The sequence below is a fragment of the Heterodontus francisci genome, chromosome 26 (genome assembly GCF_036365525.1).
Source record: "Heterodontus francisci isolate sHetFra1 chromosome 26, sHetFra1.hap1, whole genome shotgun sequence".
Taxonomy (NCBI): domain Eukaryota; kingdom Metazoa; phylum Chordata; class Chondrichthyes; order Heterodontiformes; family Heterodontidae; genus Heterodontus; species Heterodontus francisci.
In genome coordinates this window covers 59503099-59647277 of record NC_090396.1, presented here as the reverse complement: position 1 = coordinate 59647277, position 144179 = coordinate 59503099, and the positions used below count along the sequence as shown (strand labels likewise).

Below are 144179 nucleotides of genomic sequence, written 5' to 3'. Positions count from 1 at the left end.
CCAAGCTTCACTGGTGTGAATAAAATATAATACGAATAGTTCTCATCTCATTACAGGACAAGAGTAAAGAGTTCCAGAAGAGAAAATCCTCCTTTAGATATTGAGAAAAAAATCCTAGTGATTCTGCTCTGCATTAACTGATCATTAGATACGACAGACCTGGGAAACCCTCCATGGTGCAGATTATTGCATGCAGGTGCAGGTACATCTTGTCGCCCATCAGGATCTTTCAACCCAATCTCTTCACAACTTGCTTTGCAACAAAACAATGCGCCATTCAGTGTTGACTGTCACCAGTTGATCATCCCAGTCTTCAAATGTGTGTTGAATTCGTTGAAAACACTTTTAATAATTCCTTTCAATTTGTTCGGTTCACATTAAATAATTTAAAACACAGAGCACAGCTTTTCAAACTAGGGTTACTGAACCCCAAGGGGCCCATGAAGAGATTGCAGAAGGACCCAAGTTAATGGGATAGTATGCTAATAAAGACACATTTCCTGCAATTATAGAGCTGTTTCCCATTGGGTAGCTCAGTCTTTTCAAAATTCAAACAAGGGGCCAGAAACCCATACTAACTTGGTGTACAGGCCAAGAGAAAAGATTTACATTTATAATCAAGCTCTTCACAAAGTCAGGATGTTCGAAAGCATTTTACAGCTGTTATATTGCTGTATGCAAATTGATTGCCACATTTCCTGCAAAGTCCCACAAACAGCAATGTGATAGTGGCCATTTAAAAGTTAAATCATGACATAACACTATTCTCCTGGTAATGTATGGACAGAAAATTGTACTGGGTTGAATTAGCCACTGGTGCTGAGATACAATCAATCCATTGCAAAACACTAAGATTAAAGGACAATAGTATTCTATTGGACAGTCAGTAAACACAGTAATTTGTGCATCAGCATCACTGGTTCTTCTTTATTAACACTTTATGCTTTAAAACTAAGAGATAGAGGGAGGCTTTAGCAGAACTTTCTGCTTAGAAAATACCATAATGTAATGAGAGGTTCCACTCTACTGATAGGCTCTGGGTGAACCCTCATTCATAAGTGACCCGTGACAGGAACTTCATGGTCACAGAAGTAGTTTTACACAAAGTATCTATTATTAGGCTGCTTCTAGCTAGTGCTTTAAAAATTCAAAACACAGCAACCAAGGTCGATGACACCAAATAAATACAGATACTTTTTGTGACAATTAGCATGATGGTCATTCAGTACAATATATATTCCCTTCAACTACTTACACCCTTCTATACCAATTGAAAATATATAATCAATCATGGAAAACAAAACTCCTTCAACAATCCTGATATTTTCCAACTACCCTATCAGCTAAAATAGGCACAAATAACTACATTTTTGTCATAAAATATGACACATTCCTTTTTAAAATGCCAATAAACTTACTGGGCAAATTACTGCTAAGCGACTCTGAATTAAATATCCTTTCAGTCTACCATCCCACTCTTAATATTTTTCACTGCATCCTGTAAATGGGCTTGCGAATCAATGAAAAAAATAAGGGTGGGCCTGTTGAACCATGTTCTTATGAAATATTTAACCCCACACTTTTGTCTGAGGCCTAGCAGTCTGGCAAAGTGTATTTCATCCATCACTTCCAAATTCAACATGACTGGTGTATAAACCAAACTGAATTCTAAGGTTTTGCAATTTATAACAACTCTATAACAAGATATAGAAGCTGCAACTAAGTCACAATTCAGATTTAAAAAGGCACTAAAATTTGTATTCAATTTGCTATGGCCTGCAAATGCATTCCATTGAAAAGTCCTGTCACCCTTGCACTATTTTGATCAGGGCCAACAGAGTAGAGCATGGCTACCTGATGGGACCTGACATGCGTCGGGTTCAGAAATGGGGCGGGTCGCTCTTCCTGGTCCAGCATTCAGGCTCGGGTCAAGTCGGACACACTCTATCACCACCTCCGGTATGTGGCTCCAATCTTAAACGTACTTCTTAAACGACTTTTCAAGTCCAGCTACAGTTTTTGTTGCTTATCTGCACAAGCTTAAAAACTGAAAAACGGAAGCTAGGTTAACTGCACATTCCGGTGGTCGGGTCAGGAAAAAATGAAAGGACTCGGGCTGGGTCGTGGTTCTGTCGGGCTCTGGTCGGGTTTCATTTGCAGACCCAAGCCGGCCTTTACAACAGGGTGCAGTTTTAGTCTCCTTATCTTAGGAAGGATGTTCTTGCTTTGTAAAAAAGATTTACAAGGCTGATTCCTGGGATGGCAGGATTGACGCATGAGGAAAGATTGGGTCGACTCGGCCTATATTCACTAGAGTTTAAAAGAATGAGGGGGGATCTCTCAGAAACCTAGAAAATTCTAACAGGACTAGACAGGCCAGATGCAGGGAAGATGTTCCCAATGGCTGGGGAGTCCAGAACCAGGGGTCACAGTCTCAGGATACAGGGTATGCCATTTAGAACCAAGATGGGGAGAAATTTCTTCACTTAGAGGGTGGTGAACCTGTGGAATTCTCTACCGCAGAAGGCTGTGGAGTCCAAATCATTAAATATATTCAAGAAGGAAATAGATATATTTCTTAATGCCAAAAGGATCAAGGGATATGGGGAGAAAGCGGGAACAGGGTACCGAATTAGACGATCCGCCATGATCTTTTTTTGAATGACGGAGAAGGCCCAAAGATGCTCCAATCAAACCAAAAACTGTGCAAAATAAACACAGATAGTAATTATGTTTTCTTCAGCATACAGTTAATGTCCTGCAGTGCACAGACTGGTTGTAGAAGGAGGCCACACAGCAACGAGGGACACCAAGTGACTCCTCCCCAGGGCCACCAAGGCATACACAAGACTGCGGAAGACAGACAAGCAGAACAACCTCCCCTGGGTATCCTACACATTATTAACCTATCAAAACAGAAAATGCTGGAAATACTTAGCAGGTCAGGCAGCGACAGTGGAGAGAAAAACAGAGTTAGCGTTTCAGGTCTGTGTTGAGTTCTGATGAAAGGTCAGACAGACCTGAAACATTAACTGTTTTTCTCTCCACTGTGGCTGCCTGACCTGCTAAGTATTTCCAGCATTTTCAGTTTTTGTTTCAGATTTCCAGCATCTGCAGTATTTTGCTTTTGTACAGACCTATGAAGCAGCTTTGGCCAGACCCAGGATCAGATCCAGAGAAGGTCCTCGAACTGCTCACTGCTCCCCATCCCCCTTATGTACCAGGTGACTTAAGATCCAGAATGACAAACATAAGTTTCACCAAAAATTGAGGCATACTTTTCGTTCGGTCACATATACAAGCATGGCACACAGATAATTAATACCTGAGTCATATAAACTGTCATTTTACTCTGTTTGCATGTATCCTGAATATACTGAATTGCTGCAACACCAAAATATGCTGTCTTCCTGTAAGCAAGCACTCTTACAAAATGGATCTGGTCATTCTTCCTGCTGTGTGATGTAAACTGCACAGCAAAACACAAGAACCATAAAGGGCGTGGGCAGCGATGGGAAGTTTTGGAAAATCTCCCTGCTCCAATTTTCTTCCCTGCTTTCCTAATGTGCTTTCACTTGGATATGATCTCTCAGATCTCAGAAGTCCTCTGGTACATTAGGTTCACTCGGGTACAAGTAGTAGGCAATGAAAACCAACTGTCAAATTTGCTATGAAATTTGCTGATAAGCCCAACCTCAAGCGCACATCTCCATTTCACTATCATGAACCACTCAAGTGAGGTCACATTGACCCCTCATGTGCGTTACGGTCATAACAGAGATTATATACAGGATGTTGAAAATCCTGTTAATGTATGAATAATAAGGCTGCCTGGCATTCTCTTCTCACCACTTAATGATGCAGTGAACCTGGGCACGACTTGTCACCTTACCTACCTCTGTGACACTATTTCTCAGCACTTCAACAAAACCAAGCAACTAAACAAGATTGGAATTGTAAAAGCACAGTTTCAGTATGGTAAAGTAACACAAAAAAAAGAGGGAAAAAAATGCTGAAAAATACACCATTCCATATGGCAAAAGCATGCTCAATATATTAAAATGGAATGAAACATTATGCAAAAGTTATTTTTAAATTAGCTGATAATTCAGAATTTTAGCAAATTTACATATTGCTGCATTATTTACTGTTTAATTCGAGTTATTGGATAATTCAGTTTTGTGCAAAATGCGAATTCAAAGCATCAGTAGACAGGAGTGTGTGAAGTGCTCCTCGACAGCTAGAACATAATCTTGGGATTATAATTTTGTAGCTCATTTGAAGTTCACGCTCATGGCTAGATGTCACTGGAGACCCTTGGCTGCATTACTGCTTTACAGCAAGCACACTTCCAATTATTCGATACCACTTCAAAGCAAGCAAAAGTTTGCACCTCTGTCTTTTGAGTTGGTGGTCACCGAATTTCAAGCAATTATGCGATGGTATCTTTCTTGGGTGACGACTAAAAATCAGACATGGGGGGGGGGGGGGGACTAAAAATATACAATTCTAGCTCCCTCTACGAGCACCAAAACTTAGTTACACAGCAGAGGACATCGCCATGGCAATAACACATGCAAAAAAAAAAGTCCCGAATAAAAATATAAGTTTTCAAAGTCTCTCACTATCACGTGTACATTTAAAGCGAGTTGCATCTTTGCCCATTGAAACATGGTAGGGATCAGCCTGGAACTGCACACTGAGTGGACCCAGTTCCCAGGAGTGTCGGATCGTGAGGTAACACAAAACGGAAATCCCGTCCCAAGTTAGTCTTGTGCAAGGAGAGAAGGGGAAAGAAAAACAGAAACATATCTGAAACACTGTAGCAGCGCAGGGGCTTCCACGCCCCTCCTGAGCAAGAACTGGGGAAATAGGTGCAATCCAGTTTACAGCCCGCCCCGCTCTGTGCAACCTTTCCCCATCTCAGCTACACGGCTGGGCATTGATTTTGCACTGACCGTAGTTGTCCTCGTCCATCGCGGACAGTTGTCCTCCTCCTCTTCTCCTTACACTAGTGGGCACCAGCTGACTGGCCTCCCTCGCGCTCCGCCCGGGACTCCACTCTGCTCGAGCGCACCAGCCGCCCGCCCTGACGTCAGTGCCGGGGGAGGGGGCGTGGCCAGTAGCGGCGAGCACGTGATCTGTTGCTGTTGCATTTTACACGCTGCAAGCTCACCCAAGGTCATGCCAACTGAGTTCAGTGGCACCGCTTCACACACCCCTCCAACACCAGGGGCATGCACTTTTAAATCTGACTCAAGTTCATCAAATTCTGCATACAATTTGAGCGTCCCTGAACGTAGGCTGTCGGCGTCCACTGGTCATGCTGCAAGGTTTAGTTTAGAGATACAGCACTGAAACAGGCCCTTCAGCCCACCGAGTCTGTGCCGACCATCAACCACCCATTTATACTAATCCTACACTAATCCCATATTCCTACCACATCCCCACCTGTCCCTATATTTCCCGACCACATACCTATACTAGGGGCAATTTATAATGGCCAATTTACCTACCGTCTCAGAACGTACAAAACAAACATTGTGCATTAGCAATATTGTAAACAAAAAAAAAATTGGTTTACACGAGAGGGCGAGTTTGCTGCCCCGAGCTGGTTGTAAAACTACCTGTATAGGTCAGTCAGGGAGAGGGCTAATGCGTTTTGTGTTGAACTGATCCAGCAAAGTCGATCACAGCTCATTTTATTTTTTAAAGGGAACTGGATAGTAAGCTGTCACTTCACCTCTGGGAATTTCCCATACTGTTCCCCCAACAAGAAACTGAAGAAAAGCTATTCTAGCTGCAGTAATGTGACATTTTTTTCCAATTTCCATCCCAGTTATCCCCTCTCATAAGAAAATAAGAACTAGGAGCAGGAGTAGGCAATTCTGCCCCTCGAGCCTGCTCCGCCATTCTATAGGATCACGGCTGATCTAATCTTGGCCTCAAATCATTTCCTGCCCGTTCTGCATAACCCTTCAACCCATTACTAATTAAAAATCTGTCTAGCTCATCAAATTTAGCCATTGTCCCAGCATCCACTACACTCTGGAGTAGTGAATTCCACAGACTCACGACCCTTTGAGAGAAGTAATTTCTCCTCATCTCTGTTAAATCTGCTACCCCTTATCCTAAAACCTCTCGTTTTAGATTGCCCCACAAGAGGAAACATCCTCTCTATGTCTGCTTTGTCAATCCCCTTAATCAACTTGTATACCTCAATTAGATCTCCTCTCATTCTTCTAAACTACAGAAAGTAAAGGCCTAAACTGCTCAATCTCTCTTCATAAGACAAACCCCTCATCTCTGGAATCAATCTAGTGAACCTCCTCTGAATTGCCTCCAATGCAACTACATCTCTCCTCGAGTAAGGGGACCAAAACTGTACGCGATACTCCAGGTGCGGTCTCACTAATGCCTTGTACAGTTGCAGCAACACTTCCCTACTTTTATACTCTATTCCTTTAGCAATAAATGCCAAAATTCCATTTGCCTTATTACCTGCTGTACCTGCATACTAGTTTTCTGCGATTCGTGCATGAGGACACCCAGATCCCTCTGCACCGAAGCATTCTGAAATTCCTCTCCATTTAGATAACAATTTGCCTTTCTATTCTTCCGACCAAAATGGATAACCTCACACTTATCCGCGTTAAACTCCATCTGCCAAATTTTGGCCCATTCACCTAACCTATCCATTTGTAAATTTCTTATTTCTTTATTGCAACTTACTATCCCACCTAATTTAGTGTAATCTGCAAATTTGGCCATAGTACCTTCTATCCCTGCATCCAAGTCATTAATATAAATTGTAAATAGTTGGGGCCCAAGGACTGAACCCTGTGGCACTCCACGAGTTACATCTTGCCAACCAGAAAAAGACCCATTTATCCTGACTCTCTGTTTTCTGTTGGTTAGCCAATCCTCTATCCAAGCTAATAAATTGCCCCTAACCCCATGATCTTACCTTGTGTATTAACCTTTGGTGCGGCACCTTATCAAATGCCTTCTGGAAGTCCAGATATACTACTTCTACAGGATCCCCATTATCCACTTTGCTTGTTACATCTTCAAAGAACATTAGCAAATTAGTTAAACACAATTTACCCTTCATAAAACCACACTGACTCTGATGGATTGCATTTTGACTTTCTAAATGTCCTGTTATTACTTCCTTAATAATGGATTTTTAACAATTTCCCAACAACAGATGTTAAACTAACTGGTCTATAGTTTCTGTAGTATAGTCTATATTAATGACTTGAATAAGGGCGTTATATTAGCATTTTTCCAATCCACTGGAACCTTTCCTGCATCCAGAGAATTTTGGAATATTATAACTAATGGATCCACTATCTCCGCTGCCACTTCCTTTAAGACCCTAGGATGTAGGCCATCAGTCCCAGGGGACTTGTCTGCCTTCAATTCCAATAGTTTGCTCAGTACTTTTTCCCTAGTGATGATGATTGTTCTAAGTTCCTACCTTTCTATAACCTCTGCATTACCTGTACTATTGGGATGGTACTAGCGTCCTCCACCGTGAGAACTGAGGCAAAATACTGATTTAGTGTCTCCTTTCTGTGTTTCCTTCTATTAACTCCCTAGTCTCATCCTCCAAGGGACCAACTCATTAAGGGCAGTTTTGGGCTGCAAGCCCACACCCACTAGAAGTATTTCACATGGGCTACTGCAGCCAGCAGAAACTTTGGGTGGGAATTTCAGATCTCAATAACTCCCATACTACAGCAGTGCTCAGTCTCTTACAGCAATACCAAGCCGTGGTAACCTCAGAGAAATACTGGGGAGCTGGCAGGAGAAGCCCAAGCTGGGCTGATTTCCCTTCTAAGCTCTCAGTAGGTTAAAAAGGCCAGTGTTGCACCCACTGTGCCACCCATTTTCCATTGGCACTGGTATTCCCTAGACCGCCTCAAGGAGCTTACAGGGCAAGATAAGACAGAAAAGGAAAGCTTATGTCTGACACTGAGAACTCAATACTACAGAAGCCGAAAGGAATATAAAAAGTGGAGGGGTGAAATCAAAAAGGAAATTAGGAAAGCAAAGAGAGGGCATGAAAGAATATTGGCAAGCAAAATCAGGGTGAACCTAAAGATGTTTTATCAATACATTAAGAGTAACAAGATAACTAAGAAGAGAGCAGGGCCCATAAAAGACCAAAAAGGTAACCAATGTGGAGGGGCTGAAGCTGTTAGTATTGTTCTCGATGAATACTTTGCATTTATCTTCACAAAAGAGGGGGACGGTGCAGATACTGTAGTTAAGGAAGAGGGGTGTGAAGTATTGGATGTGATAAACATAAGGAGAGAGGTAGTATTAATGGGATTAGCATCCTTGAAAGTTGATAAATCACTACGGCCAGATGAATTTTTTTTTATATTCGTTGGTGGGATGTGGCCATTGCTGGCTAGGCCAGCATTGTTGCCCATCCCTAATTGCCTTTGAACTGAGTGGCTTGCTAGGCCATTTCAGAGGGCATTTAGGAGACAACCACATTGCTTTGGGTCTGGAGTCACATGTAGGCCAGACCAGGTAACGACAGAAGATTTCCTTCCCTAAAGGACATTAGTGAACCATAGGCTGTTAAAAGAAGCAAGAGAGGAAATAGCTGAAGGTCTAAACATCACTTTCCAGTCCTCACTGGATACAGGTGCGGTACCGGAAGACTGGAAAACTGCTAACGTTGTACCTCTGTTTAACAAGGGAGTGAGGGATAGACCAAATAATTACAGGTCAGTCAGTCTAACCTCAGTAGTCGGCAAATTATTGGAATCTATTCTGAGAGACAGGATAAACTGTCACTTGGAAAGGCACAGGTTAATCAAGGATAGTCAACACAGATTTGTTTAGTTTAGTTTAGAGATACAGCACTGAAACAGGCCCTTCAGCCCACCGAGTCTGTGCCGACCATCAGCCACCCATTTATACTAATCCTACACTAATTCCATATTCCTACCACATCCCCACCTGTCCCTATATTTCCCTACCACCTACCTATACTAGAGGCAATTGCTAATGGCCAATTTACCTATCAACCTGCAAGTCTTTGGCATGTGGGAGGAAACCCACGCAAACACAGGGAGAACTTGCAAACTTCACACAGGCAGTACCCAGAATTGAACCCGGGTCACTGGAGCTGTGAGGCTGCGGTGCTGCGGTGCTAACCACTGCGCCACTGTGCCGCCCATGCGGCATGTTCAATTGTCTATTTCAAATACCAAAAGATTAATTCACTCTTCAATTAATTTCTTTATCATGTTGTTCTTTTCCAGCTTCTACTGAATTAATTTATATTGCTCCCTACTTCATTCCATTTCTAATTTGGATTCACATTTATTCTCTGTAGTTCATGCTCTTCAAAACAAAATTCAAAAATTAACTATCAGTTTATTCTTTTAACTTTACAAATTCTAGCCAATTGCCTGACATGCTCCTTTACTATGCCAATTTCCATAATTCAACTTCCTACCATCTACATCCTACTGATCTTTCCTCCTCTGCCACTAACTGCTTTTTCTTCCCATTTCAATCCCTACGATACTCTATTGCTGCATTTTCTTCCCTTCTCCTCACTTCCCATTGCCCAGGTCTCTCATTACATGACCCTTACCCTATGTTCCACTTCATCTCACACAACGGTTCTGCTTTCCACCACTTATCTTTTCTCCTCCCCATCTCAATCTACCATTGACTCTTTTCTCTTCTACTCTCAAACCTGATCACCTTCCTATCACTTATTCTATTTTCTCCCCTTTCTTCATGAGTCTACTCAATATAACCTCTATTCTTCCTATAAGCATATCACTTACCTCATAAATCTCCAAACGTTTAGTAACAGCACAATTGTCTGACCAACTTGATCGAATTTTTTGAGGAATTAACAAGGAAGATAGATGAGGGTAGTGCAGTTGATGTGGTCTACATGGATTTTAGCAAGGTTTTTGCCAAGGTCCCACATGGCAGACTGGTTAAAAAGAAAAGCCCATGGGATACAGGGAAATGTAGCAAAGTGAATATGAAATTGGCTCAGTGGCAGAAAACAAAGGGTAATTGTTGATGGGTGTTTTTGTGACTGGAGGGTGGTTTCCAGTGGCGTTCTGAAGGGCTCAGTACTGGGTCCCCTGCTTTTTGTGGTGTATATTAACGATTTTGACGTAAACGTCAGGGCATGATCAAGAGGTTTGCAGACGACACAAAGAATGGCTATGTGGTAGATAGCGAGAAGGATAGCTGTAACCTGTAGGAAGGGGTCAAAATCCTGAAACGCCCTTCCTAACAGCACTGTGGGTGTACCTACCCCACATGGACTGCTGTGGTTCAAGAAGGTGTGGCACAGTGGTTAGCACTGCAGCCTCACAGCTCCAGCGACCCGGGTTCGGTTCTGGGTACTGCTTGTGCGGAGTTTGCAAGTTCTCCCTGTGACTGCATGTGTTTCCGCCAGTTGCTCCTGTTTCCTCCCACAGCCAAAGACTTGCAGGTTGATAGGTAAATTGGCCATTGTAAATTGCCCCTAGTGTAGGTAGGTGGTAGGAGAACGATGGGGATGTGGTAGGGAATATGGGATTAATGTAGGATTAGTATAAATGGGTGGTTGTTGGTCTGCACAGACTCGTGGGCCAAAGGGCCTGTTTCAGTGCCTTATCTCTAAATAAAAAATAAAGGTAGCTCACCATCATCTTCTCAAGGTCAATTATGGATGGGCAATAAATGCTGGCCCAGCCAGCAATGCCCACATCCCATGAATGAATAAAAAAACAAGATATTGATGGTCTGATCAGATAGGCAGATAAGTGACAAATGGAATTCAACCTGGAGAAGTGTAAGATGATGCATTTGGGGAGGTCAAAGGAATACACAATTAAAGGGAAAATACTGACAAGTGTAGAGGAAGTGAGGGACCTTGGAGTGAATGTCCACAGATCCCTGAAGGTAGCAGGTCGATAAGGTGGTTCAGAAGACCTATGGAATCCTTTCCTTTATTAGCCGAGGTATATAATATAAGAGCAGGGAGGTTATGCTGGAACTGAATAAATCATTGGTTAGGCCACAACTTGTGTCCTGTGTGCAGTTCTGGTCACCTCATTACAGAAAGGATGTAATTGCACTCGAGATGATACAGAGGAGATTTAAGAGGATGTTGCCGGGACTGGAAAAATGCAGCAATGAGGAAAGATTGGATAGGCTTGGGTTGTTCTCCTTGGAATAGAGAAGGCTGAGGAGAGATCTGATTGAATTGTACAAAATTTTGAGGGATCTGGATAGAGTGAAAGTGAAGGGCATATTTACCTTAGCAGATAGGTCAGTGACTAGGGGGCATAGATTTAAAGTGATTGGTCGAAAGATGAGAGAGGAGATGAGGAATTTCTTTTCACCCAGAGGGTGGTGGGGGTCTGGAACTCACTGCCTGAAAGGATAGTTGAGGCAGAAACCCTCAACTAGTTCAAAAGGAGTCTGGATATGCACCTCAAGTGCCATAATCTGCAGGGTTACGGACAAGATGCTGGAAGGTGGGATTAGAATGGGTGGATCACTTTTTGACTGTACAGACACGATGGGCCAAGTGGCCTCTTTCTGTGCTGTAAACATTCTACGATTCCTCCAAACGACAACCAGGTCCCCTTCCCTTCCCAACCATCCCTTGCATTATTGCTCTTCACTTCTCCCCTCTCCTCAGTAACACTCGGGATCTCCTACCTCCCTGTTGCTGCTACAATAAATTCATCACTGCCACACTTCATTCATCATTTAAAATTAAATAGGACATCACCACACACCTTGGGCAAGCATTCCTGATCTCATGAGAATTCCTACTCACAGTTTACAGCGATATTCAACCTCTTTTTACAGCAACACTTCGTAGAAACCCCAGAATGAAATTTGGGAGGGTGTAAGGAGGGAGTCAAAGATGATTTTTGTCCATGAGCAGGGTCAATTCCCCGAAATATCAGCATCAAATGCAGATGGTTGATATGTAAGTGGTTCAGAACGGTCAAGAAAATCCTCCACTAAAACTAAGTTCAAAGTCGCTACTATTATTATGAATGCACAATAAGCACCCCTCCATGGCAATCTCATTTCCTCTTGCTGAGAAGTGGGGAAAAAAAACTGTGGCAGTCAAAATTGGCTTGGCAATAAAGAGGGCGAATAACATTTCTCAGAACAATACCAAAGATTTGATGGAACAATGTCCTAATGAAAATCAAATACTACTCCCAACAAATATCAGCAAAAAAATATATAAACGATCAGTTGAGAAAGAATTTTTAAAAATGAACAGTGGTAACTCTATTTACTGTACTATGTTCGATGGTTAGTGAAGGATAGTCATTGATTTAAACATTTTCTGCTGTAATGGTTTCCACTGATTACTGTATAGTAACAATCCATTTAGAAATGTTATACATCTGGACGCTATGATATGACAATGTGATGGTTTACAATGCTGGCCAAAATGATAAATGATATTTTGTCCAAAGTTCTCCAAGTGTCTCGTTCCCAATCTCTGCCAGAACATTTTAGAAAGGCACCAAACTTCCCCAATATGGGGCGAGTGAAACAAAATCAGAGAGGACAGATCAATCCACTTCACATTCACGATCATCCCGATGACAGTTTACATAGTACTACCAGCAGAAGACTGAGCCGGTCAACTACCCATTCTTCAGTTACGGATTGGGGGTGTGAAGGGGAAAGAAGAGGGAAGGAGAGATAAAAGCAGAGTTTGGGACTTAAGACTTGTACTTCCCATATGTCAGTTCCCAGTCTCAATAGCCTCCAAGTGGAAAGTAAAAGGCCATTCACACCCTTCCCCTCACACGTTTTCCAGCGCCATTCTGCTGAGAGTCATAGAGCACTGAAACAGGCCCTTCGGATGGGAGGCTTTTGGAGGGAAATATAAAATATTTTTTGCAATTCCATTTTAAATTGTAAACCTTTAAATAACACATTTGAGTAAAGCTGAAAATGCAATATGGATCGTATTCTAATCTAAAGTATAGTAAAAGTGAATTTTAATTATTGATGGCAAATCATAACTGACATGTTAATTGTTATTAATCTAGTAATTCACAATATTGTATATTGTTATGTAAACATTTATAGGACAGGGAAGATATCTTGACAATGGAACATAAATACAATTGGTCCCTTATATTCTCAGAAATGTCCAATCCCAAAGATTGGACTCTTCCTCTGGACATATAAATTACTTCCTATGCCTCCCTTTCTCCAAGTACCTTATAAAATATTCATACCTTGCACTATTAGATCAGTAATGACATGCTCTTCTGGCAGATGAAACAAATCTTTCCCAGACATTATTGGTTTTGAATGGAAGCAAGATGATAATTGAAGTTGCTCTGGTCTACATTGATCTTTTAGATAGTCACATCCCTCATCAGGAACTGCTGCATTGTTGATGTTTTGTACCGTGCAAAAGGAGCTATTTCAGGAAACAAAGCAATACAGTACAATCACTCAACAGAACATATCAGGGGAATAAACCATCCTTACCTTTAAAAGGTTAATCTAACTGTTCTCAAGTGCCATTACTGTAATATTACAACATAAAAGTTTCAGATTTATGACCGTAGAACCATAAAATCAGCATATCTAACCAATCCTATATTTTATTTCTATTCTTCTATACAACTTTATGAATGATACACACATCATATATATGCAAAGTACATATGGAAAAAAATCATAATACACTTGAAACCAGAATATCATAGTCAGCCCAGCCCATTGGCAACACACCACAATTCTCAAAAGTTTACAACATATGCCCCACAATTATCATCACTAGAGAGCACCATTTTCATGTAACCTTCTCGGAGCACAATCCCACCATTCAAAGTTGACCCTCCAAAAATATCTCCTGCATCCAGGAAGGCGAGGTGGAGAGCCTAACCAAAGTTCTATGGATTCCTGACAGAAAGAGCTCTCAAAACCTACTCCCAATCTGTTTTATTTTCTTCCCAATGTTGGTCCTTTCAGAACCTCCGTACAAAATATATTGACTTGCCAGTGCAGTGATGGAGGACAGTTGCATTATTGAAGGTGTCATCCTTTGGTTGAAACATTAAACTGAGGCCTTTGGTCCAGATGGGTATTAAAACACAATTCTTGACATTAGAAGAAAAGAAGAGTCTTCTTGGGGTCTTGTCTAACCTCAACCCTCAACAACCACCACGAAAAACAAACATTAACCGGTTAGCAATACTCATAGAATTTCAAAGTGCACAAAATGCTAAGTTTGTCCATACAAACATACAAATTGGGAGAAGTAGGCCATTCGGCCCCTCGAGCCTGCTCCGCCATTCAATAAGGTCATAGCTGATCTGATTGTGTCTCAAATTCCACATTCCCATCTACCCCGATAACCTTTGATTCCTTTGCCCAAGAATCTATCTACCTCCACCTTAAAAACATTCAATGACCCCACCTCCTCCTGACAGAGTTCCAAAGTCGCACAACCCTCAGAGAAGAAAATCCTCCTCATCTCCGTCCAAAAAGGGCAACCCCTAATTTTAAAACAGTGCCCCCAAGTCCTGGACTCACCCACAAGAGCAAACATCCTTTCCACATCCACCTTGGCAAGACCATTCAGGACTTATAAACTTCAATTAAGTCTCCCCTCACTCTTCTAAACTCCAGTGAAAACAAGCCCAGTCTGTCCAACCTTTCCTCATAAGACAACATGCTCATCACAGGCATCAATCTAGCAAATCTTCTCTTAACTGCCAAATCACTTACATCCGTCCTAAAATGAGACCAAAACTGCACACAGTATTAGAGATGTGGTCTTACCAATGCCTTGTATAACTGAAGCATAACATCCTTACTTTTATTTTCAATTCCTCTTGTAATAAAGGATAGCATTCCGTTAGCCTTCTTTATTACTTGCTGTACCTGCATACTAACTTTTTGTGGCTCATGTACTGGAACAGTACATTACTGTACAACAACAGTAGTTGTTATGGGGGACTTTAACTTTCCAAATATCAACTGGAAATACTATAGTTCGAGTACTTTAGATGGGTCAGTTTTTGTCCAGTGTGTGCAGGAGGGTTTTCTGACACAGTATGTAGACAGGCCAACCAGGGGCGATGCCACATTGGATTTGGTACTGGGTAATGAACCCGGCCAGGTGTTAGATTTAGATGTAGCTGAGCACTTTGGTGATAGTGATCACAATTCGGTTAGGTTTATCTTAGCGATGGGCAGGGACAGGTATATACCGCAGGGCAAGAATTATAGCTGGGGGAAAGGAAATTATGATGCGATTAGGCAAGATTTAGGATGCGTAGGATGGGGAAGGAAACTGCAGGGGATGGGAACAATCGAAATGTGGAGCTTATTCAAGGAGCAGCTACTGCGTGTCCTTGATAAGTATGTACCTGTGAGGCAGGGAGGAAGTTGTCGAGCGAGGGAGCCGTGGTTTACTAAAGAAGTTGAAGCGCTTGTCAAGAGGAAGGCGGCGGCTTATGTTAGGATGAGACGTGAAGGCTCAGTTAGGGCGCTTGAGAGTTACAAGCTAGCCAGGAAGGATCTAAAGGGAGAGCTAAGAAGAGCAAGGAGAGGACACGAGAAGTCACTGGCGGATAGGATCAAAGAAAACCCTAAGGCTTTCGATAGGTATATCAGGAATAAAAGAATGACTAGAGTTAGATTAGGGCCAATCAAGGATAGTAGTGGGAAGTTGTGTGTGGAATCAGAGGAGGTAGGGGAAATGTTAAATGAATATTTTGCGTCAGTATTTACAGTAGAGAAAGAAAATGTTGTCGAGGAGAATACTGAGATTCAGGCTACTAGGCTAGATGGGATTGAGGTTCACAAGGAGGAGGTGTTAGCAATTTTGGAAAGTGTGAAAATAGATAAGTCCCCTGGGCCAGATGGGATTTATCCTAGGATTCTCTGGGAAGCTAGGGAGGAGATTGCAAAGCCTTTGTCCTTGATCTTTATGTCGTCATTGTCGACAGGAATAGTGCCGGAAGACTGGAGGATAGCAAATGTTGTCCCCTTGTTCAAGAAGGGAAGTAGAGACAGCCCTGGTAATTATAGACCTGTGAGCCTTACTTCGGTTGTGGGTAAAATGTAGGAAAAGGTTATAAGAGACAGGATTTATAATCATCTTGAAAAGAATAAGTTCATTAGCGATAGTCAGCACGGTTTTGTAACGGGTAGGTCGTGCCTCACAAACCTTATTGAGTTTTTCAAGAAGGTGACCAAACAGGTGGATGAGGGTAAAGCAGTGGATGTGGTGTATATGGATTTCAGTAAGGCGTTTGATAAGGTTCCCCATGGTAGGCTATTGCAGAAAATACGGAAGTATGGGGTTGAAGGTGATTTAGAGCTGTGGATCAGAAATTGGCTAGCTGAAAGAAGACAGAGGGTGGTGGTTGATGGCAAATGTTCATCCTGGAGTTTAGTTACTAGCGGTGTACCGCAAGGATCTGTTTTGGGGCCACTGCTGTTTGTCATTTTTATAAATGACCTGGATGAGGGTGTAGAAGGGTGGGTTAGTAAATTTGCGGATGACACGAAGGTCGGTGGAGTTGTGGATAGTGCCGAAGGATGTTGTAGGGTACAGAGGGACATAGATAGGCTGCAGAGCTGGGCTGAGAGATGGCAAATGGAGTTTAATGCGGAAAAGTGTGAGGTGATTCACTTTGGAAGGAGTAACAGGAATGCAGAGTACTGGGCTAATGGGAAGATTCTTGGTAGTGTAGATGAACAGAGAGATCTTGGTCTCCAGGTGCATAAATCCCTGAAGGTTGCTACCCAGGTTAATAGGGCTGTTAAGAAGGCATATGGTGTGTTAGCTTTTATTAGTAGGGGGATCAAGTTTCGGAGCCACGAGGTCATGCTGCAGCTGTACAAAACTCTGGTGAGACCGCACCTGGAGTATTGCGTGCAGTTCTGGTCACCGCATTATAGGAAGGATGTGGAAGCTATGGAAAGGGTGCAGAGGAGATTTACTAGGATGTTGCCTGGTATGGAGGGAAGGTCATACGAGGAAAGGCTGAGGGACTTGGGGTTGTTTTCATTGGAGAGAAGGAGGAGGAGAGGTGACTTAATAGAGACATATAAGATAATCAGAGGGTTGGATAGGGTGGATAGTGAGAGTCTTTTTCCTCGGATGGTGATGGCAAACACGAGGGGACATAGCTTTAAGTTGAGGGGTGATAGATATAGGACAGATGTCAGAGGTAGTTTCTTTACTCAGAGAGTAGTAGGGGCGTGGAACGCCCTGCCTACAACAGTAGTAGACTCACCAACTTTAAGGGCATTTAAGTGGTCATTGGATAGACATATGGATGAAAATGGAATAGTGTAGGTCAGATGGTTTCACAGGTCGGTGCAACATCGTGGGCCGAAGGGCCTGTACTGCGCTGTAATGTTCTAAAAAAAAAATCACCTAGATTCCTCTGCACCTCGGAATTCTGCAGTCGTTCTCTTTTTAGGTAATACTCTGCTTTTTTATTCTTCCTGCCAAAGTGAACTTCACATTTTCCCACATTATACTCCATCTGCCAGATTTTTTTCCCACTCACTCAACCCATCTATATCAGTCTGCAACCTCCTTATATCCTCCTCACAACATACTTTCCTGCCTATCTTTGCCTCATCTGCAAATTTAGCCACCATGCCATCGCTCTCCTCATCTAAGTCATTGAGATAAATTGTAAAAGGTTGAGGCTCCAGCACAGACCCTGCATCATTGAGAGTCAATACCTCTATCACTGCATCACGGTGCTCTACTGCGTTACTTTAAAGCTTCCTGCTACAATGTGCATTCATTTTCAACAGTGTTTCCAGGAATGCCAGACAGCTGGATTGGATGCCATACTGACACTGAATAATCTTCCACACAACACTCAAAATAATTTCAATCCCAATTCCCAACTAAACAAAAAAGGTATGATTATCACTACTTAAGAAATAGCAGTAGGCCATTCAACCCTTCACACCTGACCAAAAGGCTGATCAACTTCTTGGGATCCTGTCTCAAATCAAATTAGGACAATTAAGTCCTAAACACACAGCAATGCAGTACTTTAAAAAACTTAGCAACCAGACCAATTTGCTAAGTGCAGACAATCAAACCTTCCAAGAATGCAGTCAACTTATGATCTACCACTCAAGATATTGAAGCACTTCCATAATTTATCATTAATGACTAAGAGATACTGCAAGGCCCTTCACACCCCCAACCTTGCAAGTATTTCTTCACACATCATTATCGCCCTTCACCTCATTGAAAACTTTACTTGGTATGCAAGTCATTGGTTTCTACACTGGTTATGGTCTACATTCTGACATCTGGATTTTACTGCATCTCATGCCAACTGGAGGTCATTCTTGTTAAAGGATAAGCCAGTCTACAAAATGATATGGACCACAGGGGCTGAACTCCCAAATCGGCACCTTCTCACCTCTTGCAAAGAGGAAGTTTTGAAACACTTGCAGAATGAGGCACTAGAGATGGGCAGGACAGGGTCAGAGATCAGGGGCTCATTCTGACATTTACTGCTTCTCATGATGAATGTGCATCGGTTCACAAACTTTTTGCGAGGAGCAGCTTTGACAGAACGAGGTGCGGAGCGAACTTACAGCTGAGCGGTCAATTTCAGTGTAAGTTACAAGTTAATCCCCTTTTGTTTCGGAGGACCAGGGGACTGCTGGGGAAGGGAAAACTATTTATTTGGGCAGTGGCAGTACCCGAGACACTACACGTGTAGTGTCTCCCACCCACCCTCCTCCTCCTCCTCTAACCAAAAAAAAAAGGACTCTGGTGTGTTGATAAGGTAAGCTTTTTATTTAAAAAGTTCAGTCCGTCGGATTGCTAAGCGAACAAGTTTTGACTTTTTTTTTCGTTTGGTTTTTCAGTAGATTTGTTGGGAATCTAGAATAGTGGGAATGGAGGTTAAGGCAGTTGTATGTTCCTCCTGCAGAATGTGGGAGGTAGGGGTCGCCAAGAGTGTCCCTGCTGACTGCATCTGCGGGAAGTGCACCCAACTCCAGCTCCTCGCAGACCGCGTTAGGGAACTGGAGCTGGAGCAACTTCGGATCATTCGGGAGGCGGAGGGGATTATTGACAGGAGTTATAGGGAGGCAGTCACACCTCAGGTAAAAGACGTAGGTAGATGGGTTACCATCAGGGGAAGGAAAGGGAACCAGCACGCAGTGCAGGGATCCCCTGTGGCCGTTTCCCTCAACAACAGGTATACCGTTTTGGATACTGTTGAGGGGGACGACTTACCAGGGGGTAAGCAATGGGGTGCAGGTCTCTGGCACAGAGTCTGTCCCTGTTGCTCAGAAGGGAAAGGGGAAGAGGAGCAGAGCATTAGTCATTGGGGACTCCATAGTTAGGGGAACAGATAGGAGGTTCTGTGGAAACGAGAGAGACTCACGGTTGGTGTGTTGCCTCCCAGGTTCCAGGGTACGTGATGTCTCTGATCGTGTTTTTGGGATCCTTAAGGGGGAGGGGGAGCACCCCCAAGTCGTGGTCCACATAGGCACCAACGACATAGGTAGGAAGAGGGATGGGGATTTAAGGCAGAAATTCAGGGAGCTAGGGTGGAAGCTTAGAGCGAGAACAACCAGAGTTGTTATCTCTAGGTTGTTGCCCGTGCCACGTGCTAGCGAAGCGAGGAATAGGGAGAGAGAGGAGTTGAACACGTGGCTGCAGGGATGGTGTAGGTGGGAAGGTTTTGGTTTCCTGGATAATTGGGGCTCTTTCTGGGGTAGGTGGGACCTCTACAAACAGGATGGTCTTCACCTGAACCAGAGGGGTACCAATATCCTGGGGGGGGAGATTTGTTAGTGCTCTTCGGGGGGGGGTTTAAACTATATCAGCAGGGGAATGGGAACCTAAATTGTAGTTCCAGTGTACAGGCTGTTGAGAGTAGTGAGGTAGGGGATAAGGTTACAGGGACGCAAGAGGGCACTGGCAAGCAAGAACTTGGTTTAAAGTGTGTCTACTTCAACGCCAGGAGCATCCGGAATAAGGTGGGTGAGCTTGCAGCATGAGTTGGTACCTGGGATCCTGATGTTGTGGCCATTTCAGAGACATGGGTAGAGCAGGGGCAGGAATGGATGTTGCAGGTTCCGGGATTTAGATGTTTCAGTAAGAACAGAGAAGAGGGTAAAAGAGGGGGGGGGTGTGGCATTGTTAATCAAGGAAAGTATTACAGCGGCAGAAAGGACGTTTGAGGACTCGTCTACTGAGGTAGTATGGGCCGAGGTTAGAAACAGGAGAGGAGAGGTCACCCTGTTGGGAGTTTTCTATAGACCTCCGAATAGTTCCAGAGATGTAGAGGAAAGGATAGCGAAGATGATTCTCGACAGGAGCGAGTGTAACAGGGTAGTGGTTATGGGGGACTTTAACTTTCCAAATATGGACTGGAAATACTATAGTTCGAGTACTTTAGATGGGTCAGTTTTTGTCCAGTGTGTGCAGGAGGGTTTTCTGACAGTATGTAGACAGGCCAACGAGGGGCGATGCCACATTGGATTTGGTACTGGGTAATGAACCCGGCCAGGTGTTCGATTTAGATGTAGGTGAGCACTTTGGCGATAGTGATCACAATTCGGTTAGGTTTACCTTAGCGATGGGCAGGGACAGGTATATACCGCAGGGCAAGAATTATAGCTGGGGGAAAGGAAATTATGATGCGATTCGGCAAGATTTAGGATGTGTAGGATGGGGAAGGAAACTGCAGGGGATGGGCACAAACGAAATGTGGAGCTTATTCAAGGAGCAGCTAATGCGTGTCCTTGATAAGTATGTACCTGTCAAGCAGAGAGGAAGTTGTCGAGCGAGGGAGCCGTGGTTTACTCAAGAAGTTGAAGCGCTTGTCAAGAGGAAGAGGGCGGCTTATGTTAGGATGAGACGTGAAGGCTCAGTTAGGGCGCTTGAGAGTTACAAGCTAGCCAGGAAGGATCTAAAGGGAGGGCTAAGAAGAGCAAGGAGAGGACACGAGAAGTCATTGGCGGATAGGATCAAAGAAAACCCTAAGGCTTTCTATAGGTATATCAGGAATAAAAGAATGATAAGAGTTAGAACAGGGCCAATCAAGGATAGTAGTGGGAAGTTGTGTGCGGAATCAGAGGAGATAGGGGAAGCGTTAAATGAATATTTTGCGTCAGTATTTACAGTAGAGAAAGAAAATGTTGCCGAGGAGATTACTGAGATACAGCCTACTAGGCTAGATGGGATTGAGATTCACAAGGAGGAGGTGTTAGCAATTTTGGAAAGTGTGAAAATAGATAAGTCCCCTGGGCCAGATGGGATTTATCCTAGGATTATCTGGGAAGCCAGGGAGGAGATTGCAGAGCCGTTGTTGTTGATCTTTATGTCGTCATTGTCGACAGGAGTAGTGCCGGAAGACTGGAGGATAGCAAATGTTGTCCCCTTGTTCAAGAAGGGGAGTAGAGACAGCCCTGGTAATTATAGACCTGTGAGCCTTACTTCGGATGTGGGTAAAATGTTGGAAAAGGTTATAAGAGATAGGATTTATAATCATCTTGAAAAGAATAAGTTCATTTGCGATAGTCAGCACGGTTTTGTGAAAGATAGATCGTGCCTCACAAACCTTATTGAGTTTTTCGAGAAGGTGACCACACAGGTGGATGAGGGTAAAGTCGTGGATGTGGTGTATATGGATTTCAGTAAGGCGTTTGATAAGGTTCCCCACGGTAGGCTATTACAGAAAATACGGAAGTATGGGGTTGAAGGTGATTTAGAGCTTTGGATCAGAAATTGGCTGGCTGAAAGAAGACAGAGGGTGGTGGTTGATGGCAAATGTTCATCCTGGAGTTTAGTTACTAGTGGTGTACCACAAGGTTCTGTTTTGGGGCCACTGCTGTTTGTCATTTTTATAAATGACCTGGATGAGGGTGTAGAAGGGTGGGTTAGTAAATTTGCGGATGACACGAAGGTCGGTGGAGTTGTGGATAGTGTCGAAGGGTGTTGTAGGGTACAGAGGGACATAGATAGGCTGCAGAGCTGGGCTGAGAGATGGCAAATGGAGTTTAATGCGGAGAAGTGTGAGGTGATTCACTTTGGAAGGAGTAACAGGAATGCAGAGTATTGGGCTAATGGGAAGATTCTTGGTAGTGTAGATGAGCAGAGAGATCTTGGTGTCCAGGTACATAAATCCCTGAAAGTTGCTACCCAGGTTAATAGGGCTGTTAAGAAGGCATATGGTGTGTTAGCTTTTTTTAGTAGGGGGATCGAGTTTCGGAGCCACGAGGTCATGATGCAGCTGTACAAAACTCTGGTGAGGCCGCACCTTGAGTATTGCGTGCAGTTCTGGTCACCGCATTATAGGAAGGATGTGGAAGCTTTGGAAAGGGTGCAGAGGAGATTTACTAGGATGTTGCCTGGTATGGAAGGAAGGTCTTACGAGGAAATGCTGAGGGACTTGGGGTTGTTTTCGTTAGAGAGAAGGAGGAGGAGAGGTGACTTAATAGAGACATACAAGATAATCAGAGGGTTAGATAGGGTGGATAGTGAGAGTCTTTTTCCTCGGATGATGATGGCAAACACGAGGGGACATAGCTTTAAGTTGAGGGGTGAAAGATATAAGACAGATGTCAGAAGTAGTTTCTTTGCGCAGAGAGTAGTAGGGGCGTGGAACGCCCTGCCTGCAACAGTAGTAGACTCGCCAACTTTAAGGGCATTTAAGTGGTCATTGGATAGACATATGGATGAAAATGGAATAGTGTAGGTCAGATGGTCGGCGCAACATCGAGGGCCGAAGGGCCTGTACTGCTCTGTAATGTTCTAATTCTAAAAGGTCATGGCATCCTCCTGTTACTATAGATCTTCATAGTAGCATGTGAACTCTATTCTTGTTCAACCTCTCTTCCTTTTATCTCCCTCCAGCTGTGCCTCACAAATTGCAAGTAACAGGAGGAACAAGACGGCTCACTTGCCTTCTCATTTGCCAATATGTGCAGTCGTGACACTGGAAATATGAGCATGAAAAATAAAAGTGCGCAGAGATCCAACGTGACATTTCCTCCCAACTTGCATGCCTGAATCCACCAGAAAGTCATGCATTTGATATCTGAAAACTCAGCCACGTGTCAGAAGTGAGCTAATATAGGGGGAGCGGCAAACAGGGTTTGGGTTTGTGTCTCAGAGTGCGTCTGATGCAAAGTTGAAAACTACTCAATTTCTTAATAAGGAAGGAAAGGATTTTGGTGCATTAACATGAAGGAGTGGAACTCCCATGAACTCAAACATTAAAATTCCAAAACTTGCCTCAAATTTAACCACAAAGTTCTCATGCATCTTGGATGTAATCTTGTATCCAATGATTGTATAAAGCACTCATAAATTACTTAATCATGCAGGTGCTACACAAATTCTATTTGAAGAGACTTTTGAACAGCTAATTATGTATTTAAATTGGGTATGCAAATACTTCAGCTTTTTTTTTTAAAAGCAGCAGCAGGTTTTTAACCACTGCGGGCATGCATATGTGGCAGAAAATAATTTGCATGCTCAAAGTTCATGCATGCAAAATCTGGATGTACTACCACAAAAGAACCTTGAGAAATTTGTCCTTGCAATCACCAAGTATAAATCATAGACAGAATTAATTCTCTTACTTGTAATTGCAGAATTAACCAGTCAGTGTTTGAAGCTGGTATCCAATAGTTCAGTGAGCAGTCCTGAAGTTAGTTATTGTAAGGATAGTACAGCACAAATGAATATCCATCCTCCACAAACTGGAGCTCATCAAAAATTCTGCTGCCCGTATCCTAACTTACACCAAGCCCCACTCACCCATGGCCCCTGTGCGCGCTGACCTGCATTGGCTCCCAGTCTCGCAACTGCTCTATTTTATAATTCTCATCCTCGTTTACAAATCCAAGGCCTCAGCCGTCCCTATCTTTAAACTCCTCCAATCCCGCAACAATCAGATCGCTGCTGTGGTCCTTTAGTTCTGGCCTCTTGCCCAGTCCCAATTTTAATTGTTCCACCATAGATGGCTGTGCCTTCAGCTGCCTCGGCCCCAAGCTCTGGAATTCCCTTGCTAAACCTCTCTACTTCTCTTCTTTAAAGATGCTCCTTAAAACCTACCTCTTTGACCAAGCTTTTTGTCACCAGTGCTAATATCTGGCTCTGTGTCAAATTTTGTTTGATAAACCTAAAGCGCATCACAGGAGGCTTTACTACATTGAAGCAGTTATATAACTTCAAATTGTATCCAAGGTTCTGATTATAAAAACCCTGCAATATAGCTCATCATTCAGGTGATGTAATCACAACATAGTTTGCACTAATCGAAATTGTAGGCCACTATCACCCTCGATTCTGATAGGCCAATTTTGATCCATTTCAAATACGTTGCATTAACTCAGAAAATCTTGATTTCTCCCTTTCTTTGCTTCCCCAGAGTGTATGGGGGAATTCACCTGTAAATGACTAGCTGGGAGATGAAGTACTGAGGTTTCGCTGCCTCTAGTTAGTTAAAATGGAACTTCACATGAATCATGTCACACTCACACCACCACCCCCTGCCCCAGCTCTCTGACAGCTATCACTTTTGGTTCCCCTTTACATATGTAGACAAGGCAAACACGATTAAAATGAATGTAATCCCTACATTCAATTGTGTCTATCTAAAAACTTTTACTGCAAGTGTACCTTGTTTATAATCAATTGTGAGCTGTCACTTATTAGATGCACACCACAGCACTTTGGCTTAACCACCTCCCCTCTCAAGCACCAAATCAGTTAGTTATCACAATGTGCATTGGTTGTACCACTATTGCTGCCTTCCTGGCTTAGTGGCAATCCTTTTACCAAAATCAGAACTTTGTACATTCAAGCTTCACTCCAGGACCAGAGAACAAACTCCAGGACTGGGTACACTGTGATAAGTACAGAGGCAATGCTGCATTATTGGAAGTGCTGTCTTTTGGATGAGCTGTTAAACTGAGGCCTCCGATCCCATGGCACTATTGAAAGAAAAGCAAAAAGAGTTCTCTGGCCACCATTCAGCCATCAATCAGCACCAGAAAAATAAACAAATTTGGTATCATACTATGTGCATATTGGCTGCCACATTTTCCCATAGAACAGTAACAGAAGTAATTCATTCACTACGAACTGCTTTGGAATCTCTCGAAGACCAAGGTTCTTTTCTGAAGGTTTAGGACAGTTACGATACAAGATCAAAGGATCTTATTTGGAGAGCTGGTGCAGACACAATGGGCCGAATGGTCTCCTTCTGCACTGTAACAATTCAGTGATTAGCCAGAGAGCGTCACCACCCTCCCACGATTTAGCATGTTACGTTCACTTTTTTGGAAGGGGAATTTGGACGTCTCTTGCATTACTGGTAACTTACTATCTTATGCATTTCTGTATTTTATGTAGATTTTGGGTTAATTGTGCAAGGCTAGATTCTTTTTGAAATTTTGGGAATGGATAAGAAATTGGCTGAAGGGTAAAAAGCAACAAGTACTTCTTAGAGGAGCATATCAAACAGGGGAAGGTTTAAGTCAGGATGCCTCTTAAGATTGCTGTTGCAGCCACTACTGTTTCTAATTTAGATCAATGGCTTGGATTCAATGCAAATCGAACCCAATGCAAATAATGCTATACTAGGAGAGGCAGTGAAATTGCAGATGGCAGCACAAAATCAAGAGTTAGACAAAATATGTACATGGGCAGAAACATGGCAGATGAAATTTAATGCAGCTAAGTTTAAAGTACTGCACAGAGGAAGGGAAAATGAACACAAGTACGAATGAAGGTCTCAAATTAATCACGGGCGAAATTGAAAGACCTAGGAATCTTACCAGACTCAACATATCCAACCAATGCAGTGCAACAATTCAACAAAACTAATAAAATGTTGAACTATATAGTCACAAAGCAGAATACAAATTAGAAGTCAGGTGAGGTCAAGCACTTTGGTAGGAAGAATCAAAAGGCAGATTTTTTAAATGGAGAGACTCTTCAAAAAAGTGCAGTGCAGAGGAATCTGGGTGTTCTTGTGTATGAAGCACAAAACATTAGCATGCAGATGCAGCAAGTAATTAAGGCGGCAAATGGAATTTTGGCCCTTATTGCGAGGGGGTTGGAGTTTAAAAATAGAGAAGTCTTGTTACAACTGTACAGGGTGTTGGTAAGGCTGCACCTGGAGTACTGCATACAGTTTTGGTCCCCGTATTTAAGAAAGGATATACTGGCATTGGAGGCAGTTCAAAAGAGATTCACTAGACTGATTCCTGGGATGAAGGGGTTCACTTATCAAGAACGGCCAAACAACTTAGGCCTTTATTCATTAGAGTTTAGAAGAATGAGGGATGATCTTATTGAAACGTAGAAGATTCTGAGGGGGCTTGACAGGGTAGGTGTTGAGAAGCTGTTTCCACCAGTGGGGAAATCTCAAACTAGGGGACATTGTTACAGAATAAGGGGAGACAAGTCCTCATCAGCTGACGATGCTGCATTAATATCCCACACAGAAGAGTGTCTGCAGAGACTCATGAACAGGATTGCGGCTGCCTGCAATGAATTTGGCCTAACCATCAGCCTCAAGAAAACAAACATCATGGGACAGGACATCAGAAATGCTCCATCCATCAATATCGGCGACCACGCTCTGGAAGTGGTTCAAGAGTTCACTTACCTAGGCTCAATTATTACCAGTAACCTGTCTCTCGATGCAGAAATCAATAAGCACATGGGAAAGGGGTCTGCTGCTATGTCCAGACTGGCCAAGAGGGTGAGGGAAAATGGCGCACTGACACGGAACACAAAAGTCTGAGTGTTTCAAGCCTGTGTCCTCAGTACCTTGCTCTACGGCAGCGAGGCCTGGACAACGTATGTCAGCCAAGAGCGACATCTCAACTCATTCCATCTTCGCTGCCTCCGGAGAATCCTTGGCATCAGGTGGCAGCACCATATCTCCAACGCAGAAGTCCTCGAGGCAGCCAACATCCCCAGCATATACACCCTACTGAACCAGCGGCGCTTGAGATAGCTTGGCCATGTGAGCCGCATGGAAGATGGCAGGATCCCTAAGGACGCGTTCTACAGCGAGCTCGTCACTGGCATCAGACCCACCGGCTGTCCATGTCTCCGCTTTAAAGACATCTGCAAACGCGAAATGAAGTCCTGTGACATTGACCACAAGTCGTGGGAGTCAGTTGCCAGTGATTCCCAGAGCTGGCGGGCAGCCATAAAGGCAGGGCTAAAGTGTGGCAAGTTGAAGAAACTTAGTAGTTGGCAGGAAAAAAAGACAGAAGTGCAAGGAGAGAGCCAACTGTGTAACAGCCCCGACAACCCAATTTTATTTGCAACACCTTTGGAAGAGTCTGTCACTCTCGAATTGGCTTTTTATAGCCAGTCCAGGTGCTGCTCCACAAACCACTGACCACCTCTAGGCACTTACCCATTGTCTCTCGAGACAAGGAGGCCAAAGAAGGGGACACTCATTTAAAACTGAGATGCGAAGGAATTTCTTCTCTCAGAGGGGCGTGAATGTCTGGACTTCTCTACCCCAAAGAGTTGTGGAGGCTAAATCACAAAGTATTTAAAGAGGAAGTAGATAGATTTTCGAAATATCAGAGAGTTTAAGGCTATGGGGAGCTGGCACGAAAGAGGAGTTGAAGTCTGGGGCAGATCAGCCATGATCTTATTGAATGGCAGGGCAGGTTTGAGGGGCCGAATGGCCTACTTCTGCTCCTATTTCTTATGTTATGATCAAACTGTACAATGCTCCGGTCAGGCCACATCTTGAATACTCTATCCAAAATGTCACAAAAACACAAGGGAGATAGTCAAGTATAGGAAGCAATATAGAAAAGGGTAAGTGGCAAAATCTCTAGTGTAAGAGGTCTAACTTACAAGGAATGACTGAAGAAACTTCGACTTTGTAGCCTTGGAGGTATATAAGATTGCTGGTATGTGGGAGGAGGACTTGGGGGCCACAGATTCCAATAAAAGACAAATATAGGGCTGATATCAGGAAATATCCCAATCATCAATGGGCTCCTAGGTTGAACAGTGGAAGCAAAATCCCTGTAAGCATTTAAGAAAACATTGGACTCTAATGAGGGACATTAGGGTTCTTCTGGGTTGGTGAGCTAAGATGGATCAAATGACTTTCTTTGTTCCTGATTCTCAGGATCTGTTACCAGCATGTATATGTCATATAAACATCAGTTCATAAGTAATAAAGGTTATAACAAAAAAAAACAATAGAACTTGTGTAAATCACTTGGGTTTCATTCATTATATCGTAGAGACTTTTCCGTCAATTTTTCAGAATGCATTCTATTAATAAACTAAACTAAATGATATATGGCAATTACTTGAGTGTGCTGGTGAGTGGTGTGGAGCTACCCCTACAGCCAACCGGACTCTAGCTACCACTTCTGCCACAAGCAAATTATGGCATTGATTAGCAAAAGAAGGTAACAAACGACAAGGGCTCAAAGGAAGCTCCATCACAGATAGGCTATGGTACATCTCCACCGCACCAGATGAATGAAAAACCTGTGTCCAGCAAAAGAGTAAAAGACAAACACAACATGCATAATCCTGGTGACCAGGTAGACTGAAATGATTAAAATGTCCATGAAATGGACTGGAAAGATGTTCGCAAATCAATTTATGGAAGAAGCTTACGACACTGACTCATTTTCTCTTAAACAATAATTGTTACTTTAATAACTTACACAACCCCCCATGGCGAGATGGACAGGTTGAAGGCACACCCTTGCAGTGAGCAAAATTAAAGACAGACTTGAGTTTGTTTAGTACCTTTCCTGACCTCAAGATGTCCCAAAGCGCTTTACAGTCAATTAAGTACCTTTGAAATGTAGACACTATTGTAGGAAATTTAAACTCATACATCCATGGGTCAACTAACAAGAAATCAGGATGAAACGGGATTGTTACTTTTTTTTTTGCAGTAACAGAATTCCAAATTACACAAATTGCCCATCCGCATTTGTAAATTAACTGAGGAGACTGGAAATTGTAAGCATTTCCTTCACCAGAATGTTTTCAAATTACTTTATTAAATATGGATTTTCTCCTTCAAAAAGAACAGCTACACCATACGTTCCTCCCTGGTCAGGAGCTAAAATGTACAATTGCATAACAGCTGGATGCAAAAATGGCCCAGGCAATTTGCTACTTAACTTGTTTTTTTCCCCAAATGGGGCTACCAGAGATCCATTCAATACTTCCAAACAGAAGAATTCAGCTTGTGGGAATTGTAGATGTGAACATTGAAGCTACCATTCGATTGTACATCAACCCACTACACCAGACAACCCTTCTACTGCCTTACAAATACAATTTTTTTTTTTAAACTGATGTTTTAGTCACATTTGTATTTGTAACGAGTAGCATCTTAGGAATAAAACATTTTTCATTACTTCCTTCTGCCAATAAAGCTCGAACACAAAGTTTAAAAATATACAGCTTCTGAATAGCACTTTTAAACAAGTCTCAAAGCTACAGTTTATATTCAGTGGAGAATCCTACTCCATGTCTGTGTACCTGAGTTACCTTGACTTACCTATGAAGAAAAAAAAACTTACATTTTTAATCGAGCCTTTTATAACCACAGGATGCCCCAACACGCTTTATAACCAATTAAATACTTTTGAAGTGTAGTCACTTGTAATGTTGTAATGTAGGAAACGCACTTGTTCACGGCAAGCTCCCAAACAGCAATGCGATAAATGATCATGTGATGTTGACTGAGGGATAAATACTGACCAGTACACTGGGGATAACTCCCCTGCTCTTCTCTGAAATAATGCCATGGGTTCTTTTACATCCACCCAAGCACAGATGGCGCCTCTGTTTAATGTCTCATCTGAAAGACGACACCTCCGACGGTGCAGCACTCCCTCAGTACTGCATCGGAGCGTCAACCTAGACTTTTGTGCTCAAGTCTTGGACTGAGACTTGAACCCACAACTTTCAGACTCATGAGGCGAGAGTACTATCCACTATAATACACAAAACATTGTTATGACCAGGTGAGAAAGGTGTCTAGGGTTTTTTTTTTTTTATAAACTGTCTTCACCTGGTCTTATTGTAACAGGGTTTAATTTTAAACACACTGTTTTGAGCTCCCCCTTTGTGAATCCACATTCACAGTTTTCCAATTATAAGAAATGAGCATAAACAGGCTTTCTTCAGTTTAAAGAAAACAAATGAAATTTATTAAACCTTAAACTCTAATATGGTCAACACCCATGGATATACGATGCGCCCATGCTAGCATGCACACGCAATACACACATGCAAATATGGAGACAGAAAAATAAAGTAATAAGTTTGAGGCAATCTCTGAAGAGGGATTTTTACTGTGCTTCGAACTCGCTGTAATCCTTGATTGTAGGTAGTCTTGCTTTTCGTTGGGGCCCAGCATTCTTCTTAAACCTTGTTCACTGTAGGAGACTTTCTCAGTGCTCATATGTCTTTAATGGTTTCCGATGTTGGTGTCAGCAAGATGAGAGCAGGCAGGCAGGGAGGTCTCATCAGTCCAGGAGAAAAGTGCTTTCTGATTTCTTTCCCTGTTGGAAGTTCAAATTTTAAAAAAACTCCGTCAGTCATGTGACTAAAACTGGTCTGACCACTTCTTCTGTGTATTGGGGAAGCAACGACTGGGTCCCCTTGTTCCAACACTGTCTGTTACTCTGCAAATGTCTTTCCAGTCAGGGGCTTGAAATTTTAAGCTTTAATGTTCATGCGACAAAATAGTGTATGCCTCATCCTTGGCAGGTGGGAGGGTTTGCCTGACATGTTTTCTGATACCACTCAGTTGGCTAACCCAGCAGAGCCTAACTACAGGGTGATCAGTAGTTTACCTGGCTATAAACTGCAACCAATTTGCTCTTCGGACATTCTTCTGTGTAGGCCTTGCTTTCTTCTTGATGGTCATTTTACTTTTATTGTGGGAGGTTGTTCTCAAGAGTGTTACGACCAGGTGAGAAGAGTGTCTGGGGATCCCTCTCAGCCTTCATCCGGTCTTACTGTAACAGGGTTTCATTTTAAACACACCATGTTATGAGCTTCCCCTTGGTGAATCCTTGTTCACGGCTTTCCAATTATAAAGCAATGAGCACAAGCAGGCTCTTAGGTTTAAAGAAGAAAAGTGAAACTTTATTGAACTTAAAAGCTCTAATTCGGTTAACACCTACGGATGCACGGCACACCCACGCTCGCATGCAAATGCAATACACACATGCAGATAGGGACAGAAAAGATAAAGTGGAAAGGTTTGAGGAAATATTGGAAGAGTTTGTTACGGTTCTTCGAGCTCACTGTAGAGTCCTTTTGTAGGTTGATTTTGCTTTTCGTTGGGGCCCAGTATTCTTCTCAAACCATGTTCACTGTAGAAGACTTTTCTCTCTTGGGGTTCACGTGTCCTCAGTGGGTTTCAGTTCCGTGAGAAAGAGATGGAAGCAAACAGGAGGAGAGGAGGTCTTTCCAATCCAGGAGCACAGGGCTTTCTGCCTTCAAACACTGTCTCTCCAATTTAACACTCCGTTCAAACACTGCAACAGCCAGTTGGTCATGTGACTAAACTGGTCCAACCACACCTGCTGTGTGTGTTGGGTGCAGCGGATAGCTCTTTTTTTCCCCCCAACACTGTCTGCGAATATGTCCTTCCAGCCAGGGGCTTGGCAACCCTTTGTTACAGGCCTTCCTCCTAAATTTGAAATTTAATGTCCATGGGGCAAAATTAATGTGCCTCATTCTTGGCAAGTGGGGGCCTGCATGACAAGAGTCATCAAGATGCTTCACAGAAAGTTACATCTTACTTACTGTTTTTATTACACTGCAATTCAAAAGATCAAGGGTAAACAAGCAGCTGGATTTTCACTTTAAAAAGGAACAGGAATGAAATCAGAGGATGTGTTGAGTTACGGCATTTGACAAATCAATATGCACTGAGCAGTATCACCATCTTCTGGCAGCAAGGTAGTACTGCAAGGAAAATTCTGACCAAGTTTTAAATATGGTATAAAAATACAGATTTCCAGCAGTATTTTGCTTTTATTTTAAATATGGTAAATGCCCCTTCACTTACTTGCTTAAAACCTAATTCTTTTCTAACCTTTGCCAGTTCTGATGAAAGGTCACAGACCTGAAACGTTAACTCTGCTTCTCTCTCCACAGATGCTGCCTGACCTGCTGAGTATTTCCAGCATTTTGTTTTTGTTTCAGATTTACAGCATCTGCAGTATTTTGCTTTTAATTTAAATATAGTAATGTTCCTTTAAAGTGGAGAGAAAGTGAAATCTTTCATCCACCCCCTTCCCCGCACCCCTTCCACCTACTGAACATTAGAAAACCAGGAAGGCAGTCAATGAATAATCCAATCCATGCAATGTCTGCAACCTAAAGTTATACTGAAGTTTATTATCCCGACTTGGAACTATATTGCCGTTCCTTCACCGTCACTGGGTCAATATCCTGGAACTCCCTTCCTAACAGCACTGGTGGTGTACCTACACCCCAAGGACTACAGCGGTTTAAGGCGGCAGCTCACCATCACATTTTCAAGGGCAATTAGGGATGGGCAATAAATGCTGGCCTAGCCAGCAACGCCCACATACCCCGAACAAATAAATAAAAAACTGAAACAGTATTTTAGCCACTCACTTGTCTGTATTACAATCTTTTCAAATATAAAATATTCTTAACAGAGGGCGAAGAACACATACACCTCACAGGCTGACAACAAAAATCGCACAAGATGTTAAGACCATTAGTAAATGAAGAGTGGGAAGAACAGGTTTAAAATCAACATTGAAAGCCAATAACTTGGACACTAATGGCAAAATCTGACCTGTGTCTGGCAAAACTGGGTTACTACCTGAAAAACAGAATGAATGTACCAAGGTCTGGCTATTGCTATAAGTATTTCAAGAGAACAATAATTGGGGTTTGCAAATCAACGGCAATGAATAGAACTGCACATTCGTCCACAAAAATAAACTTAAAAACATTCTTATTCAAAGCTTTCAGAAAATGGGAGGCATTATTTTCTTTTAAATGAGGGGAAAAAAGCAAGACACAAATGAACAAAACCCACTGATTTGAATATTTGAGCATGAAGCACATATAAACCACTTGTTTAGCAGTTATTATTCAAGCAGGAAAAGAAACCAATAAGAGTTCCAGTTGACAATTAGCTTCACTGAGTCACCACTTCCTACGTACCTCAGTTTTCCTCTCATTATTTTGTTCCTTTATTCTTATTTAATTAACATTTCTTGAATATGCTGAAATACTCCAAAAATTGCATCACCGGTCAGCCAAGATACAGCAATAAAGAAATTTGCAACACAGATTTCAACATATTGGATGTTGACACAATTAAGAAAGCAGACAATGGATAACTTCTGTAGCCCAGAAAAGTTAGCCATATGCACCACTGCCCTCCAAATTAGTGGCCAGAGTTTATCTCAGACAAAATTCCTGACAATTTGAGGTTAATTAATTCATAAAATTAGGAACAGAAATATAACTAAGACTGCAAACAGCATTTTAATATTCATAACTTCAATGTAGGCACGAGAAAAATAAACATGTAGGGCAATGGGGATAGAGCGAGGAAACGAGACTGACTGGATCACTCTACAGAGAGTCGGCATGGACTCAATGGGCTGAATGGCTGCCTTCTATACCATTATGACTATGACATGAAATTTTAAAATCATTCACAGGATATGGACATCGCTAGCAAGGCCAGGATTTACTGCCCCTCCTTAATTGTCCTCGAGAAGGGGGTGATGAGTTGTCTCTTTGAACCGCTGCAGTCCGTGTAATGTAGGTACTTGCAGAGTGTTATTAAGGAGCAAGTACCAGGATTTTGATGCAGCAACGATGAAGGAACAGCAATACGTGCCCAAGTCAGGGTGGCGTGTGACCTGGAGGGGAACTTGGAGACGATTACATACAATGTACAGCACAGAAACAGGGTATTGGTCCAACTGGACTATATTCAGTGTTTATGTTCCACACAAGCCTCCTCCCACCCTCCTTCATCTAATCTCATCTGCTTTATTTACCGTTCCTTTTTCACTAATGCCCATATCTAATTTCCCCTTAAAAGGTATGCTATTCACCTCAACTACTCCAAGTAGTAGCAAACTCCATATCTAACTACTCCTTGCAGAAAGAGCTTTTTCCTGAATTGGCCTGATTAAACCCTCTGTACCTGCTCCCCTTGTTTTTCCAGGTTGTGGAGGTTGCAGTTTTGGGTGATGTTAAAAGGAAAGTTTGAAAACTCATGGAAGTATAGTACTTTTATGAAATTTAAAGACAGTTCCCTGATGAATTACTAATCTAGTATATTTTGAATAAGATGAGTGATAAAGGAGAGATGCAGTAGATCACATTATCTGAACAAGATTGTTTAAGAGTTCTGCAATACAAGCGGTAATGAGCACGCAACAGCCAGTGATGAATTCCTCTCTAATGCATAGCTACCCATGGCATTGTGACACATCAGGAATTCAAATCTGACAATTTTAAGGAAGTATCCTTCTCTCAGTGACAACAATTTATTTCTGTTGGGAAGAGTCAGAAGTTGAAAATCTGTTTAAAAAGATATATCTGAGAGGGCTATCTTCTGGAAACAAGACTTTCTGAATAGCAAAGAGTTGTAGGTTCACCATTCAAAAATACAGACTGGGGTTCTGTGGTCTCAACTACTAGAAACCACTGTGGCAAACTGCTTGACCAGCTGGTGAATTAAGCAGGACAAATTTTTATTTTCCACAATGTGCTGCTCTACCAATCTGACCATGTGCCAAGTCTCCAGTAAAACTTTACAAAGAAAAATTTGCTTTGTGCACATCTTGTAATGTTCTCTGTCCGCAGCAGGACATACTTTCCAAAAGCTAGTGTGTTAAAGAGCTAAATTGCTAGTTAGACTGTTATGTTCGGCCTATTGAGGTTGCTAGAAAGGCAAAATCATCTTATATTTATGACAGTTACAGGATTGCCAATTCTTCACCTTTTAAAAAGCAAACAATAAGCTAATCTTAATACTGTATGTATTAAATGCTGCACGTTAATAAAAGCATTTTTCTTGATCATTTCAGTGATCTAAAGAGCAATATTTAATCAACTATAACATCTAGCATATTAAATAGCTTCAATTTTAACTAAGATTTAAGCTAACATTAGATATTTAAAACAATTCAACTTTTCTTTTAAAACTTTGTAATAACCAGTCTACCAGTCTCTGGTGTCAACTGGCCTGAATTTCAGTTCAAATTTTATGGGAAGGAAAAAGTGCACTAATTTTCATGCATGCTGATCTCCATTTCTAAACTATTTCTGTAGATGTTATTTCTAAACTATAGGTTTTGGTTTGTTCTCTGCAAGATATGTTCAATGTCAAAACAGCAGCAGACTACCAAATTAGTGGTGCAATTTCAAATACACTATTAAAGTAATGAAGGATGTAGGCAGGTTGGGGATAAAGCATGCATCAGCTATCATAACAAATGGTTTGACGTCATTAAAAAGAAAAGTGGACAAAATACATGAAATCTGTATAAATGTGCATATATTTTATCCATGTCACAAAGACAGACAACACTATTGCACACATTTTCCAGAGATACTTTATCAATAAAAGGCAGATGGCAAAACACTATGCCAAGACTGAACAGTTAACCAGAAGGAAGAAACCTTCAGACTAGAAACAATGTTCAAAACCATCAAGATTACATGAGGCAAATCAGAATACTAAAATAGATATATATTGTAGATAATTCACAATGACAGTTATATGATCAAAGCTTGAAACCCTGAAACTGTGCCCTATATTAACTGCATTGATATTAGTCGATTGCTTGACCCATATATATTTTAAATATAATAAATCTTTTTTTTTTAAATAACTACTGGCAATTCACAGCCGCCACTCCAAACGGCCTTCAATATGGGACATGGGTCAGAGGGGATGGAAACCATGACATCAACATAAAAATATATTATTACAAACTTTCCATTCTGAGCTTATTGGAAGCACAGGATATTCTATACTAATTCTGATACTAGATCAGGATTTTCTATATAGTACAGAACCCAATACCAAAACTAAGATTGCAGTTTGGGTACTTTATAAAGAGATAAATCAATCTCTGCTCAACAGGTCAGAACAAGATGTAGTAACATTTTCAATACAAATATGAGAACATTGTGTGATGATGACACCCAATCCTGGATTTTGCACTCCAAGTGTTGAGTAACGTCTGTACAAAGACTTGAAATAAATTTGTCGAGAAAACGATTATGCTTTCTTTAATTTTGTACTACCACGTTTGCAAAGTTACATCACTTCAGCATTTGAGTGTGCTCAGGGGTGTGGGAAGAGAAATGCATTTTAGTTTTATATTTATTATTTTTCCAAAATGGGAACTATATGGGGAGATTTTAATGGCAACAGAAACCACCTTTATCTTGAGCTGTGCTCTTGGTTATCAGAAGCTTAAAAAAAATTACAAATTACAACTTGAACACTATGACTAAATCTAATTTTTGAAATGAAATGTAATCCCTAGTTTTAAAAATGTAACTTTAGACCCAACAATGTTCTTTGAAGGAGCTGGGTTGCTCGTAGTTCTCCCTCCTGCACTCGGACTCCCGACATTTGAGGAATTAGGCAAATAACTTACAATATGTATTCTGTTTGAAAGAGCACAATTCCAACTCAGGTATTTAATATACTTGTTACAGTAACAGAGGGCAAGTCAACCAACAATGCTCACCATATCCAATTCAGTTGTGTTTATGCTTGCTTTAATTTGAGGCACAGAAACCCTCAGCATAAAGCAATATTGTACAAGTGTACCAAAAGCAAAATATGCAGCTCATATAGCATGTTCATCTGATACAAACATACTAAAAAAGTCTGTTTCCACGGTGTATCTGGCACACTCTGTCACTGTTGCAAAAACAAACTTTAGAAAAGAATCATTTCATGCTGGGTTCTTTTGACCTGGAGCCAGAAATTTACATGCTGTTACAACTCCTCTTAATTGACAGGCTGCTACAATTCCCTCGCTTTGGCTGCTTGGACAGCTCTCTGCAGGAAATGTTAAAATCGTGGTCTTAAAGGGGAAGGGCTGTTAAACACAGCTGCACATTAGCACAGCAACAATGCCATGGGTGTCCAATGAGACCTGGTTGGGGGCGGGGGGGGGGGTGGGTTCATGTGCATCGATCTTTGAAGGTGACAGGTCAGATCGAGAGTGTAATTAGCAAAGCACGTGTGATCTTGGGCTTCATAAGAGGTGTTGAGTACAAAAACAGGAATGTTTGCAGAACCCTCAAACCTCTGGTTTGGCCAATTCTGATCACACTTTAGGAAGGATTGGAGAGTAGTTGATAGGGTGCTGTGGGGATTTACCAGAATGGTTCCCAGGATGAAGGATTTTAGCTACCAGGTTAGGTTGGAGAAGCTGGGGTTGTTCTGCTTGGAGCAAAGAAAGTTGAGGGGAGATCGGATAGTGGTGTGCAAGATTGACAACTTTAGATTGACGAAGAAAAGCTGTTCTCAGCTGATGATACAAAGATTAGGAGACAACAGATAAGATTTTGGGCAAGAGATAAGAGATATGGGTGGGGGAGGGAGAGGAAGAACTTTAAAAAAAAACGTAGCAAGTGGTAATGACCTGGAACTTGCTGCCTACGAGGGTGGTGGTGATCAATGATTTCAAACAGAAATTGGAAAGGCACTTGAGGGAAATAAACTTGCAGGGCAACAGGGACAGAATGGGAGAAAATGGGACTAACTGGATTGCTCTAAAGAGAGCCAGCATGGACTTGATGGGCCAAATGGCTGCCTTCTGTGCCATAAGTGACTAACAATAAGTATTCTCTTTAAACCAATGTCTTGGGAAACCATATTAGCATGATCATAGCTCTCTTCACCCTCCAAACTACTGCTTCTGCTAGCTGAAAATTAAACAAATTGTTAAAAAAAAGCACTCGACTCTGGGAATTTAGACTTGACCTTCAAAAGTAAGCAAAAGGGTGCAGGCTTGGGGAGAAACACAGCTTCAGCCCCAGCTATTATTTTAGAAAATAGTTCAGAATCAATTTCTGGTCCCAGATCACAATTTTCACAGCAATTTTCAACTCAATGTTTGGACGCACATACATAAAATTGAATGGTCAGAACATAATTATAAATTTATGAAAGCCTAACTAACCCACGGCTCAGTCTTCCATTTGCCAAGGCTGTTGCTCATGACCTCCCAGAGGATCCCTGCTTCAATCAGGTCACAGCACTAGCCATAAAAATGAATGGAAATGCCTCAAGTATTCCCCATCATTTAACAAATTTCTCCACACTCCAGCCACCCAATATAAAACTAAAAAGAACTTAAAATGATTTTTTGAACTTCAACATAAGTGACTGACAGCTTTCTACATGGTGAACCACAACATGCAGTTAGTAATGGCAGACAGATCAACCCTTATAACTTAACTCAGTCCTAAAATTAATACTAACAATTGATATGTGAAGCAACAGGGTATTGCATACCAAAAGATGAAAACCCTCCTAATCCATACACGATAATCACAACTGGATTGTGAAGGTTTTCATCCAAGTAATGTCCTCAGTAGCTAGACATGTGTGAATAATTTCACCTCTGCTGTAAACCAAACCATTGATATTTTAATTTATAGGAGGACGACCATGTGTAAATGGTAACCACATAGCAAAGTATTAACTAGCAAATTTATATGGGTAAGCTTGTGGTATGATTTTAAGTAATTCCATTTACCAATTCTACTGAGAATGCAACAGTTAAATATTAAAATATATAACTTGATGGTGTAATTACTACTAAAATCACAAATCTATATACTGAAAAACTTGCTGGTTTCCTAACTGAATTTAACTGAAGCACAAGACGATTATCAAAGACCCAAGTTAACCATGGAATATCTCCTTCGTAACTTTAGTTGCAACAGAGGCATCAGATTACCACTGAGCACTAAGTGAATTAATATGAAATTATGTCACAGAATCAAAGAAAGCAAAACACATTCAATGACCAGCAGACATTGTTTTTTTCCCAAATGTTGGAATGATATACCTCAGAAATTGCAATCGAGTTAAATTGATATCAGCAAAGCTCAATAATAGTTCTGTAGCTGCAAGTGTATTTCTTACAAAACTAATTAACCAGATAAATCTCATTTCACAAGTCACTTCAGCAAATACTGTAAACGTAAATTACATTCCATTGAACTGAACTCAATATGTTGTTCAAACAATAAGATTGGCAGATTTCTTATTGTGTTTTGGGAGTTCTGAGCAACATTCAGTCCTTTCAATACAGTTTAAACGAGATACAAACTGGGCTGGTACTCAAATTGGTAACTTTTTAACAATACATTTTTACAAACAAAATGTAAACTCTTGATAATTCAACCATTAGAAAATACACTTTTCCACAGGAAAGTTGTTTTTGATTCTAGCTACACCCTTTCCTAATATTAACATATTTCACATCTCATATTTTCTGTTTATAACCAACATCTTAAAGCACCTAAGGATCTAGTTAATTACACTAGCATTTTTTTTACAGGAATTTATTGTTCAATGAAGGTCATGTCTTGGTTTTAAGAGCTGAAGGTTTGAAGCAAACAAAAGGGAAGGCAAATTCTAAATTGATGCTTTATAAAGCAACAAGTTCTGCACACACTCAATAAATCACCGATTTAACATATGCAGTTTTAATATGTATTGACAACCTTCAGTGTCTGGTTTCATCTCAGAGTACTAATGCTGCACACTGTTTCAGTACAACAGTACTCTGCTGGGAAAAATAATGAGTACCTTTAGTAATGAATATACAGATTAGAAAAGTATGATTGAATGAAATTGGAACTATCCTAATACACAGGCTGGGAAATAAAAGTTTGTCAGGGGGGAATAAATTCCCCCAAACAGTAATGTTTGGAAAAGTTAATTTTCTAAGCAACTAATCTTGACATTCAGAACATTTATTTTCCAGGGAACAAGTTTGAATAAAGACAGAACACCTTTTTTGGTACCTAATAGAATATTTCTTTCTTAATATTGTGCAAATGGAAACCAAAAGCATAACAAAGGAATATCAATGCTGAGCATTTCATACAAAAATGCAATTTTGACTCAAACTCTTAAAATGCTGCATTTTAATTTGCAGCCAATTGTCTTCTACTCTCAAAAGCTGTACTGAATGATGAAAATGTTTCAGTTCCATTTTATAGGCACTTCATTGGAAAATGCCAAACTGACTTGATACATTGCATTAAATAAAGTGACATGGCAGACTAATCTAACAATAAGCTAAATGGTCAACTGGGACACCTTCTGGAAAGGGGGTAGGGGCAAGGCAATTATCTTGCACTGTTTAAGAATGGTATGTGTATTGGTGACATCCAAAAATCAGCGATTCCAATTGAACAAGAGAGAGCGAATATATTTGTTCTGCCTCCCATTGAGCAAGAGAAAAGGAAAGAAAGATAGGAAGGAAAAATATGGCAGCCAGGGTGAAAATATATTTTTGCCAACTAGAGATACTTAGGTAAACCTAAACGTAGTTAGGCGCAAGCGATGGATTAACAAACCTAGGTCTACATTCAATGCTGTATATAAAACTATTCAACTAAACAAAATTTGGGAAAATGCCAGTTAACAGAAACAGGTAACAATGCAGAACTTCCACAAAGCAGGGCATTGGTTTATTACCTCATATTTGATCATGAGATGAATCTGAACGTATTTATAATCAAATGGGAAAATTTCCATTGACCAACCAACTGGTCAAAATGCACACCACCACCTTTGGCAAGCACATTTTCACTGAATATCATGACTAGTTGCTACAATGTAACATAGGACTTCCGTTTTCATACCTCCAAGGGCAAGAGAAAATGTATATAGTGGCAATGCGATTCTACAATATGTCACATAAACCAGAAACAACCTAACACACTGCATTTCCATGGAGCTCTGAAACCAGTGTTTGGTTTTTTTTGGACGTGATAAGTTTCATAAAATTACAGACATTTATTCCAGACTCGACTGCAGACCCTCTGTTCACAGCTGGTTTAATCTCATGTTACAGCTGTTACTACTATTGAATCTCTTCTCCAAACATCTTAATTTGGGTTTGTAGCCAACATGAACTGCTTCAGCATCAGTCTTAATGTTCAAACCAATAACAGACACTGAACATAGGTCCACATTGCTTAACAGCTTTCTGCACCTCTTCTTCCAGTGGGCATCTTGAACTAAGTGAAGTCAGTTTTCCTGTGCAAAAGTAAGTGAAACTATTAAGGATATAAACAAAACATTACACGTATTTTGATGTTAATTTGAAACAACTGTTTTCTTAAATATCCTAAACACCCTTTCTGTTAACTATTAAATTTAACTAGCTTGTGCAATGCACTCTTCTGAAGTTTTATAGACATCATGAATAACCAACTTAGATGGTTAAAAAAGCATCACCTCATTTCAAATCTTTTAAATACAGAAATAATGTATTGAGATGTGATCCAGTTTTAGCAAACTGCATGAAAATTGCAAAAATATACTAATTTGAACAAAATTAGTTATTTGCTGTAGTTTATTTATATTTAGTAAAACTAATGAGTTATTTTTAACTTTTCTGATAATTAATACATCAGAAAATTCTTGAGAATGTTTATTTAAATATAAAAATGTACACAAAAGTCAACTACACAGACATCTGGAATTTAAGCATTAAACTTAATGACTTGTAAACCATTTATAAAAGGAGGAAAGCAAATCCACATGCACTCTCAACTTCAAATGATAAATATTGTAGAATTTTACAATTAATACAGCAATACCAAATCCCATGGAGAAACATGCTGAGAGTTAAAGGGCAACTTCAATAGCAATTCCAGGATTTTGAGCCTGGGTGGGAGGGGAGACATGGGCAAAAAAAAAAAAGGGACGAGGGAGCACAACCTATTTCCAAGAATTTGGAGTGGGGCGCACTCCTATGCTCCCTCTTCTGCCTGGGCAAGGAGAAAGACACATCGTTATCACAGAAACCAATTTCTAGGGAGGGGGACTGAATAGTGCAAATACTCTCTTGCACCTGCATACCCTGGATTCGACTACACTCCTTTTCTCTGTGGGCTCCAAAAGTGTGTGAAATCAATTTGGATAACTTCAATCCATTAACTGGTACATTCCATAGTACTAATCGGCCCACAATTACTCAGACAGAAAAATTGCTCTGTGGGAAGTGGGAAAATTCATAGTGAATAACTGAGGCAACAACTTACATTTATAAAGCACCTTTAACATCATCAAACATCCCAAGATGCTTTGCAGGAGCTTTATCAAAACATTTTGACACTGAGCCATATAAAGTAATTTAGGACAGGCAACCAAAAGGTTGGTCAAAGAGGTAGGTGTTAAGGAGCATCTTAAAAAGGAGAGACACAGAGGTTTAGGGAGAGAATTAGAGTTTAGGGCCCGGACAGTTGAAGGCATAACCGCCAATGGTGGAGTGATAGAACGGGACGGGGCGGGGCGGGGCGGGGCGGGGGGAGAATGCGCAAGAGGCCTAAATTGAAGGAGCAGAGATCTTAAGAGGGTTTTAGGGCTGAAGCACATTACAGAAATAAAGGAAGGGTGATGCCATGGAGGGATTCGGAAACGATTAGAATTTTGGAAAAAAAAACCGAGGTGAGGCCAGTCTGGGAGCCAACATATGGCAGCGAGCACAAGGGTGATATGTGAATGAAATTTGTTGCATTAGGATATGCGCAAAGTTTGGATATCTCAAGTTTACAGGGACATAATGTGGAGGCTGTATGGAAGGAGCTTTACTCCCTCAACTTGCTACACCCAGGCCATAAATCGCTGATAGGAACGCTACCACTGGAACAATGCTCCATTAATTGTCTTCCCTTAGCTGTAATAAAGCACAGTGCTGGTGAAACAACATTACTACATGATAATACTTACACTTCAAAATCTGGAAAACTTTCCCGAGTGAGTGGTAGACCAAAAATTCCTTCGGTTCTGCATTTTCTGGAAAGCATTAAAGCTTCTTTTCCTCTCTCTTTTAAATTTCTTCATTTTTTTAACCTAAAAATACAACATGTCAGCTGTGACCTAAGCCTCACTAATTCCTTTTGTAAAACCAAACTAAGAAATTTGCATCATTATCTGTAAATCAACAAACAACCTCCAGAGTAGCCTGCTGGAAACTGGACCCAACACATGGAAATTTACATTCAAATTCTTACTGCACTGCAGCCCATTGCCAACACATTCGCAAGCACGGCAAACAGTATTAATAATAGAGAATTAAAGCTTTTGAGGTTCTTGGTAGAGAAAGTTTGAGATGGCTCCTGCCCACTCTCCAAAAATGATTTCCCCTCTTCTGAATGTCTTGACCCCTGCACTAGGATATAGCTATACAGGCAGCAAATCAGCCGCTGGTACCTTACCCACGTGGTATGCTTCACACATGAAGAGCAAAGGCTGGTTATCTGTAACATTATAATAAGCTTAACCCCATCCTCACCTAACAAACTTGCACATTCAACTCTAGCACAGGGTCACTGAATAGTGATCTAGAACAGAATCCCTTCTGATGCGTTAATACTGCTGTCCCAAACAAGATCCACTAACTGTGGAGACTGAAGATATTGAACCTCGATAGTCCTGGTCTCGACTGGTCACAGCCAGAAACTTTGCCTCAGCCAATTGGAATAGCTGCTCCCATTTCCATTAACTAGAAGATGCAGAAGTTGTTCAGCAAACTATGGCAGCAAGTGTGTGACAACAAAGACCTCCGCAAGTCAACAAAAGTCAGAGTGTACAGAGCAGTGGTTATCACCACACTCCTGTACTGCAGAGAGACTTGGACTGTGCATCAGCGACACATAAGAGCGCTAGAGAAATTCCATCAGCAATGCTTCCACCGCATCCTCAGGATTCAATGGGAGGGCCGAACAAACACGAATGGCCTTCTTGAAGCCAGCTTAACAAGCAATCAGGCAAAACTCCTGCAAATCAACTTCAATGGACTGGACACTGTGTCCGGATGGCCGAAAACCATTACCCCCACCAACTCCCAAATGGCCAGCGTTCCAGGGGAGAACAAAGAAAACACTTCAAAGATATTCTGAAGCTCTCTTTGACATGTGGCAGCATTGACATTGATGACTGGGAGGAGCTCGCTACCAATTGTTTGAAATGGTGACAACTTGTCCATCAAGCTGCATCACACTTTGAGTCCAAACGCCTTAATGATGAGGCAGAGCGGTGGCAGAAAAGTAAAGAAATAAAAAGCAGCAAATGCTGCACTCTGGATCCCACTACTGCGTGGGACGTCCTGCCCCACGTGCCCAAAGATCTGTGGGTCGAGAATCGGCCGGTTCAGTCACATGAAGACTCATGGCAGAAACTCGCGACTCTGAGCAGACATCACCCTCGAATCGAGGGACAGGCAACAACAGTTCAGCATTTGTACATTAGTATTACACAGTATAATTTCAGGACCATATGGGCGGCACAGTGGCGCAGTGGTTAGCACCGCAGCCTCACAGCTCCAGCGACCCGGGTTCAGTTCTGGGTACTGCCTGTGCGGAGTTTGCAAGTTCTCCCTGTGTCTGCGTGGGTTTCCGCCGGGTGCTACGGTTTCCTCCCACCTCCAAAAGACTTGCAGGTTGATAGGTAAATTGGCCATTGTAAATTGCCCCTAGTGTAGGTAGGTGGTAGGAGAATGGTGGGGATGTGGTAGAGAATATGAGATTAATGTAGGATTAGTATAAATGGGTGGTTGTTGGTCGGCACAGACTCGGTGGGCCGAAGGGCCTGTTTCAGTGCTGTATCTCTAAATAAATAAAATAAAATAAAATTTATCAAGTCGGATTTTACGAGTTAGAGTGTCATTATGGCACAGAAGGCAGCCATTTGGCCCATCGAGTCCATGCCAGCTTTCTGTCGAGAAATCCAATCAATCCCATTTCCCTGGTTTATTCCCATAGACCAGCAAGTTTATATCCCTCAAGTGTCCATTCAATTTCCTTTTGAAATCAATCATCTCCTCTTCCACCAGCCTCATGGCTCATTACCATTCGCTGAGCAAGAAGTTCTTCTCACATCCCTCCTGCATCTCCCGCCCGAAATCTTCAATCTGTGTCCCCAAGTCTTTGTACCATCAGCTCATCCGAACAATTTTTCTTGGTCTTCTTTATCTAAACCGGTCATAATTTTGTACACTTCTATCAAATCTCCCCGGAGTCTCCATTGCTCCAAGAACAACCCTGGTGGGATTTCCACCCCTCTGAGGCAGGAAGTTCTGCCTCCAAGACCACCGAAGGCGGTGCAGACTGCTGGGACAGCACCCAGCATGGGCAGCAAGAGGGACACTGACCTGGAAACAAGCTAAGTTTCTGGGGCCTCGCCGGGGACAATCGGCCGGGCCCTGGCGAGGCAAGGGGGGTTGGGTGGGGAGTGTTGTGTAGTGGGGGCAGGCGGGATATTCTCCGTGGAGCACAGGGCGCCTGATCAAGAGGGCCCTCCAACCGCAAGGCCTCCTGGGGGACCTTAGCCGTCCCCAGTAAAATATCAGTGGTGGCGGGAGGAGGCCCTTAAGTGGTAGTTAATTGGCCACTTAAGGACCTGGATTGGCCTGGGGCTGGCAGAGCATTTCTCGCCACCGCCCCTCGTAAGTAGCAGCAGGGGTGGGAAGGCATGGGAAAGGCCCCCCGCCACGTCCCAGTCAATTTTACGACCCCCTCCCTCCCCGCCACCAGCCCGCTCCTGCCGGTTTTGGCAAGGGGGTGGCGGGGAGATAAAATTCCAGCCCACATTTTTGGAACCAGAATCTTGAAACTTCAGGGGCAACTTGCACTGGTTTAAATGTAAAGAGAGAGATTAATTTTCAAAAATAATCGTGTACATACATCAGCAGTGTCCATCCAACTTTTCGGGCAGTGCGCCACAACCAAACAGACTATGCATGATTAAATTACTTTTTGAGCTTGACAGCAGAAGAAACACACACATTGGGTCTCAGGCAAGAGATAGAATCATTAGTGGTTACAGAGCCCAGTGTTTACGGAGAAGAGATTCTGGAGACGGTACATAAAACCAGAGGTTAGGTTTGACCTTCTATGGTCTATTAGGAGGGTGCTGCTGTAAGCAGGCTTAGCACTGCACCTTTTTAAGAGGTTCTGAATTGCTCCAGGATGAGATGTCCAAGGCCCAAGTGCAACCACGTTGCTCCCACTTCCAGCAGAGTGAGACACTGAGTGAGATGAGCACCGTGAACAAAAGGCATTCACCTCTGGAACACTTACTTCCGTATTCCATGATATCCCAGGTCCTAAATGAAGGGTGAAAAGGAGTACTGCAGGAAGCAATAGTTTTAAAGTGTGCCTGCTGCATTTTCTCTCATTCCCTGGCAAAAGATTAGCTGTTTCAATTGAAGAGTTTCTTGCAGTAATTTTTCTTTTAAATATCAGGAGCTACTCCACAAGCCAATCCAGCCCACATTTCAGGGGTGCGACACCCTGGTTAGATTAGACAAAGTCAAAATTCTCAAACATTTAATTTATATACAGTATTATGAAATTTCAATGGTATGTACTTGAATTTAATTAAGTAAATAAAATGCTCAAGACCTCTTACCTTCCCTTTGTCAAATTCTTCATCCCATTCATCAACGACATATTCATATTTTGCCTGTTTTGTGTCACATACAGCATCTTGACTGACAGCCGACACTGCCCCATCCCATGTCAGCACTAAAAACAAAACGTTGGCAATAGGAGGACCAGGATTCAGAACCCTAGAGTGATTATATCTTTAAAAAACCTCAACATTTCAATAAAAAGGTTAATCACTTTAGTCTTGAGCATTTAAAATTTCTACAGATCAATGGGAAGAATGTCAGTTCTAAATAAACACTCTCAAGTCATGCCTATAAAATATACGTACTGACTTGTTAACTCTCAATTAGCTAGTTGGAAAATAAATGTGCGACCAACTTAACCAAAGAAGCCACAAGAAAGTGATAATTCAGCACCTTATCCTGTAGGATTTTGAGAAGGGCACAAAATGTCATCAGAAATCACAACACGAGGTGAATTGTATTTGGCCAAAACCATTGAGTTCAGACAACGGGCTGAATTCAGTATGGCCTTCTAGAGCGGGAATGGAGGTGTGGGGGGAGCCTGAGAATAGCATTGGACGAGTCCGCTCGGAAATCCAGCATCCCGATGTTGGTTCCGGATTTGGTCAGTGGATGGAAAGCACCAAGGCGGGCTCACTGCCCCTATGCGACGGGAGTGTAATTTAAATTGGAGAACAGTTAGTTTTAATACATTAGCATGTAATTGTAAGCCACTCAATGGAGGGCTTGGAATTAAGTGGACGATGGGTGGCCCTCAAGTGCATTCGGAACCCCAGCCGTTGAAAGCTGGCAGCGAGGAGAGGTCTCAGTGTCATGACGGGTAGGCAGCCAAATCCAGCACTACATAGGGGAAAAGAGGGGAGTGGAGGTCATTGTTGGTTTACAGTGCCGTGTTCTCTGCATGGGTGGGTTTGGGCTTGGGTGGCAGTACTGGGCAAGCAGGGGTCTCGGGTGTTGTGCAAGGAGGTGCTGGGTGTCGGGTGTTATGGGGGGGGTTGGGCTTAGTTTCAGATGGCAGTATTGGGGGGAGAGGTTCGGATGCCCACACTGCTGGGTGAGAGGGTCAGTTATCAGCAAGGGAGGGCATAGAGGGCCCTTAGGGAGTCTGCCAGGAGAAGCAGCAAAGGGAAAGTTACCAAGACAGATTCGTATCTGCAAGGACAGCGCTCAAGAGGCCTATTGGTCACCTGGCATGGGTCTCAATACACCCTGTATTGTGGGACGGCCGTGGCATGATGCAGCGCCTCTGAGGGAGGGCCAGGCGGCAGCTGTGCCTGCTTGTGAAGCTCCACAACAACAGCAACAGCAGCCAGCCATGGCAAGAAAGGCCCACTTGCACCAAAGTTTTTTTTTTAACTGGACTGGAGTCAGCTACCTCCAAAATGTCTGAGTGGCATTGCCAGCAAAGATTCAGCCTCTCCAAGGAGGCAGTCACCGACTTATGCGCCATGCTACAGGGCGATTTATGACTTACGGGATTTGGTGGGGACCCTATGCCCATGGCATTGAAAATCACCATGGCATTTAACTTTTACACTTCTGGATCACCAGAGATTTGCTGAGAACACGTGGAGTCACTCAGGCAGCAGTCCATGGCTTCATCAAGGAGGTGACCAATGCCCTGTTCAACAGGGCTGGCGGCTACGTGCGCTACCAGACCAACCCTGATTGTCAGGCTGAGAGCGCCGGCACATTCGGGGCCTTCACTGGATTTACCCAGGTGCTTGGGTGCAGTCGATGAAGGTTCCAATGGACCAGCAGCCACCTTAATCAACAGGAAGGGCTTTCATTCCATCAATGTTCAACTGGTCTGCAACCACAGAATGCATTTCCTGCAGGTGTGTGCCTGCTTCCTGAGAAGCAGCCACAACGCCTACATACTTTGGCAATCCCAGGCGCTGCAACTTTTCAGGTCCCTTGCTCGCCTTCAGGGATAGATTCTCGGCGACAAAAGCTATCCATTGAAGACACGGCTACAGACGCCTTTGAGGAACCCTGGCACTGCAGCAGAGGAGAGGTACAGCACTTGCCACGGCTGCATCCGAGTGACCATCGAGCTGGCCATTGGACTGCTGAAGATGAGATTCCGTTGCCTGGATTGATCCGGTAGAATCCTGCTATATGTCCCAGCAAAGGTCACGCATAACGTGTTGGTCTGCTGTGCTCGACATAATCTAGCACTGCAGAGCAGGAAGGTCTTGCATGAAGAGGATATGATTGATCGCCACTCTACTGACAAGGAGGAAGCGGAGGAGAGTGATGAGCAGGCAGCACTGGATATTGAAGCCCTTGAGTGATGGGCCAAGGAGGCAAGAGACAGTCTCACGCTTAACCGCTTCCAGCCACCATGATGGCATCTGAGTAAAATCAATAAAGACTCACTTCAATGCATGCAGTCTGCTGCCTCCTTGCTATGCCTTCCGTGCCTAGCGCCCAGCGGAACCACACGCTATGGCCCATGGGAGATGCGATTCAAATGAGGGCTGTGCCTACATTGGCATCCACTAGGGGAAAGGAGAAGTCAGCAGCTCACACTAAAGGCATGACAGAATAATCCTTTCCACAACAGAAGGCAATTTCAAAACTTTATAAAGAGAAAACAAATGTCAAACATCTGTGAAACCCCAAGTGTCTCTACATGGTTTTCTTTATACGTTTCAGAGTGCTTCGACCAAGGCATGCCCCAGCACTAGCAGCTGGGCTGGAGACAGGCTGCTGATCAGGCTGCTCCTTGACCAGTGATGACTTCGGCTGCTGTCCTCTGGCTGCCTGAGGGTTACCTGCACAGATGCAGGATTCTCCTCAGGCGTTGCGGCTAGTGGAGCCGGGCTCACTGGCGGAGAGGCTGAGGAATCACTGTCCATACTCGGACCACTCTAAGGGGAGCCCCCAGCTGTGGAGGTCAGCCTCTTCTCCTCCCTTTTGAGGCTCACTTGAACCTCCCTGCTGACCAGAGTAGGATGATGAGCTGGAGACGACTCCAGGGGCCTTGTCCTTCTCTTGCCTTGCCAATGCTGCATCAAGCTCATGGCCAAAGCGATGGTGTGCAGGTCTGTGCGCATTTGAGATCTGACTCTCCACGAGGGACACCAACATCTTGAAGAAGCAAGCCATGCGTTCACACGCCTGAGAGATGGCAGCACTCATGAGATGCATAGATTCTTCCATCATCCGCTCATGGCTGTGCATGGCCTCTGGCATCACCACCAGATGTCGTCTTACACCTCTCTAACTCCAGTGTGCCCTGTGCAGTCAACCCCAGAGGCTGGGACTCAGCATAGGCCTGGCCACCCACAGTTCCCCAGTGCCTCTGTAGTGCCTCCCTCCTCGCCACGTACCCACATGCAAACTCCACAAGGAGAGTGGTATGGAGCACTCAACTCGGCAGAACGAAGGCAATTGTTAACTCTCTTCCTGCACTGGACCCATGTCCAGGGGTTGTTGGGGGGTGGTGACCCCATGGCTGCTGACCTCCTCAGAGATCTCCGTCCAGGCTGGCTTGGGTCAGGCGGGAGGGTCTCTTGTTGCCATTCCTGGGGAAGAGAACCTCCTGCCTTTTCCTTGCAGCTTGGAGGAGAATCTGCAGGGAGGCATCACTAAATCGTGGGGCCACCTGTCCTGCCTCGGACATGGTCCCAGTTCTATCAGGCTCTGTTCTGACGACTGGAAGTCCTGGTGCAGCAGGGCCCAGGACTACAGGCAACAGCTACATAAGGGCTGCAGGGGGGTCCAGCAGTTCAACGTACCAAAGGGCTCTAGCAGCACTCCACATTCACTGCCTCACTGAAAGGCAGCAATACAAGCAGGGCTGGCAGTGCTTTAAACATGGTGTCAGGTACTGCCGAGGGGTCTACTGACAACATAATCTGCACCTCGGAGCCTGCCCCCACTGCGTAATTGTATGCGCCCCATGCCTCCATTATGGTAATTGGCCAGCCGCCGTGTCATTGCAGTAGGCCCGCCACACACATGATGGGGTCACTAAATTCAGACCAACATATGCAATCTGCTTGATTGAATTTGACAAGGCAAGGTTCTGCAAAGTTTTTCCCAGGGGCTCAAAAAATAAACTCCAGGATATGCATCTGACTATACAGTGATGCACAGGACCAATCTTCCCTGCTTAGCAATACCATGTACAACTTACTCACTTCCCTTCACAGAATAGGAGAAATGCACTCAAGATATCGATCAAGATGATGCATGGTGCAGTTCTGTTCGGTGTTTGGTCAACCTACCTTAGGGTATCAGTTGGGGCAAGCAAATTGACCTTGGACCTCTCTGCCCTATTCATGGCAGCTGGGGGGGGGGGGGGTGCAATGATAGAGAGAGGGTGGAGGAGGGTCAGTTTGTGCACGATATGTCAGGCCTAAATAATTGTTGTTTAGATAAAACAACAGAAAACACACAGTGATTGTGGAATTATACTCGAGTGAGGAGTCAATGCCTTTTGGGATGAAAGTGGTTGGTGGGGGGCGGGAGCAAGCGAGTGGAAGGAGAAAACTGAGAGAAACTTCTGGACCATAGTTTGAATGGAGATCCCTCAAGAAGGTTTGCAAGAAACATCGAATTACAAAACACTTCTTAAAACAATGTGTTTTACGGAGGCTTCAACACATTCCTACAGTTGGCATTTATTCATAGCAGCTAAATATTTACAATATTACTGCAAGACTGCAAAAGCAATAAAATAGTTTTAAATTGAATTATTTTCCCTACCTTCAGTTCCATAAGCCTTATTGCTCGAATGTTTCAAGAGCTCTTGAACTACACTGGATTGCTTCTTCCCATCCCAGGCTAAACTTGCAATGGGCACGGCAGCAGGTGCAGGTCCACCTTCACCAGAATGATTTTGAGAGCGTTTATACCCTTCTGTTACCTGGCTGTCCCATATGAATACTGGAACTTGAACAGAAAATAGCACATAATAGTATAATCAAGTAATCATTACCTTGTGCGATTGCAAGATGATGTGAGTTGTGCCAAGCTTCGAGTTACTTGTGGCTGTAACTTGGTTGTGTGGGGCTCCAGAACTAGGCAACCAAAGTCCAAATGCTGGTTTTAACAGATTTGAGCTTTATCTAGAGAAATTATTCCCACGATTCTGGCTCAACCATCTAAGATAGGGAAGAAAAAGGTACGACTGCAGGTCTCAATGCTACTGAAGGATTGGCCATGAATGGTGTCTGTAGGCGTGTGTGTGAACTCGCCTATATAGCATCCCAACTGAAGTGGATAAATGTAAACTAACATGTGGGAGGAAGCAGAATTTAATAAAAATAAAGAGGGTGGGAGGAAAGCAAGGGAAGGTAGTGACAAGAGTTCAAGCCTATAATGAATTCCTGATCGCAGTTGGATTGTAAGGCTAACACACCCCACCTTGCCCCCCGCCCCCACATTCCCCCAACCACATGAGTATGAATAGTCTGCAAAGATCCTCTCTGGCATTGTGCCTCATCTGGCATGAGGCCAAAGGCTCAGCTAGGAACCAATGAAGCTCTCTGATTTTTCTGACAGAAATATTTCGAATGGCAGCTTCAAGTCTACACAGCCTTAAAAAGGAGAATGGGTTAATGGAGCCCACTGTAGTAGAATCTGAAGTCCTCTGTAGCTAGATGTATCAAAAGCATTTCATAAACAGGGACAGCAAGCATACTTCTATAGGAATTTGATACCATAGGCATATGATATTCAGCTAGCGTGGCCTCAATGAACCTAGACCTAAGCTTTTTGCAGGAAAGAAACTGCTGTTGCGGGAACAACTGCAGTCGTTGATTTAAGTCAACTGTAATGCTCCAGAAGATGGGGGTAGGACCAATCATCAGAATTCAAACACTGGTATAAGCTTGGGGTAAGAGAGTTGTCCCATGAGGAGAAATGGGAGTAGAATGGGTTTATACTCTCTGGAGTTTAGAAGAATGAGAGGTGGTCTCATCGAAGACATATAAAATTCTTAGAGGGCTTGACAGGGTAAATGCCGAGAGGTTGTTTCCCCTCACTAGTGTCCACTGTGGTTCAGTTGACAGCATACTTGCCTCTGAGTCAGAAGGTTCTGGGTTCAAGTCCCACTCTAGGACCTGGGCATAAAAATCAAGGCTGATACTCCACTGCAGCACAGAGGGAGTAGCAGAGGTGCCATCTTTTGGCTGGGATATTAAACCGAGGCCCAATCTGCACTCTCTCACGTGGAAGTAAAAGATCCCATGGCACTATTTCGAAGAGGAACAGGGGAGTGATCCCCACTCTCCTGGCCATTATTTATCCCTCAATCAACTGTGGAAGCTCAGTCATTGAGTATGTTTAAAGTAGAGATTGACAGATTTCTAAATACAAATGACATAAGGAGATATGAGGCTAGTGTGGGAAAAAGGCATTGAAGTGGATGATTAGCAATGATCATATTGAATGGTGTAGTAGGCTCGATAGGAGCAGGAGTAGGCCATTCAGCCCATGTTCCCACTCAGCAGGTTATGAATGTTTGGAACTCTCTACCCAGGGGGCTGTGGATGCTCAGTCAGTGAGTATATTCAAGACTACCATCAATAGATTTTTGTACACCAAGACAATTAAAGGATGAGGGAATAGGGCGGGAAAGTGGAGTTACAGTACAAGATCAGTCATGATCTTATTGAATGGTGGAACAGGCTCAAGGGGCCATATGGCTTACTCCTGCTCCTATCTGTTAACGTTCTGACAGAAAACAGTTTCTTGCATTCAGAAATAGCAGTGCTTTAATACTACTAATGATGGCTTGGATTGAAATATTTGGGCTGTAAAAACTGAATTGCATTTTCTTGCCAGTTAATACACAATGCAATAGGTCTCTAGCACGAGAGTTAAAATATAGGATATGTGCTGATGGAACATTCTTGTAAAACACTGCAGGAAGTACTAGATTTCTGGTTCCTTCATTAAACTATTTTAAGGGACAACCAATAATTTTCCTAGATGAACTAGCTACCTACTCCAGAGTTGTGGTTATGACATTCACATTTGCAGGTAAGAAAATCAGAATAGATGGCTTTCATTGCAAGGTGGCCGCATGGCCAACTGTAACGCAAAAGCAAACAAGAGTCTTGTAAAATATTAGCTATGAAAGACAACACGAAATTCATTTGGCAAGTTAGAATTCCCAGGAAAGTCTAAATTTTACTGACACAGTAGACTGTTCCATTTTGAAAGGCGGTTTCAAAGGTCCAGAACTGCAATGAAATACTGTACCTTGCTGACTTTTGTTTGTGTCTTTAGTAGACTGATGCACTGGAGGCTCTGAACTTGCACATTCATCTAAACTCATGCTTCTCTTTCGTTTCCTGCGGTTTTCACTTTTTTTGCTGTCTTTCCCCTCATGATTTTTCTTTCTCGGTTCTAATTCTTCAGGTCTTTCCAGTTCTTTTTCACACTGCAGTTCATTCCACCCTGAGCAACTAAAGAATAATAGGGATTAATACAAAAGGTTTTGTAGTTTAAAATTAAACATACAACTGTGCCTTAAAAATCTATAATTGATTTATAGAACTGTTCATTTATAGGACAACCCCTTGTGCCGATCCAGTAAGATTCACGGTTCAAATTCCATCACGAACAGCATATGCCGTTAAAAGCCCTCGAGTTTTTCAACAATCAGACTCTGCGAGCTCCTGAGGTTCAGCAAATTTATCCAACCAGTAATGGAGATGCACAAACCAAGTGAAGTCTAAATGTTCGATCCGCAGTGGTAGGATGAGTCAGCTGGCCTTGGATTCTGGTCAGCAAAAAAGATCTTACAGCTAGAGCTCCCACTCCTGACCGCTATAAAATTACTAGTCTGCAGCTGATATTTTCTGGCAGGGTATGGCAGATAGGATGAAAAATACCACAGGTCTAAGACCCACTTTGTACAGTTAAGAAGTGCAGAAAATGTGTAAATTTCTTGAGTGATGGATTAAACTGCACGGCTTAGATAACAATTTGTCATGACAGGAAGTGATGATACCATGATATAAAGACGATCTCAAGAAGTAGTATTACAGGAGTAGGCAGCTATACATGAGACAGCAAACGTTTTAGTCATCAGGGCAAGAATCACAAAGAAAATGTTATCGAAGCTGGGTTTCTCTACTTTAGGTGCTAGGTGGGAAAGATAGGAGTCTCTTACTTCGCAGTAAAACGTTACGGCAAACTTATCCAATAGTAACACGTCCCAAAGTTAGAAAATGGCATTGGCTGCCTAGTGACAGTTTGGTCATCTGCTGAAGAACACAAGGACAAATCAAAAGGCAAGACTGTACAAAAGATTGCCCAGGCTCGGAGAAGAAATGCCCTGACACAGCACTGAAGAATAGATTTCTGCCACTCCTGCCCGCATATTTAAATACTCCTAAAATTCGAAGTAGCTACAGCAACGCCAGAGGTGGTTTTATGCAAGTATGTTGAACTTGAGTATTTCAGAGCTAAAAGCAGTCAAATAACTGCCCAGGAGAGAGAAATGAACTCAGGTGAATGCAGAACATAACACTACTCCACCAAATTATTTTAAAAAACCAATCATAATTATGTACTTTTCTACTGCAGACTCAGCAAGTTGGTTTTCTTCAGACATTTCCACACATTTTTTATGCTTCTTCCTTTTTTTCTTAATTTTCTTTGGGGTCAACTCTCCCACCGAAATGTTCCTCTTGATGGATTCTTCCTGAAAGACGTCATCCAAGTTTAGTAATCATTTCATGGAATCATTTTTTAAAACTTTGTGTTACCTAAACACTAATATCATTGCCAAAAAAATCCATAGTAAGATGACGACAGATTTGACATTTGGTATATCCTCTTACTATTAGACAGCTTAAAACTTTGCTGTTATTTTCCAACTTTTAAAAAGCAATGTTACGTATCAGAAAGCCAGATGAAGGATAGAACTGGAGCCAATCCTCACACACTTTTATAAGCATTATTTAGAGATACACATTACAAATATGCACCTCTGAACCCAACAGCCACTATTTCAGTCTGCTTATAGGTATAGGAGCACAAGTGAATCCCACCGCCTGAAAACAATTAAATACAAACAACAGACAATTAACAGCTACCTTATACATCCAAAATCGATGTATAAAATTAGTTCAACAAGGTGCCATTTACCATCTTGTAGTAACCAGTATTAATTATATTTTGACACCACATATACCTATAAAATTCTTTGCAGCGGTCTCGATTTGGTAACAGTGCCCCCATGTAGGCTGAATAACTGGCAATGCTGATCCATACTGCTGTAATACAGTACATTTCACATGTGAATTCTAGACTCAGTCACTTGATTGGTGCACTTTCCTAATCAGAATGGATATGAAAAGTTCCAAGACTTCAATTCATTTATTGTGATGGAGTAACATTTCACAAGGCAGGTGCAAGGTTGAAATACCAATGGCCTTGATGGGTCACAAAAGGTCCCAAAAACTGGGAAGCAAATCCTTCCAATTTTTTTTGGGGAAGCGTGAGTGAGTGATGGGCCATAGCCCATGCAAAAAAAGGGAGAGGACGGGACTGGAGGGTGGGGCAAGGAGAGAGCACATGTATCTGCATCCATTTTCAACAGATTTAATGCCCATGGGCCAGTAATCGTTGAAGCAGGCTGAACATCACATTTGTCACTGACTCATCTTCAGGAGGAAGGATTAGCTGGGTTAGAGGTGTACCATGAAAACTATAGAAAAAGAAAACCCCTCATGCTATTGCTTTAATGATAGTGAAATTAATATGAATTCAGCTGTGGAAGGTCCAATAACCTACCCGCAGTTGGTCACAAACACCATCATTCTCCGCTGTCTTGTGCCGCTTTTCCTTGCCTTTATGTTTGCTATGAGTCTTGGCAGCTTCGTCACACTTTGTCTGGTTGGATGATTCAAAATCAAAAGAAACTGCATCTCTTTTCAAAGCCGATTTATGTTTCTTTGTTTTTTCACTGCTGTTCCATAGCTCCATGGAGTGAGCAATGCAGTGTTTGTGTGTCTTCTCCACCAATTCAGTCTTGGAAGCGCACATCTTATCAGTACTTTTGCCAGATAAAGTATGGTTTTCTAATGAGGTAGCACTGCCATTTATTCCAAGAGGGGACAGCTGAGCTGCTTCCATGGCTTTAACTGATTGTAGCCGCAACTCAGAGAAACTAGAACTACATGACTTCTTGGAGATTTTAGACGGAGAGCTAAATCCTGTTTGTTGGGAAATCTGCACTTTTGGAGTAGGTGGGAAAGTCCTAAAAGTGAAAAAAACAATTAAGAACTACATTCCAGAAAGTTTCTTTGCAACTAATTTCATAGCAACATTTTCTAAAGCTCACAGCACGTTTAACCATAATGAACGAAAAGGCACAAAGGTTTTTTTTAAAAATTCATTCATGGGATATGGGCATTGCTGGCAAGGCCAGCTTTTACTGCCCATCCCTAACCAAAGGCGCCAGAAAACTTTCATAACACTGCCTCCATTTGTCTGGGCACACACGAAATTGTACTTCTTCACTGGGACTTGCAGTTTTCTCCTAAAATGGAAAGCTAGGACTACGAATACAAGAAATATGGCACATATGGCACATGGCTCACAACAACAATGATTTCATTCCATTTTTGTACTAAGCAATATTGTAAATCTTCATTTTGTGCAAATTTAAGTAAATAAAATCTTATTAATGCACACAAAAATGTTTTAGATAAGGAAATACTGCAGGTTTCAGAGGTCTGCACGCTTAAAAATACTTGAGACAAAATGCAGCAAATTTGCCTTGAAGCAGAAATGTTTTAAACGTACTGTATTTCTGATACATTACTTCAAACTATCAGCATCTATTACTTACTTCAGTGTTCAAAAAATTCATGAAACCAAAGAGACTCTCATTTTAAATAACTCAAGCAAAAGTCTCAAAAGAGTGATGCTTTGATTCTTAAAAATAGGCAATGTTTTTAAACAAATCAAAATTCTTGAGAATCCAAGTACTGGAGGAATTCCCGTACACTGGCGCAGATTTTGCACCGGAATTGAACCAGCAGAACTCAAATAGAACATAACGAAAAATTCTTTAGGAGCTGCTCGCACCTCTCCATTTGTTCTGTCAGTTTGGAGGTTGTCCACTGGAAGCGACAGGGCAGCACAGGATAATAAAATGTTATTCAAATCATGGGAATACATCTCAGGATGCAATCTGTACTCCTGCAATGCCGGGCATTGGAGTTGCAATTGCATCGTTATTGTCCTGTGATACTATGGGTGGTGGAGGGTCTCGTAAATTTTAAATACCCCAAAAGCCTATCTAATCACAGAATACAGTTTTAAAAAGAAAATTCTGCAATTAGCAGCAGTGATCTCACCTGCCAGGCTATATTGCAGCAACCCTCTGAAGGTTCCTTAAATGGGATGCTCAGCAGAATTAGTTAAATTGCCCTGGAAAAATCAGTCAGGGTCAGTTATACATCTTTGCTATGGGCATAAATCATGCCTGGCCTTATCCTATCGACATTACAGCCAAGTGGAAAAATCCTAGTCTGTTCATTGCTATCAAATCATGGCTCCAACTTGAGGATTGAAGCTGCATGCATTTAATTTCCCAGCTTTCTGTCATCTCGCTACCATTTCCAATGATTAACAAGGTGTAATTAAAGAATTGTTTTCTTAGTTTGTTGTAACAATGTGGGCAATACACAGAATGGTGTTAGGTGGGGATGTCAGGTTATTGGTCCAATAACAATGAAGGAGGTGATGATGTTCCAACATTGCTGTGTTTGTGTTTCTCTGTGCTCAAGGTTATGCAAGCTGACACTGTGAATAGTTTCCTCTCTCCAGGTACTGTCCCTCTCACTTTTAAAATTTCCCATCATGGCTCTCTGCAAAAAAAAGAGTCTTGGATGAGCTGTACTTTCCTCCAGTTAAACTATGAGAAGACTGAAGCCATCATCTTAGTCCCCTGTAACAGATTCTACATCCTTGCCACCAACTGCAATCCCACCCCAGCTACCGCGTCAGTTTGAACCATACTGTTTGCAACCTGAGCATCCTGAGGCAAGCTTCTGACCCCATATACCTTCCATCACAAAGATCGCCTACTTCCATCATTGTAACATCACCTGCTTCTGCCCCTACTGAAGCTGGTTGGCTGCTTAAGTCTTCAACGATGCTTTTGTTACCTCCAGACTTGAATCTTCCAACGCTTTCCCATCCTCCATAAACTGTGACCGATTCAAAACTCTGTTGCCCAAATCCTATTCGGCACCAAGACCAATTCACTCATCATCATCGTTCTGACTGACCTACACTGACTGCAGGTCCCCCAATGCATTCAAATCTTTTCATGGCGTTTCCCCTCCCTATCTCCAAACTCAAGCCCTACAACACCCCTCATCCACCTCAAGAACTCTCTATTCTTTCAACTCTGACCTCTTGTGCATACCCCTCTCTGTCAGCTGTGGTTCAGTTCGGAGTCAGAAGGTTATGGGTTCAAGTTCCACTCCAGGGCTTGAGCACACAATCTAGGGTGACACATCAGTGTAGTACGAAGGGAGTGCTGCAATGTTGGAGGTACCATCTTGTGGATGAGACGTTAAACCGAAGCCCCGTCTGCGTTCTCAGATAGACATAAAAGATCCCATGGCACTACTTCGAAGAGCAGGGGAGTTATCCCCAGTGTCCTGGTCAATATTTATCCCTCAATCTACAGCACAAAAATAGGTTATCTAGTCATTATCACATTACTGCTTAAGGAAGCTTGCTGTACACAAAGTGGTGCCACATTTCCTACATTAGAACAATGACTATACTTCAAAAAGTACTTAATTGACTGCAAAGCACTTTGGGGCATCTGATGGCAGTGAAAGGCAAGCCTTTCCTTCTTTCTCTGTCCCACCAGTGACAGCTATGCTCTGGAAATGCATCCCTAAATCTCTACACACTTCTTTGCCTTGCTCGCCTTCTTTAAGAGCCTCCTTAAGACCAATTCTTCGACCAAGCCAATTCTCATATGGTCTTGCGTTCTGACAAAGAGCTTATGACCTAAAACATTAACTCTTCCTCTCTTCACAGGTCCTGCCGATGTGCTGAGTATTTCCAGTATTTTCTGCTTACATTGACTTCTTTAGCTGCTGGTCAGTATTTGTCTAATTACACTTCTGTGAAACACCTTAGGACATTTTTCTGCATTTAAGGCACTATATAGTTATCAGTAAATTGTCCATTTAAAGGCAACAAGCGGAGATCAGACACATGCACTCATCCCAAATAAGGACAGCAAGCATCTCAGAGGGAATCCCCTTGTCTTCAGGCTCCTTGCCCTGTCCATTATATCCGGGATCAGTGATATTAGATTAACCAGACGCAATTAATGACAGTCAAGTAGCTTTATTAGCAATTTTGATTAAAACCACTTAACTGCCTATCCAACCAGCGTGGCTTCACCCTGAAGATGAAAGCTTTAGTTAGTGAGCAGAACAAGTTTCTCTTACCTAGTTTTGTCTGCAGAAGAAAGTATGTGGCCTTTTTTCATTAATTTTGCTTTGTGGGCTGATGATAGTGATGGTAAGTGTGGTTCATTTTCTGTCACCTTCCAGCTGTAGGTGGCCTGCAGTTATTGACATAAATAAAAACTTGGTGGTCTAAAAAGTATCCATGAGTGCAGAAAACATAAAAGAGGGTATGGCAAAGAAGAATCAAAAAGTTTTCATGGTTAGACAGCTAGGGAAGCAAAGTAGGAAAACAACAGACAAGAAAATGTCAAAACAATTAGCAGTTACTCATCAGGAAAGAACATTTGCAGTTTTAGACTAGAAATACTAGACATAAACAATGAACAAAACCAGCAGAATAAGCATCAAGAATTTAAAAGATACTATAATCTTAGCACAAGTTTTACAGCATCCGAGTTGTATTTTTACAAATGAATGGAACTCTTCACATAACTGCTTTCACTTCAGAGTTTGTCACTGTAGTTTAACATTAACTGCTCTATCAAAAAGGTAATGCATCAAACATAAACCTGTAATACACTTGTCCTTTGTTTGTTATTTCAACAAAACATTAACATTCTTAAAAGCAGAAAACTAAAAGTACAGAGTGGAAGAGAGGTATAATTTGGGCTTAACTGAACATTTAATTCCACTCAAATCTTGAATTAGCTTCAATAAAACGTGGTCCATGAGCAAAATCCAAAAGGGAAAAGCTCTCAGATTGACCAATACACAAATGCAAGGTATGCCATAAGACTGCTGCAGACTGGCCACGAAAAGCTCAAGTTTAGAGATTGTGAAGAAACAGAGATCAATCTTTGGCCTATGTTGACATAAGTCATCTAGGTTTGGAGATGACAGGCACAATGAGAATCAGTGTTCTTGCCAGAGAGGGGGTGAACAGGAAACAAAGCCAGGGCTCCTGCTCCTAACCATTGTCCATTAACCTGAACCGGAAAACAAGTAAATATAGATTCCGGACAAGGTGACGTTCCTCATGGTCAAATAACCTGACACAGTTCTGCATACACATGTGGCATGATCATTTGGACATGTTACTGGAGGGTTGCAAGTGCCAGTGAAACTGTACCCAGCACAAATCAACACCTTCAGGAAAGAGGGGGGGGGAAAATTCTGGGAACCCACATTCCCAACTCAGAGGAACCTAGTGATATTCAAGAGTAAAAGTACAGGAATACCACATTAAATAAAAAAAAGTTAAATAATTCAAATGGCTCAAGAATAAACCAAAATAAATTATACAATTATGTAAAGTTATTTAATCTGGTAAAATTTAGTTGTACTGTAAAGGCTTTAGAGGAGAAAGAGCCTCCTGCAAATTGCTCATAGCTAAACATATAAAACTGAATTTCACCCCACAACAGACAAGAAATTACTCTGGTGCAACAAAAAAAAATTCTATTTCTAGGGACTACTGGAGTTTGCTGTAGATTTTTTCAAGCAAATTCCAAACAGCAGCATTATGCTTTAAATACCAGGTTCAAATATTTATGTAAAATTAAACAGAAATCACAACATGCAAACAGGCAGTTTGGTCCAACCAGTCCAGGTCAGGTATTTATCCTCCACAAGGGCAGTCATCCTAATCCCATGTGCCTGTCCTGTTGTCCTATCCTTTAACCTTTCTTTCCTTCAACCACCTATCTAACCTATTCTGCTTTCATCACAAAATCAAGTAACCCTGTATAAAAATGTTTCTCCAGGTCTTTCCTAGGCCTAACATTTAACCTGGTACCTATGTCCTCTCAATCACTAGAAAAAATGTTTCTATCTACTCTCCAATCCCTTCATAATTCTTGTTATATAGAGATACATATTTGAAGGTTAAATACTAGGTTTTTAAAAATTCACCTGGAAAGTAATACCTTACATTTGAAGATGTGGCCCTCATGATTTTGCATAGTTTTATTTTTACAAATTTGAACATACGTACGATGAATGCAGCCTCTCACACGCTGTACAAATATGAAACTAGACACTGGTTGTGTTCTTTGATATAAAATAAATTTTAATTAAATAATAACTGACATCCAAAGAGTGGTGCTTTCCCAAATGGCATGGGCTCATAATTAACAAAATGTGGAACGAGGAAATACCATTTGTTCCATCCCACCAATTTTACTCCCTCCCTAATCAAGACCAATTTATCCAATGATGAAACCTAATCCACACAATCTGAGAGGTGCAAGCAACCATACATATAAATGAACAAAACCATTTCCAAATTTCTCCTCAATTTGGTAAGAAATTGGCACACGTCCCCATTATCGCTATTTAATCACAATTTTCAAAGATTTGCAAGTTTCAGCATTATTTTTCTGTCATTTCACAAAGAATGAAATTAAATACTGGCTTTCAGAAAGCTTCTCATTGCCAAATCAAGGAAGACATTACTCCACCATGATGACATCAACAGGTTATCCACACAGCATATGCAACTGTCCATAAATCCTCACAAAGTAACCTTCAAATTCAATCTCATACTGAGGGAGGCACTAAACAACAGCTGGTGCATTTCATACAGAAAGATGGAAAGATTGGGTAAATGACCACAATACATTATTCACCTTCTAGTAGAAATAATGAAGCCTGACCCCTTTCTGTTATTAATGGGCAGAAAAACTAAAAAAGTGGTCCAAAAAAAAAAGCAGGTGGGGGAGAATTTTGGCATCAAGTAGAAGAGTGTAAACTATCAATATAGTGATAAAATGATGAAAATTTAAGGTAATAGATAGGTTATGAAAAGTACCTTGATCAGAAGAATTATGGTGATGTTGCTGTCCTATGGTGAGGCTAAGGTGACCCATGCCACTGGGAATCACAAGACTCAACAACGGACGTATTTAATTTCATTAAGGTCAGCACTAACAAACTTGCAAATGCTTAGAAGTAAAAGCTTCGAGCTTCCAACAAAAAGCCTTGTCAAAACTTTTTCTAACCAATGAAAAGCCAATAAAGGACTATTAACTGTTTTCATTTACACAATACATAGTTCAGAGGTGGACATGCATACACACAAGTGGCATGATTAAATGTCAATTTACAGGTCCACCTTGGACAACAATGCAGTTTGAGAAGAGAGAAAAAATATATACATTTAGTTATACAACAATTGCGCCACCCCACAACACACACCCACCTTTTTGGCTGACAGTGCGAGCCTCTTAGCTGGTGGTGGTGACATGGTAATCGATTGCTCTTCTGCAAGCAGCTGGGGCTTTAGTTTGGACACTCCCTGATCCTCAGCACTACTCTCAGTCCTTTCATTAGCTGAGCTGTGCGTTTGCGATTCTGAATCTGACTCTTCGGGCTCAGAATGTTGGTTATTCAATCCATTCTTTGTAATATTGCTTCCATTCAAACCACGTTTGGGGCTGCCAATCGCTTTCTGCTGGTTTTGGCCGTCTTCTTTTCCTTTCTGCTCAGGTCCACCAGTTGCCACCAATGACTTCAATGAGGTAGATGCAGGTAGTTCCTTGCTTTCCAGTGCAGTCACCTTTGCATTTTCGGTTACTGACATTCTGCTGCTATTTGAACCATTAGATGACTGGCCCTGAGAAGATTTTGGTTGCAGCTGAGGTAAAGATTTCTTAAGCTTCCTCAATGATTCATCTAAGAAAGTTGGTGCATACGTTGGTTTCCCTGGAAGTCTGGGTGACTGGATAATGCTGTTTCTTGGGACTGGCACACCAACATTCCCAGAAGTTGGCAGTTTTGCTTGCAGAGACTCAGGTTTCTACACAACAGACAAATAATATATATGTATGTTATACCACATTGAAAATATATTTACATAAGTGATTTGGACTCAACTCGCAAGTATAATTCCAAAGTTTGCACATGACACCAAATTGTCTTTTGGGGGGGGGGGGGGGGGGGGGGGGAGGGAGAAATTGGTAATGGTGAATACAGAGACTGTGCCAAAATACAAGGTAACATTAATAAACTTGCAGAATGGGCACGTGGTTAGCAAATGACCTTCAACATAGATAAGTGTGAGGTGGTGCATTTTGGTAAGTATTCACTCCTTGGAAAATAAGAGTCTAAACAGGGTAGAGGAGCAAAACGATCTAGGGGTGCAAAAAACAAAATCACCAGAAATAGCAACACAGGTTAAAAAAGCCAAAAAAGGTAACTCGAGCAATGGGTTCATTTCTAGAGTGATAGAATTGAAAGGCAGAGGAGTGCCTTGTGGTCTCCTCTACATTGGGGAGACCAAACGCAGACTGGGTGACCGCTTTGCGGAACACCTCCGCTCAGTCTGCAAGCAGGACCCTGAGCTTCCGGTTGCTTGCCATTTCAACACTCCCCCCTGCTCTCATGCTCACATCTCTGTTTTGGGATTGCTGCAATGTTCCAGTGAACATCAACGCAAGCTCGAGGAACAGCATCTCATTTACCGATTAGGCACACTACAGCCTGCTGGACTGAACATGGAGTTCAGTCATTTCAGAGCATGAGCATACTTTTATTTTTAGTTATTTATTTTTTTTTACAACTTTTTATTTCATTTCATCTTAGTTTGTTCAGTTCGCTTACCTACTTTTTTTTTCATGTTTGCACTTGCTGCTGTTCAACCTTCAGTCCGTTAATACCCTATCTGTACTAATGCTTTGTCTTTCAACAGACCATTAGCATATTGTTTGCCTTAGCTCCATGACATTTTGGTCAGCTATGTGGCCTTGTCCAATCTACACCTTCTCCTTTGTTATCTCTTGCCCAACCCCCGCCTCGCTTGCTTATAACCTTTGACATTTCTAATATTTGCTAGTTCCGAAGAAGGGTCACTGACTCTGCTTCTCTTTCCACAGATGCTGCCAGACCTGCTGAGTGGTTCCAGCATTTCTTGTTTTTATTTATAAAGGCAGAGGAGTTACGTTACATTTGTATAGAAGTGTTATGAGACCACACCTGGGAGTACTGTACACACTTCTGGTCTCATTATAAAAAGAGACAAGACACTGCTAAAATGTGCAAAAAAGATTCCAGTACCAAAAAAGGTTCTATCTATCCAGGAAACATTGAACAGGCTGGAGCTCTAGAAAATAGGGAACCCGATATTCATCAGTATTCACCATTGCCAATTTCTCCACCCCGCCCCCCACCGACTATTATAAGGATTTGTGGAGAAGACGTAGAGATGTTTCCACTTGTGGGGAAGACCAAAATAAGAGGCCATAAATATGAGAGTCACTAACATATGCAATGCGGAATTCAGGAGATATTTCTGGACTTAGTAGTTAGAATGTGGAACTCACTACCACAAGGGAGTAGTTGAGGCAAATAGCATAGCTGGGAGAAAGTAATAGGATACACTGATTGGGTTAGAAGTAGGGTGGGAGGAAGCTTGTGGAGCATAAACACTGGCATGAATCAGTTGGGTTGAATGGCAGTCTTGTGCTGTACAGTCTATGTAATCTATATATCAATTCATTGTTTAGACTTGCATGAAATCAAACACGGAATCATAGAATCAGATAAATTAGTATTTAAGAAAAAAAATTGAACATACATTTCCTTAGAGTGTGATTTAAAAAAAAAAAATCAGATGTCAGCTCCTGATCTGTGTTGAATTTGTTGATCTTAGTCAGGATAGCAACTACTGTGTTTCAAATAGCTTGACTGCCCCTAGACGAGGTGAGCGAGAAAAGGCCAGGATCCCATGACTGATTGTTATCCAGTAGCCTCTGCAGCAAAGTGTGCTGTGGGTGTAACGAGAGGGGTGGCAGGGGGCGATGGGGAGAAATGTGTTTTTTTGGGGTTTGGCTCTATTTTCTCCACAGGCAGGTGGCAGTGTTAGCTAAGGCTCAATTGGCACTCTCACCTGAACCCACAACCTTGTGGCTCAAGTCCCACTCCAGGGCTTGAGCACAAAAAAAATCAAGGCCAGCACTCCAGTGCAGTGTGGGAGTGCTGCACTGTCAGAGGTGCCATCTTTCAGATGAAAGATTAAACTGGGGCACCATCTGCCTGCTCTGGTGGATGTAAAAGATTCTCTATTTTGTGTCCTGGCCAATATTTATCTCTCAGTCAACATCATAAAAACAGATTATCTGGTCATGATCACATTGCTGTTTGTGGGAGTTTACTGCATGCATACTGTCTGCTGCATTTCCTTCATTACAACAGACTACACTTCAAAAAGTAATTCATTGACTGTGAAGCACTGAGACATCCAGTGGTCATGGAAAACACTATACAAGTGCAAGTCTTTCTTTTCCCCTGACACTCATTATCCAAGCTTGAACATGAAGAATTTGTATTCAGATGATGCTAGGGAGTTTGCAGACATCCATGTAACCATGGATTAGCAGAAGTCAGTGGCTTCAGGCCACAAGGTAAGAAAACCAAGAGACCAACCCACGTAATACCTTACAAGATAATTTTGAAGTAAAAATGCCAATTTCAGCTCCAGATTTTCTACATCTCCTCTAAAGGCTGTAAAAACTTTGTAAAATTAGTTTATCCTAATGCCTGTGATGGATCAGAGATCTGCTTTCAAATCAGTCCTTTTTAAGAAAGAAATCGACAGGATTTTAATGGCTGGCCAGCAATGGCTAATTTACATATATTACTGCTTGTTCTAAACAGCCTGTCTCTGTGCATACAAAATACATATCCGTTTTATGAATTTTTTGATACCGCTTCAAAGGCTAATGAGAGTCACTCTGTATTGGTGGACAGATTGACAACTTATAGGCAAAATGTTTACCTAGGAAGAGTTAATAGTGATCAACTGGCCATTAATTGGTTATACTGTCCACAGAGTTTAAAAAAAAAAACTCGAGTCCTTGGTTGGTGCTAAAAATGATGCATCAACTTACCTGGGTGGATGGGGTAAGAAGATACCAGCTTCTTTAGGAGAGCTGCTTTGCTTTAGATATAAACACGACACCAAGAAAACCTGCAAAGCCTACGTGCCTTTGAAATTTGCGTGAGATTAATTACTTTGTGAAAGATTATGAACTTTCTTCACCTCATTTCAGATTTCAACGCCTGTCCCCAAAGTCTGTCCACGATCTACAAGGCATAAGTCAGGAGTGTGATGGAATACTCCCCATTTTCCTGGATGGGTGCAGCTCCAACACTCGAGAAGCTCGACACCATCCAGGACAAAACAGCCCGCTTGATTGGCACCCCATTCACCACCTTCATAGTCAGAGTCGTATAACTGTAAGACTATAACACAGAAACAGGGCCTTCGGCCCATCATGTCCGTGTCGTCCATCAAGTACTGAACTATTCTAATCCCATTTTCCAGCACTTGGCCCGTAACCTTGTATGCTATGATGTTTCAAGTGCTCATCTAAATACTTCGTAAATGTTGAGGGTTCCTGTCTCTACCACCTCTTCAGGCAGTGTGTTCCAGATGCCAACCACCCCCTGAGTGAAAAAAAATTTCCACAAATTCCCTCTAAACCTCCTGCCCCTTACCTTAAATCTATGCCCCCTGGTTATTGATCCCTCCGCTAAGGGAAAATGTTTCTTCCTATCTAACCTATCAATGCCCTTCATAATTTTGTATACCCCAATCATGTCTCCCCTCAGCCTTCTCTGCTCTAAGGAAAACAACCCTAGCCTTTTCAGTCTCTCTTCATAGTTGAAATGCTCCAACCAAGGCAACATCCAGGTGAATCTCCTCTGTACCCTCTCCAGTGCCATCACATCCTTCCTATAGTGTGATGCCCAGAATTCTACACAGTACTCCAGCTGTGGCCTAACTAGCGTTTTATACAGCTCCATCATAACCTCCCTGCTCTTATATTCTATACCTTAGCTAATAAAGGCAAGTATCCCATACGCCTTCCTAACTACCTTATCTACCGGTGCTGCTGCCTTCAGTGATCTATGGACAAGTACACCAAGGTCCCTCTGTACTTCCAAGGGTCCTACCATCCATTGTATATTCCCTTGCCTTGTTAGTCCTCCCAAAATGCATCACCTCACACTTCTCAGGATTAAATTACATTTGCCACTGCTCCTCCCATCTTACCAGCCCATCTAAATCATCCTGTAATCTAAAGCTTTCCTCCTCACTATTTATGACACCACCAATTTTCGTGTCATCTGCGAACTTACTGATCATACCTCCTATATTCATGTCTAAATCATTAATGTACACTACAAACAGCAAGGGTCCCAGCACCGATCCCTGTGGTACACCACTGGTCACAGGCTTCTACTCGCAAAAACAACCCTCAACCATCCTCTGCTTCCTGCCACGAAGGCAATGTTGGATCCAATTTGCCAAATTGCCCTGGATCCCATGGGCTCTTACCTTCTTAACCAATCTCCCATGCGGGACCTTATCAAAAGCCTTACTGAAGTCTAGTAGATTACCTCAACTGCCTTACCCTCATCTACACATCTAGTCACCTCCTCGAAACATTCAATCAAGTTAGTTACACACGATCTCCCCCTGACAAAGCCATGCTGACTATCCCTGATTAATCCCTGCCTCTCCAAGAGGAGATTAATCCTGTCCCTCAGAATTTTTTCCAATAGTTTCCCAACTACTGGTGTTAGACTCACTGGCCTGTAATTACCTAGTCTATCCCTGCTACCCTTCTTAAATAATGGTACTACATTTGCTGTCCTCCAATCCTCTGGTACCTCTTCTGTGGCCAGAGAGGATTTGAAAATTTGTGCCAGAGCCCCTGCTATCTCCTCCCTTGCCTCACATAACAGCCTGGGATACACCTCATCTGCGCCTGGGGATTTATCCACTTTTAAGCCTGCTAAAACAGCTAAATACTTCCTCCCTTTCAATGTTAATATGTTCAAGTATATCACAATCCCCCTCCCTGATCTCTGCACCTGCATCGTCCTTCTCCATAGTGAACACAGATGAAAAGTAATCATTTAATCAACATTCACTCCCTCCACCATAGACGCACAGTGGCAGCAGTGTGCATCATCCACAAGATGCACTGCAGCAACTCACCAAGGATCCTTTGACAGCACCTTCCAAACCCACGATGGACAAGGGCAGCAGATGCATGGGAACGCCACGAGCTGCAAGTTCCCTTCCAAGCCACACACCATCCTGACCTGGAACTATATCACCATTCCTTAACTGTCATTGGGTCAAAATCCTAGAACTCCCAGGACTGCAGCGGTTCAGGAAGGCGGCTCACCACCACCTTCTCAAGGGCAGCTAGGGATGGGCAATAAATGCTGGCCTAGCCAGCGACACATTCCACAAGAAAAGGTATAACTGTTGTCCCTCATCAAGAGTTTTTACTGAATATTTGGTACACCAGACAGGCAGGGGCTGGGACTGGCAGAACACTCCATAAATATTCAATTTCATGTATAAACTTCATATGGTCTAAATGGAGTGAAATGTCTGAGAATTATGAATTGTTTTCGATCAGATTTTGTACATTAAGTGATCCACTGGTGATTTATCTATCTGCTGTTTGATTTTTGTCCCTGATAATCCTATTGCTTAATAAATCTGATTGTATATCTCAGGCTACAACTATGAATGCTAGAATTTTTCTATGCCCATCTGTTGAGGGAATGAAGAGTTTATAGCATTCATGTATTATTTCCAATGTAGACTTCATTTGTAAAAGGCGTCACTATTCACTATGCAGCCTGTAATCTCTGATTACTTAGCATACAAAAAAAAAAGTCACATTTTTGTTCATATGGACTTAGTCGTGGAACAACATATTTGTGCTGATATTGAAGCAAAGCATCTGGAGTGCATTTGAATTGCAGTACCTATTTTAGGAAATACTTAGGACTGGTTAATTTTCTTCTTGTATCTTATGAATCACAGAAATTTCATTATAGCTGGTTATTTGGTCCATTGTGCCCATGGTGGCTCTCCCATCAAAGCCTTCCACTCCAGTCCTATTTCTCTGCGCTCTCATACAAAAATACAGTAGAGTAAACTTCAGCATCTTACGCTGGAACACACTGTAAATGACATTCTTAACAAGCTGACCTTTGTCATCTGAGGTGAGCCCAAATATCCGTTCAGCATTGATTTCTTGGGCATGGTTGTACCATTGCTGGTTTTGACTAGAGGCTGTACCGAGTTCTGCTTAGATGCATCATCAACACTACTCTTAGAGTTTGGCAATCTTCAGGTAAAAGACAGAATCAGTTCCAAATTAATACTGCATAATTTTACAATTTACAAAACATGATATATCGAATCAACTTCACTATTTAGGTCAAATAAAACGATTTGTTTAATAACACATCTTATGCAACATATCACGTCCACAACAAGTGAGCCTTTGATTAAAAAGGTGTGAAATAATTGCCAAAACTGAAGTGCAATGATTTATTTTCCTTTAGCCTATCAACTATACGGGCAAACTTATCATTTCTAGATTAGTTCTCCTTCAACTTTTCCTTTATTTAAAATGCCTTTTTTGTTTTAATTGGGCCACTACATGATAAACCCAAAGATAGAAAATACTGAAATTGTAGGCCTGAGCCCTCCACCCACCCATCATGGGCTATTACCTCAAAAGTGTCCACCATTCTCTCTTAATTCAAAGAATACAAAGTATTGGTTTCCTCCCTGGTCTGTTCACATTGTTACGAGAGTCCATTTTTTGTGAAAACTTGACAATCTATATTTTAAAAAACTGAGAAGGATTTCTTGGACATTGAATCATCTGGAGATGGCTGAACTTTGTAGTTTTTACAAAAAAAGTTTGGAGTGGCATCCAATGATTCAACTTAGGGACACCTCGCCAAACCAAAGAACTTCCTTCCATATCTTTTCAGTAAAAGATTTTTTTATTCCTTTGAAACAGCTGTAAACAAAAATCCCTTTTTTCCCCCAGTTAACCGGTTTTTGGATGTATGTGCATGAGGGCAAGGATAATAATACGGGGCTTTAATATTTTGATTCACGTATATATTTTCTTAATTATTGGTTAAAAAAAGCGAGGAAATTAAGGATATTGATATCAGCCAAGAAAAAGTATTGGAGAAACTTGAGGGACTAAAATCTGACAAGTCCCTGGGACCAGATGGCCTGCATCCTGGGGTTTTAAAAGAGATAAATGAAGAGATAATGGATGCCACAGGAATAGTCCCATCAGATTGGAAGTTGGCAAATATTACACCACTTTTCAAGAAAGGAGGTAGAAAGAAAACAGGGAACTACAGGCCAGTTAGCCCAACATCAGTCGTTGGGAAGATGCTGAAAACTACTAAAGACTCAACATTGCACTTGGAAAAGCATAGTTTGATTAGAACAAGTCAGCATGATTGTACTAAAAGGAGATCCCGTTTGACAAATTTATTAGGGTTTTGAGGATGTAACTAGTAGGGTCGATAATGGGAAACCAGTAGATGTAGTTTACCTGGATTTCCAAAAGGCATTCGTTAAGGTGCTACTTAAAATATTAATAAGCAAGATAATGGCGCATGGTGTTGGGAGTAAATTATTAGCGTGAATAAAGGAATGGTCAACAGGCAGGAAGCAGAGAGTGAGCATAAATGGGGCATTTTCAAGTTGGCAGGCAGTGAATAGTGGGCTGCTGCAAGGATCAGTGCTGGGGCCGCAGCAATTTACACTTTATATTAATGACTTGAATGAAGAGACAGAGAATAATGTATCTAAATTTGCTGATGATACAAAGCTCAGTGGAAAGGTTAGCTGCAAGGAGGACAAAGAGAGGCTGCAAAGAGATATAGACAGGCTAAGTGAGTGGGCAACAAGATGGCAAATGGAGTATAATGTAAGGAAGTGTGAAGTTGTTCACTTTGGTCGTAAAAATGGAAAAGCAGAATATTTTTTAAAAGGCGTGAAACTGGGAAGTGTTGATGTTCAAAGAGACTTGGGGGTACTCGTACAAGGAACGCACAAAGTTAAACATACAGGTGCAGCAGGCTATTAGGAAGGCAAATGGCATGTTGGCCTTTATGGCATGGGGAATGAAGTACAGGAATAAAGAAGTCTTACTAAAATTGTACAGAGCTTTGGTGAGACCACAACTGGAATACCATGTGCAGTTTTGGTCTCCACATTTGAGAAAGGATATACTTGCACTGGAGGTGGTGCAAAGATTTACTAAATTGATCCCTGGGATGAGGGGGTTGTCCTACGATGGGAAGCCGAGTAAATTGTGCCTATATTCTCTGGAGTTTAGAAGAATGAGAGGCGATCTAATTGAGACATACAAGATTCTGAAAGGGCTGAAGCTGAGAGATTGTTTCCACTGGTCAGGGAATCTAGAACGTGGGAACACAGTCTCAGGATAAGGGGCCAATCATTCAGGACTGAGATGAGAAATTACTACACTCAAAGGGTTGTGAATCTTTGGAAGTCTCTAACCCAGAGGGTTGTGGATGCTCCATCATTGAATACATTTAAAGATGGGATAGATAGACTTTTGGTCTCGCATGGAATCAAGGGATATGGGGAGCGGGCAGGAAAGTGGAACTGAAGGCCAAGATCAGCCATGATCATATGGAATGGCGGAGCAGGCTCGATGGACCATATGGTCTACTTTTGCTCCTAGTTCTGGTGTTAAGACTTGGCTTTATATTAAACGGATAATTTTGTTATTAAAGAAACCTGGCTGGCGTGATTTATTCTGGGGACAAACAGTATCTAACTGGCTGTTTCAGCAAGTGGGATAGGTTTTGACCTGTGGAGAAGTGGGACTGAACAGTGCACGCCTCCCGCCTCGGTCGTAACAACATACACCAGCCAGGGATCTGCACTCAGAATCCACCACTCTGACAAACTACCAGGAAGTGGAGAACAATGGCTGAGGATTAGCCCTGTCCTGTTTCCTCTTCATTTGTCCTCAAATGAGGATCAGGAACTCAAAGCATGAAGTGGGACGCTAAATAAAAAACCTGGGGAGGGAGCAGGGAAGAGCAAAGGGAAAGGAGCAAAAGAGAATGTTTCTCTATTTTGTGCGTCTTTCCTTCCCTTCCCAAAGATTAAGAGAAATACATAATACTCTCCTTCTCCCCACTTGAATATTTCCTGATGGTCATTTTTCAGGATCCACTTCCAACTTGTCTGTTCTCTTAGTCACTTGAACTTCTCTTCACCCTTCTTACTCTCTCGTGCCTTTCTCCTAAATTGCAAAGCCATACACACAAAATGTTTGTTCATTACCCGAGTCATATGTCCCAGCTTGACCCTAAATACTTCACTAATTAATTTCAACCATGACTTGGAAATCGTAGGCATGCGAAAGGCGGAGTTTATAGGAATGTCTCAAAAAAACAGAGAGGAAGACCTATAACCGAGAAAATGCATTTAATAACACCCACCTCAAGTAGAAAAGTACATAAGCCTGTTGGTTCAGCACCACCTTGATGTTACTACAATGAACCATTGAATCATTCATCTGATACCATTGTCCATTGCTGGCCTGAAAGAAAGAAACCGGAACATTCAAGTCCTCGTTATATTTTTTTTATCTGAAGCTAGTATTTGGTAAAGTTTGCTCATCTGATTTTTGCTACCCTTATCAATACCCTTTTAATCTTAGGATATATAGTCCATTTTGGATAAAGGAGGAGATTGCTCTCTTTTTACAATGTGATCATTTCATTTCGCAGGACATTAATTGACAAACAAGAGAATGCTGGAAACATAATTTAAAAATACAGATCCATCAAGATCTGGATGAGTAGAAGGGTTACGCCTTTAGCGTGTCTGTCTGTTTTGTTTAGAGCTGATGAACCTGCTTTGTATTTCTATTTTTATTTCATTTGCATTTTATTTTTAATCACCAAGTGCCACTGAGGAGCACTGTACTCAATGTATTTGCATTTAGTTTTACAACTGAGTTTGATTATTTAAGAATAAATCTTGGTCTAGGTTAACTTTAAAAATTAAACCATTATAAACCATAATTTTTCTGACAATCTTTTTGCAACAAAGTAACTGGTCAGTCAAGATTGTCTTGGATGTAGATTAGTTCCATCACCTCTACATCAGCAGCACACGCTGAAGTTAATTTAGTTTACTACTCCAATAGTTGGTGCAGGGCTGTTAAATAAGCCAGATTAACAACCTGATTATGAACAAACTGCTAAACAAAGTTCTCTGTGAGTAAATACAAGTCCAATTTAATAAGGAATTTTCAACATTTCAAAAAGGGGAATGGTTTAGGCTCAGTTCATTGTGAGTTGGTTAACTGTGCGACTTCTCACCTTGATATAACAGTAGTAGTGTCCAGCATGACAACTGTACCCAGAATGAACCAACACTGCATACAACCCATAATTGACTGGCTCACCATTACTTTGGGACATATATGGACGCATATTCAAGTGTTCAGGGTAACCAACATCCTGTTAAAACAGACAGCAAAAATTATAAAATACAAATGTTTCACAGTTAAGTTTATTCACAAATTTAAAATATACAGTAAATGGTTCAAAAAGTTCTTCAGGAAATATATTCAAACAACTTCACACTTAATCCATACCAGTTCCTTAAGAGGTTTACATATTGTATGTAAAGAGGACCCACCAGAAAGAATATTTCTTTTGTAACTAAAATAATCCATGGAGTACAAGGGCTTTAAATAGCTGAAAGATTCAGTTATTCCTAAATTATTTGTCTCCAGTACAGAAATGCCAGCTTTCACCATGACTCTGAAATTTTGCAAAGCAGTAACTATTCAGCAATTCTGAAACAATAAACATGTGAAGGAACTGCAGTGCAACCTCACACAGCACTTAATCTTACATCTATAGATTAATTTTCTGCAAGACAGACAGACCTATATTTTGTTGCAGCAAACAAGAGTTCATAGCCACTAAAATTTCAATAGTAAACTGAAAATTACTTCACCTTTGTGATTTTGCCACCACTGAAGTTTGCAAATCGCTTCAGGGAAAGAGTCAGCACATTTGATGCTCTATGAATGGAAAAGCGTTTGGTAGCTGGGACTTTCTTCTTGCACCTAAATAAAGGAGTTAACGGTTACAGTCAAAAATATCCTTTAGAAAGTTAAAACAAAAAGTAGAGATATTACTGTGGTCCACTCCAAGGATGGCAAACCTGGGTCCATATTGAGACCCCCATACTTTCTAAATTTGGTCCTCCAAACACTTTCATTTTTACTATTTTTTCCAAATGTTTGTTACTGACCTCCGATCCTATTTTACTAAATTTACATAATTGGAATTACTTGCCAATGTTGTGTGTTGCTCCTAAATGTATATTTCCCTGACTGGACTGAACACTGCATTGTTTACAAAAAAAAACTAATGGATTCTGCAGTAATAATGTAGTGAGCATGAAAAGGTATACCCTTAGTCTCGGTCATGTGAAGCCTTGGTACAATAGCATAGTGGTTTTATTACAAAACTAGTAATCCAGAGGGCTGGACTACTGATCTGGAGACACAAATTCAAATCCCACCACAGCAGCTGGGGAATTTAAATTCAATTAATAAATAAAGGATATGACGGGAAGCGAGGGAAGAGATTGCTGCGCCTTTGGCGATGATCTTTGCGTCTTCACTGTCCACTGGAGTAGTACCGGATGATTGGAGGATGGCAAATGTTGTTCCCTTGTTCAAGAAAAGGAATAGGGATAACCCTGGGAATTATAGACCAGCCAGTCTTACGTCGGTAGTGGGCAAATTATTGGAGAGGATTCTGAGAGACAGGATTTATGATTATTTGGAAAAGATTATTTGATTAGAGACAGTCAGCATGGCTTTGAGAGGGGCAGGTCATGCCTCACAAGCCTTATTGAATTCTTTGAAGATGTGACAAAACACATTGATGAAGGAACAGCAGTGGATGCGGTGTATATGGATTTTAGCAAGGCGTTTGATAAGGTTCCCCATGGTAGGCTCATTCAGAAAGTAAGGAGGCATGGGATTCAGGGAAAGTTGGCTGTCTGGATACAAAATTGGCTGGCCCATAGAAGTCAGAGGGTGGTAGTAGATGGAAAGTATTCAGCATGGAGCTCGGTGACCAGTGGTGTTCCACAAGGATCTGTTCTGGGACCTCTGCTCTTTGTGATTTTTATAAATGACTTGGATGAGCAAGTGGAAGGCTGGGTTAGCAAGTTTGCCGATGACACGAAGGTTGCTGGAGTTGTGGATAGTGTGTAAGGCTGTTGTAGGTTGCAACGGGACATTGACAGGATGCAGAGCTGGGCTGAGAAGTGGCAGATGGAGTTCAACCTGGAAAAGTGTGAAGTGATTCATTTTGGAAGGTCAAATTTGAATGCGGAATACAGGCTTAAAGACAGGATTCTTGGTAGTGTGGAGGAACAGAGGGATCTTGGGGTCCATGTCCATAGATCGCTCAAAGTTGCCACCCAAGTTGATAGGGTTGTTAAGAAGGCGTATGGTGCGTTGGCTTCCATTAACAGGGGGATTGAGTTTAAGAGCCGCGAGGTTATGCTGCAACTCTATAAGGCCCTGGTTCGACCACACTTGGAATATTGTGTTCAGTTCTGATCGCCTAATTATAGGAAGGATGTGGAAGCTATAGAGAGGGTGCAGAGGAGATTTACCAGGATGCTGCCTGGACTGGAGGGCATGTCTTACGAAGAAAGATTGAGGGAGCTGGGGCTTTTCTCATTGGAGCGAAGATGGATGAGAGGTGACTTGATAGAGGGGTACAAGATGATGAGAGGCATAGATAGAGTGGATAGTCAGAGACTTTTTCCCAGTGTGGAAAGGGCTATCACCAGGGGGCATAATTTTAAGGTGATTGGAGGAAGGTTTCGGGGAGATGTCAGAGGTAGGTTCTTTACACAGAGAGTGGTGGGTGCGTGGAATGCGCTGCCAGCGGTGGTAGTAGAAGCAGATACATTAGGGGCATTTAAGCGACTCTTAGATAGGTACATGGATGATAGTAGAATGAAGGGTAGGTAGTTAGTTTGATCTTAGAGTAGGTTAAAAGGTTCGGCACAACATCGTGGGCCGAAGGGCCTGTACTGTGCTGTACTGTTCTATGTTCTAAATCTGGAGCAAAGAAGCGGTCATCAGTAATAGTGACCATGTAACAACCAGATTATTGTAAAGACCCATCTCATTCACCAACATCCTTTAGGGAAGGACATCTGCAGTCCTTACCCATCTGGCCTGTGTGTGACTCCAGACCTATGGCAATGTGGTTGACTCTTAACTGCCCTCTGAAATGGCTTAGTAAGCCCCTCAGACAAGGACAACTGGAGGTGTGCGAAAATGCTGGCCTTGCCAGCAATTTCCACATCCTGTGAATGAATTCCAAGAGGTCCAGCAAAATCTAGTACCCTGATCTGCAATGATGGACAATATTGGTTTTGTACAGCTTATGAATTCATTGCAATGACAGTAGAATCAAGAAATAATGTACGCCCTCCCAAAAAAGCAGAATGCAAATAAGTTAATGCAAAATAAAATATGGCTAGTTTTAAACCAACACCAAGTCACAACCAATACAAGTGTAATAGGGACACTTGGGACTCCAAGCTGCAACCCTCTGCACACTCCTGATTGCTTTGGGCTCTACTGTAGAAGAGACAAGTGGACACTAAACACTGAGTGGGGATAGCCGGGGGTGAAAAAGGGGGGAAATTCATCTCCAGGGACAAGGCGAACTTCAAGTGGTCAGTTTCAAAGCATCACAGGTGAAGGTGTAGAAGCTGGTAAGCCACCATCCCGTGTCAGGTATTGCACATAGCAAGGGGGGAAATTAGAGAATAAAAATAAATACGTACATGTGGGGAGTAATACGATATAGAACCCCCTATCACTCCCTTCCACAAGATGAGAGTACTGCAAAATATCCCCCTTGAAGTTTGGAAGGTCGAATTTGAATGCAGAATACAGGCTAAAAGACAGGATTCTTGGTAGTGTGGAGGAACAGAGGGATCTTGGGGTCCATGTCCATAGATCGCTCAAAGTTGCCACCCAGGTTGATAGGGTTGTTAAGAAGGCGTATGGTGTGTTGGCTTTCATTAACAGGGGGATTGAGTTTAAGAGCCGCGAAGTTATGCTGCAGCTCTATAAAGCCCTGGTTAGACCACACTTGGAATAGTGTTCAGTTCTGGTCGCCTCATTATAGGAATTATGTGGAAGCTTTAGAGAGGGTGCAGAGGAGATTTACCAGGATGCTGCCTGGACTGGAGGGCATGTCTTACGAAGAAAGATTGAGGGAGCTAGGGCTTTTCTCATTGGAGCGAAGAAGGATGAGAGGTGACTTGATAGAGGGGTACAAGATGATGAGAGGCATAGAGTGGATCGGCGGAGACTTTTTCCCAGGGTGGAAAGGGCTATCACCAGGGGGCATAATTTTAAGGTGATTGGAGGAAGGTTTCGTGGAGATGTCAGTGGTAGGTTCTTTACACAGAGAGTGGTGGGTGCATGGAATGCGCTGCCAGCGGTGGTAGTAGAAGCAGATACATTCGGGACATTTAAGCGACTCTTGGATAGGTACATGGATGATAGTAGAATGAAGGGTAGGTAGGTAGTTTGATCTTAGAGTAGGTTAAAGGTTCGGCACAACATCGTGGGCCGAAGGGCCTGTACTGTGCTGTACTGTTCTATGTTCTATGTTTTAAGTACATACTTTCAGTCCAGAACAAAAGTGATGTAGGCTGAATGCAAAAATTAGTGATTTAAAGTGAATTAAACCTGACTGACAAGGCAAGACAAGCAGCAGTACCAGAGGAAAAGGGTCACAAGGTCAAGTAGTTCACTAGCTGCTTAGGTTTATGGGATATATATGTTTCTCATTCATTTTTTTCTCCCCTTCTGAAGATGTTGGTCTTTCACTGAGATTCAGCTCCACAGGCTATGATCACCCTCAAGTGACCACTACTGATGTGGGAGCTTTAACAGTGTTTGTCTGTGGACTATTCTAGCATCGAGCCCAAGCCCAAACCTGTCCTTACCCAGATCCCAAGTGAATTTCCATCAGGGGTTCACTATGTAGTCATCAGGACTGAAAATGCTGCTGGATGATTTTTCCTCCCCTAATCATGAGAACTTGTGATCAATTATTCCCCAATCTTTAGACTGACAGAGAGATGCCCATTCCAGCAGAGGGTACAAACTGACCCTCGGATCGAAGACTTGCTAAGCCTTTGGGAAATCTACAGAATATGTTGAAATTTTGAACACCACTTACTTTGCACACATGTAAGCATTCTCTCCACTGAGAAAATCAGGTTTCACAAAGAGCTCAAGGGCTCGGACAATATTGGGTGCTTGCTGTAAGACAATTAAGTATAGGTCACACCAAAACATTAACACACAAACAGCCATTTACTAATCAAAAATGATGATAGTTCCACATGTCTCCTGTTTATGCTACAAGCAGCAATTGCTATTACACAAGACACTTTCACAATTCCTAAACCGTGAAGATTGCAGTGATTGCCCAATGAAAATCTGTAAATAACAAACTCAAGAGTATCTTTCACTTTGTTTCTATCACCCTCCAGGCTATTTCACCCTACATAACACATAATGAGGTATTACATTGTATGCAATATTTCTGTGTATCTATTACTCTGCATGCAATGCACTCTGGACTAACTGGTGTACTTTAGCTGCAACAGAAAATTGCCTGGGAGCATGTTTGTGTAAAACAGCAGAGGTTAGATGAAGTTCGTAAACTATATGAAGACCATCTGAGTAGTCACAGTCTTGCAATTTTTCTTCTATATTATTCTTGCTGGCTGTTAAATAACTTCTTATTTTGAAATAAGGGGAAAGAAAAACATTTGATGATTACAACAATAAAGTATATTTGCACAATGTTAGTTAATGTTGTCCAGCTTGGGCTAGATCACTTACAGCTTAGTTCAAAGCTAAAGAGACATAAAATGCAGTATCTTAAAACTAAAAGCAGCCAAGGCAGACTGAGAGACAAGACTTCAATGGCAAGACAAAGCGCCATGGAATTCCCATTTATAATCCAATGGAACAATCATACTGAATGTCAATCACAGCAAATCCCTTATTCGATTCCACACTGGTGGGACCAATGCCTGCATTTATACCCAGAACACTTTACAAGATATCTGTGGCTTCTAGTAGGAAGGGTACACTTACCCTTATTTCAAGAGCAATATCCAGATAAGGATCATATGTATCCGATACACTCTTGCACACTGAACACTTAACTTTGGGTGCAGAAAGGGAAGAGATCGAAAGAAAAAAAAAATCACAATTATTAATAGATATAGTCATTCAGCCACCCACCTGCTAAGAATGAGGCATATTAATTTTGTCATATGAACATTGATTTTAAACTGTTGATGGAGCGAGGAACTGACTTGTTAAACAGATCAGCCGTGGCTGGAAAAAACTGACATACTAACAGATAGTGCTTGTGGAGACAAAGGACCATTCCCTGACACATTCAACCCACAATGGACTTTGATCAGCAGACACTGAAGGTGAGGAAGCTCACATTTCAGGATTACTGCTAAGATGGACGAATCCACAAACAGACGTGGAACTCCAAACCCACTGAAGACACGTGAACCTCAAGAGACAAAAGTCTCCTGCATCGAACAAGGTTTAAGAATAATATTGGGCCCCAATGAAAAGCAAGACCTACCTACAATCAATCAAGGACTCTACAGCAAGCTCAAAGAGCAGCAACCAAAACCATCTTCAGATATTACCTCAAACTTTTCCACTTCATTTCTTCTGCTCTTTTCTGTCTCTATCTGCATGTGCTAATCTCATACGCATGCTAGCGTGGGTGCGTCGCGTATCCGTAGGCATTAACCTAATTTGGGTTTAAGTTTAATAAAGTTCAACCTTCCTTCTTTAACTCTAAGGAAACCTGTTTGGCTGGTTTCTTTGCCTTATAATTCGAAAGCAATGAACATGGATTCATCAAGGGGGAGCTAAAAACACAGTGTTTAAAATTAAATCCTGTTCTGGTAAGAACAGGTGAAGGCTGGGAGGGAACCCTAGACCCCTTTCTTACCTGGTCATAACAATATTAATTCAGATTGGGGAAAAAAAACTTTTAGTTTTAGAGTTCCTATTGGTTGAAAACACTTGCTCTCATTTCTCTCAGTCAGTATAACCTTAAGATAAAAAGATAATCACCATGGATGATCCCTTAACAGCTACTCAGCTTTACCTTCTTGACCCAACTTTCCAAAGGCTTACTGTAAACATCATGCTGTAACATTAATGTATTATCTTTCACCTCCCACCCAGTGCCATTTTTCACAAAACCACAATATGGATAACCAATGATAACTCAAGTCAAAAGACTTAAGGTTCACAAAATACAGCACCCATCACTTCAAATTGCACTTAAATGAAAGTTATGCCCTTTAATGATGCCAACACCACTCAAACAAATCCCAAATACAAAGAAACAATAATCTGAAACTAGCAATCCTCCTGTTCTTAAAAGCTTTTAAATGACAAAAAAAGTTTTCCCAATTGTTAGAAGTTTATTGAGGTAGCTAAACTTTCCTCTGTCGCTGTACGAGTTTAAACTTCGCTCATTTTGATATGTAAACATAGTTCTGCTTTCAGAATGTACTTTCTCTCCAAGTTAAATTGTGTTCTCTTTTAGTTATTGTTGCCTCCATTGCCCCATCATTTCTTAGCTAAGAGTACAGACACATGGGGCTGAATTTTAATCGCACGCCGTGCTCCGCGGCAGCTTTGAAGTTGGCGAACTTCCGAAAGGGAAATGCCGCCAAGGAGCACCCGCGATAACACGCACGGGAGCTCATTTAAATAGAGGGGGCAGAGTGCTGCCCCCAACGATGTAGAGGGAATGGCTGCTGCGTCGCCGGCAACGGCATCATCGCCACTGCACAGGCGCCATTTTTAAAGGGCTTTAAGCCCTTACAATTAATTTCAATATTTAAAAGGTAATAAGTATATTTTTTTTATTAAGAAATAATGAAGATGTGGAGACCCTTCCCCAAACCCCCAATGTTCATTTCATTGCCTGAAATGACCAACACTTGCCTTTTTCCCTACCCGAACTTCCCCCCCACCACCCCCCAAAACAACTTTCAAACTTTTGCCCTTCAACCCCTTCCCACCATCCCCACATCCAATCAGAATTGTTTTCCCCATTCCTCCAGCCCTTCCGCCCTGAAAATTGTATTCCTCCCCCCTCGGTTCTCGCCTCAGAACTCCATACAGAGTTCTATAGGCACGCTGAGTACGAACGGCAGCTGTAAAATCGGTGTGGGATGGCCGCCACCTGCAGGTAAGTTTATTTGCATCTCTGTAGTGTTGGTGTTAATGCGCATATGCTGATGAAGGGCCCGCCGCCAGGGAGGCCGCACCGAGGTCCCCCTGCCCCCAGTAACATGCGGCAGGCCCTTCGAATTTGCTGGTCAAGGCATGCCTCCCTCCGCAGCATTTTACCAGTCCCTGGGCCGCGACCCGTGCCGTCGAGGAGCCGGTAAAATTCAGCCCATGTTCTGCTCTTGTGCCTCTGCCAACTGCTAGCTAAGCTGCTAGGAGGTGCACGAAATCAGCCTGGGCAACTTGCCCTGATTACTTGTTTCGCACCCTGAAGTGATGACTCAGCAGAGACTATGAATTCTCTTTATTGGAAATTATGAACATTAGCTGGTAATTTATCACTTTTATGATGCAGCACCAATGCATTCTGCTACCAGGAATCTCTTCAATGTGTCTACTGATGCTGGGAAGTCGACATGATATGCAATTTGTATTTTTAATGATCAATTTACACACATGTCTGAGATACGTGTATATGTCTCACTCTGCCAGGAAATACAAGGCAGTGACTGGTTCTCAGTCCCATCTTGCAAAAATGAAATGCTTTTTTAAAAATAAAGTCACTAAGCTCAGTAATTCTTTCATGGTAAACGATAAATTATTTCCAAAATCCCCAATTTTGATTTTTGTAATCGTTACAATAAACTGAGAAATATGTATTGTGGGTTTTATAAATAGGAAAAAAGAGTCTAAATTCTAGCCTAGCGAATTATAGGTCCCCTCCCTAATACAGTTTTTGTAGTTACTAGGTTTTGTCTGCTGTTTTATACTTGTGACTGCTAGAAGGGATTATTAGGATGCATAGCAAAGTGTAAAACATGGGGGCATGAAATGAAAAGGCATCATTAACATTTTCAAACACTAATAACTTAGTCAAACTTGGGGAGGTCTGTTAGAAGTACATGTTTCTCCTCATCGCATTGTCAGCTGGAAAAAAAAATCCACCTGAAGCAATGAGTAAGGTGACATTTACTTTTACCCCCTCCCCCCACAGCACGACAAAACTAGAACACACATCCTCCACCACACTACAAAACTAGAACACACCCTCACACTACAGAGATAACAGAGACACTCCAATTTTTTAATCTTGTATGGTTGCACAAACAGTAATGCTACTGCTTCCCAGATACCATAAATTGAAGCAAATATTGGATGGCATTCCATTGCAAACATTGAATGCAGCCTTCAGTGGCTGAAAATAATTAAATAAAATTCTCCCTCCTCACAGCTTCTTTTTCTAATTACAAAATTGCAATTTGTTCAGTTTCAGATACATGAATAAATCCAGGTTCCCCGTATCATCGAATGTCTAAGATAATATACCTAACAAAAATTATCCATTGTTAAAACACTTTCTAGAACTTCATCTAACTTATAACTATGCAAGACTTAGAAAAATTCTGAATGAGTAAACCAGCCATTTAATTCTTGCAGATGCTCCAATTTTCAATAAACATTTTTTAAACGTTAAAGTCTTAAAATAGAAAACTTTTCAAAAAAAATTTTGATCAAGAGGCAGCACAGTAAACAAATTCCATACATTCCTTCACTCATGGGTAACACAACAATTCACTTCTCATGAAATAACCAACAACTCTGCTGCACCATGGAGGTATATTCCAGAACTTCTGATAATCAAATATAAAAAGTATTAAAATCTTGAGTGTACTCACCCCTTGACCTAAGATATCCTCCAAAAATCTGGTGCACTAATGAAGTAGCCTGAGTTTGTCGATCCAGTCTTTGGGAGTTGGAGGGCAAAAGAGAAAAATGCACTATTACACCCAATTGGTGAATGACATCAAATAGACGTTGTGCACCTACTTGTACATGTAGAAGACACTGCTGTATTGAAGTGGGGAACAAATTATTTTAAAGTTTTTATTTCCTAGTTGCACTTGACTGTGAACCAGGACAGTCAGAAGTACTTTACCTTTCAGCCACAACTGCCCATTTGGTGCACCGAGGTTTAGTATGCACCGACGCAACTAACTGCCTCTTAATTAGGTTACATTCATGCAGTAGCGGGTTCCAAACTGCATTTCAGACTTGAAAGAGATATTATCAGTCTGATATGGTGAGCTCTGATGTACAACATGACCTGCTTGGTATATAGTTTGATGAAGAACCAAACTGCACTCAATAAGAAACCTTGTCTGCCAAACTGCTTTCCTCCACTCAGCCCTGCAACTTTGAATTGGCATTCAAAACAATTCAGCAAATTTTACCCGCAACAGTACTTATTTACAGATCAAAGCTTCCGTACAAATCAGATACCCAACTATTAGCACTAAAAGTGAATACGTTATTTTTGTAATTCACTAAATAAGCAGGCATTCTGCACATAAAGGGCTGAATTTTATGGGCTCCCCGGAGACGGGCTAAGAGGTGTGGGGGCCTATAGAATTGCAACGGTGGGGGTGCGGCCTCTGCCACGCGGGGAGGCTGTCCAGTAAAATGAGGCGACCTCCCTGTGGGCTGGTTGAGGGGGGCGGGGGTGGCCCTCCTCAGTGGGTCCCAGTGACCCCGCTTCACTTACTTGGGGTCAGTGTCTCCAGCACTCGGCCTGAGTCCAAGGCCTGACACAGTACCGGCAATGGCCATCGCTCCCAGTGGCGCTGTCGATACTATTGAGCTGCCAGCCCTCTGATTGGCCGGCAACTCCTGGAAGCTGGCTCCCATCTCTAAAGTGCCAGGGATCCTGGCACCAAGCTGTTAATTGGAGTGGCGTCATAGAATTGCACCAGGGAGGCTCCGAATGTCCAAGGTGGGATTCCCCCCTCCTTTTTGGCCAGACACTGGTAGTTGCGCCGGTATCACTAAATTCAGCCCAGAGAAAAAGTCTACTTCCCACGAATATCATTCTCTTTTTAATGAGTACAAACAGAATTTACCTCCTCCCCAACAGTTACTGAGTCACTCACATAATGCCAGTATAGGTAGAAAAATCAACATACTTGGTGCAACCGCTCAGACAGGCCTTCTGCATAGCATCAATGGTGTATCTCAGAAACTCGTGTGCATCCTCTTGATTCCCAAAGCGAAAATGCCTTGCTATTTCTGAAATTAATATTATACCAACATGTGCTTTGTATGACATGAACAAAATTCTAAACCTCAAGCAGCATCAACTCCTCACAGACACAAGTAGAAAATTTGAGAAGTCTGGTGTCATTCTAGTTATTTTCACATGAATGCTTTAACAAAACAGCATGACCTGAACAACTCAGCACACAAGACAGACTTAGGAACATAATGGTCTTTGGCACAGCAAGGTTCTAAGAGAGATTCTAAAGACAGCAAACTATAACTGAGGGTGTTAAACAGAACTTTTTTTCATACAGCTACATGGCAGTTCAACAGAATTCAATTCATGACCATAGTTGTGTGTACTGGTGCTACTCAAGCCAAATTACTGTTGTCAAAGTAAAATTACAGCATCACACCTCTGTTCAGCAAGTTCTCGGCTTGGTCAATTTCTTCCTCAACAATCTGGTCAATTGAAAATTTCAACACCGAGATTGATCAATTTTTGTCAGACAAGCTTAAGAACCAAGACGGGTCGATGCAGTTAAGATACAAGTCATGACCTAACTGGTGGTTCTACACATCACCGAAATCTGACCAATCTGTCAAGATCGTGTGGACAATGACGGTGCCCCAAGGTCCCCACGTTAAACAAAGCCACGCGCAGGCTTCTACCAGGGTCCATTTGCCAAGTCCTGTGGCGAGGGAGAATTGGCGACGTGGACAGAACTGTGAACCTGGAAGTTTCTAGTTAATGTGCGCACAGATGACAGATGCATGAAAGTCACTGGACACCTGTGTTGGGACAGAGGTGTTTTTGGGCAGCAGCATCTGTGACTGAGCAGTCCCTCTTCAGGATACCCTCTGCTCACCCCAAATGGGGAGAGGGCTAGAAATGGTGCTCTAAAAATAGGCTGTCCCACTTTCTCCTGACTGGGGAACCACACCCTGCAGGATTACCATCTTCGTGGTCAAAGAAAGAAAACTTTAAGTTTTGCAACTTGGAATGTCAGAACACTCATGGATAATCTCAAGAGTGACCGTCCGGAAAGAACTGCAATCGTATCATGATGTAAGACTTCAAATTGACATTGTCGTGCTCAGTGAGACCCGCCTTCCTAGGGAGGTGAAGCTAAAGGAACATTCAGGGGCATACACCTTCCACTGGAAAAGGAAAGGCTGACAGTGACCCTCGTGTTCACGGAGTTCGTTTTGCCATCTGGAATAGGACCTTGGATGCACTGCCAGAACTCTCCATCTGCATAAATGAAAGACTCATCACACTTCACCTACAGCTCAGCCATAATCAATATGCCACGGCCATCAGCGCTTATGCCCCAACTCTAGACTCCGATGAAGACGTTAAGGTTAATTTCTACTGACCTTGATGAAGTCCTCACTGCCAACCCAGGAGATCATCTCTTTAATGCCAGGGTTGACCATGACTCTGATGTCTGGAGAGGAACCACTGGGAAAAAACAGGGTGGGAAAAGCCAATGCAAATATTGTCCTCCTGCTGACAAAGTGTGCTCAACATGGCCTCATTACAACAAACACCCTGTTCCGCCAGAAGGACAAATGCAAAACCACAAAGGCATCCTATATCAAAGCACTGGCACCTTCTGGATTATGCCACTGTGCAAGTCAAAGATGCAAGTGATGTCTATATCACTCGATCCATGCAGGGAATTGATGCCTGCTGGACAGATCGATCGGTGATAAACATTCACCTAGCACCAAAACATCGCAAGACCCAAAAGGACGAAGATCAATGGCTCAGCCCTAAAGCAGCCTGACGGAAAAGAGGAATTCCAAGTGCAGCTCACAACCAATCTGGAAAATCTTTATACATCCAACTCAATTTCAGAACAGTGGGAATAAATAAAGTCAGCTGTACTAGACTCCTGTATCCAGACCATTGGGTTTGAGCATCGTCATCACCAGGACTGGTTCGATGAAAACTATGCTGAAATGTGTGACATCCTGGAACAAAAGCGAACAGCCTTCATTGCCTGGCTGAACAACCCAAAGTTGCAAGTCAAAAATGAAGCGTTCCAACAGCTCAAGGCTGACACCCAACAACAAATCCGGAAGATAAAGGCCAAGTGGTGTGAATAGAAAGCCCGAGAGATCCAACAAAATGCCGACCATCATGATATGCAAAGCTTTTGTGAAGCCACCAGGGCCATTGAGAGATCAAAGTCAAATAGACAAAATTCCCTTCGCTCACAGGATAGTGTCTCTCAAGAATGATAATGCCATCCATCAACGCTGAAAGTAACACTTTTAGCAACTCCTCAACTGTGAATCCACAGTCGCTGCTGATACTCTTCAGGCTATCCCCCAGTAGAATCCCTGGTTGAACCACCATCCATGGGCAAGCTGCAACAAGCAATCAAATGGATGAAAAACAAAGCCTGCTGGTATTCCAGCCAAGAATTTACTTCAAGACTACATACACTCATCCTATGGATTTTGGAGGAAAAAGAACCCTCACCTCCCCCACAGCCACCCCCCGCAACTTCAGGAATCGACAATTGTAACCATCTTCAAGAAGGGAGATAAATCATGTGGGAACTCTCTAAGGTATTTTCCTCTTGTCCATAGCAGGGAAAATCCTGACATACATTCTCCAGAATCACCTACTTCCTGTGGCTGAGGAAATCCTCCCAGAGACAAAATGTGACGTCAGACCTTCCAGAGGAACCGCCAACATTTGCCCGACAAATCCAAGAAAAATGTCGAGAACACAACCAGGAACTCTTAATTGCATTTATCAACCTGACTAAAACATTTGACTCAGTAAATCATGAGGCTCTGTGGATTGTGCTCCAAAGATCTGGATGTCCAAAAAACTTCATCACAATCCTGCAATTGCTCCACAATGATATGACTGCAACTGTCTGGAGTGGGAGATCGGAAACAGATGCCTTCAAAATCCAGACCGGGGTCAAGCAAGGCTGTGTGATGGCCTTCATAATATTTACAATCTACCAGACAGTGGCTAGTCACCTAATGAAAGATCAGCTGCCCTCTGGTGAGTATTAAATACTGTCTAGATGGGAAATTCTTTAACCTCAGTCGCCTCCCTGCCAAAACTAAACTGACCACCATAGACATACATGATGTACAGTTAGCAGGTGACTGCAGTGTTGTTGCCCACTTTGCACCAGATTTGCATGTCACTCTCTATCTCTTCAATTCTGCATATAAGAGACTCAACCTGGCCTTGAATGTTACCAAAACAAAATTCATATCAAACTACACCCGGTCAGCCAAATATTCCACCCCCCATATATGCTGAAGGAGACACACTGGAATATGGTGAGCACTTCCCATACCTTGGCAGCCAACTCTCAAAAGGTAACCATTGACGAGGACATCCGACACCGGATCAGCTGCACCAGCTCAGCCTTCTACAAACTACGACGGCAAGTGTTTGACAATAAAGACCTCCGCGAGTTAACCAAAGTCCTAGTGTACAGAGCAGGGTTGTCACCACACTCCTGTACTGCAATGAGACCTGGACTGTGTATCAGTGACACCTAAGAGCGCTAAAGAAATTCCATCAGCAATGCCTCTGCCACATCCTCTGGATTTAATGGGAGGATTGTCGCGCAAATGCTAGTGCCCTTCTTGAAGGCAGCTCCACAAGTATTCAGGCAAAACTCCTGCAAAATCAAGTTCGATGAACTGGACACTGCGTCCGGATGGCCGAAAACCTTCTCCCCCACCAGGTCTTGTTTTCTCAACTCTCAAATGGCCAGTGTTCCAGGGGAAGACAAAGAAAACACTTCAAAGACATTCTGAAACTTTCCTTGAAGTGTGGCAGCATTGACATTGATGACTGGGAGCAGCTTGCTACCATTCAAAATGGCGACTTGTCCATCAAGCTGCATCATGCTTTGAGTCCAAACCCTTTAATGTTGAGGCAAAACAGCAGCAGAAAAGGAAGCAAATCCTGCACTCCGGATCCCACTACTTTGTGGGATATCCTGCCCCATGTGCCAAAAGATATGTGGGTCAAGAATTGGCCTGCTCAGTCACCTGAAGACCAATGGCAGAAACTAGCGACCTTGAGTAGATGTCACTGTCGAATCGACGGACAGCCTACGACGATGATTGGAGGAACAGGCTCAAAGGGCTGACTGGCCTAATCCTGCACCAATGTTCCTAAATGCTGGCATTAGTTCCAGAGACAAATTATTCCGATAGTCAGAAACGAGCCATCACACATTGGCAAAGCACAAGAAGATTCCAAAGAACATTCCACAAGTACAAATTTTAACAGGGTGGAATGAATGTCATCTTAACATATCTTATTTAGTAAAATGAACTACTTAGACTCTATTATAGGTCATGGTTCTCAGAGTGTGGATTACAGCAACTAAAATTAACTTACTTTTTAATTCACGAATAAATGACAACGGTTTGATAGCATTTCCACTGTTGGCAAAGGCCTGTATCAGATGGTTTTGCATGATGCAGATCATACAAAATCCAGCCTGGGAACCTGCAAAAATAAACCAAACATAAGTTATCAATACATGAAATGCACCCAGGAAGAACTCCGTATCAACAACTGCCTGCATATTAAGTCCAGTTAAAATAACTATGTCAATGGATCAACTACAAGCCTAATGGCCAATAGTTTAATAGAAAATAAATTGGACCAGCTATCATGCCTAGTTTTCCATTATTCTAATTATTGTGCTGTAGGATTGCTATGCTTGTGCAATCAGCCCCTTGGACAATTCTATTGCACATTATAGGGTTTCTATCCAATTAGGTACGCAACATCTGGGACTGGGTGGCAGGCTTCAACAACAACTTGCACTTATAAAAGCACCTTCATCATCCAAACCATTCCCAAGATGCTTTCCTGAAATGGCAGAACGAAGAATTCATGCTGAGCTAAGGAATGGAGTTAGGAGAGGTCACTGAAGAGCAGATTGAAAGGAGGAGCTGCAAGGAGGATTTTTTTCTTTTAAAAAAAAGCACAGGAGTAGAGAGAGGCAGAAGGAATTATGCAGGGAGTTCCAGAGATCAGGACTGAGGTGACTGTTAGGTGTGTCATCTATAGTGGGGTGACAGTGTGGGTGGTAGGGAAGGGTAGATAAGACGAGGGAGGTCAGAGAACTGATGAGTGTGGGAGAGGATGTATGGCTGGAAGAGGTTGCAGAGATAGGGAAGTGCAAGGCAATGGAGCAATTTGAGGATGAGGACAAACATTTCAAATTGGATGTGCTGGGAAGCAGGTGAGCCAATATAGGTCATTGGGGATGGGGCTAATAAAATAGCACGACTTTGCATGGTACTGGATGCAGGCATCCCCTGTATTTTAGGCAGGTTGGAGTCATTGAGGATAGACACTAAACAACCAGTAAAGGAAATACTCGGGTAGTTCAGTCTGAAGGTGATAAAAGTATGTCTGAGAATTTCAGCAGCTAGGGGAGGAGGTTGAGGTAGAAATCACAGATGAGCAATGTTGGAGCTGGGAGCAACCAGATTTGGTCATGAAGATGGAGTGTTTGAAGCTCAGCACAACATCACAGTTGCACCATTTTGATCAGCCTAAGAAATAGCTTGGGAGAGGACAATCAGGAGCACACTATAAGAGTTTAAGAGTATATGCCAAAAATGTAGATGCTTTGGAGAGGGTGCAGAGGAGGTTCACCAGGATGTTGCCTGGTATGGAGGGCACTAGCTATGAAGAGAGGTTGAGCAGATTAGGATTATTTTCATTAGAAAGACAGAGGTTGAGGGGGGACCTGATTGAGGTGTACAAAATCATGAGGGGTATAGACAGGGTGGATAGCAAGAAGCTTCTTCCCCAGAGTGGGGGATTCAATTACTAGGGGTCACGAGTTCAAAGTCAGAGGGGAAAAGTTTAGGGGGGATATGCGTGGAAAGTTCTTTACGCAGAGGGTGGTGGGTGCCTGGAACGCGTTGCCAGCAGAGGTGGTAGACGCGGGCACGATAGCGTCTTTTAAGATGTATCTAGACAGATACATGAATGGGCAGGAAGTAAAGAGATACAGACCCTAAGAAAATAGGCGACATGTTTAGATAGAGGATCTGGATCGGCGCAGGCTTGGGGGGCCGAAGGGCCTGTTCCTGTGCTGTAATTTTCTTTGTTCTTTGTTCTTTAAAACAATGGCGTTAAGCTGAAAGAAACTGATTTATCTAAAACTTCATGCCACACAAGCAAACCAACATCACGGGGGTGACAAAATGGTGGGAAAATACAGTTAGGCATCAGCAGCAAACAGATCGCCACTGCCTGTGGATGACGTTGCCAAGAGGCAATGTATAGATAAAGAAGAGGGGATGTTAATCTTTTATTCTTGGGACCAGGGTTTAAATTCAGCCAAACTGATAGGATGAAAGTTTCCCATGCTCGCTCCGAGGGTCCTACATGAAATGGAGTTTTGGGAATTTTAAGTGGGCATTACTGTTCAGCCATAAGATGACATGTAGAAAATGGGAAAATATAACAGCAGCACTGTAGGGTTCCTCTTTTGATCTTGAGGTTCGGGTATATTCTTGGCAAAGATTGTGGAGCTTACTCTACTGGTGCTTAACCTGACCTGGGAGTGACAGCAACCTCAAACAAATGTCAGATTCACTAAAGTTGACCACCTTAGCAAGACTATCAAGCTTACTTTGAGTCTACAACCAGCTGTGTAAGGCTCAAGTTTCAAGAGCTTACACCACCAGCGCAACATAAAAACAAGATACCTGAAAATCAAAGTATTCTATTCCCAAGCAACAATATCCCTCATATCGGATGAGCACACAAAAAAAAATCAACAATTTACTTTAGGCTGTTGACCCACAAAGCCCTCCTAGTGCATCCCAAACAAGTGATTAATAGGGCAGACAAAAATGAAATAGAACACGATTTACTCAGTTCACTGAGGCACAGCAGAGCAGAATTTATTTTTGAAGAACTGTATTTCTAAGAGCGGAACTTTGAATTCAACCGAAATCTGTTACTACATTGTTTTCAAAATACATCTACAAAGAATTCAGGCTGCTTTTATTTCTGTTGATAAATAAAACAAATCACTCCTGCTACTACTATTACCTACATTAATGCACATCATTTATGAATGAAAAAAATTATAGATCCTTTGGACTGGAAAAACTAAGTATTCACCACTCCGGAGAAGTATTACACTATATGCTTGAAAATATCAAACTTTTTTTACTCCACTTATTGCAACTTAGTTTATCTCAGGGAAACGGGACAATCCCCACACATAAACCCTTAGGGTGTGCATGCTTTCATGGGTTAATCCAGACAGGATGATCAATTTGCCAAGACAAAAAGTTGTACCTCGAACAACTACAGAGACACAAGATGCAGCTGGGGGACAATAAATTGCTTTATTCATTACAGCACATAGTTTTACAAGAGTTTCACACGATCTCTAATTTAATTGTGCTAAAAATTCTACAGAAACTACTTTGCAATGGCATAAAAGCAGTAATATAGCTGTAGCTTAATCATTTGACAAATGTGGAAAAAAACAATTAACATTTTATTGCTTTTTGATGGTACATAGTTTAGATCACTCCACTTTAAACAAACCTCTCAGCCAGATCTTACCAACCAGTTCCATACCTACTCTGATTTTCAACCAAGAGCACAAGATCATCGCAGATCAGGAAGGTTATTCAGCCCATCTTAACTCTTCAGCCCAGAAAGGTCATGAAGTCCACCCATTTGCAGCACTCAATTGTTTCTTTAAAGATTCCATGGCTTCACCTCCGTTACTCAAAGAGTACTGCACATGTCAATCACCATGGAAGAATTTCCCAATATCAGTCCTAAAATTACTTGTTTCAATCTTCTTGTTCTACTCCTGCAATTCACTTTCAGGTAATACTCTGGGTTCACTTTTCCTGCTACATTAATCTAATACACCACTTTCAGATCACTCCTTACCAAGCTGAAAAACCAAAATGTTTCTCAAGTCATTCCTTATAACTCAGATCTTTGACAAGAGGGGTCAGCCCCATGGTACCCCTCTGCACTGCCTCCCTTGTCTGATAGCAACCAAAAACGGATGGAATATTCAAGGCCTGATCAAAACACGACAAAGTTTGATCATTACCTCCCCTAACTTTATATCCTAGTATTTTGGCTCTGTGGTTCATACTACTGGCTTTGATAATTACTGCTCTGTATTGTTCGGATAGGCTTAGCATCAAATCAAATGCACAGGGAATAGAGGAACAATTAGGATGTGACCGATCTGTAACGCAACTGCATTTACCAGCCTATGATTCCTATCCCTTGATACAATTACTGAACAAAAACCTGTCGATCTCAGTCTTGGAAAGTTTCAATTTAACCAGCAACCACAGCCTTTTTTTGGGGCGGGGGGGGGGGGGGGGAAAGAGATGGGTACAGATCTGCACTATCCTTTGTGAAAAAGTGCTTACTGATTTCACTCTTGAATGGCCTAGCTCTAATCTTAATACTGCACCTCCTTCTCGATATCTACTCTGTCAAACTCTTTAATATAAGCACCTCAATTAAATCACCCCTCAAACTTCTAAACACAAGAGAATACAAGCCACACTTATACAAACTATCTTTATAGCTTAACTCTTTCGGCCCAGATCTCATTCTTGTGAATCATCACTGTAAGCGCCTCTCCAAGGTCAATATATCCTACCTGAGGTGTGGTGCCCAAAAACAATATTCTAGGTGGGGTCTGAGCTAGGCTCTGTACAACTGAAGCACAACTTTTTCCCATTTGTATTCCAGCCCACATTCCATTTGCTGCATTGATTATTTTTCATTACTGTACATGAGCTTTTAGTAATTTGTGGAGAAATACTGAATCCCCTTTGCTCTTCCATGGTTCCTGGACTCTCACCATTAATAAAATATTCTGACATTTCTTTCCTGGATCAAAGAGAATGATCTCACACTCTTCAACATTGAACTCTATTTGCCACAATTTGGCCCACTCACTTAACTGGTCTATGCCCCTTCAACTTCCTGTTTCTATCTTCAAAACTTGCCATACCTCTTAATTTAATGTCACCTGCAAACTACTCTAATTGAAGAACTGCAGAGATCTTGGAGGGTTGCAGCGTTGGAGGAGGTAACAGATGTAAGGAAGGGGGAGACCGTGGAGGTATTTGAAAACAAGGGCAAGAATTTTAAAATAGAGGGATGGCCAGACTGGGAGCCAATGTAGGTCAGCAAGCACAGGAGTGATATTGATTGGGACAAAATAATTCTGTAATGTTTGAGCAGTCTCCTCTAATTTGATTTCAACTCCTAATTTGGAGTCAGCTGCAAATACGATCACTTTCTACTGAGTTCCTACATCTAGGTTATTCACTTCAATTAGAAACAGTAGTGTGCCCAGCACCAAGCCCTGAGACTTTCCCCAAACTCCTCTAATCATTGTTTCCATCCTGCAAGATTTAACCCACTGCCAAGATTTATTCCAAATTCCCAGTTTTGAGTTTGAAACCCTCTCATGAAACACTGAATAGCTTTTTACAAGTTATAGTTATACACAGCACATCATTGTGCTTTCCACTCCCTCCAAATTGAGGAGGTTGATCAGGCAAGACCTTCAGCTTCTTAGTCCATGCTTATTAGGTTATTATTGCTATTACTAGATTATTGTACAGATAATCATCAAGTTTGTTCCCAATGATCAATGCCATTATTTTATACAGTATTGAATGAAGACTAATAGGTCCATCATGTGTGTCAATTTTGCCACTGCTTTGAACACGGGCATTATATTAATCTGTTTCCAATCTACTGGTTCCTTTCAGTGTCCAACAACTCCCTCATAAGTTTAGGTACAGTGGACAAAACGAGATCTGCATGGATCAGTAGGCTGCAAAAAGACTTACTTTGCCATGCCATACTTTCACTTTCTTCTCCTAAATACATAAAGGAACAATTCCTCTAAAATGACAGTCAAATGCTGGCAACTTGTATTGATTACAGTACTTCTAATGCAATCAATGTCCAAATTTTTGTTCAATGCACTCCTATTTTATAGCCTCAGTTGTGTTCTAATGTCATGCTCATTTTTAAATTAGGGCACTGGGAATGGCCATGTCACAAGTTCTACAGTCACAGAACATTGCAAAGTCAACACTCCAGCAAGTTTCTTTTTATATAAAGCTACTGTTTGTTGCCAAACCCATATGCTACCTCAGGGCAAGTTCTGCATGCTGCATCAATCTGTTTCTGCTACACTTCTCAGACTAACAGAACCCAGAACAGAACTGTGCCAGCTTCTAATGTTGAGCATTGCAGAAAGAGCAGTGATTTATTGTTTGCCCACTTCAGTCAGCTCACATCAAGGTTATGTGAATTTCAAGTTGCAAAAACACAGCTGCAGGAAGATTAACAAGAATTATTTTCCTGTTTCTAGATCACAAATCTATAGCAATACAAAACATGTAGACTGAAATATTTATTTACTTTTGATAGACAGCACATTGGTCTAATTGCAATAAGGGAAAACAACAGGGAGAGAGAGAAATAAATCAGTTTCTTTAAATTTAGTTATGCACCCCGCACAGGAAACAGAATACAACGTCTCCAGCTTGCAGAGAAGTCACAATGTGCACCTGACATTTTAGCTCAATGTATAGTCCAGAACAAATATTGACCATTGCTACCCCTTGATGTCATCGTGAACTTGGCATTCAATGACAATAAGTGGGCTTGTCTGGGAATGAAACCGGCATCAATTTATATTTTGAAGTGCAATTTATGATCATTTTGTTGTTAAAGGTGAAAGAGGTCAGCGTGGGGAACAGAGCACATCAGGCACGTGTAGGCCTGGATTAAGGCACTATCCTCTCAACATGGCTTAACACCCAGAGATCAGTCTCAAATGTAACTTTTAAATTAAAAAATTTAATACCCATGACAACTCTCATGGACTCTGCAAGAGATTAAAATTTCATGAGCAGTTTAATAGCAGGATCAACTACAAGGAACTAGGTTCACTTCCATTATAAAGGCTCCAACAGAAAGGAAAATCATCCAAATCACTCTGGACTAGACATGTTGGGCTATTCTGGCACAACTAAGGTTTACTGAATTGTCCCAATGAGCTTGTGTTATCTTCAACCTATTAATGTTAATGCTGTTGTCGAAGGATGCAATGAAGTCAGGGTGGTGGGGGGGGGGGGTGGAGAAAACAACCTTACAGGAATAAAGTCAATTCAAAACTAATTTGCCAGTATAAATCAAGTATTAACCTGCATAAACAAAAATTATACTCACAACTGCAAAGAGTAACACAATCAGGGAACTGCAGCACAAGTGCAAACACGATAAAGCTTGTTCTAACCTCCAAGTTTACTTCACCCAGAAACTAATAGCAACACTGCATATTTCAGAAGAGACACAGTGATTTCAAGTTCAAAGTTCACATTCCAACAAAAAAAAAAGAAACCACAAGATGACAAATAAGAAAATAATTATGGGTTTGGCAGTATAAGTATAAAAAAAAATTCAGGTTGGTGAAATGAAAAATATTCCTTAGTTAAAACTATTAAAATGAGAACCCAGACACTCCAAGACTGCATTTTAAAGAGTCCGCCGCCCGCACGGCCACCACGTCACTGAGCCGTCGCGATTTCAAACGCAGCGGCCAATTTACATGGCCGCGTGCCCGCTCCCCGTGATGACGTGGAGGGGGCGGACAAGCCGTCACCGGCAGTGGTGTCCGGCGCCAATGCGCAGGCACCTTTTTTAAAGAGCTTACAGCCCTCAATAGACATTTAAAAATTAAGGGGCCAGGTAAGTTAGAGTTCCACAAAACACAATTAAATGACCTTTAAATGCATTTCCCCACCCCCTCCAATGGCATTTCCAAACATATGTGCCCTTTCTCCACCCCTCCAGAATTCAAATATTGTGAATTTGAGCCCCCATGCTCAAAGCTCATCAACTTTGCCCTTCACCCCTTCCCAACAGCCCCCGACCAATCCGCATCGTTGTTAACCCGCTCCTCCACCCCCCCCCCCCCCACCACCCCCGGCACAAATCAAAAATCCTCCTCCCCCCTCCCCACAGCTATCGCGCCATGTTTCCCCAAAAAGGGGATTCCAAGGAGCAGCAGCATCGGCCACCAGAATGAAGATCGGTGCAGCAATTGAGGAGGCAACGGGACCCTCATTAAATAAGGTATCTAAGTTAGTTTACATATTGAAATGGGGGTTCTGTCGCTAAGGCGGCTGTCACGAGGCCACGCCACTGCCATGATTGGCACAGGGCCCGCCACCATTGGGGTCGGTGGCAGGTCTCCTCCGCACCGATTATCACTGCATCCCGCCCTGCCCCTGTTCCAGACAGCCGTAGAGGGGCTTTAAAATCCAGCCCTTAAAGTCAACTTGAAATTTTGTAATTATTCTCACCTACAATTGAGACATGCAATGATGTCAGCACCTGCTTCAATTAGGACAAATAATTTGTGTACCCACAATTCATCTGAAAGAATGTGGAGCTTGCAGCTTGTTTACATAGGCTGCTGTGAAGCAGCGCACTTCAGAATTACTTTGTGGCTTTTATTTCAATCTCTGTCAGGTCTTCCAAGGCCAGGCCATTACCTACGGCTGACAGGGCACATGACTGACCTGCTTGGTCAGTATAAAACATCACCAGTCATCTGACAGCTTTCCCGTCTCCTTAAGCAAACCAGCTCAGCACCTTCCAATCACCTCACCCCCACCCACCCTTACTCTCACACCCAGCCCCAGCACTCCAAATCTAGAGCAATGTTCATCTGTTTCAAGTCAGGAGCAGCTATACTGATTATGTCAGTACTAGAGACTTGGTAGAACACACTCTGAATTTCCCCAGGCTGCATGTTTAGTTTAGTTTAGAGATACAGCAGTGAAACAGGCCCTTCGGCCCATCGAGTCTGTGCCGACCATCAACCACCTATTTATACTAATCCCATATTCCTACCACATCCCCACCTGTCCCTATATTTCCCTACCACCTACCTATACTAGGAACAATTTATAATGGCCAATTTACCTATCAACCTGCAAATCTTTGGCATGTGGGAGGAAACCGGAGCACCCGGAGGAAACCCACGCAGACACAGGGAGAACTTGCAAACTCCACACAGGCAGTACCCAGAATTGAACCCGGGTCGCTGGAGCTGTGAGGCTGCAGTGCTAACCACTGCGCCACTGTGCTTTGACCTTTTCTGCTTTCACTCCAGGTCTGTGATCAAAATGAATGCAAACCCTCAATACAAAGACTACATGGAACAAATACAATTGGAACACTGCTTCTGAGCCAGTGGGACACATATATCTTAAATAGAACGTTTCATTACGTTCACCAATAATGTAGTCAGTGTCTACCAGAATCTCTCAATATGTTAGATTTCAAAGATTCCAGATACTGTTAAGAAGAACTTACATGTCTTACTGTGCTCTTTTGAGAGGAGATAATTGGCCAGCGGTGGTGTATAAGTCAAGCACTGTATAGTGGAGTTCAAAAAACACGTATTTCCCAGGTTGTGGAGTCCAGCTCCGACTCTGCATACGCGCACCCATTTCATGGACAATTTTTCCATAGGAAATAGTACCTTCTGAGGGGCTGGGATACCATCATTTGGAGTACCACTGGTTTCATAAACTGAAAAAGGACAAAGAAAAGCATGTAGTTTGGATACAGCGGAGTGTTAAAAATTCAACTGTATAAATGTCAGATGCCTGCTTTTCAGTAACATTAGCTTATTTTCCTCATCTGCAGTAAAATACTGACCTGAAGGCTGACACGTCAGCTGACGATGATAGACAGTGTCAGAAAAATTGCACTACAGCTAATTTGCAGCTATGGGAACAGTTCTAAATATTTAAACATTCAGAGGACAGCTTTATTGTAACAAGAATCAATGCCTAAAGCACTTCTTGTACAAGGACCAACAAGCTAACATACCAAGACATTTTTCAATACAGACACTTTCTTCTCTTAGACATTATGTTTTAAATTCAAAATTAAAATTCAGCATCTAGACTTTTTCTGCTCACAGCCACATCAGAATTTCACTAAGACTTCAAAATCTCAACTAAACATTAAAAAAAATAAATTTACGATACTGATCGCTCAGTCATAAGAATGTGGTTATCCTTCACTGAATTTATCAACTGAGAGCCGGCAGGGAATCGATCAGCCGAATGGCCTCCTCGTGTGCTGTAAATGACTGACCAGCTCACAACAGTTTCACAGGAACCTGAAGCCATAGTAGCACTCCCATGAACACTACATTCACAGAACCGGAGGCTGAACTTAATCATCTTCTTCTTTGGCCTCCTTGTCTCGGGAGACAATAGGTAAGCGCCTGGGAGTGGTCAGTGGTTTGTGGAGCAGCGCCTGGAGTGGCTATAAAGGCCAATACTAGAGTGACAGACTGTTCCACAGGTGCTGCAGAAAAAATTGGTTATCGGGGCTGTTACACAGTTGGCTCTCCCCTTGCACTTCTGTCTTTTTTCCTGCCAACTAAGTCTCTTCGACTCGCCACACTTTAGCACCGCCTTTATGGCTGCCCACCAGCTCTGGCGATCACTGGCAACTGACTCCCACGATTTCTGATCAATGTCACAGGACTTCATGTCGCGTTTGCAGACGTCTTTAAAGCGGAGACATGGATGGCCAGTGGGTCTGATACCAGTGGCGAGCTTGCTGTACAATGTGTCCTTGGGGATCCTGCCATCTTCCATGCAGCTCACATGGCCAAGCCATCTCAAGCGTCGCTGACTCAGTAGGGTGTACATGCTGGGGATGTTGGCCGCCTCGAGGACTACTGTGTTGGAGATACGGTCCTGCCACCTGATGCCAAGTAGTCTCCGGAGGCAGCGAAGATGGAATGAATTGAGACGTCGCTCTTGGCTGACATACGTTGTCCAGGCCTCGCTGCCATAGAGCAAGGTACTGAGGACACAGGCTTGATACACTCGGACTTTTGTGTTCCGTGTCAGTGCGCCATTTTCCCACACTCTCTTGGCCAGTCTGGACATAGCAGTGGAAGCCTTTCCCATGCGCTTGTTGATTTCTGCATCGAGAGACAGGTTCCTGGTGATAGTTGAGCCTAGATAGGTGAACTCTTGAACCACTTCCAGAGCGTGGTCGCCGATATTGATGGATGGAGCATTTCTGACGTCCTGTCCCATGATGTTCATTTTCTTGAGGCTGATGGTTAGGCCAAATTCATTGCAGGCAGACGCAAACCTGTCGATGAGACTCTGCAGACACTCTTCAGTGAGAGATGTTAATGCAGCATCGTCAGCAAAGAAGAGTTCCCTGATGAGGACTTTTCGTACTTTGGTCTTCGCTCTTAGGCGGGCAAGGTTGAACGACCTGCCACCTGATCTTGTGTGGAGGAAAATTCCTTCTTCTGAAGACTTGAACGCGTGTGAGAGCAGCAGGGAGAAGAAAGTCCCAAACAGTGTAGGTGCAAGAACACAGCCCTGTTTCACGCCACTCAGGATAGGAAAGGGGTCTGATGAGGCGCCGCTATGTTGAATTGTGCCTTTCACATTGTCATGGAATGAGGTGATGATACTTAGTAGCTTTGGTGGACATCCAATCTTTTCTAGTAGTCTGAAGGCTTTGGTGAGATCAATGAAAGCAACGTAGAGGGACACCTGTTGTTAGCGGCATTTCTCCTATAACTGACGGAGGGAGAACAGCATGTCAATGCCCGATCTCTCTGCTCGAAAGCCACACTGTGCCTCAGGGTAGACTCGCTCAGCCAGCTTCTGGAGCCTGTTTAAAGCGACCCGAGCGAAGACTTTCCCCACTATGCTGAGCAGGGAGATTCCACAGTAGTTGTTGCGGTCACCTTTGTTTTAATAGAGGGTGATGATATTGGCATTGCGCATGTCCTGTGGTCCCTGTGGTACTTAATAATAAAATGGTATTCAAGTAGACTGAATAAACATACCTTGTTTTTTTGTTGGGGTGGAACAAACATTTTTCTGGCCAGCTGCCCCTTCTGCTTTAGGGTTCAAAATGACATATTTACTTTTCAGAGCTTCCAGTTGATAAGAAAAGTTCTTGCTGGCAGGCTCAAATTCTATTTTCTCAAGAAGAACCTTCTTTGCCGAAGCTGCTAGCAGTTTGTTGAGGTCACCTTCATCAGTCGAATCTTTTCGTCCAGGCTTCAGGGCTTCTTTCAACTTGTCTACTATAGGCATGGTGCATAACTGAAATACAAAAAAAATGTAATGAACTAAATTATCTCCCACCAGCAGCAGTGAACTTATCAATACAAGTTTGAGCTAACCTTGTTCCCCCTTTGCAATAACAGTGCCATGTTAAACCAAAGGATTGATGAGGGCAGTGCAGTGGATGTGGTCTACATGGATTTTAGTAAGGCATTTGACTATGTCCCACATGGCAGACTGGTCTGTAAAATGAAAGCCCATGGGATGCAGGGGAATGTGGCAGGTTGGATCCAAAATTGGCTGAGTGATAGGAAACAAAGGGTAGTAGCCGACAGATATTTTTGTGAATGGTGTTCCACAGGGCTCAGTGTTGGGCCCCTTGCTGTTTGTGGTACATATTAATGATTCGGACTTAAATGTGGGAGGCATGATTGGGAAGTTTGCTGATGACACAATAACTGGGCGTGTATTTGATAGTGAAGAGGATAGCTGGAGACTCTTGATTGACATCAGTGGTTAGGTTGAGTGGGCAAAAAAAGTGGCAAATGGAATTCAATCCAGTGTGTGAGGTCATGCACTTGGAGAGGGCAAATAAAGCAAGAGAATACACAATAAAACGGAAGGATATGGAGAGGGGCTGAAGAAGTGAGAGACCTTGGAGTGCATGTCCACAGGTTCTGAAGGTGGCAGGACAGGTAGACAGAGTGGTGAAGGCGGCATATGGAATGCTTTCCTTTATTGGTATAGAATACAAAAGCAGGGATGCAATGCTGGAATTGTATAAAACTCTGGTTAGGCCAGAGCTGGAGTACTGCATACAGTTATAGAGTCATAGAGTTGTACAGCATAGAAACAGGCCCTTCAGCCCACCGCGTCCATGCCGACCATAATGCCTATCTATACTAATCCCACCTGCCTGCATTAATTCCATATCCCTCTATGCCCTGCTCATTCAAGTACCTGTCTAGATGTCTCTTAAATGTCACTACTGTTCCTGCCTCCACCACCTCCTCAGGCAGCTCATTCCAGATACCCACTATTCTTTGTGAAAAATTTACCCCTTTGATCCCCTTTAAACCTCCTCCCTCTCACCTTAAATTTATGCCCTCTAGTTTTAGTCACCCCTACCATGGGAAACAGACTCTGGCTATCTATCCTATCTATGCCTCATAATTTTATATACCTCTATCATGTCCCCTCTCAGCCTCCTTTGCTCCAGGGAAAACAGGCCCAGCCTATCCAATCTCACTTTATAACTCAAGCCCTCCAAACCAGGCAACATCCTTGTGAATCTCTAGCTTAATCACATCTTTCCCGTAGTGCGGCGACCAAAACTGCACACAGTACTCCAAATGCGGCCTAACCAACGTTACGTACAACTGTAACATGTCCCAACTCTTGTACTTAAAGCCTCGGCCAATGAAGACAAGCATGCATACGCCTTCTTCACCACCCTGTCTAACTGTGTTGCCATTTTCAGGGAACTATATACTTGCACCCCAAGGTGTCTCTGCTCAACAGCACTCCCCAGAGCCCTGCTCTGCATATGTCCTGCCCTGGTTTAACATCCCAAAATGCATCACTTCACACTTGTCTGCGTTAAATTCCATTTGCCACTCCCTTGCCCACTTTCCCAGTTGATCTATATCCTGTTGTAACCTTAGACAACCTTCTTCACTGTCCACTATATCACCAATTTTGATGTCATCTGCAAACCTCCTAATCATGTCCCCTACATTCATATCCAAGTCATTAATATACACGACAAACAACAGAGGGCCCAGCACCAATCCCTGCGGCACACCACTGGTCACCAGCCTCCAATCTGAAAAACAACACTCCACTACCACCCTCTGCCTATCACCAAGCCAATTTTGTATCCAATTTGCTAGCTCACCCTGGATCCCATGTGTTCGAACCTTCTGGACCAGCCTACCATGCAGTCACATTACAGGAAGAACATAATTGCACTGGAGAGTACAGAGGAGATTTACAAGAATGTTGCCAGGGCTTGAAAGTTGCAGCTATGAGGAAAGTTTGGATCAGCGAGGGTTGTTTTCCTTATAACAGAGGAGGCTGAGGGGTGACTTAATTGTGGTGCACAAAATTATGAGGGGCCGAGATAGAGTAGACAGGAAGGACCCGTTTCCCCTAGGGGAGAGGTCAATTACCGGGGGCACAGAGTTAAGGTGATTGGTAGAAGGATTAGGTGGGTGCCTGGAATACGCTGTCATGAACGGTGGTGGAGGCAGAAACCCTCAAATCATTTAGAAAAGGTAAAATAAAAAGCAAAATACTGCGGATGCTGGAAATCTGAAGTAAAAACAAGAAATGCTGGAACCACTCAGCAGGTCTGGCAGCATCTGTGGAAAGAGAGGCAGAGTTAACGTTTCGGGTCAGTGACCCTTCTTCAGAACTTTCGGGTTCCGAAGAAGGGTCACTGACCCGAAACGTTAACTCTGCTTCTCTTTCCACAGATGCTGCCAGACCTGCTGAGTGGTTCCAGCATTTCTTGTTTTTACTTCATTTAGAAAGGTACCTGGACATGCACCTGATGTGCTGTAACCTGTAAGGCTATGGATCAGATGCTGGAAGATAGGATTAGTTTTTTCAGCCGGCACAGACACAATGGGCTGAATGGCCTCCTTCTATGCTGTAATTTTACTATGATGCTATGGGCCATCAAGAGGCAATGCAAGTATATTTAAGTTAATTAACTTAATTGATTTGAGTATTAAAATTGTGGACCCATCACCCTGCAGCAGGGAGGCCGCCATGGTGCCTCGTTGCCGCCGGGTGGACTGGGCCGGGCCCTGCCAGCGTCTAGGTCCATGGCAAGCCTCATCCAGGGCCATCTTCAGAACCCCCACAATACCACCACCCACCCCCCCCCCCAAACCCCTGCCACAGATCCAGACGTTGAGGGCTCCTTAAAATCCAGCCCTTAATCTAATTTTTCACAGCACTTCCATCACATCATTAAATAAATCTTGGTACTGAATCCTACAGTAAAGTAAAAATTGCACAACATAATTTTAACCAGGAAAATGACTGGAAATTATTGATAGCATAATTAATTTTAAAGTATAATTAATTTGTTCCTTCATCTCTGGATCATAGACCAAATTCAGCACAGCCATTAATGGAAATGAAGGGTAGTTATAAATAAATCAGTAACATGGACACATATTTTGCACCAATGTATCAGATTGAGAATGAGTGCCTCATATGCAAACAAACTAATATTTAATATTGATTTAGCCATTTCTTTCCAACTGTGTGAAAAGACCACCTATGAGCCATCAGTTTGCATGAGTTTACAAAATTTAGAAAATTAGAAATCTTGTACATCCATGAAGTTAAATTTGATAACAGGAAACGCAAGTCAGTTTCATTTTCAGATGTACAGACAGAAAGCAGGAAACTATAAGCTTACATGTAATGAAAGGAGGCAAATAATGGTGAGGATATTCAAAAGGAGAAACTAAAATATACTAAATATTGCATTTGGTAATCACTCCTGTGGTTGATCTACAGCAGTAAGGCTGAAAAGTGGAACGGAAGTCGTGTTTGGAAAAAAAAAAATCTTTACCAAGGATAAGTGAGCTACTACCACTGACAAAATGTAGCTTACCTTTGCAGTAACATGTTAATGCAACACATGCCCCAGGTCAAGCAGCTTTTTTGGAGAAGAACAAAATCAGAAGAGATTTAACATTGTAGCTGCTTTCATAAGTCTACACTATGTCCAGCAGACCTGACGATTACACTGACTCCACTCTTCTGCAAAAAAAAAAAGACTTTCCACGTTGATCAAGTTTGGGACCCCAGCTCAACCGTCCCAGATTTCACAGCCAAAGTACTTGGATTAAACTGGCTGCATGTATTTTAGGGAATCACCCGCTCTCAACATGGAGAAAATGTTGGGAGAGATTTAAGTCATTTACAAATCAAAAAGGCAAGGCAAATTCATTTCAACAGCTGACTATTTCAAAAACAGGTCATGTTTTCAAACCACAGTAAATTCACAATAGGTGACTACCTATGGAAGACTTGACGAGTAAGGATGAGGGAAATAAAGAAATCCTTTGGGTTTAGTGGGTTTTTTTTTTACATATGCTAAGTATTTTCCCACTTTCAAAGTTATGTTTCCAGTACCGTTAATTATGAACTGAGAAGACACTGAATCTCATAATTGTAACAACATTCCTACATTTACCCACATTTTGATTGCTAGTTTATTACTGCCTTCATTAACAATTTTACCTTACTTTCAAATACGAAATACTTTCAAAGTATAGAAGGCTCTGAATAAAAGGAATGCCTCAGAGCTCACCTGACTGCAAGAAGGTAGACATGTAGGAATATCTAAAAAAAAAAATCAAATTACAAAATTTCTGGACCATGTGTGGTATGAACAGGATGCAACTGTGTTTTATCACAAGCAAATAAAGTTTTGAGCTACCAGGAAAAGCAGCTCAATAATTTCCATCTTCACTGTCTGCGGCACATTATGGATATATCCTGGCAGGACAAAATCACAAATGCAGAGCCAATGATAGAGAGGTTGCCTCAGTTGACTGGACATGTCCGCAGGATTGAAGACGGTTGCATACCCAAGGCTGGCGAAAGAGGGCAATGCCGGCACATCCTGTGGACTGATGTGCACTACCACTACGACCAGTTGCCACATCAGAGTGGCAACAGGCGCCAACATCAAAAACAACAACTCATAGCGTCACTTAGCAGCTTCACATGCAGCACTGCCTTTCAAGGATTGACCTTCACAGTCATCAGCAAAGGTGCACCAAGAGAAGACACCCCGACTAAATGGATTGTTTGCTGCATGTCCAATCATCTTTCATAGATGGAAGGATGCCAATCAAAGCAAATAAAGACAGTGGATCATGGGTCTTGAAAGACATACACCACTCTATTTTCACAGTAAATAAAAGTCCCGATGTGTGCCCTCTATATAACCTGTGCCAACAGCTTTCAAGTTCAAAAATTCCTACTTGTACAACATACTAAAGTTGGCTCATTATGAGCAGCAATCCCAATTGCCCCAACCCACTCTTTCATTGACTTTCCCACCCTGTGTGCCCACTGGGGGCTAATCTTGCCAAACTCACCCCTCCCACAACTGACCCTATGGACTATGCTCTCATCACCGCTCTATGCATTTCCCTCCCGAATGTCTGTTCACTTGGGAACAAGGCCCTTGCGATCCATGAACTTTTTGTTGATGACTGCATTGTCATCATGGTCTTAACGGAGATCTGGCTATGTGGTGATGACACTTCCCACCCACCCCCCATCATGAAGCCTTCCCGCCTGGCTCTCCTCCACCACTTGCTCCATCAAGACCATTACGGTGGTGGTGTGGCACTTAAAACCAAATCTCACCTTGGCCTGACCCCCTACTCTTCTGACACTTTCACCTCCTTTCAGTATCTCCCCTTGTCCCACCACTCATTCAAAACCATTCTCTACACACTCTCAAGTATGATAAAAATTCTCACCAAACTATGTATCAATAACTTGGATTTGAATGTAGGGGATATGATTAAGAAGTTTGCAGACAATACATAAATTGGCCATGTAGTTGATAATGAAGCAGAAAGCTATCAATAGACTAGTCAAGTAGGTGGAACGGTGACAAATGGAGTTCACTGTTAATAGTAGGTCAATAATGTTAAAGATACACAGGTGAAGGGCATTGTATAATTAAGGCCTTGGAGCAGAGATAGAGAGAGCTGATGGGACATGGGCAGGAAAGCAGGAGGCAAAGATCCGTAATGTTACATTCCTGTGAATAAACCAATTGTCAAGAAAAGGATCGGTGTCTAGCTTCATCCTTCACCATTTGGCTTGGATCCATTTAACATTAAATCCAGAGAAGTGTGAGGTAATGCATTTGGGAAAGGCCAACCATGCAAGGAAATACACAATAAATGGTAGGATACTGAGAAGTGAACAGGAACAGAGGGACCTTGGAGTGCATGTCCACAGCTCCCTGAAGGTGGCTGGACAGGTAGCCAATATGGTCAAGGCAGCATACGGGATACTTGCCTTTATTAGCCAAAGGATAGACTATAAGAGCTACAAGGTTATGCTGGAACTGTATAAAGCATTAGTTAGGTCACAGCTGCAGTCCTGCCGTTCTGGTCACTGCAATATAGGAAAGATGTGATTGCACTACAGAGGGTACAGGGGAGATTTATGAGGCTGTCTGGACTGGAGAATGAGTCATGGAAGAAATACTGGATAGGCTGGGGGGTTGATTTGCTTTGGAACAAAGGGAGGCTGAGGGGAAACCGAATTGAAGTGTATAAAGTTATGGCAGGCTCCAGAGAGAGTTGTGAGGAAGGCCCTATTCCCCTTGGTTGAGAGATCCATAACCAGGGGGCATAGATTGAGGGCAAGAGGTTTAGAGGGCATTAGAGGGGAAATTGTTTCACACAGAGGGTGGTGGGAATCTGGAACTCACTGCTCGAAAGGGTGGTAGACGCAGAAAGCCAAACATTTATAAAGTATTGGATATGCACCTACAAGCTACGGACCAAGAGCTGGAAAGTGGGATTAGGCTGGATGGTTCATTGTCAGCCAGCATGGACACAATGAACAGAATGGTCTCCTTCCATACTATGTGTTTCTGATATCTTCACTGCTTTCCTCCCTCAGCCTCTGTATCAAAATGACTTCTCATCTTGAGTGATTTCAACCTCAATCTCAAATCATCCTCTCCTGAGTTCACCACCCTCTTATGCTTCCTAAATCTCTCCTTCCACGTGAACTGCCCACCCCATATTCATGGCAACCCCCTCGACCTTGCCATCTCACGTGGTCTTGCTAGTCCCATCGTAACAATCACAAAAAAGGCCATCACTTGCTTGCATTATTCTCCACCCACATCCCCTTCCACACCCCAACCCTACTTCATTCCGTATCTGCCCCAGAAAAAAAAACTATCCAATTTATTCACAACCGCACTTTCAAAACCCCAACGGTCTAGCCTTTGGCCCTTCAATTGTTGCAACATTTCTGCAGCTACTGATTTGCAACTGTACCCTCACCTCTACCTTTGCTATCTTAGTCCCCAATAAAACCATCGCTCTCACCCTGGCAGTTCTGCCTGGTCCAGCCCTCATCCCTGCTTCCTTACGTCCAAGGAACACAGACAGGGAACACCATCAGGTCCTTCTCTTATCTGCTAAAAATACTCACTATTCCAGGATCATCCGGGAATGTAAAGATAAACGCCCCCCCCGACTTCTTTTCTCGACTGCAAGCAGTCTTCTTAAACCCCTCTTCCCGTTTTGCCACCCTCACCTCTAATAATACGTGCGAGGGGGCTCATGGACATCTGTCACTAAGATTGAGACCATCCAATCAACTGCCTCTGCTACGTTCCTTCCTTCCACTAGCCCACTGAGCCAAACTTCCTCTATATTCCTTTTTATATTTGTTCATGGGATGTGGGTGTCACTGGCTAGGCCAGCGTTTATTGCCCATCCCTAATTGCCCTTGAGAAGGTCGCCTTCTTGAACCGCTGCAGTCCTTGGGGTGTAGGTACACCAACAGTGCTGTTAGGGAGTTTCAGGATCTCGACCCAGTGACAGTGAAAGAACGGCGATATAGTTCCAACTCAGGATGATGTGTGGCTTGGAGGGGAACTTGCAGGTGGTGGTGTTCCCATGTATCTGCTGCCCTTGTCCTTCTCGGTGGTAGAGGTCATGGGTTTGGAAGGCGCTGTCGAAGGAGCCTTCGTGGGTTGCTGCAGTGCATCTTGTATATGGTACATACTGCTGCCACTGTGCACCGGTGGTAAAGGGAGTGAATGTTGAACGTGGTGGATGGGGTGCCAATCAAGTGGACTGCTTTGTCCTGGATAATGTCATGCTTCCTGAGTGTTGTTGCAACTGCACCCATCCAGGGAAGTGGAGAGTATTCCATCACACTCCTGACTTGTGCCTTGCAGATGACGGACAGGCATTGGGGAGTCAGGAGGAGAGTTACTCACCACAGAATTCACAGCCTCTGACCTGCTCTTGTAGCCACAGCATTTATGTGGCTGATCTAGTTCAGTTTCTGGTCATTGGTAACCTCCAGGATGTTGATGGTGGGGAATTCAGCAATGTAATGCCATTGAACATCAAGGAAAGACAGTTAGACTCTCTCTCTCTCTCTAGAGATGGTCATTGCCTGGTACTTAAGTGGCACGACCGTTACTTGTCACTTATCAGCCCCAACCTGGGTGTAGTCCAGGTCTGGACACAGGCTGCTTCAGTATGTGAGGAGTGGCGAATGGTGAACACTGTGCAATCATCAACGAACATCCCCACTTCTGACCTTATGATGGAGGGAAGGTCATTGATGAAGCAGCTGAAGATGGTTGGGCCTCAGACACTACCCTGAAGAACTCCTGCAGTGATGTCTTGGGACTGAGATGATTGACCAGCAACCACAACCATCTTCCTTTGTTTTAGGTATGACTCCAACCAGCAGAGAGTTCTGGAGCAAGTCTTCAGTACTATTGCCAGAATGTTGTCAGGACCCATAGCCTTTGCAGTATCCAGTGCCTTCAGCCATTTCTTGATATCACATAGTGAATCGGATTGGCTGAAGACTGACATCTATGACGCTGGAGACCTCAGCAGCAGGCAGAGATAGATCATCCACTTGGCATTTCTGGCTGAAGGTGGAAGCAAATGCTTCAGCCTTGTCTTTTGCTCTGATGTGACTTTCGCAATTATCTACATGCTGCCCTTCGGCCACATCATCCAGAAACAGTTTTAGTTTCTGAATGTGATTCACGACTGGATGTAGCAGGATTGCAGAGCTTTGATCTGATCCGTTGGTTGTAGGATCACTTAGCCCTGTCTATTGCATGCTGCTTAAATAATTCTCCTGCCCTAACCCTAGCCCTGAACTCACTTGTTTCTCTCCTGGCTCCCCTCATGCCCTCTCCGAGCTCATCTCGTCCATGAGACCCACCTCCTGCTCCCTTGACCCTATTAGCACTAAACTGCTGACCATTCAACTTCCCCTCCTGGTCCCCATGTTAGCTGATATTAACTGTTTTATCTCTTCAGGCGATATCCCTCTCTCCTTTAAATCTGCTATCATAACCCCTCGCCAAAAAGAAGAACCCTCAACCCCACCGTCTCATCTCCAAACTTCCTTTCTTCTCCAAAGTTCTTAAATGTATTGTTGCCTCCCAAATCCGTGCCCATTTTTCCCTGAACTCCACGTCTGAATCCCTCCAATCAATTTTCCGCCCTGCCACAATACTGAAACGACTCTTATCAAAGTTACAAATGACATCCTATGTGACTGTAACAAAGGTAAACTATCCCTCCTCATCCTTCTCAACCTGCCTGCAGCCTTTGACACGGTCATACCATACCATCCTCCTTCAACGTTTGTCCACCATTGTGCAGCTGGATGGGACTGCATTCATCTGGTTCCATTCTCAACTCGCGTAGCCATAGTATCATTTGCAAGTCTTCTCTTCCCTATCTCACACACAGTTAGCTCTGATGTACCCCAAGGATGCATCCTTGGCCCCCTGCTAGCTCTTATCTACATGTTGCCCTTCGGCGACATCATCCGGAAACACAGTTTTAGTTTTCACCTGTATGCTGCCAACACCGAGCTCTATCTCACCACCACCTCTCGAGTCCTCCATCGTTACTAAACTATCAGACTGCTTATCCAACATCCAATACTGGATGAGCAGAAATTTCTTCCAATTAAATACTGGCAAGACCAATGCCATTGTTTTCGGTCCCCACTGCAAACTGTTCCCCATCTTCTGACTCCATCCCTCTCCTTGGCAACTGTGAGACTGTATCACTCTGTTCGCAATCTTGGTGTCATATTTCACCCAGAGATAGGCTTCTGACCACATATTTACACCATCACTAAGACTGCCTATTTCTAACTCTAACATCGCCCAACTTCACCCGTCTCATCTGCTGCTGAAACCCTCAATGTCTTTGTTACCCCTAGACTTGACTATTTCAACGCACTCTTGGCAGCTCTCCCACATCCTTCATAAAGTTGAAGTCATCCAAAACTCTGCTGCCCATGTCTTAACTCACACAAAGCCCCGTTCCCCTATCACCCATGCTCACTGATTTACTTTGGCTCCTATTTAAGCAATGTCTTGACTTTAAAATCCTCATCCTGGTTTTCAAATTCCTTCTTGGCCTTTCCCCTCCCCATCTCTAATCTCCAGATCCATCAACTCTCCCAGATATCTGCGCTCATCTAATTCTGGCCTCTTGAGCATCCTCGATTTTAATCACTCCACTATTGGTGGCCATGCCTTCAGATGCCTAGGCACCAAGCTCCAGAATTTCCTCCCTACACCTCTCCACCTCACTTTCCTCCTTTAAAACATTCCTTAAAACCTACCTCTTTGACCAAGCTTTTGGTCACCTGGCCCGATATCTCCACATGTTCTGATGAAGGGTCATTGACCTGGAACATTAACTCTGTTTCTCTCTCCACAGATGCTGCCAGACCGGAGTATTTTCAGCACTTTCTGTTATTATCTCCATATGTGGCTTGGTGTCATAATTTTGTTTTATAATGCTTCTGCAAAGCATTGGGGCATTTATTACGTGACAGGCACTATACAAATACAAGTTCTTGCTGTTGTTCTTTTACTGCTGTGCTTTTTACATCTGGTTTGTTTACAATTAAATGCCAGCAGTATTTTTATACTTAAAATGCATATGCTAAATCTATAAGAAGCATAGGTCATTTTAAAATCGATCTGGCAAATTAAATGTTAAACAGAAAACAACCTACTTTCAAAAGGTTATAGGGTTAAGACGCACACCAGAGCTTTGAGCACAAATTCTTGGCCAACATACAGTAATGAGGGAGTGCTACATTGTCAGAAGTGCTGTCTTTCATTAAACCAAGGCCTGTCTGCCCTCTCAGATGGTTACAACAAATCCCATTGCACTATTTCAACGAAGAGCAGATGCCAGACATTTTGTCCCTCATCAAGCATCAATTAAAAAACAGCTTATCTGGTCTTTAATCATATTACTGTTTTTGGGAGCTTGCTGTGTACAAACTGGCTGCCACGGTTTCTACATTACAATGCTGACTACACTTCACAGTCAGTGGAGTACATTTGAAGTGCTTTAGGACACCCTGAGCATGTGAAAGAAGTTTTATAATTGCAAGGTCTTTTTTTTTTTTAAAACATCGGGTTGTCGATTTCAGTTATTCCTGTTCCCAGGCAACATTTTCAGTGCCCAAGATCAGTGAATAGTCCAACAATACAAAGATTACTTCTCTAATTGGGCACAGTAAGTCTTTTTGACACATTTCCGAACAAATATTCTGATTGTTAGTAAAGTCACAGGTTGAGATTTTGAACAAACAGCAGAATATTTTGCAGCAAGTTACTGTCATGACATCCCAGTGCTTATAAATGGAGAGAAAGCTGGCTGCATTTACAAACTAGTGGTTTTGTTTTGCACTGATACTTGGATTATATAGTGTAAATACAGCCTGAATGGGACATAGGGCTCAACTTTGATACTGGAAGTGCAGTGAGATTACCTGAAGGAGGCAGTTTCACCTCTTCCCTTCAGAATCATTAAACACTTGTGACTTCCACTCAAAGCAGTTTCGCATTAGTATCCTGTATAAAAGGCAAATCAGTTGGCTCTACAATAGTAAAAGTGTGGACTATATGGTGAAAAGATTGAGTATCTTGGTGAGAATCTCACTCAAGTATCCCATTTTAAAACAGCTTGTGTTTTTTGTATCATACAAATTGAAAGGGAATCAAGACGATTGAGTCATCCATTTTGTTGATCTACAGATTTCTCATTCAATTAGATATTTCAAGTGGCACCGATATGGAAAGGCTCTCAAAGCCACCCACATCATATTGAGCCTCTGATGCAAATCTTTTGAGAGATAACCAGCAGCCACCGAGCAACAGATATACAACTGTGTCTCTTCCATTCAAAGGATCAAAACAAGGTATGTACATTATGGGTGCCTTTGAATCTGCTATTTGAGATAACTGAATTAGCAGCTACATAAAAAAAACAAAGTACTCTCTGACTCAGTGGTATTTTAATAAAAAAGTTTTAATTTTAATTGTACGCGGTCCAGTCTAAGGCACTGGGATCATTAATTCCTCACTCAGCCCAGATATCGATATTCACAAATGACATAAAAAAGCTCAAGAAAAAAAAAGAGCTTAAAATTATTTGCTTTTTATACAGAATCCGTTAAGAGTGGCAGTCACGTGCAATAAACAAGATAGGTTCACCAAACTGATCCTTGAAATGGTGGGATTGTCCTATGAGGAAAGATTGAGGAGACTGGGCCTATATTCTCTAGAGTTCAGAAGAAAGAGAGGTGATCTCATTGAAGAATACAAAATTCTTAAAGGGCTTGACACGGTAGATGCAGGAAGGATATTTCCCCTGGTTGGTGGGGGAGGGGGGTCGTCTAGACCAGGGGACACAGTCTCAGAATCAGAGGTAGGCAGTGTAGGACTGAGATAAGGAGGAATTTCTTCACTCAGTGTTGTACCTTTGGAATTCTCCACCCCAGAGGGCTGTGGAAGCTCAGTCATCGAGTATATTCAAGACAGAGATTCCGAGATATTAAAAAGATATCAAGGGATATGGGAATAGTGCAGGAAAATGGCACTGAGGTAGAAGATTAGCCATGATCTAGTTGAATGGTGGAACAGGCTCCAGGCACCGAATGGCCTACTCCTGCTCCAATTTCCTATGTTCCTAAATGTTAGGACTAAGAAATGCAAAAATATACAGCACGAGGCTATCGGAAGGCAATTTTAAGACTAAAATAAAAATAAAAGATTAAGTGGCAGAGAAGTACTAAAAACAATCTCTAGGAAAAAACCAAATAGTTTACTAATTAAATAAAGTAATGCATTGATTAAAGTCTTGAACAGCCACATAGGTAATCTTCACAAACAGGAGGTTCCATATGCAACAATAGGGAGATACTAACTCATGTCTCATAATATATTGTCGAAAGGATCAATGGGAGACATTCACATTCTATTTTCAAGCATCCAACAAAAAGCAACTTTAACATGCTCAAATATCAACTGACAGGTCAGGAAAAGATCACAGCACAAGATGTAGACGAGGAAGAAAATTTGGTCTATCCAAGGTCCCTAAGAAAATCTAGTTACCCCACCAAATTTACTTGCTGAAATCTACAGAAATAATTTTAACATCCAATTTTCAAACTAATATTCTCCTGTATTTCCGAGGCATCTGCTCCCTTCACACAATTCTCGATATATGCAATCATATTTTTATTGTCAACTTTTTTTTTTAAAATGCTAACCTTTACAGTTTAGCTATTTCTAACAGTACATCAATCTACACTTACAGGGAGAATTCGTACTTTATTATTTCCCTGCACTTTCCATTACCTTACTCCATCCTGCTACAGATAGTTGCGCACTCCAAATCATATTGTGTCTACCTCTTACTCCCTTTACCACACACATCTAATGAGATAATGCTGCTTTTGTGTTGCTCGGAGTGATTAATTTTGAATTAATTAGCTTAAAAGTCTTATAAATAGTCCATGCTTGTCTGACATTTTTACTGAGTTTGTTTCCCAGATCTTTGTTCAACGCCAATTCTACCGACAGCCTAATGTTCCCTTTTTAAATGATTACAACAGTATTAGGCTCAACTAATGTCTGTATCCTTTCCAATAGATCCTCTAGTTCACTCTAGGATCTGAGATTCCCATCCCAGAACCTCCTTCCAAGTGGTTGAATTGTGACTTTTTAATATAAATGGAGGGAAAACTTCAAATTGAGCAATTTAACATTTCAAACAGTGAATGTCCTCCTTTTCAAATCAATGAGAAACCTACCATAGGATGGGAGAAACAATGAGTAACCACCATAGAACACACGTAATACACAACCTTTGTTACTCCTAGTACTATTATTGAAGATGGCTCAATAAATCATATTTAAAAGAAACATGCAATGCGAATTCCTTTCGTTTCCCATTTCTAGATAAAGAATAACCTTGTTTGTAAATCACAAGAGGGTTTTAACAGGTCAGTTTCTGCTGCACGTTAGCTTGTTGTGATTTTACAATTCCTCCCACTCCATTTTTAGAGGAAGGTTACAATACCATAGTGAGTGAAAATGTCATATTTTCATAAACCCAGACAGAAATAAGAACTGCACAGAGAGTTTTCTTGTGTATAAATTATGCACTTTTAATAGTGGGTCATGTTAATCACTACCACATTCTAAAATATACCATTTTTTAAAAAAGTGAAGATTTGCTTGCTGGACTGTACTAAAGCAGAATGATTCTGCTCAGTTTTTAAATAACCTTTCTTCTGTACAAATATGTGCAACTTTCACAAAACCAATAACATTAAAAGTAGAAAATCTAAACCTCTTTTCTACATGAAAAATTTCAACTTTATTGCTTAAAAGTAAAAGTTATTGAAATACAAGATATAATGGCAAAACATATTTGCACAATAGCTGCTGTATATCTGATCAGAAAACTACTACTTTGAATGATCAAATTTCTGTTCAACGCAATATTGTTTAGTCTGACAAGCGTTCCTTCCAATATCACCAATCGTCATCCAATGGGGATTCCCTCTCGCTACACTATCAGAAGGGTGGTCCGCACCCATGGTCTACCTGCCTGCTACCTCATTCCTGAGCCATGGCAACATCTCCAGATGTTTGCCAGATTTCCACACTTCCCACCCACTCTGCTATATCCATTTACAACTCCTCTGCACTCATCTTTTCTTTCTTTATTTGTCCCAGTATCACCCACTTTTGCACTGCACCATCATCCCTTTTGTCAATTGCTCCTGCCCTCAACACCATCACAGACTGTTGTCTCTGTATCTACTTAAAAGCTGTTCCTTCATCAGAATTGGAAGATGTGAGGGTCATCATACTGAAATGTTAACTTCTCTCTCTCTCCACAGATGCTTCATGACCTGCTGAGTGTTTCCATTCATTGTGCTTTTATTTAACCAAATGTCATGATTTTTGATCCTTGACGATTCACACAGCGCTGTTCTCTGCGGCTTGCAGCACAACTACACCCACTTAACTCAGAAAAGACTGATCCAGATAGCTATAAGCACACTGTATCAGAATGTTACTAAATGCTGATAATTGTTAGACCAGCAACTTCTATATACAGTGAGATTTAGACTAATGATTTAAAACAGTGGTTCTCAAACTTTAGTTGAAGGGCCCCTTTTCAAATGGATTACTTATGAACTCCTCATCAAAATTATAATACTCAAAATACTCTACATGCAATAGTTTCATAATTTAGAATCTGTTGATTCTAATTCAAATAATCAGCAACAATATCTGCACTGATATGGCCTAAATCTATGTTCCCCGTTGTATCTCCTATATCAGATGAGTTTATGGAGGCTGAGAAAGTGAGCAAAAGCTATAGAGATGGGTGACCAGAGTGGGTGTTATATAGGGGCCAAAGAGAAGGGGAAGATGGAGCTACATCAATAGCTTTGACTGTACCAGGGAGAGTGGAAGACAGTGATAGTTATGCTGGGTATGAGGACATCAGAGACAGAGGTGCTCACTGATCTCTGTATTTCCAGCATTTTCTGCTTTTCCCATCTTGTAGCCTCCACTGTACAAACAATGTACTGAATGATATCAGCAAAGACAGTGCTCCAGTTTTTCCAGCTGGGAAAAAGAACACAGGAACCAAACTAAAAGCAAAATACTGCAGATGTTGAAAATCAAATAAAAACAAAGTGTTGGAAATATTCAGCAAGTTTGGCAGCATCTGTGGAGAGTTAACGCAGGGTTCTGATGAAAGGTCATTGACCTGAAATATTAACTGTTTCTCTCTCCACAGATGCTGCCAGACCTCGAGTATTTCCAACATTTTCTGGTTTAATCTCTGTTTCAAAGGATTGTGGGAACTGAGGTCAGTGGATATTCTGCAAACACTCTCCAATTCTTTTTTGCACAGCTGGAGAAAGGTGAACTCTCTATTCAACAATGTGCTTGTATTGACATTTTTGTGACTGCAGAGATCATTCAAACCTTATGGGGCTGCAGACACTAAGCAGTGTGATGTGGTTGGGACAAGAGGAAACTTAGCTGTATCAAACTGCATAATGAAAGTTCACACCACTGCAGGCAGTTAGAATCATCAATATCCATGCCAAGATGTTTTCCCCTCTAACTATACTGTCTTCTCTTCTCTTGCAGTCAGTCTTTAATGGACTATAGCTCCATGGATGCTGGTTACCTACAGTGCAATCCCCACTCCTGACACTGTTCCTGCTTATCCCATGCAGTCACCTATATCAGACAAACGGAACCAATCATTTGCCATTGCCATCGGCATAAATTACAATGGCGTCATTTAAACCATATTAATAGAGTCAGAGTTTATACAGCACAGAAACAGACCCTTTGCCCTATCATGTCTGCCGGTCATCAAGCACCTATCTATTCTAATCCCATTTTCCAGCACGTGGCCCATAGCCTTGTATGCTATGGCATTTCAAATGCTCATCTAAATACTTTTCAACTGTTGTGAGGGTTCCTGCCTTTACCACCCCTTCAGGTAGTGTTTTCCAGATTTCAACCACCCTCTGGGTGAAAAAGATTTTCCTCAAATCCCCTCTAAACCTCCAATTCAAGTAACTGTTTGCACCCATTAAATTGTGAATACCTGTCATTGCATCCGAACTCCTTGTGACCTCTAGAATGCCTACCACTGCTGAGAGCCCTTCTTGCTAAGCTGGACAGATTTAAAAATTAATACGAGTCTAAACTGGTGACGTTTATTGTGCATGCAGAATTAGTTACCTTGTCAAATAAACTATTAGTGACCAACATGTAAGAGTTCTTGAAAGACGATTTCAATTGAAATGGGAGGTTATTGAGAATATGACAACTAGTTTATTGTTTGCTCCAAACTTATGGTCCATTTAATGCACCCTCCAATTGACTCCTTCCATCTACTCCCATTCCAGTCTGACCAGTGCTGAACAAAATATCCTGATGCATTGCATTTTCTTGCAGAATTATCCCAAGTTCTTTTATGCCTTCAATACTCCATATCATAATTTGTTATACCACCCACTGTGTACAGTAGGCAAATTGCATTGACACCAATGCACCCATTAAACAGCACTGGGGTCTTGCCTTGTCCAAGCACCCAATATTTGTGAACGTTGAATAGTCTGCCTCCATTAACTTTCAATCCGCCTCGCTTGACCTATTCCAACCACCACGAAAGTTAAAGTAATCACTTTCACCCCTCCAAGTAGTACAAACAAGGTTTCTGATTATCATTTTATCACATCAAAGAACATTCACCTGGGAGAGCACAATAACAGGAATGCAATCAAGTGATTCTAACAAACTAAGAAGCAGAGAGAATCAGCTATTTCTCAAATGTATTCTTAACAAACATTAGGTTACAGGTGACATCTGGTGTTATCACCTTAAGGTTTCCAACGCCAGTTGTTTACAGGTGCAAACATAAGTGAGTTATATAGCACATAAAAAGTGTAAATGACTTGAGAGGATGTTAGAGCCAGAAAAAATACACACAAGGCACAATTACAGTTTACAATGGAATCCACTGGGATAGGAAAGGAGATGAGCAGTCAAGATGAAGGATGAAGCAAATGAGAAGTCGCATTCACCTGCTCAGGGACAGGGTAAATAATGCTCCACGACTGGAAAAACAAACTTGAATTGTACACGTTCTCTTCTCTTCCTTAGCCTTTCACAAGCTCTTGACTACTTCAATAGCTTCTTGATCATATGGTTACTGAAAGTTTAATATGCTTTTCAAAGTTTGTGACCAGTTAATCCAAAGCAACAAAACTACATACATTTATATTAATGAAAAATGCTAGAAATACTCAGGTCAGGCAACATCTGTGGCGAGAGAAACAGTCAATGTTTCAGACCAATGACCATTCATCAGACCTGAAACATTAACTCTGTTCCTCCTTCCACAAATGCTGCCTGACCTGCTGAGTTTTTCCCAGCATTCTGTTTTCTAGCATCCATTCTATTTTGTTTTTGCCTTGTTCTACATGAGATGCATTAGATCAATGCCCCAAAGCACTTCACAGAGGAGAAAAACTGAGGCAGAGTAGAGGAGATAGGGCAGGTAACCAAGACATAGTTGACTGGAACTTGTTTGAAGACAGGAAGCTTGAGACAGCTGAAAACTGCCACTGGAGGTCGAAGTTGAACAAAGGGTTTGGTGAAGGTAGGAACAGAGATATGGTGAGGGATTTGCAGATGTGGAATTTAAAATCAATGCATTACAAACATTTTTCCCCCAAAGAAATGTATTATTCTCTCTGGATCAGGGAGATACATGTCAAAACAAGACTCTCAACAACTTATTCAATATCTTGCTTTAATATCCTTTAGCTTTTGAAAAAAAAAATCAAGCCACTGAAGGCTTCGTGAGGTACAAATATACACCAAACATCTTAGGTCGTGTTAAATCAAACAAGCAGTGATCACTGTTACAATAAATGTAAGAGATATTTTATTTAAAAACCACAGTGATACATTACTCTAACCATAACCTCTGATATAAGCAACATTAATTTGAACTCCATCTTGAATAAAGAAGATATATTATGAAAGGTGCTGTATGCCAATATTACAATTCACTGAGTGACCAACATGAGCTCACATATACTGTTGCCCTCCTGAACTGTCACACTTATCTACAGGAAGATTCAGCCTGTGTCAGTCTTGTGCAGTCTCTGGCAACCAGTTACAAAGAGCGGCTGGTAAAAGGTTTCTGAACAGGTCGTCTGCCTCCCTTCTCAGCTGGATACAGGTATACTAAATATAAAACTGCATAGAAAGTCATCCAAAGTCTATCAAAACAAATCTTTGAACAGCTCCCGAGAACAGCTTTAAATAATTGATTCCACATATTTTAAGGTAGTACATTCCCATTACAGCAAGATTGAGCAATAGTGTATAAAAATTGAGTTCAATGACTTGCTGCATCCCATTTTTAAAGTAAATTCAATTATGAGTAGTCATTGTTTGTTTTCAGCCTTACATTAGGCAGGACACACAGAAATCACTGCTATTTTACCAAAAGTGATGAAAGATCCCATTAGAGTCATAGAGAGATACAGCACTGAAACAGGCCCTTTGGACCATCGGGTCTATGCCGACCATCAACCACCCATTTATACTAATCCTACAATAATCCCACATCCCCTCCTACATTAATCCCATATTCCCTACCATTCTCCTACCACCAAACTAAAATAGGGACAATTTGCAATGGCTAATTTACCTATCAAGTCTTTGGCAGTGGGAGGAAACCGGAGCACCCGGCGGAAACACACGCAGTCACAGGGAGAACTTGCAAACTCCGCACAGGCAGTACCCAGAACCGAGCCCGGGTCGCTGGAGCTGTGAGGCTGCAGTGCTAACCACTGTGCCGCCCATTGCACAAAGAAATCATCTACAACTCTGTTCAGAAGCATGAATAATAAAGAGCTTTGCAGAGGGAAAAAAAAGTAAGAACTGGGAATAATTGTATAGCATATGACACAAACCATACAATGCATGTCTCATGCCAAATATTAATATTCAGTCCCTTCCCCTTCACCCTATTCAACTCCTCATTCCCACATGTAACCATTCTCATTGATTTATGGGGAAAAATCAGCCCTCAGCTACCACTTCAAAAGGTCAAAAGCTCTAAGTACAATTACTTCTGATCAATCAACATACACAAATGCAAAACACATACAGCCGCCACAGGTTCGCAGCACCCCCTCCCAAAAATGCATTCATGAACGCAATGATTTTTTTACCCTCCTTACTCTATCTCCCCTGAAGGCAATGGTTCATGCCAAATAAAATTTTAGAGGAAATAGCCATTCAGTAGCTTCAGAAAGGGTGCAGATTGGAGAAGCTGGGGTTATTCTTGTTAGGGAAGCTGGAGAGGAGATTTGAGAGGTGTTGAAAATCATGAGTCTAGACAGAAAGAAATTGTTCCCATTGGAGGAAGGATTGAGAAACAGAGGACACAGATTTCAGGTGAATGGGAGAAAAATCAAAGTCAACATGGAGGGAAAACTTTCTTTACGCAATGAGTCGCTAGGATCTGGAATGCACTGCCAGAGGGAGATTCAACTGCAGCTTTCAAAAATGTTACAGGGAAAGGGCAGGGGGGTTGGATTAGTTAAATTGCTATTGCAGAGCTGTATGGACTCGACAGGCCAAATGGCCTTCTGTGCTGTAACCATTCCACAATTCAAATATTTATCTGTGTGTGTTAGCTTCAACACTACCACAAGAGACAGGCAGTCACCGGTCAGTTTGATCTTGCTCACACACTTTCAGCAAAGATTACAGGACAGTTAACAAAGTAGAAGTCAGCCATTCCTCCCCTTGCTCACACAGCAGCATGGAAGCCTAGTGTGGAGCCTTACTAGCATCCTGTGATTAGCTCTTCAGTACAGACCAGGGGTTAAACCTGGAACCTTCCGAGCTCAGTATCATACCAAGTGGAGCATTTAACCATCGAAACACTGACACAAGAGGGCTCAACATGTGCAATTTCCAATGTACATGATCTCCTTCCCATGCCATTTTACTCAGCAGTGCCTGATGTCACAATTTGAACAAAAACCTGGCAGGAATAGTTTGCTGGCATTTCACAGTTTGTACTCCAATCTTTTGTACCAAGTAAACAAATGTTGTACCCAGTACTTACCTATACCCTTAAGCAAAAAAATTTACATTACAAATCTGTTCCACCTACTCTAAAGGCTCATATGATTAAAATAACAATCACCCCCCCTTTACTTAGCAGTGATGAAACTAAATAAAATAAACATAACACCAACACCAAAGCACTTCATTAGAATTAATTACTTTGAAGAGCTGCTGTTTGGACAAGTATGTCTTTTTCAACAAAGGAAGATTACAAATGAGATGAATGCTCAGTGGTATGATTAAGGATGGAATAATGCCCAGGAAATAACTTCTATTATTTAATTCCAAGGGACCTTCCATGCCTACCTTCATAGGCTAGTTGAGGCCAGAACTCAACATCTCATGTGAAAAACAGCACTTCTGACATTAACTACCACAGTGCTGCATTGAAGTGTCAACTAAATTACAGACGCAAGGCCTGGTGTGGTACTCGAACCCACAAATTTCTGACTCATACATATGCGTGCTATCAAATGAGACAAGCTGACAGTTACTATTTTAAAAAACTGATTTTACCTAGCTGCAGGAGGTTAGTAGGGACTTGTGGGCCAGTACCCTTAAACAAAAATCAGTTGAGCGTCGTTGTTTTAACCCCATCTCGACTGTCAAGGCAAGACTGAACAAGTAAAAGGCTACACGATCAATTTCTACCAGCCAATGTTTCCAAGCGCATTTAAAGTGTTTGCTACATGAAAAAATTAAAAGCTTAATGGTTTCAGAAATGTCGACACATGCAGTTTCTCGTTATATTCAAAGAATGCCTCGCCTGTTAAATAAGACACTTTAAATCTTGTTACATTGTCCTCAGATAGATGACTAGTAACACCCAGTGCTAACGAGTACAAATCCTGCAGGGTAATGGATCAGGATACACAAATTTATTGATTTCGATTAGTAACGCGCGATGACGACTTATATATTCGCAATAAAAGCGTAGGTTTGACTCCAACATGCAGCAATCCAGCACGTGTTTAAACAACCCCCCCCCCGCCGAAACAGAACATTAGCCAGTCAAGTGTGAAAGTCACGGTCGAGCTCATCACAACCTGCCCTGCCACGATTACAGCGATATTCGAAAATATAGAAGTATATTTACTTTTCCATTAGGCCGTGCGCTGCGGTACAAAGGAATCACCATGCACCAATTCTGAGCGGACTTCCCTCACTAGAGCGACGAATACTTTGTAGCTGCTTCTTCGCCCGAGCTCAGGTTCCGCCCCCTCCCTCGCGTCCTTTTAATCGGCAGCGCGCTGGACCAATCGGGCACCGAGGCCCTGCCCGCGTCGAATGTTGGGCGGCAAGCTGCACCAATGAGCGCCGACGTGGGGGCGGGGCCCGGCAGCAGGCCTGAGAGCCTCGCGCTCGCTTCGTGTATCCACTGCCGGCGACATTCTGCTACATTCCGCTACAAGCTGTCGGGAGCAGCGTGTTGCTACCTCCAGCGGCCCCTGACACCTACCCGCAAACACATTGTACCTCCAACAGTACACAGGACAGCAATTATCGCCGAAGGAAGGGAACAGATCAACATTACCTGAACAGAGCAAACGAGGAGCCAGTGAGCACTGCAAAACCGTATCACAACATGGACTCAGTGAGCAGCAGTGGACATCCGGGAAAGCCAGCAGTAAACAGCAATGATTGATGGGTGACAGGGCGATGAATGGGCACACGTATATCTTGAGAAAACATTGACAGTCCTGGTGGCAAGAGACACGTTTAGTTGCCATAAGGCCGTTCAATATTATATATGGAACCGTCTGGCGGGGGTTATAAAATCACGAGTTCATCTGGACAAAAAATGCTTAGACACAAAGTTTTAAGAAATAAAAACAAAAAGCGCTGGAAATACTCAGCAGGTTTGGTAGCATCTGTGGGGAGAGAAACAGAGTTAACATTTCAGGTCAGTGACCTTTCATCGGAAGCTTTTCCGCTTCTCTCTCCACAGATGCTGCCAGATTCGCTGTGTATTTCCGGCACTTTTTGTTTTTATTTCAGATTTCCAGCATCTGCTTTTGTATTACTTGAATGTACATTATCATTAAGAAATATTGCACAGCTTTTAATCTCCTCACCCCCAACAAAGACCGTGGAAGTATTCTCATTGTTTGGCTTCTTCAAAAATACTTCATTGGCTATAAAGCACTTTGGGATGTCCTGTGATCGTTCAAGTTGTTATATTAATGCAAGTCTTTCTTTGTAGAAAAGCGTTTTCCTATTTGGAGAAAAACAGTCCTGTGTCAGTCTAATTATTTCAAATGCAAGACCCACAGTGTTTCAATTAGATTTATACCATGTTTCATTGAGAATTTTAAAAATTCGCAACTTTGTTTTCAAATTCTGCCATGGCCTTGCCCCTCCCTATCTATGTAACCTCCTCCAGCCCTACAACCTCCAGTTCTGTCTCTTGCGCATCCCTGATTTTTCATCATGAGTGGTTGTGCCTTCAGCTGCCTAGACCATAAGCTCTGGAATTCCCTCCTTACGCTTCTCTACACATTTCCTTTAACACGCACTTTAAAACCTACCTCTGCTCCTAAACCACTTAAAATTTCCTCTCTCTCTATGTTTATACCATACAATATTTCACACTTTGTCCTCAGCTATAATGTCTGCATCATTCTTCCCCACATTTGCAAAAACAAATGCAAAGTATTCATTAAGAACCATGCCCATGTCTTCCACCTCCATACACAATTTACCTTTTTGGGTCTTAATGAGCCCTATTCTTTATTTAGTTATCCACTTGCTCTTTATGTATTTTTAAAACATCTTTTAGTTTTCCTTGCTATTACCTACCAATGTTTTTTCATGCCCTCTCTTTGCTCTCCCAATTTCCTTTTCATTTTTACCCCTGCATGTTCTATATCTCTTGAGGCTTTCTGCAATATTGAGCTACCTTTTTTGCCTTATCCCATTTTGTATGGTCTTTGACATCTGGTTGGGGGTGGGGGGCTTGGGTCTAGATTTGGGAGTCCCACTCTTTTTCTGGGAACATATTTGTTCTGAACCCTCTCTATTTCAGGCTTCAATACCTCCTCCGGCTGTGACACTGATTTACCTTCAAGTAGATGTTTCCAGTCCACTTTTGCCAAATCACATCTCAGCTTAATAAAATTGGCTATCCTTTGCAGACATGGCTCCCGATGCCAGTGAGAGACCCCACCACTGCTGCAGAGGAGAGATACAACGCCAGCCACTGAGCTACAAGAGCCACCATTGAGCAGGAGATCGGCATACTTAAAGAGCGCCTCCAATGCCTGTATGGATAGGGTGATGCCCTGTACTACGGCTGAAAAGGCCAGCTGCTTTCTTTGCTGCTCTGCACAACTAAGCACCCAATAGGGGCCAGGCCTGGCATGATGAGGAGAGACATCATCAGGATTCCTCCTCGGACTATGAGGAGATGACCTACAACATGAAAGACGCATGGGAGGGCAGATGGCACCCAGGCTCTGCACGCAGGGTTGGCAGTGAGGTAGGGATGTACGGAAGTGGCTTATCAGACAAAGGCTTTCTGCATCATAGGAACCAATATGAGATCTGCAAGCCACACATCACCGTCGCTCACCTGAGTTCTGATGAAGGGTCACTGATCTGAAACGTTAACTCTGTTTCTCTCTCCACAGATGCTGCCAGACCTGCTGAGTATTTCCAGCATTTCTTGTTTTTATTAACCCTCGCTCACCTGCTGTGCACCAGTCCACATCTGCAGTATCCCTGTGTAAACCATTAGTGGCAGCAGCTGACTGAGCCAATGTCCATGTCACTGCATCCGTGGAGACACTCATGAGTAATGGTGCCATGGCAATGATGTTATTTATTTATTTATTTTTTTTTATTTAGAAATACAGCACTGAAACAGGCCCTTCGGCCCACCGAGTCTGTGCCGACCATCAACCACCCATTTATACTAATCCTACACTAATCCCATATTCCTACCACATCCCCACCTGTCCCTATATTTCCCTACCACCTACCTATACGAGGGGCAATTTACAATGGCCAATTTACCTACCAACCTGCAAGTCTTTGGCATGTGGGAGGAAACCGGAGCACCCGGAGGAAACCCACGCAGACACAGGGAGAACTTGCAAACTCCACACAGGCAGTACCCAGAATCGAACCCAGGTCGCTGGAGCTGTGAGGCTGCGGTGCTAACCACTGCGCCACTGTGCTGCCCCTGTTATTGCATACGTTGGCTCTCCTGAAGGGCCAAAAGTGCAAAAGGATGTGACATTGGCACTACAGGCTGGCACATATCATTCGCACAGAGAAAAGGACATACATGTTGGTGAGGATCATTTAGTGAAAGACGTATTTACATTGCTGTGACACCCGTGCATTCTCATTTGTGTCAGTGTGTTCCCTGTAAACCTCTGTAATTCCTTTTATGGTCTATTTATGGCTCACGTCCTGGAATGTGCAAAATTAAGATTATTCACCCAGGTGTGGCACGCCTACAAGAAGGAATGTTACACTTGAGTGGGAAAAAGGATCACAACTGCACAGGACACTGGGACACAGCAGGGTAAGTATGTGGCAGCAAAGCGGAAAGTGCTGGGGTAACTCAGCAAGTCATGCAGCATCTGCGGAGAGAGAAACAGAGTTAACTTTCAGGTCTGTGAACTTGGACAAGTTAACTCTGCTTTTCTCTCCACAGATGCTGCCTGACCTGCTGGATTTCTGTAGCACTTTCTGCTTTGCTGCCAGATTGACAGCAGCCCCACTCTTCAGCAGTCAAGTAAGTATTCTTTGACAGCTGTCAGGAAGCAGGTGCTGGGGCGCTTAAAATAGGGCCCCAGCACCTGCTACACAACTATCAAACACTGTCTCACTGCGCTGAATGTCCCACCTCTCTCCACATAATATGGGGAGGGTGGCTCGGCGGCATGATTCTAATGAGCCCCCACGTGTAATATTGCGGGGGCTCTGCGACAATCGCCAAATGCTGGTGCTGCACTGAGTTGAAAGGGCGCCACCGTGCAGCGCAGCACCTGAATAAAATTCAGCCCTAGAGTTAGTCTTTCTACAATAATAAATAGTAAGGACAAAAAGGTGATTATTGACAAAATTATTGAGAAATGGATAGGGACTGAATTTAAGGCACCAGCTAAGTTTTTGACTGATAATGGAGGGGAATTTGCTAATGACCAGTTCAGAGATATGTGTGAAAACATGAACATTATGCTTATGAATACTACAGCTGAAAGTCCTTTCTGCAATGTGCTTTGTGAAAGGAATCACGCAGTGGTTATTGAAATGTTACATAAAATCTTAGCTGACCAGTCAAGCTGCAAGTTGACAACTGCCCTGGCAGAGGCGGTTCATACGAAGAATTTGCTTCAGATGGTTGGAGGATATAGTCTCTATCAATTGGTATAGTGGTGGAATCCCAAATTGCCTCTGTACTGTGCAAAAGTCTTCCTGCTCTAGAAGGTACTACAATTAATTCAATTTTTTCTACACAGTTGAATGTTTTACATGCAGGGAGGTGGGCTATCATCAAGGCGGAGGTTTCTGAGAAAATTCGTAGAGCTCTGAGGCATCGTAGAAGGCCATCTGAGGCGGAATTTAGTTCAGGAGGTTTGATGTATTCTAAAAGAGAGGGACATAGGGAATGGAAGGGCCCCGGTAAAGTCATGATGGTAAGTCAGTAGTTATCAAGCATGGAAATCAAACTATTAAGGTTCATTCCTCACGATTAATCAGGGTTCTTTACAAAATCTCAGAATCTGAGCAGTTGTTCGAGGGAAATGAGGCACCTCGTACCTCAAATACTCATGTGTTTTGTGATGAAGGTCCTGAGGCACAGAATATGATAGATCCATATTTGGATAGTAATGTGACCGATCATGATGCTCAGGAAAGAGCTATCGTATCCAAAGGCCAATTGCCTGAGCAGGCACTTGGATGACATATATTCCACAGGATTCTAATAAATGGAGAGATGCAAGAATTGTGGGACCTGCAGGAAAATCTACAGGCAAGGTTAAATATTGGTTAAATGTTCAAGATGATGACCAAGAAGCCAGGTCCATGGACTGGCAGAATGGGGTGAAAGAGTGGAGGGTAAGAAAGCGAAGTACAAGTTCTAATAGTGGATCTGGAAGTGACTCCTGCGTAAGGAAGCAATCATGTACTGGAGAAAGAGCCTCCGATAAAGTGCAAGTGAGATCTTCTATCAGTAGTTCCGAAAGATATCTTAATGCTAATAGAGGCCATACTTTGAACAGATTCCACAATGAAATGAAAGCTAGAGAACTGGAAGCAGAAGTCCTCACGATCGTGAAGTTTTGGTGGCTGGCAATAAACTTGAGGATAAACCAATAATAGAAGCAAAACATAAAAAATTAGAGTGTTGGAGAGAGTTTGGTGTTTATTCTGAGGTACCAGATAGGGGACAGCCAGCCTTGTCACTTAGATGGATTAGTACTGAAAAAGTCCTTCCTGATGGAACTTATAAGGCTAAAGCGAGGCTAGTTGCGAGGGGTTTTGAAAAGTGACTGGGTGATACCGATGCTAGACTGCACTCTCCCACAGCTGGAAAAGTAATCTTCAAAATCTTTTGGCCACATATTCATGGGAGTGTAGATCCATTGACATAAAAGCCACATTTCTACAAGGTGATACACTTTTCTCTGAAAAGTATCTGACACCACCTAAAGAGGCAGCAGATGCAGAAGGAAAATTATGGTAACTGAACAAATGTGTCTATGGCCTTAATGATGCTTCCAGGGTGTGGTATTTCTCAGTGAGATCTGTTTTGTTGAAAATTGGTTGTGTTCAACTAAATGCAGATCCTGCAATGTTTTATTGTTATCAAACAGGGAAACTTTCAGGCATCTTCATGATGCATGTTGATGATCTCTTATGGGGTGATACTGCGGATTTTGAGAAATATGTTATTAATAAGATTAGGGCAGAGTTTAAGATTGGGAGTCAGGCTTGTGGGGCCTTTAAATATATTGGTTTTGATATTAAGCAGACTAAGTCTGGAAAAAGTTTGAATCCGATTTAGAGAGCGTTACTCCCATACCGATTAATTGTGTGAGATCATCACAGAAAGATGATGATCTATCTGAAGCAAAGATTGAGCAAGAATGAGCTTGATTGGTCAATTAAACTGGCTGTGCTCTCAGACTAGGCCTGATGCCAGTTTTGATGTGCTGCAGTTAAGCACGATGATGAAACATCCAAAAGTTGAGAATGTTTTAAGGGCAAATAAAACATTGAAAAAACTAAATCTGGAGAAATGTGTACTGAAGTTCCCATCCTTAAGTGACCCAAAGAACATGAAGCTAATAATTTTTAGTGATGTTTCACATGCTAATCTTGCTGATGGGTATTCAAGTGCAGCTGGCTTCATAATATTTCCGATAGGTGAAAATGGGAAATGTTGTCCTTTAGCTTGGGAGACAAGAAAATAAAATGGGTTGTTAAAAGCTCTTTAGCGGCAGAAACACTGGATCTTGTGGAGGCAGTGGATATTGGGGTTCTATTTGTCAAATATTTTGGGTGAAATTCTGAACAAGGGATATACTGAAGATAGGATACCCATTGAATGTTATGTGGATAATCATTCTTTGTGGGACAACGTTCACTCTACAAAAAGTGTGAGTGAGAAAAGACTATGTATTGACCTTGCTGGATTGAAACAAATGCTGGAGAGAAAGGAAATCTCCAAACTTAAATGGGTAGATGCAAGTCATCAGCTATCTGATTGTTTCACAAAAAAAATGCTAGTACAAATAAATTGTTTGGGGTGCTCGAGGCAGGGCGTCACACAATGTAATACTTTGTACCCAAAATGGAATTTAATTTAATTTATTTTGAAATGTTCTTTGAGCATGTTAATACTTTGTGCATCATATGGAATTTATTTTGAAATGTTGTTTGAGCATATTAATCCTAGTTGTACTGTAAAAGAAAGAAGGGAAACTGTTAATCTATTAATTGTGTCATGCAGGCCCCCACCTGCCAAGAATGAGGCATATTAATTTTGCCACAGACGTTAAATTTCAAATTGTTGCTGGGAAGAAGAGAAGGCTGTTACAAGGAGTTGCCAGGCCCCTGGCTAGAAAGACATTTTTGCATATTAACAGACAGTGTTGTAGACAAAGGGCCCACACAATGCACAAAGCCAAAAGTGGTTATATCAGTCGGTCATGTGACTACCCTGCTGGCCAACTTGGAGAGTTTTAAATTGTAGAGACAGTGTTTGAACTGGCAGAAAGCTGAATGCTCTTGGACTGAAGCAGATCTCCTCCTGTCTGCTCCCATCCCTTTCTTACAGAACTCCAAAAACCAACTGAAGACACACGAACCCCAAGACAGCAAAGTCTCCTACAGTGAACAAGGTTGAAGAAGAATACTGGGCCCCAACGAAAGGCAAGATCCACCTACAATCAAGGACTCTACAGTGAGCTCGAAGAACCTAAACAACAACTCTTCATATATTGCCTCAAACCTTTCCACTTTTTTTTTCTTCTCTTTTCTGTCTCTATTTGCATGCATGTATCACGTATGCATGCTAGCATGAGCGCATCATATATCTGTAGGCGTCAACCGAATTAGAGTTTAAGTTTCATGAAATTTCACTTTTCTTTAAACCTAAGAAAGCCTGTTTGTGCTGGTTTCTTTGCCTTATAATTAGAAACTGGTGAACAAGGATTCACCAAGGGGGAGCTAAAAACAGTGTGTTTAAAAATAAAATCCTGTTACAGTAAGACCAGTTGAAGGCTGAAAGGGAACCCTAGACCTCTTTCTCACCTCGTAATAATAATTGTGTATCAATGGTTTGATTATATGCAGGAGAAGGGTATTATTTGGGGGCTGGGATTTTACCTTGGCAGATGGGAGCCATCCACCGACTGAAAAGTTGGTGGCGAACCCGCCTCTGCCTAGCCTGATGATCAGACCCACATTTTTCAGGTCCCTGGCCTTTGGTTGTTCTGAGGCAGGACTTCCACCTGCTTGAGGCAGGAAGTCCCACCTAATAGAGCTGCCGGCCAATCTGTGGGCTGGCAGCTCTTAGTCAGCAGTGCCACCAAGAGCGGTGGCCAATGCTGGGACTGCAGCCCGGCTTCAAGATGAAGATGTCGGGGAGCCTGGAACCAAGGTAGGTTTTTGTTGCCACGCAGGAGGTGATCGGTCGGGTTCCTGCGAGGCAAGGGTGGCTGATTGGTGGGAAAGATGGCATGTTGGGTGTTGGGGTGGTTGGGGCAGAGGAGCCGGCCCTCTGTCAAGCACAGGGTGCCCGAACATGAGGGTTCCCCCGGCCATCAGAGAGCTACCTGCTTTTAACAGGCGGCTTTTCTCGGGCCTGGGCCGGCCGCTTGACGCAGGTAAAATCTGCATGGCAGCGGGCGGAGGCCCTTAAGTGGTCATTAAGTGGCCACTTAAAGGCCTTGATTGGCCTGGGGCAGGTGGGCCGTTTTTCACCGCCGCCACCCTGCGTAAAGTGGCAGCGGAGGCGTGAGCGAGACGGGAAGGGCTCCCCAAGCCTTCCGCTCCATTTTACGCCACGCTGCACCCACCCCCCACCCCCCCCCCCCCCCCCCCCGTGCCACCTTCCCGCTCTTTGGGGGGCATAAAATTCCGGCCTGGTTCGTAGTTGAGCACTTATAAGCAGACACTCACTGAGACTGGTGGAGGGTTTTGAGAGAGGAGCTACATGTTTGTAATCCTTTTACTCTGCACAATAATTGTGAAACTGAGTAATTATAGGCTCCAACATTAGACTTCCATAACAAGCTTTCTGGAGTTTAACATCCATATGCTTTATTGACTGCTTTCTCAGCCTGCCCTGCAACCTTGGATGATTTGTACACATATGCCCCCATTTCTCTGTTCCTGCACCCCTTTAGAATTGTACCCTTTAACTTATATCGCATCTTCTTGTATTTCCAACCAAAGTGAATCACTTCACACTTTTTTCTGAATTAAATTTCATCTACCACCTGTCCACCCTTTTACCGCCAGCCTCTCTATGTCCTTTTGAAGATTATCGTTCACAATACTTCCTAGTTTTGTGACATCTGCAAATTTTGAAATTGTGCCCTCTATACCCAAGTCTCTATGTTAAAGTAAGCGCAACATTAGTTACTGCAGCCTGACAAAGTAGTTACATCTCGATGCTACTATATCTGTGCAAATCTTTGCTAAGGTCCCATCCACAGAACTGGGCTTTATGTCGAGCAGTTGTTTTTCAATGAGATCAGATAATACCAACATTTGTCAATGCCTTGCTTGCATGATTATGAATGTTAGCAAAATCCCACCTTTGAGAACAGGGATGACTAGGGGAACAGAGCTTACGTAACACATATTCTGGTTCCCATTTGAGTTTTGGGGAGGAACTGCCAGTCAATTCCTTCCAGTTTAGTGGTAGGAATGGGGTCGAAAATTTGGAAGGGTTCTGGTAAATTGAATTACCCACTATTTTAGTACGGGTTACAATTTTCCAGTGTCACTTCTGCCGGATGTTGGAAATGCCCATCCAAATATGGAGAAGTGTATGTAAATGAGGTGATAATGACATTGACCTGGATAGCGGCGAATGTTGAGACGCCCACCACTATTGAGGGCTGTAACTTCCAGCGTTCACAGATGTGCCAAAAAAAGGAATTTGCAATGCACCTCAAGGGTCTCTGGAGGAGTGTACGATACTGGTCCCACCAGGCAGCTCTTTAAAGCAGCAAGGACCAGTACTCCTTGAATTTGGGATAATTGCCCACAACTTGCACAGATTTTTACATGCCCTGTGTTAGAGCTGGAAATAGCAGGCATAAAGCCTGCTGGGGAACAGATCGGCCAATTAACTTTCCAATGAGTAGAAAGATCTCAGTGAATCTTAGCAGTTTCAGAGGCACAGATGTTAAAGCTCAGATCACAGTTTACTGGTTTGCATTCCATCAGCTTAATAACCCAATGCTTCAGATTGTTCACAGAATTAAAAATAATTCAGCACTTAAAATTATAAAAAAAAACACCCATACTCATTTTGTCTCTGACAGCTTAAATGTCTTGTAAGACAAATATGATAGCTTCGATAGCCATCCATTTTAAGAGGTTTTTTTCTGAGCGATACCAATTTAGTATTTAGGAAAGAAAATAGCTACATATGTTCCTGTCAGTTGCTGAACATACTCTGCTTGTGTCACGTGCAATATGATGCTAGTATTGGTGATATGGCAAATGAATGCTTAACAAGATCATATAAAGTTCTTTCATTCCCTTAACAAGAGGTACTAACCATGAGTTTAAGACAGCGGTGAGAGGAATGCCATACAAACATGTTAACTGTGTCTGCTAATCCTGCTATCGGTAATTTTTAACCTATAATCCCTCTAAGGACTGCCTGTAAAAGATTCATTTTCTTGAAATATTTGTTCTGACAAAAATATGTTTTAAAAAGAATGCCTGACTTACATTCAAAACAAACCAAACAGAAGACAAGCCAGAATATTTCTCTTATTCAAAGGTCATGTCACAAGTAGAGTATTTTTGGTGTTCCACAGTTCCCTCTTGTTTATCTGCCAAGCAGATCAGTTAGTGACAATTAAATCATTACTCAAGCTAATATACTCCCACTCTAGCCTGGCCAGGGCCATAATTACTCAAAGGTTCACCAATCCGATCCGTCAGACATGTAACTTTGTTTAGAATTTAGTTCAAACTCAGCGAGGCTATTCAAAATAACTTGAAATAGCACTACAACTGAGTCCCTGTTCGGGCGCCAATTATGTTGTTCCACATTATATTCCATCTGCCATGTTCATGCCCGCTCACTAAGTCTATCCAAATCCCCTTGAAGCCGCTTTGTAACTTCCTCACAACATACATTCCACCTACTTTTGTGTCATCCTTGGAAATACTTGGAAATATTGCGTTTGGTCCCCACATCCAAATCATTGATATATATTGTGAACAGCTGGGGCCCAAGTACCGATCCTTGTGGTACCTCACTAGTCACAGCCTGCCAATGCGAGAATGACCCGTTTATTCCTACTCTCTGTTTTCTGCCTGTTAACCAATCCTTAATCCATGCCAATATATTACCTGCTATCCCATGTGCTTTAATTTTGCTAACCAACCTCCTGTGGAGGACTTTATCAAAAGCCTTCTGAAAATCCAAGTATACTGTGGTGCCTAACACACACTCTACTCTTAAAGAATCCACCAAATCCGATTGGTGAAAGGTATCTCAATATTTTATTCACACACTAAATCATCAAGTACAAGCTCTCACTATTTGTACAGTATCAAAACTCATCAAAATACAAGCTTTCACTACTTGTACAGTATACTACCCGTCAAGACACGAGGTGATCAGTCTCGGACTTGCGGCTGCTCTTCTGTTCTCTTGCCCCTGGATCAGGGTATCTTCTCGAGTGTTCTTCCCCGGGGTTCTCGTACCTTCCTCAGTTTCAGTCAGGGGTTAAATCTTGTTTCTAAGACCCGCCCCTCTTACTTACTCATAGGGGTCTGGTATAATGACATAATGGTAATTCCTTATTTGGCTCAGTGAGAACCTGTTCAAAACTTCACAGTTTCCCATTGTCGATTATGAGTTTAATCATATCTGGTCTCCATGACGACTCCTAGTTACTGGGATCCTCCTCAATACCTTTTCTATAATCATATCTACAACTCCTTGGCCATCTGTGCGCTGTGCCCCTTTGTACTCATCCTGCTTCAACACACTGTTCATTGTTGTGTTACTGGCCCCTTTGTTTTAATTTATTTCTTATGTGTTTTTACTGTATGTGTTTTTACTGGGTCTACAGTCCCCCCTTTGATCCTGCAGAGCTATGCCCAAGGGATCACATTCTCATGTCTCTTAGGTAATACACTTGTGCATTTACAATTTCATTTTCAAAGCAAAAGCATAAGCAGTGTAATATTGAAGAAAGCACAATTTAAACGTCACCATTACATAATCAATCAATTGTGCGAACATAACACAGTTGCAATTTCATTCTTAGAGTACACTGAGCATTCACTAATTCATTTTAAGTATATATGAATAGGTTATACATTTACCCTTGTGTGGCATAACTAATTGCCTATCCTTTTATAGAGTAAGTTCGAATACTGATTGCCTTTCGGGTAGCTGTCCAACCTGTGGTCATACATCCTCTCACATTGCCTAATTAATTTCTTAAGTTTCCAAATTAAGTATGTCATATATATCACCATGATACCCAAAACCACTATCAGGACATGGGAGATAATTCTAAACCAGGGGTGTATCTGCACGTTTGACCCCAGTTCCATAAGTCCTCCCACCAGGTAGAATCGTTTATCTCATCAATCTCATCTTGTAGCTTCTTCGGCTGTTGTTCCAGATTGTAATAGCTTCTAGCTGCTGTCTCTCTTTACCCAAGCACGTGGGCAATGGCTGAATAGTATATTCATATTCCCGGAAGTAATTTGTCAAACCCTCCTTAATACTTTCTGTCACAGGTTTTGTTTCTGTCTTTCATTTATGTATCTCTACCAACTCCATCTTCCCTACTCGGGTTGGTATTTCTGGGTTGAAACAAAATGTACTGTTGCTCACCGGACAAGTCTGGTTATGTCCATACTGGTATTCCTTCGCTGTGGTGGTTAAACAATATCTCCACTTTCCCATATAGGCCACATGGGTTAGCCCGGACAATGCTTTCCTAGTCTTCATGGTGCAATTTACAGTGGCATTAAATCCACATTTTGATTCTGCCGTTTTATATATAGGATGAGGACATATGACCACCTGGTTTTCCAGACTACACGCAGACAATGTTGTTCCAACTACCTCTTTTCCAATTTCCATAACATCGGGTAAAATATCATCATATTTTATGTAATCCTTTCCGCTTATCACCCCTATATTTTCTACTTTAGATAATTGCATCCCTAACTTATCTCTCAGAATTACAGGTATTCCCAACACTACTCCAATACTCATAGATCCTGTATTTACACATTCCTGACCTTTCTATACCTTAAATTTTCTGAGTTGGCACTTGGTAATTTATAATTTGTGTGACTAGCTAAGTACTCCAACTGGGTGTCATTGATCCAAACTGATACCTGTCCCGCATCAATTTGCCTCAAATTTTCCTTCATATGTTCTAACATCCACGAACCATATGTACTGCAAACACTTTCATTATTTGAAATGTCATGGACCTCCTTTACCTTTTCTATTATATCATTAATAGTATGAGCATGACCTTCCAGTACTCTTACCAGACCTGTCACTGCATTCGTCAAATCCTGTCCTACTTTAGCTACACCACTTCTGTGCCTTTTGTTTCTTTTTCAAAATATCCTTTACTAGCTGGCTGAGAGTTCTAACCTTCTGGTCCACGCTTTCCAAATCTATAGTGTTGACAATTGAAGTTCCCGTATTAAAGACTGTGGCTGCATCATTCACTAAACTACGTTTATGTTTCTTTCCCTTTATTATTCCCTCATCACCAAATTCTTGTCTTAGCAATTGTTGCAGTAGTACCTTGTACAACTCTCTGGTCTTCTCAGGCCACCAATCAGATAGCTGGATATCTGAGATATTCAATATTACCAGTACCAACTCATGCTGTATATTATCATATACAATTTTATTAGTTTTTATTATCGCAAGTCCATTTTCTGGTCCTGCAGTTAAGGCAGGGCAAGGGAGACCAGTCACTTGTGGCTGCTGGGTCGTAACCTTACTCGTCGGTAATTCAGATGTGGGGGTAACCGTGGGGGTTGGTGCTTGTCCGTTTAATCTCACAACCTGGAATAGGAACTGTCCTTTTTTATTTCTCCAAACACAATAGAGCCAATAGCCCCTATCGTTTTGTGGTTTCACACATATTGATCGGTTTCTACAGTCTTTATCATCACACTGCCATACAGGGAACTCGGGGACCCCTGGTGGGTCCCTTTTGGGCATTCGACACGTACCCACTGTCCGATAGTAACATTTACAAGAAAGACCCACCGCAATTCATCCCTGAGTCTGGGACTTCCATCCTCCTGTACACGTAATCCACACCCTGTCTGCCTAATCCCATCCTCCACTGTAGAGGAACCGTCAACAAAAAAAATTTTGAGTGCTGGGGGTTTGATTGCTGGCTCCTTCCCTTGTACACCCCCCAATGATTTTGACACAAAAGGTCCCTTGAGGGCCTTTGCTGTCAAAACCTGACACACCTGGTAGATTAAATTGTCCACTAAAATAAAAGCAAAATACTGCGGATGCTGGAAATCTGAAATAAAAACAAGAAATGCTGGAAGTACTCAGCAGATTAAATTGTCTGCCAGGCACATAGTAGTATTTTTTCAGGAGATCATATAAAGGGGCTGGCTTTAAGGCAAATCCATCAGTAAGGTTCCTGCGAGACCCAAAAAGGCCCAAAAATGATCTTAGAGCTTTAATATCTTGCGGTAGGGGGAGTTCGAGGATTGTCTGCACTCGCTTTTGCTCTGTCTCATGCTTTCCCTGTGTTATTACTATTCCCAAATAGGAAACCTTTTCCTTCATTATCTGTGCCTTTTTAGGGTTAACTTTCACTCTGACCTTCTGGAGGAAGGTGGAATATCGACGGACTATTATGAAATCCCTGGGAGAGACACGTCCAGGTGTGCTGTTGTCCCTGGAATGTACACGCAAATTTATATTGACACTCTTGTGCCAGCAGTATGGACCAGACCATTGCTAATGTCCAACACAGTAAACCACTTCGACTGTTTTTTTTTAACCTTTGATTGTCCTCTTAAATATCAGATAAATTTCCCTTTGAGTGCTTTAAATAATTACTCATATCAATTAAATTGTGTTCATCAATACCAATTTCTTATGCCCAGACTTGGTGGTATTGCACTTTTTACATTAAAGACTGAAGTGCTTGCAACTATCTCTCCTTCTCCAGCACTTTGCCTCATTGATAAAGATGCTGTGACATTTGATGTCTGCAATTAAGTTTTTAAATTCTTAAAGCTGCTGGATCTCTTGCTGTGGTGTCAGTTCTCACGTGGCCTTGGAATCTACTGTCACCTGCTTAAGAAAAACCAGAAAGAATTCATTGTGGCTCTGCCCCTGAGCCCAATGGGTTAATTTGTCCAATTATATCTGTCAATTTAGAAATTTAATATTTAATAATATCCAATATATATAAATTTTACTCTCAGCAATGCAAAAATTGTGTGGTGGATTAAATGGAAAAACAATAGCTGCAACGGGGTTAACTTCTTTGTTTGTCTCCAAGGGGGCGGAGCAAAACATTCCCAGCTGCGTCACTTTACGTAACCTTAGTTTCTGATCGAAAAGAACGACTCCATTTTAAACTTTTTTTTCAATCCTTTTGGTATCCTTAGGGTTTGAAAACAACAAAATCATTCGTAACATTATCAACTTCAAAGGAAAGCATCTCCATCAGGAAAGACAGCATTTTAGATCAAACTGCAATTGTTTCCAAATTTTTAGCATCTTTTGTAAGAGGTTTGTAATGCCAGGATTTTTTTTTTATAACAACAATGATTCCAAATTCCAATTCACTGCAATAAATATTTAAAAATAAAAACTGCCAATGTTATATGAACGACTCTTATGTCCGGAACTGAAGACTCCTCTAAACTTGACATAATAAACTTGAAAGTTCATTGTGGCCACAAATGAAATTTCCAGTTTTTCAACTTAACAGGTCAGTTAACCTTAATAGTATAAACTTAACTCAAACTTATTAACTTAAAATACTTATTAACTACACACAGAACAGAATAGTACGTGCTTTTTTAAAAAAAGAATGGTAAATTACGTCATTTTTCTTGTTCTTTCTTCAGGCGCCTTTTCAAATGACTGTAATAAAACCAAAAACTAAAGAAAAAGTTATTTAACATTCTTAAAACAAAAGATTTGACACCAGCTTCTTAAACAAACTTTAAACAGACAGCATCTTTCCTATCTATATCTCCTTTGTTTATCCATCTCTCCTTTAAACCAATATCCAATTCCTGTCATTTGCTACTTAAAACAGTCAGTGAAACATGTCTTTAAACTCCAGAAAAAAACGAGAACAGATTTTAAACTGGAACTCCAATTAAAGTAATGTTTTAAACTTCAAATTGTATTTCTGCCAAACATCTTCAACCTCCAAGGCTGAAGCTTATATCTTACAAAATTGTTCATTGCCTTTTCACAGTTGCAAAACCAACTTTTAAAATAAAAAACTTAAATATAATTCAATTTTATATCCCATTACTGGGTGCACAATCTTAAATTGAAATGAATACACTCAACAATCACTTTTCACACTTATTCAATTCCAAACAACTTAGAAAATTGATTCCTGTAATGGGTTATGAATTCAAAATACCACAATCTCTGTCAAATTCCCTGTCCCAATGCCAAGGAACGCACACAGGTTCAACAAGTTCACAAACAAAATATGACTCAAGATTCCCACAAAATATACACGTGTAAAAATAGAAAAAGTAACAGACTCATTCTTTCAACGTCAAGGCCGGACAACAAAGAGTTAACGACTGTCGGTTCTACAGAACACAAGCTGCACATCCTACATTCCTGGAAGCTTCCAACATTCACACATTCGAATCAAAAGACACAGTAACTTATTTTTACTCACTTGAAATTTCACTAAAACATAGTCTTTTTATGTCACTCTGCCATAAATTTAGTCATGGAGCCCTCTGGCCCCCCCACCCCCAGTTATTAATGGGCCATAGGTAAGGTCAGGGTTGGGGCTGAAGGCTCGACTGGGGGTTCAGACGGTTCGGGGGGTGGTCATCCCATGGTACTTACTGGCCTTATCTGCCAAGTCGGCCCGATTAAAGTCGTCATTGTCATCATCCTCCCTATCCACAAAAGTGCATATTATGCCCCTCTGTGCTGAGAGTTGAGACAATTTATATGTCTCCTCCTGACGTTTGGTATGATCCGCTGACTGGTACACCCGCTCCTTCTGTAAGGGGTGCAGAACCGTCATTGTGGTCTGTAAGTCAGAGCATTTCTGTTCCGCTCCTGTGAGCTGTTACTTTGCCTTGTTCGCTTCCCTCTCAGCCTTGCTGGGACTGTACTCAGCCTTTTTGGCCTGAGACTGGAATTGGATTAAATGCACTACCTGTGCTGAACTAACTGACTCTGCCTTCAGGGCCCTATCATGCCACTCAGCAGTGGCTTTCACTAACTTAGGTGCCCGTTTGGCTTGGTGGGTATGCGCATCCTCCCAATGCTGTACCCCAATGGACCCCTGGCCCGTGTACTGTTTAACTGCAAACTCTATCCATGAGGGCCACTTGCCCTTCAAATATTTCCAGAGCTCCAACTCCCACTCTGACCTGGCCAGGGCCATAATTACTCAAAGGTTCACCAATTCGATCCGTCAGATTCGTAACTTTGTTTATAATTTAGTTCAAATTCAGCACGGCTATTCAAAATAACTTGAAATAGCACTACAACCGAGTCCCTGTTCCGGCACCAATTATGTTGTGCCTAACACACACTCTACTCTTAAAGAATCCACCGAATCCGATTGGTGAAAGGCATCTCAATATTTTATTCACACACTAAATCATCAAGTACAAGCTCTCACTACTTGTACAGTATCAAAAATCATCAAAGTACAAGCTTTCACTACTTGTACAGTATACTACTCGTCAAGACACGAGGTGATCAGTCTCGGACTTGCGGCTGCTCTTCTGTTCTCTTGCCCCTGGCTCAGGGTATCTTCTCGAGAGTTCTTCCCCGGGGTTCTCGTACCTTCCTCAGTTTCAGTCAGGGGTTAAATCTTGTTTCTAAGACCCGCCCCTCTTACTTACTCATAGGGGTCTGGTATAATGATAATTCCTTATTTGGCTCAGTGAAAACCTGTTCAAAACTTCAGTTTCCCATTGTCGATTATGAGTTTAATCATATCTGGTCTCCATGACGACTCCTAGTTACTGGGATCCTCCTCAATACCTTTTCTATAATCATATCTACAACTCCTTGGCCATCTGTGCGCTGTGCCCCTTTGTACTCATCCTGCTTCAACACACTGTTCATTGTTGTGTTACTGGCCCCTTTGTTTTAATTTATTTCTTATGTGTTTTTACTGTATGTGTTTTCACTGGGTCAACAATACTACATCCACTGACTCTCCCTTATCAATTCTGTTAGTAACATTCTCAAAAAGCTCCAAATGGTTTGTCAAACATGATTTCCCATTCATAAATCCATGTTGACTCTGCTCAATCAGATTATTATTATCCATGTGTCTATTTATCACATTCTTTAGAATAGATGCTAGCATTTTCCCTACTACTGATGTAACGCTAACAGGTCTGCAGTTCCCTGTTTTCTCTCTCCCTTCCTTCTTAAATAGTGGGGTGACATTTGCTACCTTCCAATCTGCAGGAATCGTTCAAGAATCTATAGAATTTTGAAAGCTGATCAACAATACATCCATTATCTCCATAGCTACCTCTTTCAACACTCTGGGAAGTAGAATATCAGGTCCCGGAGACTTATCAACTTCAGCCTTTCTCCAATACAACCTTTTTACTAATACTAGTTTCCTTCAATTCCTCATTCCCCCCAATCCCTTGGATTTCTAATTCTGGGAGATTTCTTGTATCTTCTTCAGTGAAGACAAAGTAATCATTAAGCAGCTCTGCCATTTCTCTATTCTCCATTACAAATTTTCCTGACTCTGTCTGTAATGGACTGACATTTGTCTTAGCCAAACTACCTATTCTACCTAGCTATAGAAGTTTTTACAGTCATTTTTATGTTTTTTTTCTAGTTTGCGTTCATATTCTGTTCTCCCTTTCTTAATCAGTTTTTTGGAGCTCCTTTGTTGTATTCTAAAATCCTCCCAATCCTCAGGTTTACTACTATTTCTGGCAACTTTGTAGGCCTTTTCTTCTAATTTTATACAATCATAAACTTCCTTTGTTAGTCACGTTTAACTACCTTTTCTTTTTGGGTTTTTGTGCCTTGAAGGAATGTATAGTTGCTGTAAACTATGTAATCATTCTTTAAAGACTATCCATTGTGTATGTACTGTCATACCTTTTAATGTATTTTCCCAATCGACCTCAGCCAATTTTCCCCTCATACCTTCATCATTTCCTTTGTTCAAATTTAACACCCTGGCTTCAGGTGAACTACCTCACTTTCAAGCATAATGTAACATTCTATCATATTATGGTCACTCATCCCCAAAGATTCTTTTACAAAAAAGATTATTAATTAGCCCTTTCTCATTACATGATACTATATCTAAATTAACTTGTTCTCTACTCGCTTCCTCAACATACTGCTTTAGAAAACCATCCCTAACACACTCCAGAAACTTGTCCTCCACAACATTAGTGCTCATTAGGTTTACCCAGCCTATATGCAGACTGAAGTCACCTGTGATTACTGTATTACCTATGCTAGATGCTTCTCTAATCTCCTGATTAATACAATGCCTCACACTACCACTACTGTTTGGTCTTCTATAAACCACTCCTACCAATGATTGCTGCCCTGTCCTGTTCCTTAGCTCCACCCAAACAGATTCCACATTTTGTTGTTCTGATCTGAGATCCTCCCTTACTAATGTACTGATCCCATCCCTTATGAGAGTCATAGAGAGATACAGCATCGAAACAGGCCCTTCGGCCCAATGAGTCCACGCCGACCATCAATCACCCATTTATACTAATCCTACATTAATCCCATTTTTTCCCTCTCACATCCCACCTTCCCTCAATTCTCCTATCACCTACCTACACTAGGGGCAATTTTTTTACAATGGCCAATTTACCTATCAACCTGCAATTCTTTGGCATGTGGGAGGAAACCGGAGCACCCGGAGGAAACCCATGTGGTTACAGGGAGAACTTGCAAACTCTGCATAGACAGTACCCAGAACTGAACCTGGGTCACTGGAGCTGTGAGGCTGCAGTGCTTGCCACTGTGCCACTGTGCCGCAATACCACCTCCTTTTCCTTTTTGCCTGTCTTTCTGAAATGTCGAATATCCTTGAATATTCAGATCCCCAGTCTTGGTCACCCTGCAGCCACATTTCCGTAATGGCAATTAGATCATACCCATTTACCTCTAATTGTGCCTTTAAATCATCTACCTTGTTGCGAATGCTGCTTGCATTCAGGTAATGTGCCCTTTACCTTGTCTTCTTGACATTATTCTGCATTCTAAGCCTAGTTGATGTTCACTTTTCTTTTGCCTTATTTCTGATGTCACTTGCTACTTTTCTACCTCCTGTTACCAGCTTTACTTCCTGCCAATTTGAGCTAACCCTCAGGTTCCCATCTCCTGACAAGTTAGTTTAAATCCTCCCCAACAGCACTCACAAATCTCCTTGTGGAGATATTGGTTCTGGTCCTGTTAAGATGTAGCCTGTCCATCTTGTACAGGTCCCGCCTGCCCCAGAACCGGTTCCAATGCCTCAGAATGATGCCCTCCCTCCTACATCAATTCTCCAGCCATGTGTTCAATCGATCAGTCCTCCTATTCCTATGCTCACTAGCACGTGGCATTAGCAGTAATCCTGAGATTATTGCTCTTGAGGTCCTGCTTTTTAATTTCCTTCCTAACTCCCTAAAATCTGCCTTCAGGATCTCATCCCTCTTCTTACCTATGTCATTGGTACCAATGTGGACCACGATCTCTGGCTGTTTACCCTCCCCCAGAAGGATATCTTGCAGCCGCTCCGTGACATCCTTGAC

The 144179-nt window shown here is 42.2% G+C and overlaps 2 protein-coding genes across 3 annotated transcripts in view; both read right to left on the bottom strand.

The window, feature by feature from the left end:
* cyth1b (cytohesin 1b) overlaps positions 1-5098 on the bottom strand; it is a 295924-nt gene extending 290826 nt beyond the window's left edge. The window contains exon 1 of the mRNA XM_068058351.1: positions 4959-5098. Within this exon, the coding sequence (XP_067914452.1) occupies positions 4959-4977 (19 nt within the window). The 5' untranslated portion in view covers positions 4978-5098. The remainder of the gene's footprint in view (positions 1-4958) is intronic.
* Positions 5099-37666: 32568 nt separating this feature from the next.
* Positions 37667-124084, bottom strand: usp36 (ubiquitin specific peptidase 36). 2 transcript variants are annotated; one of them, XM_068058348.1, is made up of 21 exons: positions 124000-124084; positions 101434-101695; positions 98907-99125; positions 89865-89975; positions 85393-85495; positions 84109-84176; positions 80246-80316; positions 79317-79399; positions 75031-75142; positions 74385-74525; positions 73497-73597; positions 70186-70324; positions 63367-63963; positions 60207-60322; positions 56512-56977; positions 55287-55417; positions 53968-54173; positions 51466-51651; positions 46743-46858; positions 43062-43184; positions 37667-41363 (listed from the first exon to the last, which is right to left on the bottom strand). In XM_068058348.1, the coding sequence occupies exons 2-20, from the start codon at positions 101684-101686 to the stop codon at positions 43065-43067; spliced, it is 3339 nt and encodes a 1112-aa protein (XP_067914449.1). In that variant the 5' UTR covers positions 101687-101695; positions 124000-124084; the 3' UTR covers positions 37667-41363; positions 43062-43064. The 2 variants fall into 2 exon arrangements, with proteins under 2 accessions (XP_067914449.1, XP_067914448.1); XM_068058347.1 differs by lacking the exon at positions 124000-124084 and adding an exon at positions 123562-123712.
* Positions 124085-144179: the final 20095 nt, after the last annotated feature.

Bases quoted from the DNA above. Each gene is read 5' to 3' on its own strand.
- usp36 (XM_068058347.1), bottom strand. From the start codon at position 123,603: ATGGTGATTCCTTTGTACCGCAGCGCACGGCCTAATGGAAAA. The intron at 89,976-98,906 runs GTAAGTTCTTCT...TTATTTTTGCAG, and splicing joins AAAAGAGCACAGTAAGACAT to GTTCCCAGGCTGGATTTTGT. The intron at 84,177-85,392 runs GTATGTTGATTT...CAACTCCCAAAG, and splicing joins TGTCTGAGCGGTTGCACCAA to ACTGGATCGACAAACTCAGG.